The 121,896-nt window shown below is 43.2% G+C and overlaps 1 protein-coding gene, 1 long non-coding RNA gene and 1 pseudogene across 8 annotated transcripts; 2 read left to right on the top strand and 1 right to left on the bottom strand.

Moving 5' to 3' along the window:
- Positions 1 to 402: 402 nt before the first annotated feature.
- Positions 403 to 43,299, bottom strand: LOC122552562 (uncharacterized). 2 transcript variants are annotated; one of them, XR_015758333.1, is made up of 4 exons: positions 42,930 to 43,299; positions 28,325 to 28,789; positions 977 to 1,114; positions 403 to 885 (listed from the first exon to the last, which is right to left on the bottom strand). It is a non-coding gene; the product is annotated as an uncharacterized LOC122552562 (long non-coding RNA). The 2 variants fall into 2 exon arrangements; XR_006312416.2 differs by having other exon boundaries at positions 403 to 1,114.
- Positions 43,300 to 49,776: 6,477 nt separating this feature from the next.
- On the top strand, positions 49,777 to 73,996 carry LOC122552556 (uncharacterized). 6 transcript variants are annotated; one of them, XM_043695259.2, is made up of 9 exons: positions 49,787 to 50,114; positions 53,122 to 53,318; positions 55,078 to 55,413; positions 58,856 to 58,990; positions 61,143 to 61,216; positions 65,864 to 66,139; positions 68,591 to 68,632; positions 68,794 to 68,829; positions 73,462 to 73,996. In XM_043695259.2, exons 3-8 carry the CDS (start codon positions 55,155 to 55,157, stop codon positions 68,812 to 68,814), a joined length of 807 nt encoding a protein of 268 aa, XP_043551194.2. In that variant the 5' UTR covers positions 49,787 to 50,114; positions 53,122 to 53,318; positions 55,078 to 55,154; the 3' UTR covers positions 68,815 to 68,829; positions 73,462 to 73,996. The 6 variants fall into 6 exon arrangements, with proteins under 6 accessions (XP_043551195.2, XP_087847167.1, XP_087847166.1 ...); XM_087991041.1 differs by lacking the exon at positions 53,122 to 53,318 and having other exon boundaries at positions 49,781 to 50,114; positions 73,520 to 73,996; XM_087991040.1 differs by lacking the exon at positions 53,122 to 53,318 and having other exon boundaries at positions 49,781 to 50,114; positions 73,278 to 73,996.
- Positions 73,997 to 120,068: 46,072 nt separating this feature from the next.
- Positions 120,069 to 121,896, top strand: part of LOC148148892 (uncharacterized) — a 26,592-nt pseudogene continuing 24,764 nt past the window's right edge.

The raw sequence follows: 121,896 nt of genomic DNA, 5'->3' as shown, positions 1-121,896 counted from the left end.
TCTGGGACACCCGGACCAACCAACCCAACCCCCCCGTAGCCCAACACTTTAACTCCCCCTCCCACTCCACCAAGGACATGCAGGTCCTTGGATTCCTCCATCGCCAGACCATGGCAACACAACGGTTGGAGGAAGAGCGCCTCATCTTCTTCCTGGGAACTTTCCAACCACAAGTGATGAACTCAGATTTCTCCAGTTTTCTCATTTCCCCTCCTTCCACCTTGTCTCAGTCAAATCCCTCGAACTCAGCACCGCCTTCCTAACCTGCAATCTTCTTCCTGACCTCTCCGCCCCTACCCCACTCCAGCCTATCACCCTCACCTTGACCTCCCTCCACTTATCGCATTTCCAAAGCCCCTCCCCCAAATCCCTCCTCCCTACCTTTTATCTTAGCCTGCTGGACACACTTTCCTCATTCCTGAAGAAGGGCTTATGCCCGAAACGTCAATTCTCCTGTTCCTTGGATGCTGCCTGACCTGCTGCACTTTTTCAGCAACACATTTTCAGCTATTGTAACTTGTACCAAAATACAGTGAAAAGTACTATTTTGCGAGCTATCTCGGCAAATCATATTTTTTAATAAATACATCAGATTAATAGAACAAAATGCAGAATATAGTGTTACAGCCTCAGAGAAGGTGCAGAGAAAGATCAACTCTAACGTTTGAGAGATCCTAAAGAAAGTCTAATAACAGCAGGAAAGAATCTGTTCTTCGATCTGTGTAGTCAGTCTGGGACTCCAGTTCAGTCTGTCATTGTCTTTCGGCATTGCTGATGGCTTTGTGAAGGTCATACCAAGATCACCCCATGGGTCAGAGTCACCCGATTTTAATGCCTCTGATCTGGACTTCAGGAGGGAATGGATTTCTTGGTTCATCTATGTTCCTGGTTGGGGGGAATAATCAGATTAACTTCTTATGCACATTGCCCTCTACACACTTACTGCTAAACTCTGTGACAGTGGTGGCAGACTCACTTAGATTGGCTGTTGAATTCTTGAATATGGACCAGTCCCACAGATTCCAATCAGTCACGTAGGCACTTATGTGTTTCTTCATAACAGCACTGTCTGACTCTCTGTCCCGGATCCTTACACTTTAGTTTCTGCTGTAAGCTGGGAGAAGGGGCACCATGTTATCGTCTGATTTACCAAAATGGGGAAAATGGTAGAGGCACAGATCAGGTACTTTGCATCAGTTTTCACATTGGAAGATACTCACAGCAGATCACAACTTTAAGAAGGTTAGCGGTTAGAGGGGAGTATAGTGGCCCCTCGAAGTAGTATAAGTAGAAAGTGCAAGGTAAAAAAAGTGGCAAATTGAATGCCATGTGATAGAATGTAAGGTTATGGATTTTCATAAGAAGGATAGAGGCGTGGACTATTTTCTAAATGGGGAAAGGCTTCAAAAAACAAAGAACAAGGATGTGCTGCTAAAGCTGTATAAAGCTCTGGTAAATTGGCATTTGGAATATTATGAGCAGTTTTGGGTCCTGTATCTAAAGAAGGATGTGCTGGCTTTGGAGGGAGTCCAGAGAACATTTACAAGAATGATGCAGGAGACAAAGGACTTGTCATATGGGGAGTGGTTGAGGAGTCTGAGTCTGTACTCGGAGTTTAGAAGGATACGGGGGAATCTGATTGTAATTTACAGGATACGGAGAGGCCTGGATAGAGTGGATGTGAGGAAGGTGTTTCCACTAGGAGGGAAGACTAGGACACAAGAAGAGTGTCAAAGTGAAGGGACAACCCTTTTGAACTGAGATGAGGAGGAATTTCATCAGCCAGAGAGTGGTGAATCAGTGGAATTCATTGCTGCAGAGGACTGTGGAGGCCAAGTCATTGAGTTTATTTAAGACAAGGATAGCTAGGTTCTTGGTTAGTGAGGGATCAAGAGCTATTGTGAGTATACCAGAGAATGGAGTTGAGAAATATATCAGCCATGATTGAATGATAATGATAAGATCATGAGACGCATGGATCGGTTGAATGCACTCAGTGTTTTTCCAATGGACTAGAAGACATCAGTTTAAGGTTAGAGAGGAAAGAATATAAGGAAATCTGAGTGGCAACATTATTGCACAGAGGGTGCTCCACATCTAGAATGAGCTGCCAGTGGACGTTGTTGAGGCAGGTACATTACAAACATTTGGATAAATACATGGATATGAGAGGATTAGAAGGATATGGACCAAGTGCAGGGAAGTGGGATTAACTTAGGTGGACATTTTGGTTGGCATGGACCAGTTGGGGCCAAATGGCCTGGCTCTGTTCTGTACAATTCTATGACTCTACAACCACCTGACCAATCTTTGTGTTATTTGCAAACCTATATGCCACTTCCTACATTTGGATCTGCATTGTTAACATATTTACAGTGCCGGCACTGATCCCTGTGGTACACCACTCGACACTGACATCCAGTCACACAAACAGGCCTTTACCACCCTCTGTTGCTTGGACAGATCTAGTTTTGGATCCATCTTTGGATCCAAGTGACCCTGCATCCCACCGGCTTTTACGTTCACTATCAGCTTCCACAGTGGAACTTGTCAAAATCTTGTCTGAAATTCCAATAACTGACATTTCCTAGAAAACTCTGGACACTCAGTCATTGGGAATATTCTAGACTGAAACTGAGCGCTTACTGGAGATGATTTACATGAAGGGATTTGGAGATAGTGTGTGAAGATGCCATTGAGATGAGGTACAAATGCTGTTTTTATGCCAGTGATGCCCATATCAAAAAATAAACAAAACAATTCCCTGATGAACCGTATCCTGGGAATGCCCATTGTCCCAATCAAGAGCCAGAGCAGTGTAATAAATACTGTGCCTGCAAGAGCAGGTCGAGGTGAGTAGCTCACACATTGACACCCACAGCCTCCCTACCATCTATCGACAAAGCTGAAATCATGAGGATGATGGAACAACTTGCCTGGATGGGTGCAGCTGCAACAACACTCAAGAAGGAAATTAAAGACCAGTTAGTCTGACCTCAGTGGTGGAAAAGATGCTGGAGTCTATTCTTAAGGATGAAATTATGACACATCTGGATAGTAGTAATAGGATAGGTCAGAGTCAGCATTGATTTATGAAGGGGAAATCATGCTTGACTAATTTTATGGAATGTTTTGAGGATGTAACTCTGAAGATAGACGAGGGAGATCTAGTAGATGTAGTGTACCTGGATTTTCAGAAAGCTTTTAATAAAGTCCCACGTAGGAGGTTAGTGAGCAAAATTAGGGTGCATGGTATTGGGGGAAAGGTACTAACTTGGATTGAAAGTTGGTTGGCTGACAGGAAACAAAGAGTAGTGATAAACGGTTCCATTTCGGAATGGCAGGCAGTGACCAGTGGGGTACCGCAGGGATCAGTGCTGGTACCGCAGCTTTTTACAATATATATTAATGATATAGAAGATGATATTAGTAATAACATTAGCAAATTTGCTGATGATACTAAGCTGAGTGGCAGGGTGAAATGTGAGGAGGATGTTAGGAGATTATAGGGTGACCTGGATAAGTTAGGTGAGTGGTCAGATGCATGGCAGATGCAGTTTAAAGTGGATAAATGTATGGTTATCTACTTTGGTGGCAAGAACAGGAAGGCAGATTACTACCTAAATGGATTCAATTTAGGTAAAGGGGCAGTACAAAGAGATCTGGGTGTTCTTGTACACCAGTCAATAAAGGTAAGCATGCAGGTACAGCAAGTAGTGAAGAAGGCTAATAGCATGCTGGCCTTCATGACAAGAGGGATTGAGTATAGAAGCAAAGAGGTTCTTCTGCAGCTGTACAGGCCCCTGGTGAGACCACACCTGGAGTATTGTGCGCAGTTCTGGTTTCCAAATTTGAGGAAAGACATTCTGGCTATTGAGGGAGTGCAGCGTAGGTTCACGAGGTCAATTCCTGGAATGGCGGGACTACCTTATGCTGAAAGACTGGAGCAACTGGGCTTGTATACGCTTGCGTTTAGAAGACTGAGATGGGATCTGATTGAGACATATAAGATTATTAAAGGATTGGATACTCTGGAGGCAGGAAACATGTTTCCACTGATGGGTGAGTACTGAACCAGAGGACACAGCAGGGTAGACCATTTAGGACAGAGGAGAAACTTCTTCACCCAGAGAGTGGTGGCTGTGTGGAATGCTCTGCCCCAGAGGGCAGTGGAGGCTCAGTCTCTGGATTCATTTAAGAAAGAGTTGGATAGAGCTCTCAAGGATAGTGGAATCAAGGGCTATGAAGATAAGGCAGGAACAGGATACTGATTAAGGATGATCAGCCATGATAATATTGAATGGTGGTGCATGCTCGAAGGGCAGAATGGCCTACTCCTGCACCTATTGTCTATTGTCTATTCACGCCATCCACGAGAATGCAACTACTTGATTAGCACCACAACTAACACCAATATTCATTCCCTTTAACATTGCTACAGAGTGAGTACCATCTACAATATGCCCTTCTGTAACTCCCCAAGGCTGCTCCAACAGAAGCTTCTGAACCCATGGCCTCTCCCATCTGAAAGGACAAAGGCAACAGACACATGGGACACCACCTCCTTCAGATTCTCCTCCAGTGTGCTCACCATCCTGACATAAAGTGGAGGTGCCAGTGTTGGACTGAGGTGGAAAAAGTTAAAAATCACAGAACAACAGGTTATACTCAAACAGGTTTATTTGGATGTACAAGCGTTTGGATTTTGGACTATAAACTTTTTAAAAGTGATTTTTAAATTTGTCCATCCTGACATAGAAATACATCATCATCATTCCTTTCATGTCACTGGATAAAATGTCTCAACACAGCATTTCGGGAAGACAGTGCATCATCACCTTCTCAAAATTAAGAAAATAAGTGCTGGAGTAGGCCATTCAGTCCATTATGCCTGCACCACATTCAACCTAATCGAAGCTGATGATCCAACTCAGTTCCCTCTTCTGCTTTCTCCCCATACCCTTTGATCCCTTTATCCCAATTAGATATATCTAACTCCTTGAAACCTTTCAATATTTTGGCCTCAACTGCTTCCTGAGGCAGAGAATTCCACAGGTTCCCCACTCTCTGGGTGAAGACATTTCTTCTCAAGGGCCAGTCATGATAGACAACAAGTACCAGCCCAGCCAGTGACGGCCACGTGCCAAGAATGAATGAATTTAAACCAGATAGAGACAGGACAATGTTAAATACAACACTGAGAACAAATGAGACAGAGAAGCAGAAGATGGAGAGAAGATAAAGAGCTTGTGATTAAGGAACTGGTCCAAGTGGAGAAACAGTTTATTCTGACTGTGAGTAAAATAATTGTAAGTAACTTTTATGTTGATATCGAGCTTTCTGCTTCCTCTTTACCAGACGAATTAAACACATTTTCCTCTACAATAAATCCATTTGGGAGTGGTTGTATGTCAGATTATTTTAAGATAAACAGGACTTGCCTGTTACAGACAGTTGGGTTCCATTCCCACTGATATCTCCCCACACTTTACAGTAATAGATCCCAGTGACACTGGGCTGCACGCTTATGATGGTCAGAATGAAGCTGTTCTTGGAGAGGTCTCTGGAAGGCTGGGATCGCTCAGTGAATCCTGGGCTCTATTGCGTGTTGTTCCTCATGTCATTTGTTAAAACCCCCTCTGTTATTTCCTGGTTGCTTCCAGTCCCAGTAAACATTGGTGTGTGTCACTGCGGCACACTGCGGTTCCTCATGGTGCACTGTAACCAGGCAGTATGACCCTTGGTGACACGTTCCAGGGACGGAGACTGGAGAAGGACTGGGGATTTACACCTTCAAAATAAAAAAAATGCCAATAAATGAACAGCAGTCTGATTGTTCAGTCTTTCCCACAGCTACAGGGTGGCTAAGGGAAATAAGGGAAACTGACCAGATTGGAGACAAATGTGAGGGTCACAAGATGTGCCCCTCCAGCTCCAAGTAGAGAACAGTGATGGTCCCAGGGTCAGTCTGTGGGACCTACATCTCAGTTAGTGAGTCAGGGTGGGTCCCACTGAAAGGTTGTGTCCTCTTGTCCAGAAATATTCCATCCCACTTCAGGGGAGATAGAGGAGGAGATGCAACACGGATTTGAAAGAACACCATTCTTGGTGAAGAATGAGAGACTCCAGCACAGCAATCTCTGATTCTGGATGAGAGATCAATTTGATGATGACACCAAGAGAAGAAGGAAAGTGAGGTGTCAAGAGGGGAGAGAGAGAGAGAGAGAGAGAGAGAGAGAGAGGTGAAGTGAATGGGCAAAACGTGGCAAATGGAGTATAATGTTGGAAAATATAAAACTGTCCTTTTTTCTCAGGAGAGTAGAAATTCTTGAATAGGTTGCACATAAGAGGCAGGAACAGGAGTAGGCCATTTGTCCCCATGAACTTGTTCCACCATTCAATCGAATCATGACTGAACTGACATTCCTCACATCCACTTTACTGCAATTTCCCTAGAATCCTCGATTCCCCACCTGATCAAGAAGAAATTCTCCTTATCTCAGATTTAAATTGGTGACCCTTTGTCCTGAGACCATGTCCTCAGGTCCTTAACTCTCCCATGAGGGAAAACACCCTCTCAGCATTTACCCTCAAGGATCTTATATGCTTCAATGAGATCATCGCTCATTTTCCTCATTTACAAATAAGTGTTCCAACCTGTTTAGCATTTGTCCATGAGACCATCACTCCAAACCAAGGATCATCTTTGTAAACCTACTCTGAACTTTCGCTGAACCACAAAGAAATGGTGTATTTCATTTAATATGGGAATCAACGCTGCTCACAGTATTCCAGACATAGTCTTCCAACATCTTGTACAACTGCAATAAGACCTCCCTGCTCTTACAATCCAACCCCCTTCAAATATGCAGCTCGTTCGTCTAGGGGTATAATTCTCGTTTCGGGTCTTCTACTAGGTTGGCATGGTGGCTCAGTGGTTAGCACTGCTGCCTCGCAGCGCCAGGGTCCTTGGCTCGATTCCAGCCTTGGGCAAGTGGCTGTGTGGTGTTTGCACATTCTCCCCGTGTCTGCGTGGGTTTCCTCCGGTACTGCAGTTTCCTCCCACATTCCAAAGGTGTGCAGGTTCGGTGAATTGGCCATGCTAAATTGTCCATAATTGTTGGGTGCATTAGTCAGAGGGGGTGGGTTACTTGTTGGGCTGAAGGACCTGTTTCCACATTGTAGAGAATCTAATCTAAATAAGGACCAGCATTCCATTTGCCTTCCTGATTACCTACTTGCCCCATGTGCTGGCTTTCAGCAGCTTTTATTCATTTAATTCATATTTCCTTTCATTGTACTCCATTTGCAGCTTTTTGCTTACCTACTGAATCTACCATCGCCTCTCTGTGAACTGTTTGTATTCCTCTCTCAATCTGCTTTTCCACCTATTTTGTGTCATCTGGAAATACTTCTACAGTACATTCACTTCCTTCTTCCCAATCAGTAATCTGTGTTGTAAACAGTTGTGGTTTGAGCAGTGATCCCATGGAACCCCACTGGACATGTATCATCAACATGAACTTGTTTGCTGCCCTTTGACCAATTCTTGACACTCCACACTAGTATAGAACCTCCAATACCATGGGCTCACCTTTTGTCTTAAATTTTTGTGAGGTCCTGTGGTGAAACGGTTAAAAATTATGTCCCAATACATGTGTGAATCTAACCGGAATGGAGGTGTTGCTTAGTCCCGTGTGAATCTTCTAATCTGTATGTAACCAGAATGGAATGTGTTTTTTAGCCTTGCTCTGCTGTTCACATGAATGTTTATATCTGGAAGGGAGTATATCAGCTGGAAAAGTCTCCAGTTCGGTGAGTCTGCTCCGGGGTTACGTTTAACCGCCGAGCGTGGGTTGTTGGCAAGCGCTCTACGAGAACTGACGGCTCCCAGTTTTGGTAACATGTAGAGTGAGTATAAGCCAGACCCGTTGTTTGGACCTGGTTGTGGCGACGATGCGGGGAATAAAATGCCCATATTCTAGCAGACTCGCCTCTTGGTCGATTGTTCTGTGTCAGACTACTCTCCTACGAACCTGACCTTGAGAATTTTTTAAAACATTTGGCGTAGTCGAGCAGGGTCAATCGCAATTGAGGAGAGATTTTGATACAGAACAATGTTTTGGAAAAAGACTAAGAAACCAGAAGAACAAACTGTGGAGGTCCCGACCGTCCCGGGATGGCATGGATGTGGGCATGTACGTGGCAGTTTGTTTGAGAAAGGATCCCAGTCCTGCCGAAGAACCCCTTGCCTGGGGTACAGCGGAGGATGTGGGCATGTCCAAAAAGCTGAAGCGGAGTTAACAGAATTGAATGGGATTGAACTGAACTGAACTGAGTGGAACTGAAGTGAATCAAATTGAACGGAACAAAATGGAACTGAGCTAAATTGAATTGAACTGAACAGACCTGAACTGAGCTGAATTGAATTACACTGAATTGACTGAACTGAAATTAACTGAAACGAATTGAACTGAATTAAGCATAATGTAACACATGTATTGGGCCAAGCAGTGGAATGTGGTGTAAAATTATGTCCCAATACATGTGTGAATCATAATGTAACACATGTATTGGGCCAAGCAGTGGAATGTGGTGTAAAATTCCAAGCAGTGGAATGTGGTGAAACGGTTAAAAATTATGTCCCAATACATGTGTGAATCTAACCGGAATGGAGGTGTTGCTTAGTCCCGTGTGAATCTTCTAATCTGTATGTAACCAGAATGGAATGTGTTTTTTAGCCTTGCTCTGCTGTTCACATGAATGTTTATATCTGGAAGGGAGTATATCAGCTGGAAAAGTCTCCAGTTCGGTGAGTCTGCTCCGGGGTTACGTTTAACCGCCGAGCGTGGGTTGTTGGCAAGCGCTCTACGAGAACTGACGGCTCCCAGTTTTGGTAACATGTAGAGTGAGTATAAGCCAGACCCGTTGTTTGGACCTGGTTGTGGCGACGATGCGGGGAATAAAATGCCCATATTCTAGCAGACTCGCCTCTTGGTCGATTGTTCTGTGTCAGACTACTCTCCTACGAACCTGACCTTGAGAATTTTTTAAAACATGTCCCTTGTCGAAGACTTTCTTGAAGTCCAAATACAACAGTGGTTTCCCACTATCCATGCTGGTGAAGGTTTCTTTAAAAAGCTCACCTAAATTAGTCAGACAGGATTTCCCTGTCATGAAGCCACACCGACTCTGCTTTATTAGACTATGTTTTTGTAAATGTTTTGCTGCTACTTTCTTAATAATTGATTTAAATACATTTCCAACAATAGATGTGAGGTGAATTAACCTACAGTTACCCACTTTGTTCCTAGAGTCATATAGTCATACAGCAAGGAAACAGACCCTTCAATGGAATTTGTCCATCCTGATCAGCTAAGCTTCACTGAATTAATACCATTTGCTCATGTTTGGCCCATATCCCTCTAAAAATTTCTATTCATGACCCATCCAAATGTCTTTTTAAAAATGTAATTGTACTGACCTCTAAAACCACCCCTGGCAGTTTGTTCCACACGTGCAACACCTTCTGTGTCAAGAACTTGTCCCTCAGGTCCCTTTTCAAACTTTTCCTTCTCACCTTATAAATATGCTTTCTAGCTTTGGACTCTCCTACCTTTGGCAAAAGACCTTAGCTATCCACTTTATCTGCATTCCTCATAATTTCAAAAACCTGTAAAGGGTCACCCTCAGCTTTCTACATTGCAGGGAAAATAGCCCCAGTACCACCTTTTAACTTAAACTCTCGAATCCCACAAACATCCATGTAAATAGTATCTGTACGCTTTATAGTCTAACAAAATCTTTGTTTACACGGTGATCAGAATTGTGCCTGGTATTTTAAAAGTAAGGAGAGGGACTTGTCCTGGTTTAGAGTTTAGAATGAAAAGAAAGTTTGAAACATCTCAATTTCTTTGGGCCTTGACAGCGTGAATATGGAAAGAAGGTTGTTTCCCTATGTGGGAGTGTCTGGGATCAGATGGCAAAAGCTCATAGGAATGTATCTGTGTTTTAAGATGGAGATGAGTAAGAATTTCATCTTTCAGAGGAAGTGAATCTGAGGAATCTTTTTACTTCAGAGGGCTGTCAAAGGCTGGGTCATGAAATATATTTAAATTTAGAGATGTATATTTTCAATCAGGAATGGAATCCAGGGTTATGGGGAAAAGGCAGGAAAGTAGAGATGGGGACTATCAGAACAGCCATGATCCCACTGAATGATGAAACAGGCACGATGGGCAAATTGACTGAATTCTCTTTTTATGTCTTGTGGTCTTAAGCTCCAACTGAGGTATTTAACATCCAACAGTATTGGATGGTTATTCAAACCAAAATAATGTGCAGGGTGAAGGGGAAAAGGCAAGCAATTGGCACAACGTCAAAGTGCTGAGAGAGCAAGTGCTAAAAAAATGGGCCCAATGGCTTCCTGTGATTTTGGAAACAGTGAGATGCAGTAAATGTTGCTTCCCCTTTTCTGTTTCCTGGTTTCAGTTTGCAGCTGGTGTTCAGAAAAGGCAACCCCTATTTCAGGCAAATTGTCAAAACCACATTTCCTACTGGTATTCCCTCTCTTTGTTCTGTAAATGGTGAAATCCCCAGTTTATTGCACACTATTGTTTATCCTTGGAACAGCTGGGAAATGGTGGGAACACAGGGGACACTATATACTCTCAGCGAGCATGAGGGGCAGCTTGCCCACTTGGTAACTCTCTCTCACTTAGTAAAAAGAAGAACAAAGATTAAAGAGAATTACAGCACAGGAACAGGCTCTTCGGCCCTCCAAGCCTGCACCAATCCAGATCCTCTATCTAGACATATCACCTATTGTCTAAGGATCTGTATGCCCCTGAGCCCTGCTCATTCATGTATCAGAATACATCTTCAATTACACAATTGTGATCGCCTCTACCACCTCCCCTGGCAACACATCCTGAGGGCAGGAAGCTGTGGCTGTCAAAACTATTTCTGGAGCTTGGCTCGAAGCTGATGTTCTAGTGGACTAGGCGGATGTCACACAGCGGTTTCAGAAGAGCTTCAGTGGGTGGGTGAGGCTGGTACAAGACAGATGAGTGTGGCACCATGGCAGCAGATCACCTGGCAGGAGGGGCTACACACAGCAGCAACAGAGAGAAGATTGCACTCTGTCCTTGTTTCCATCAGATGTTGTGTGGAGTGCTCAGGCAATAAATTTGAAGATTTAAAGATCACAGAGCACAATGTGAAAAAGAACAGGAGATACTCTCCGTCTCCTGACAACCGACATTCTTCCTTCAATTAACGCCATCACACAAAACATGAACTGGCATTCAGCAAATTCACCTTCAGAAATGTTCCCAGTGAGGAACAGACCCAGGATTCGGTGCTGTCACAGATATTGAACTTCAAACTAGTTCACAGTTTGTGATGTCCTGAAGACGTTTAATGGAACAAATTCAATATTATTGATTATAGAGAATTGATGTGAGTGTCAGAATGGGCCCATTGGTGAAACTCACTCTGAATCACAAAGCTGTAAATTCACCAACTTTATAAAAATGGGAGATTGTGTTTCAACTCCACCACAACAAGACAGTGAACACACTCCCCTGCCACCGCAGGAACTGTAAAACCTGCGCCCACACCTCCTCCCTCACCTCTATCCAAGGCACTAAAGAGCCTTCCACATCCATCAAAGTTTTACTTGCACATCCACTAATATCATTTATTGTATCCGTTGCTCCTGAAGCGGTCTCCTCTACATTGGGGAGACTATGCGCCTCCTACCAGAGCGCTTTAGGGAACATCTCCGGGACACCCACACCAATCAACCAAACCGCCCTGTGGCCCAACATTTCAACTCCCCCTCCCACTCTGCCGAGGACATGGAGGTCCTGGGCCTCCTTCACCGCCATTCCCTCACCACCAGACGCCTGGAGGAAGAACGCCTCATCTTCCGCCTCGGAACACTTCAACCCCAGGGCATCAATGTGGACTTCAACAGTTTCCTTATTTCCCCTTCCCCCACCTCACCCTAGTTCCAAACTTCCAGCTCAGCACTGTCCCCATGACTTGTCCGGACTTGTCCTACCTGCCTATCTCCTTTTCCACCTATCCACTCCATCCTCTCCTCCCTGACCTATCACTTTCATCCCCTCCCCCACTCACCCATTATACTCTATGCTACTCTGTCCCCACCCACACCCTCCTCTAGCTTATCTCTCCACGCTTCAGGCTCACTGCCTTTATTCCTGATGAAGGTGTTTTTGCCCGAAACGTCGATTTCGCTGCTGCTTGGATGCTGCCTGAACTGCTGTGCTCTTCCAGCACCACTGATCAAGAACACACAGACTAATCCAATTCACCTGAAATTCACACCTTAATGTGCAGCCTGTCCCTCAATCCCATTCTCCCAGAAAATAAATGACAGCAAAGGATGGGAGGAACACTCTGTTTTCTGGTCTGTGTTCCCAACCTGTGGAGCTCTGTGCCAGCTGTACCAAACAATCTCCAGATAATGATAAATTCTCCTTGTGGCATGCCCCTCTAGCTCTGAATATTCAAACTTGTAGAATTCACATAAATTCCACAGCAGCACAAACCATGGAAAGGTCTTTTATAACAAGTTAACTTTCTCTAAAGCAAACAGAGATACAGGGTCACAGCAAACCGAGTTCCACTGAACATCTCAAGAGAGTATCAGCCCTGTTTGTCCACACAATTTATTGTAAATCCAGTTAATACATCAAAACACAAAGTGTCCATGCCAACTGCAGCTTCTTTAATCTTTTGTTTCTCATGGGTTAAAGATGTTAAAGTGTTAGTAAAGAGGAAGTTCAGCACAGTTCTCTCATTTCCCATGGGGACTGAAATTTGAAACATTTCTTCTTTTTCAAAGTTTCTCTTTAACTTCTTTTTAACCCTTTGGTGAACAGACATTACTGAGTGGGCTTTCCATGAAGTGAATCTGATATTATTTGTGTTTATGATTTGTTCGCAGTGTATTTACCCTGAGAATTACACAGAGGTGGTTACAATGGCTGCAGTAATTGTCATGAAAATGGAACATATCCCCAGATTATTTACAGATACATTAAAGTTATAATTGCAACATGGTTACTTAAAATTCATTGCCATGACTCCCTGGAAATCAAGCCCACCATTCCTGGAGTTGGCCCAATTGGGAAAGATTGAGTCAAACATTCCAATATCCCCAATTTTCCTGACCAATGAACTCAGGGTAAATGTAAACACAAACCAGGTTACTGAACTGATCAAGATAAACTTAAACTTATTGCAACTTGTTTGTTTTAACCAAAGACAGAATGGAAACATAATTTCTAATACCCTGTTTGAATTTCTCCTGTCCCATGAGAAGGCAGTTACACAAGTAGGCAAGATATTTGAGCTATAGGGAGAGGCTGAATAGATTGGGGCTATTTTCTACGAAACATCAGAGGCAGAGGAGTGACCTTTAGAAGTTTATAAAATCACGAGGGATGTGACTCAGGTGAACAGCCAAGCTCTTTTTACCAGCATAGGAAAGTTCAAAAGTAAAGGATATAAGTTCAAGGCGAGAGGGAAGAGATTTAAAAGGAACCGAAAGGGCAACACATTCATGTATGTGGTGCATGTATGGAATGAACTACCAGAGCAAGTGATGGAGGCAGGTACAATTACATCATTTTAAAGGTATCTGGGTGGGGATACAAACAGGAAGGTACAGACAGATACACCTATCTGAAGGGTTTACAGGAATATGGGCCAAATGCTGGCAAATGTGATGAGTTTAATTTAGGATATCTGGTCAGCATGGACAAGTTGAATCGAAGAGTCTATTTACATGCTGTACATCTCTATGACTCTATGACTCTAAGACTTGACTATTAAGGGCAGAAAAGGAAGAAAAAAAATCAGGGAACCCCATCTAAAGTACCAATTAGATATTTGATGAGTTGTTATCTTTTTCTTCGTTTCAATTCCCTTTTGCTTCTTTGCTGTTGATTCAAGCTTGCACCTCACCACAATAACTTTCAGAAAGCTTTCAATATAGTCCCACGGAAAAGAAACAAGTAAAATGAACACACATAGATTTGGGGATCCACAGATGGAAAATAGGTTGGCAAAGGAAAGAAGAAGAAGGAATAAACATCATTCTCCAAATCGCAGACTAGCGGGTACTGCAGAGATCCATGCTAGGACTTCAGGTATTCACAATTTGTTTCAATGATGTGGATGAGAAAACTAAATGTAATATCTCCTAGTTTGCAGATAACACAAAGCTGCATTGGAGGATGAGCTGTGAGGAGGATGCAGAGATGCTTCAATGTGAATTGGATAATTTGAGTGAGTGGACAACTGCATTGCAGATGCAGGATAATGTGGATAGATGTGAGGTTATTCAGGAAGGCACATTGTAATCTGAAGGATGATAGATTGGGGAAAGGGAGAGGAGCAATGAGAGCTAGGTCTCCTTGTACACCAATTACTGAAAGAAAGACAAATGGTATGTTTGCTTTCATGGCAAGACGATTTTTGTACAGGTGCAGATGTGCCTTGCTGCAGCTTTATAGGACCTTTGTAAGACCATACCTGGAACACTGTGCACAGTTTTGGTGAAACACACCTCCTCACTTCCCAAAGCCTGATCATCATCAACAGGACACAAGTAAAGGTGTCAGGGAACTACCAACAGCAAAAAGAAAAATACAATTCAAAGCAGAGCAAAATCCTCTGGTACAGAGAGAATGGGAGTGACTACTCCTTTCAGCGATTGCTATGGGTTATGTCCTGAACTGCAGACATTTTGGGATTTACGATTCCAGAAATATACTCCAAAGGAATTAACAGGCAACTACTATCATTGGTTTGTGTGCGTTCATGGTTGATGTGCTAATGTGGAGTCCAGTCCTGCAAACATCACAGTTTGAGAACAGTAATTAGACACCCCTACACAACAGGTAAAGAAAACACAGCAACTCTATTGCTCTCAGTTCCGGAGGCCCACCAATCCATTGAGGCTGCCATTTATCTGTTACCTGAAGAGGCAGGGAGTAGAGACCAGAGAAGCAAAAGGCTTTTAGTTTAGAAAAGCATCATTTGTTTTTGCAATCTTGGTGAGCTGAAGGTTCTGTTCTTGTGCTGAACTGTTCTTTGTTTCTTTGTTTAAAACAGCCATGCGGTTCCACCATTGACTTTTCAAAGGTGGAATGATGAGGGGAGAGGGAGTGTATTGTTGGTTAGCTCAGTTGACTGGGTGCTGGTTTACCATGTACAGCAACATCAACAGCGTAATTTCAATTCCCAAGGAGCCAAAGGTTACCAGGCAGCTCCCATCTCCTCAACCTCTCCTCTGACATGAGATATAGTGACCTTCAGGTTAAACCCACATCAGTCGTCTCCCTGTCTCTAATGAGAGCAGCTTTCTGGAACTATGGCTTTCTGGGAATAGGACGACTTTACATTGACCTTACTGTGCACCAAACCCAGAGACTGGTCTAGATATCTTTTTAATTGTTACCATCCCTGTGTCTGTCTTTTGCAATCTTTGTCCATGGTTAGTTGCTAATAAAGAAACCAGATTAATTTGGATTCCTTAAAAACAGAAATGCATTTGGGCTGATGAAAAATAACCATAAGGTAAGGCCTCCTTTTAAAGTTAATCTTATTGTGACCAACCAAGAGAGGAGGTGAATTAGGAAGAGGTTCAAAGTTTGTGCGAAGATTTGTAGCTCAGGTGCTCGTTGTTGTGGTTCTGTTTGCCGAACTGGAAGTTTTTGTTGCAAACGTTTCGTCCTCTGGCTAGGCGACATCATCAGTGCTTGGGAGCCTCCTGCGAAGCGCTTCTTTGATGTTTCCTCCTGTGTTTATAGTGATCTGTCCCTGCCGCTTCCGGTTGTCAGTTTCAGCTGTCCGCTGTAGTGGTTGGTATATTGGGTCCAGGACGATATGTTTGTTGATGGAGTTTGTGGATGAATGCCATGCCTCTAGGAATTCCCTGGCTGTTCTCTGTCTGGCTTGCCCTATGATAGTAGTGTTGTCCCAGTCAAATTCATGTTGCTTGTTGTCTGCGTGTGTGGCTACTAAGGATAGCTGGTCGTGTCGTTTCGTGGCTAGTTGATGTTCATGTATGTGGATTGTTAGCTGTCTTCCTGTTTGTCCTATATAGTGTTTTGTGCAGTCCTTGCATGGGATTTTGTACACTACATTGGTTTTGCTCATGTTGGGTATCGGGTCCTTCGTTCTGGTGAGTTGTTGTCTGAGCGTGGCTGTTGGTTTGTGTGCCGTTATGAGTCCTAGGGGTCGCAGTAGTCTGGCTGTCAGTTCCGAGATGCTCCTGATGTATGGTAGTGTGGCTAGTCCTTTTGGTTGTGGTATGTCCTCGTTCCGTGGTCTTTCTCTTAGGCATCTGTTGATGAAGTTGCGCGGGTATCATAACGGCACACAAACCAACAGCCACGCTCAGACAACAACTCACCAGAACGAAGGACCCGATACCCAACATGAGCAAAACTAATGTAGTGTACAAAATACCATGCAAGGACTGCACAAAACACTATATAGGACAAACAGGAAGACAGCTAACAATCCACATGCATGAACATCAACTAGCCACGAAACGACACGACCAGCTATCCTTAGTAGCCACACACACAGACAACAAGCAACATGAATTCGACTGGGACAACACTACTATCATAGGGCAAGCCAGACAGAGAACAGCCAGGGAATTCCTAGAGGCATGGCATTCATCCACAAACTCCATCAACAAACACATCGACCTGGACCCAATATACCAACCACTACAGCGGACAGCTGAACCTGACAACCGGAAGCGGCAGGGAGAGACCACTAAAAACACCGGAGGAAACATCAAAGAAGCGCTTCGCAGGAGGCTCCCAAGCACTGATGATGTCGTCTAGCCAGGGGACGAAACATTTGAAACAAAAACTTCCAGCTCGGCGAACAGAACCACAACATTAGGAAGAGGTGTCAGTTCATTCTTTCTCACTTGGGACCACCACCATTTGGAGCTATCACACTGGTAATCAGAACCAACTGGGGACCAGTCCAAACATAATGTGAACTGAGCAAGCTGCACTTGAGGATAAACAGGTGAATGCAGGACTGAACCCTTTGCAGAGGATTAAAAAGTGAGAACGGAATTCAGGTCATGTGGGAAATTGGTGAAAATAGATATGGCAGCAATTTACTGGCTTGATGGACTGAGTTGTCTACTCTTGTTTCTTGTTTGTCTGTCTGTTTGCATGCCGGTATGTTCATCTGTATACAGAAACCACAATGTTTACACATTTACTTCCCTTTGCTTATTGTGGCTGTTTGACATCATGAGTATTTAGGCCTATCCATGTTTAATTCGATAAATTCAATCCGGTCATATTATGAAGCTGTTGTCCAAAATGTGTAATTATTTCCTTTTTGGCCCCAGCAGACTTCCCTCTCCAACTCGCCAGCTGCCTGCAATGGGGTCAGCTTTCTGCTGTATCTGTTCCTATGTGACCCTCGATGCTGTCAGTTATCACCGGTCTCTCAGCCCCATGTCAACATCAGGGTCACTGTGTGAGATAATGTTGGTCCAACACAATACAAAGAACTATTCAGCCAACAGGTCTCCTGGAAATTCAGTGATAAGGCAAGAATTTTAAAAGAGCAGCAACCACCTGCCCACAAACCGATGATTTTCACCTCTCTTCCACTTATCAGATGACAGTCGGATTGTTTTGTGTGAAAGGTATTGATGATAATCAATTTGTTTCCAATTGTCTCAGCATTTTCTCTCAATATGCCATCTCACAAAGGGGCTGACTCTCATCAGAGAACACATTCAAGAACTCCCTCAGTCCTTTCCCTTAAGTATCATCACCTTAGCCTGACTAGACCATAGGAATGCTCCTTCATTGGAAAGAGAGACGGAGAGAGAGAGAGAGACAGAGAAAGAGAGAGAAAGGGAGGAGGAGAGAGAGATACTAGTGGGGGTTTAACCTGAGGTTCACCCTGCCTCAGGCAAGGAAACAAGAAACAAGACAGGGAAACGGAGAGAAACAACACATCAGCTTTTTGACAGAACAGGCTTCCTGTACATCAGAGGGAGAGAGAATTCTGTCCATCCACTCACAAAGACATTCACCTGCATTCTGAGGAGAATCGATTGGATACATTAAACCCTGTGTTGTTTCACTACTGTGCATCTTTCTGATTGTTGTTCAGAACTGACTGGGCTGCCCCAGCAGTCTATCCAAAAATACCAGCACCAGGGCAGTGTTGAGGTTGTGTCTCACTGTTAGAGGCACAGCCTTTCTGAGGCAATGTTTCCCCAGGCCAGGGCTGCCCTTTCAGGTGGACAGAGTTGATCTTCAGCTGGCACTATGTTGAAGAAAGGCAAGAGAGATTGCCCTAGTATCCTGACCAATACTGACCTTCAATCAACAGATGGTCTGGGCATTGTGTCTTTGTTGTTGGTGGGAACTGAATATTTGGGAAGTACCTACATCATTCCCTGTAGAACAACAGTGAGTGCACTTTCAAAGATGTCCTTCATGGTTATAAGGTGCCTTGACATTGCTGAGGGTGGGAAAGGGGCTAGCTAAATACAGAGGCATGGTTAGTAAGCTTGCAGATGACATGAAAATTGGAAGTGCAGTGGACAGTGAAGAAGTTTACGTTACAGTACAATGGGATCTCGATCAGATGGGCTGATGTTCCGAAGAGTGGCAGATGGAGTTTAATTTCGATAAATATGAGCTGCTGCATTTTGTGAAGGCAAATCAAGGTAGGACTTATACACTTAATGGTAAAGTCCTGGAGAGTGCTGCTGAACAAAGAGACCTTGGAATGCAGGTTCATAGTTACTTGAAAATGGAGTCACAGCTAGACAGGTTAATGAAGAAGTCAGTACTTGCCTTTATTGGCCAATGTGTTGCGTATAGGAGTTGGGAGTTCATGTTGCAGCTGTACAGGACATTGGTTAGGCCACTGTTAGAATATTGTGTGCAATTCTGATCTCCTTGCTATAAGAAGGATGTTGTAAAATAGGAAAGGATTCAGAAAAGATTGACAAAAATGTTGCCAGGGTTAGAGGAGTTGAGCTATAGCAAGAGGCTGAATAAACTGGGGCTAATTTTCTTGAAGTGCTGGAGGCTGAGGGTTGACTTTATAGAGCTTTATAAAATCATGAGGGGCATGGATAGGGTGAATAGTGAGGTCTTTTCCCTGGGGTGATGGAGTCTAAAACTAGAGGGCACAGGTTTAAGGTGGGAGGGGAACAAATAGGAAATGGACATAAAGGGCAACCTTTTCACGCTGAGGGTAGTGCATGTATAGAATGAATTGCCAGAGGAAGTGGCGGAGGCTGGTACAGTTACAACATTTAAAAGGCACCTGATGGGTATGTGAATACAAAGGGTTGAGAGAAATATGGGCCAAATACTGGCAAATGGGACAAAATTAATTTAGGATGTCTGGTTGGCATGGGCGAGTTGGACTGAAGGGCCTGTTTCCGTGCCGTACAACTGTATGACCCTATGAATCTAAGTTCCTTTTTGTTTCTTGTCTTATTGAAGGTATGAGACAGGCATATTGACTGTCTGCTCTCTCCATGGGTGGGTGTTTCAGAATGCCCCAGCTCTGTAGTTTTCAGGAAGTTTCAAGACTCTAAAACAGAGCAATCAGTTTCCACTGATGCCGGACAAACTGATGGGAGTCAGTGAGTCACTGGTTCATTGCAACAAACTGAATTTACAATGATTGAATTATATTCCACTTTGATGAAAGGACAGGTGGCTTTGCTCTGTTACTTTCTGTGTTAGTTCCTGTGCAACAACTGCTCCAACACTTACTCTGTGAAGCTGAAACCTCTGAGATGGCTGTGTAAACCTCCCTTCACTCTTACCCTCATTGGTCAGGATCCCTATTGGCTGGTTTGTATTTCCTCTACAGTTCAGTGTGATTGCCCAAGTCAGAAAGAAAGTCTGCCATTTCCACTTTGACACATTGTACACTGGAACATCACACAGTGTGGATAAACTGCATTGTCATTTCATAGTATAGTCATCCAAAATGTTCCGTATTATTCTCCTTGTGACCACGTTGACTTTCTCTGCTGAAGCTGGTGAGTTTGGGTTCTGTTTGATTTGACCTCAGTGAGAGTTGCCCTGGTTTGTGTTACTGATAGTGTCTCGTGTTTGGTTTTTCTGTGTCTTGGAGGGCCTCAGCTCTATTGTTAAATTCCAAATTGTCTATTCCCTGTGATCTGTGTTTCAGCTTCTTCTGCTTCATTGTGTGTATTTCTGACAGGCAAGACATTGTTCACTTGGATTTCTGGAATGGAACTGTTCCTTTCCGTGCTTTGTTGTGTTTAGATTGAACACATACTCTGGTTGTCAGCTGGCACTGGGTGCACTGGGACTAATTTCATCAACAAAATGAGCCTGGACATTTGTAAAAGAGGGAATAAATCATGAGGGTGGATACAGAGAAGCTGTTTTCACTGGAATGTCAGTCTAAAAAGAAAAGTAACATGAAAAGAAGTCAGATCAAATGAATAACTTGGGAGGAATGTGTTTCCATGGGGAGTGGTGAGACTGTGGAACTGACTGTTAAAGCTGGTGGGAACTGTCCTTATCAGCACATGTCATTGACCTTTCAATGAATATCACTCATGTGACCTCCTTTGTAATTGGTTGTGATGCAAGAGGGTTGGAATATAAAAGCACCGTTGTGCTACTGAGACTTTATAAAGCTCTGGTTAGGCCCCATTTGGAGTACTGTGTCCAGTTTTGGTCCCCACACCTCAGGAAGGACATACTGGCACTGGAGCATGTCCAGCGGAGATTCACACGGATGATCCCTGGAATGGTAGGTCTAACATACGAGGAATGGCTGAGGATCCTGGGATTGTTTCATTGGAGTTTAGAAAATTCAGGGGAGATCTAATAGAAACTTACAAGATAATACATGGCTTGGAAAGGGTGGACGCTAGGAAATTGTTTCCGTTAGGCAAGGAGACTAGGACCTGTGGACACAGCCTTAGAATTAGAGGGGGTAAATTCAGAACAGAAATGCGGAGACATTTCTTCAGCCAGAGAGTGGTGGGCCTGTGGAATTCATTGCCGCGGAGTGCAGTGGAGGCCGGGACGCTAAATGTCTTCAAGGCAGAGATTGATAAATTCTTGATGTCACAAGGAATTAAGGGCTACGAAGAGAATGCGGGTAAGTGGAGTTGAAATGCCCATCAGCCATGATTGAATGGTGGAGTGGACTCGATGGGCCAAATGGCCTTACTTCTACTCCTATGTCTTATGGTCTGTCTTATGGTCTTAAGTACAAGTTACTGAACCCAGGAAAAAACTGCTGAAGGCTGCAACACAAAGGGATATGGGGGGAGCTTGTGCACAAAACACAGAAAGCTACAACACAGCAGCAGCAGGTATGATAATCGGTGTTGGCTCTTACTTTAAGGGGTATGGAGAATGAGGGAGTATGAAGATTTTATTGTACATATTCAAACTGCTGGTGAAATTACATCTAATGCACTACCAGCAGTTTTGCTTCCTTATTTGAGAAAAGATATCATTTCATTGGAAGCAGTTCAAAGAAAGTTCACACAGTTGATCCCTGGTATGAACGGATTGTCTTCTGAGCAAAGATTAAACAGGTTGTGACTCTACTCACTGGAATTTAGAAGAATGAGAGGTGATCTCATTGAAACATATAGCATTCTTAAGCAGATTGTCAGGGTAGATGCTGACAAGATGTTTCCTCTCATGGGAGAGTTTAGGACCAGAGGATATAATCTTAGAATAAAGGAACTTCAATTTAAGACAGAAATGAGGAGAAATTTCTTCTCTCAGAGCACTGGAGACTCTTTGGAACTCCTTGCTACAGAGAGCTGTTGGAGTGGAGTCCTTGTGTATATTTAAGGTTGAGAATGAGGCGAATCACGGGTTATTGGGAAAGGGCAGTAAATTGGATGTGAGGATTGTTGGATCAACCATGATCCCTTGGAATGGTGGTGCAATTTCAAGGGGCCGAATAGCCTACTCCTGCTCCTATATCATCTGGTCTTACAACCTTAAAGCAGACTGGCAGTTAAACTTCTTGTGGAAAACAGTTAAAGGTTACTTTGTTGAAATAATATTATAATTGAAGTTTCCTCTGTGATAAAGAGAAGAGTTGTGAATGAGAAATTACAGATAAAAACAGAAAGCAGCTTCAAATTGGGCAATAGTTAAGTTTCATGTTCACAAGCTCATAACACACCAGGGCAACAGCAGAGTGTTTTAGCAAATACTTTTGTTGTTCTAAACAGGAGTAAGATACAAATCAGGAAATTAGAATCTTATTGACAAACATCTAAATTGACACTGGGAGAGCTAAGTGAATGAGGGAACATTATTGAAGGGATGTAGGAGTTGGATGGATAATGATGCATTGATGTCTTTACAAACATGGTGGGAAGGACCAATATGGACTGAGGAATTCTGAGGAAAGGTCATTTGACCTATAACATTAACTCTGATTTCTCTCCCCAGACACTGCAAGACCTGCTGAGCTCTTCCAGCAATTTCTGTTTTTGTAAACAATATGGACTGGTTATATTAATGGTCATCTTTTATTGTAATCTTTGTGCAATTCTCCTTTGTCAAAACCTGGAATGACAAATCAGAGGGAAAGCTTCTTGTCATATGACAATTGATAACATGGGATTTCAAGAAGGGCATTGGAGTGAAATGAGAACTCTCTGTGTGAGAGGTGGATTCAGATTCATCGAGCTTTTGAAGTGAATAATCCTAAGAAAAGCTAAAGTGTTTGAAATGATACTCAGCTGAATTACACTTACAAAACTGTATCTACTATAAAACTCAACAAAACTTGGCAACATATTCTAAGCATAAACAGACCTCAAAGTTAACCTTACAGTACAGAAAGGACAAGAGTTAGAACATATCATGGCCGTTTCAAAAACATAAACAAGAAAGTAAAAACAATTCCATTAGTTTACATATTGCAGTCAGAGAGTCATAGTTAAAATTATTTGATTTATGTTATCAACTCAAAATGTTAAAGTGCATGAAAACTTTATGAGCAGTGACAATGAAAAGATAATGAAAAGTACAAGGCATTACTGAGACCATGTCCGATTGCAGATAATTTCAGTCCCTTATTTGAGGATGGACGTAGTTGTATTGGAGGAAGTCAGAGAAGGTTCATGAGATTGATTCCAGAGATGAAATGCTTGCCTTATAAAGACAGATTGAGCAATTTAGGTTGATACTCTCTGGAGTTCAGTAGAATGAGATGAGATCTAATGGGTGTATATAAAGTACAGAAGGGGATTGGCAAAGGAGACTCAAGGTATTTGGTTCCTCTTGTGAGGCAATCTCAAATTAAAGATCATTGTTTTAAGTTAAGAGGTGGCTGATTTAGAACAGAGTTGAGGAGAAATGATTTCCTCAAAGTGTCATGAATGTGTGAGTTCACTGCTCCAGAGTATGGTGGATGTTGGGACACTGAGCAAAGTTAAGGAGGAAATGGACAGATATTTAATTACCATGGGTTGAAAGGTTATGGACAGTGGGCAGGAAAGTGGACTTAAGGCCAAGATGAGATCAGCCATGATGGTTTTAACTGGTGGAGCAGGCTCAAGTAGCTGAATGGCCTCTTCTTACTCCTGGATCTTCTGTTGTTTCATCTGCATCGTAACAATTCTGTGATTCTGTGAGTCTGAGAGGGAAAATGTAAGTGCTGGAGACAAGATATCTCATTTCTGAGGAATCCGTCCTTCATCAGAAAATGAATTTTAACACATATTTGTAAAACTTGCCTGCATGGTTACAGCTCCAAATGCACTCAGAAGCTTGACACCATCCAGGAGAAAGCAGACTGCATGATTGTCTTCAGACAGAGTTTCCATTAGATAGGGAATTGGGGATGGGATGATGATCGATGGGGCACTTGATACTGTGGGTTGTATAGAGGGTGTAGAGAGATGGAGGAATAGAATTATATATTTTTCATCTTATTAGAATTACACAGCAAGATATAAGATACAAGACAAACTGGGGTTGTTTTTCTTAGAGCAGAGGACATTTAGAGGGGACAGGGAGATGTACAAAATTATGAGGGGCAGAGAAAATCTAGACAGAGATTGATGTTTCCCTGTGAGAGAGGGATGAATGACCAGGGACATAGATTTCAAGTTAGGTGCAGAACGTTTAGAGGAGATTTGGGGAAAGTTGGGGAAATATGGAATCACCCAGAGGGTGGTGGGTCTCTGGAACTCACTGTCTGGCAGGGTGGGAGAGCAGATTGAATAATTATTTGGATGTTCACTTGTGACACCACCTCATTCAATGCTATGTACCATGTTTGGGAAAGTGGGATTCTAATCGTGAGGAAGTTGTTTTTGACAGGTGTGGATGTGGTGGGTTCAATGCCTTTTCTCTGTTCTGTTGATCTTTATGTCTCAATGACTCTAAGATATAAATTCATGGTTATTTGCTCTTATTTTGGTTCTTGCTCTTCCGTCCACAAAAGGCTTTACGAGATTTTAATATTCTGCTTTTTTATCCGAAGTTTGATGATTTCTAAGTGAGATTTCTTTCCCCTAACAGCAAAGAGACCTGTTCTGCTCCAGTCTCCAGCAGTACACTGTGTCATACAGGGTAGCTCTGTCAGATTCCAGTGTCGCATGGAGAATGCCAATGTCAATAAACTCATTGTTACTTGGTTCACGCAAGAATCCAAAAGACAGAAGCTGCTAACATACGATTCACACAACAATGTCCACCGTAACAAAGGAGTGACAGCACGCATCCAACCTTTCAGGGATGTCTCCAATAACAGTTACATCCTGACCATCACAAACGTGCAACTCAGTGACAATGCTGTCTATGTTTGTAGTGTGCAGGGATCGATCTACTGGGCAGGAACCCAGTTGAATGTAACCAGTAAGTAAATATTCGATCCCACTCGCAAGCCCACAGGGACAGCACTATCACAAGCACCAGGGGAGGGGTTTGGTGTGGGTTTGGTGGGTATGTGGGAAGGTGACAGGAGGAAGAGATGAAAACTCATGCAAGGACCTCACACTCTGGGGATTTGTCAGAAGAGCAGAATCGCATCTGCTGCAGAAATGCTCAAGCTCTCTCCAACCTTGGTGGGTGGGAATACAATTCACAGTTTGGCTGAAGACTGCTCTTCGACAGCGAAAGGTGAACCATTGTGTTGTATAAAACATAGCAAGAACTTCCACTTGGATGTGGAGGCTTCATGGAGGCACAGCCACTTATTTGTGAGGGACAGAGAAGAAGGAAAAGGTTTCCTCCAGGGAAGTGTGAAGGAGTGGTTGCTGAGGAGTGGCATGGTTGCTCAGTGGCTAGCTCTGCTACCTCAGAGTGCTGGGTCTCAACTTCAATTCCAACTATCTGTGCAGAACTCACACATTCTCTCCATTTCCATGTAGTTTACTTCAGGTGCTCCAGTTTCCTCCCACACTCCAAAGATATGCAAGTTAGGTGGATTTGGCATGATAAATTGCCCATAACATGCCGATTAGGTGGATTAGCCATGGGAAGTACAGGGTTACAGGGATAGGGTAGGGAGTGAGTCTGGGTGGGATGCTGTTTGGGGAATCAAGTGGTTTTCCTACAGTGTGGAAATGGGTCATTTGGCCCAATATGTCTACACCAGCACTCTGAAAAGTAACCCATCTTGACCCATTCCTCTACTACTTCACATTTATCCTTAATGAATACACCTAGCTTACATATCCCTGAACAATGTGGGCAATTTAGCATGGTCAATTCACCGAATCTGCACATCTTCAGATTGTAGGAGAGAACCAGAGCACCCGGTGGAAATACGAGGAGAATGTGCAAACCCCACGCAGACAGTCACCTGAGGGTGGAATCGAGCCTGGGTCCCTGGCAATTTTAAGTAGGAGTGCTAACCACTGAGCCATGGTGCCTTGGGTTGAATAGCCTTTTTTTCCACATTGTGGGAATTCTAATACTTTGAGGAGTAAGCTGTCCACAAGACAATCAAGACATCTGATATGTGGATTTAATGGGAAAGAATGCGGTGTGGGACTAACATAAAAAGGGCCATTGTGGTGTAGTTGTAGTGTCACTGCCTCTGAGTCAGGAGGCCAGAGTTCAAGTCCCATCTACACCTGAAACGGTAATAGCATAGACAGAGTAGATTAAGACAATCTTTGCCCCATGACACACATATTTAATGGGGTCTAAGTTTAAGGAGAGGAGTAGGTGGCTCAGAGGAGATCCGAGGAAAGTTTTTTTTCCCAAAGTGGGTGGTAGAAATATGGAAGGGGCTGCCTAAAAGCAGTGGTGGGGTAGGCGGTGGTAGAGGCACATACACTCACAACATTGAAGAAGCCTCTGGATGGGAACTTCAAATGCCAGGGCACAGTCGGTGTGGAATGGTACAGTTGCCATACCAGGTAGCGATACATCCAGACACAATGCTCTCGATGACGGACCTATAAAAATTGGCAAGGGTATTCATCATCATGCCAAATTTCCTCAGCTGCCTGAGGAAGAAGAGATGTTGTTGGGCCTTTGTAACCAGTGCCTCCACATGAAAAGTCCGAGAAAGCTTGTTGTGGATGACCACTCTCAGGAGCTTGACACTCTCCACTCGTTGCACCTCTGTGCTGTTAATGTATCGGAGGGCATGAGTAACATCCCATCGAAAGTCAATAATGAGTTCCTTGGTTTTGCTGGCATTGAGAGCTAGGTTCTTAGTGCAACATTTTTCCAGGTGTTCCACCTCCCATCTGTAGTCTGTTTCAACGTCATGTGAGATTCGACTGGATTATGGTGGCATCATCAGCGAACCTGTAAATGGCATTAGTCTGGTACTTGGTGATGCAGTCATGGGTATACAGTGAGTACAGTAGGGGCTGAGTACGCACCCCTTGGGGGCTGCAGTTTTGAGTGTTAGTGAGGATGAAATATTGTCCCCAATTTTCACTGATTGTGGCCTATGGGTCAGGAAACTGAGGGTCCAGTTGCAGAGAGTGGGGCTTAGTCCGCGATCGCTAAGTTTAGTAATCAGTCTTGAGGGGATAATAGTGTTGAAGGCTGAGCTGTAGTCAATGAATTCTTACATAGCTGTTTTTGGTGTCAAGATGTTCTAGGGAGGAGTGAAGAGCAAGTGATATGGCATCTGATATGGATCTGTTCATCTGATCGGCAAATTGGAGTGGGTCAAGAGTAGTGGGGAGACTGGAGTTGATTAATGCCATGACTAGCCTTTCAAAGCACTTCATGACCACCGAAGTTAGAGCCACTAGACGGTAATCATTGAGACATGCTGGATGAGCCTTTTTAGTCACAGGGATGATGTTGGCCCTCTTGAAACAGGCAAGGATAGTGGTCTGCTGCAGGGAGAGGTTTAAGATGTCCAAGAAGATCTCTACCAATTGACTTGTGCACGGCCTGGTACTCCGTCTGGCAGAATTAGGCTATTTGGCCTATCAAGTTTGCTCCACCATTGCCTGGTCTGGCCTACACATAACTCCAGACCTACAGCAATGTGGTTTACTTTTAACTGCCCTCAGGGTAATTGGGGAAGGGAAATAAATGCTGGCCCTGTAGGTTTTAAATGCAGGTTAGAGTGAAAAGAATGTCAGGGTGCATGACTGGAATACAGACAGCCAGGTGGACCTCAGAGAATGTGAGTTCCCTGATTAGGACTGTTAATCTGGCCCAAACAGGGAGTCCTGGCTGACAGATAGAAACAGGAGTGCCCAGGGGTTCTGTTCACTCTGAGAGCTGGCTCTGAGGGAGTTGAACACATGTAAATAAAGGGTGACTTGTTGACAGGATATCACCTCTGTAGAATTATTTCACAAGGAATGTGAGCATCTTTTGTCAAAGTCTTTGTGATTTTATATTGATGATTTAATGGAATGTTTAACAGAGAAAAAGGGGAAAGATTGCTCAGGATGCATCTTCATGGTGGGGAGATGTTAAGGTTGTGTGAAATAGGGACTGTTTAATTTTAACTGCTTTTACTAACTTCCTTTCAGTACAGATGCACCTCCCCATTTCTTTCTAAGTTTATTTCTTTACTTGTGTGCATTTTGATGATATTTTTCAGATCGGTAGATTACAAAAGTCAACTCTCTTATAATCATCAAGAAAATCTTCTAAGTTGATTCAGACAGTGTGGAAACAGGCCATTCAGCCCATTGAATCTGCACTGACCCTCTGAAGAACATTCCACCCAAACCTAGACCCTCCCACCTTATCCCTCCATTGATGTGAATGATCGAGAAGAGCGACATTGATCACCCCCGCCTCACCTATAAGAGCCAAAAGAGAGTTGGTTGTGATTGTTGGAGGCAGCCATCTTGGGTCCAGGAGACCTCTGTGTGAGTTCCTCAGGGTAGTGTCCAAGGGCCAACTATCTTCAACTGTTCCATCTTCCTTCGAGCATAAGGTCAGACATCCCAGAAGTCAATAAAGAAAAGGTCAGGATTGGTTTCATTCTTTTTCCTGTGGTTGATCTGTTTCTCTGTTTGCAGCTCCTGCAGTGGGAATGAACAGAGAGCTGTGGATTGTCTGGATCAGTGTGGGGGCTGTACTGGGAGCTATTGTCATCGCTGGAGCCGCTGTTCTCTTCTGTATCAGATGCATTCGGAAACCATCATCCTGTAGGTGGAAATCAATCTTTCGCTGAAATGGCCACTTGGGGAGGAGTTTGTCTCATTATTGAAGGTCGGGGAGGAGGCGGGGAAGAGAAACGCTGAAAGCAATCAGAGAAGCCTCTGTGAAGAAAGAAAGAGAGGTCAAGTTGCTTTTTTCATCAGAAATTCAAGATTTTAGAGATGGAGACTTGTTCACAGAAGTACATAACCAAGAGAAAGGGCTAATGCTGTCTCATCTCTGAATGTCCAATTGCATTTCTGATTTTATTTTAGGTTTCCTGTATCTGCAGCATTTTAACATTCAGTCCCTCCACCACTGACCCTCAGTCACAGCAGTGAGTACCATCTTTAAAAAATTCAACAAAGACCTTCAGATAGCACATTCCAACATAAGGCCATAAGACCATAAGACCATAAGACATAGGAGTGGAAGTAAGGCCATTCGGCCCATCGAGTCCACTCCGCCATTCAATCATGGCTGATGCGCATTTCAGCTCCACTTACCAGCGTTCTCCCCGTAGCCCTTAATTCCTTGTGACAACAAGAATCTATCAATCTTGGCCTTGAAGACATTTAGCGTCCCGGCTTCCACTGCACTCCGTGGCAATGAATTCCACAGGCCCACCACTCTCTGGCTGAAGAAATGTCTCCGCATTTCTGTTCTGAAATGACCCCCTCTAATTCTAAGGCTGTGTCCACGGGTCCTAGTCTCCTCGTCTAACTGAAACAATTTCCTAGCATCCACCTTTTCCAAGCCATGTATTATTTTGTACGTCTCTATTAAGTCTCCCCTTAATCTTCTAAACTCCAACGAATACAATCCCAGTATCCTCAGCCGTTCCTCATATGTTAGACCTGTCATTCCAGGGATCATCCGTGTGAATCTCCGCTGGACACGTTCCAGTTGCTGTATGTCCTTCCTGAGGTGTGGGGACCAAAACTGGACACAGTACTCCAAATGGGGCCTAACCAGAGCTTTATAAAGTCTTAGTAGTACATCTCTGCTTTTATATTCCAACCCTCTTGAGATAAGAGACAACATTGCATTCGCTTTCTTAATCACGGACTCAACCTGCATGTTTACCTTTAGAGAATCCTGGACTAGCACTCCCAGATCCCTTTGTGCTTTGGCTTTATTAATTTTCTCACCATTTAGAAAGTAGTCTATGCTTTTATTCTTTTTGCCAAAGTGCAAGACCTCGCACTTGCTCACGTTAAATTCCATCAGCCATTTCCTGGACCACTCTCCCAACCTGTCTAGATCCTTCTGTAGCCTCCCCACTTCCTCAGTACTACCTGCCTGTCCACCTAACTTCGTATACTACCTACCTGTCCACCTAACTTCCATCTAGAACGACAAGCGCAGTAGATACATGGAAACACCACCAGCTACACGTTCCCTTCCAAGCCACTCACTATCCAAACATGGAAATAAATCCTGGAATTCCCTCCCTAGGGGTTTTGTGGATCAAACTACAGTTCAGTTCCCACAGCAGTTTAAGAAGAAATTCATCACTACCCTCTCAAGGGCAACTGGTCATGGACAATAAAAGCTGGACCCAGCCAGTGACACCCACTGTCCGACAGTGTATTTTAAAAAGTGGCAATTTTAATTGTTTGGCATCAATTGCCCTCAACAGAGAGCAGGTCAGAAATGTTGTGGTACTGGCTGTAAGACAGTTTGACCATACAACTGACTTTTTTCATCAAAGAATAGGAGGTTGAGGGATGACCATCTTGTGGTTTATAAATGAGGGATATAGATAAGGTGAATGGCAAATATCCTCTCCTGGCAAGGGGTGGACAGGTTTCAAGACTGGGAAGCATATGTTTTCAGTGAGAGGAGGAAGACATAAAAAAGACATCGGGGCAACTTTTTTTATGCACAGTGAGTGGTTCGTGTCGTACAGCCATAGAGTCACAGAGACATACAGTATGGAAACAAACACTTCAGTCCAACTCTCCCATACCAACCAGATATCCTAAATAAATTTCATTCCATTTGCCAGCATTAGGCCCATATTCCTCAAACCCTTCCTATTCATATACCAATCCAGGTTTCTTTTAATGAATTGTACCAACCCCGACCACTTCCTCTGGCAGCTCATGCCATATATGTACCACCGTCTGCATGAAAAATTTGCCCTCAGGTCCCTCTTAAATCTTTCCCCTCTCAGCTTAAATCAACACCCTCTAGTTTTGAACTCTCTCATCCAGGGGAAGGGCCTTCACTACTTACCTTACCCACGCCATTTCTTTTATAAATCTCGATATGGTCATCCCTCAGCCTTGTCGCACCAGGGATAATTGCCCCAATGTATTCAGCCTCTCCCTGTAGCTCAAACCCTCCAACCCTGGCAACATCCTTGTCAATATTTTTGGAACCCTTTCAAGTTTCACAACATCCTTCCTAGAGCAGGGAGACCAGATTTGTACACAGTATTCCAAAAGTGGCCGAGTCAATGTTCTGTACAGCTACAACATAACATTCCAACTCCTGTACTCAATGCACTGACCAGTAATGGTAAGCATGCCAAATGCTTTTTTTCACTATCCTATCTACCTGCCACTCCACTTTCAAGGAATTATGAACTTGTACTCCAAAGTCTCTTTGATCAGCAAAACTCCCCTCGACCTTACTATTAAGGATTTGCCTTTCCAAAATGCAGCACATCACATATATATAAATTAAATTCCATCTGTCACTTCTCAGCCCATTGGCCCATCTGATCAAGATCCCATTGTATTCTGAGGTAACCCTCTTCACTGTCTACTGCACCTCCAGTTTAGGTATCATCTGCAAACTTATTAGACATACCTATAATCCTCCGCATGGTGGCTCAGTGGTAAGCACTGCTGCCTCACAGCACCAGGGTCCCAGGTTCGATTGCAGCCTCGGGTGACTGTCTGTGCGGAGTTTGCACATTCTCCCCTTTTCTGCGTAAGTTTCCTCTGGATACTCCGGTTTCCTTACACAGTCCAAAGATATGTGGGTCAGGTGAATTGGCCGTGCTAAATTGCCCATAGTGTTAGGTACATTAATTGGAGGGAAATGGTTCTGGGTTGGTTACTCTTCGGAGGATTGGTGTGGACTGGTTGGGCCGAAGGTCTTGTTTCCACACTGTAGAGAATCGAATCTAATCTAATACCTCCTATCTTCACATTCAAATCATTTATATAAATGACGAAAAGCAGTGGACCCAGCACTGATTCTTGTGGCACTCCACTAGTCACAGGCCTCCAGTCTGAAAAACTACCCTCTACCACCCTCTTCTACTTTCAAGCCAGTTCTGTATCCAAATGGCTAGCTCTCCTTGTACTCGATGTGACCTAAACTTGTTAAACAGTTTACCATGAGCTACCTTGTCAAAGTGCTTACTGAAGTCCACACAGACCACATCCATTACTGTGCCCTCATTAATCCACTTCATTACTTCTTCAAGAGATATTGAGGCTTTGACCAGAAAAAAAGGAGGAGGTATGGCTCAGGAGCAGGCTGGTGGGATCAGGGAATCCCTGGAGGTATATAGGGTACACAGGAGTTTAGTGAAGAAGGAAATCAGGAGGGCAAAAAAGGGGCATTAGATAGCCTTGGCTGAGAAGACTAGGGTGAATCCAAAGATATTATTTAAGAATATTAAAGAAAGAAGAATAACTAGAGAGAGATTAGGACCCTTCAATGACCAAAGTGCATGTGTATGTGAAGAACCGCAAGAGATGGGTGAGGATCTCAATGAGTATTTCTCCACTATGGAGAAAGAAAAGAAGACTTGGGAACTTGGGGAAGTTGGTGGTGATATCTTGGGGACAGTCTGTATCACGGTAGACGATGTGCTGGATGTATTAGAATGTATGAAGGTGGATAAATCTCCTGGTCCTGACCAGATATATCCAAGAACACTGCATGAGGTTAATGAAGAAATTGCGGAGGTCCTGGCTTATTTCTTTGCATCATCGTTAGCCACATGTAAGGTCCTGGAGACTGGAGGGTAACAAATACTCCCCTTATTCAAGAAGGACAGCAAAGAGAAACCTGGGAACCATGGAGCAGTGAGCCGAACATTCATGGTGGGTATGTTATTTGAGAAGGTTCTGAGGGATAAGGTATGCATGCATTTGGAAAGACAGGGTTTGATTAGGAGCAGTCAGCATGGTTTTGTAAGTGGGAGATCATGCCTTACAAATTTGTTTGAGTTGTTTGATGAAGTGACCAGGAAGGTTGACAAGAGCAAGGTTTTAGACATAGATTTCAGTAAGACCTTTGCTAAGGTTCCAAATGGTAGGCTGGGCGGTTAGATCACATAGAATCCAGGCGGAGCTGGCAAATTGGATACACAATTGGCTTGGTGGTAGGAAAAAGAGGGTACTAGTGGAAGGATGCTTGTTGGACTGGAGGCCTGTGACTAGTGAAGTGCCTCAGTGGGTGCTTGGCCCACTGCTGTTTGTAATCTATATGAATGAGTTTGATGAGTATGTATAAGGCATGAGTCATGAGTTTTCAGATGACATGAAAATAGGAGTTCAAGTGCTCGGTTCTCTGAAAGTGGATTCACAGGTAGACAGGGAAGTGAGGAAGGCTTATGACACTCTGGGCATTCATCAGTCAGGGCATTGAGTATAGGAATTGGTAAGTTATATTGCAGTTGTACAGGATGTTGGTGATACTGCACTTGGTGTATTGTGTTCAGTTTTGGTCACCTTGTTATCAGAGGAATGTTATTAAACTGGAAAGAGTGCAGAAGAAATTTACGAGGATGTTGCCAGGACTCAAGGGTCTGAGTTATAGTGAGAGGTTGGACAAACTCAGACATTTTTCTTCAGAGCAGAGAAGACTGAGCAGGGAACTTATAGAAGTGTGTAAGATCATGAGAGGCAGAGATAGGATGAATGCACTCAATGTTTTTCCCAGAGTTGGGGAATCATGGACTAAAAGGCATCAGTTGAAAGTTAGAGGGAAAAGAATAAAATGGAACCTGAGTGGCAACTTTTTTACACAGAGGGTGCTGCACATATGGAATGAGCTGCCAGCAGAAGTTGTTGAGACAGATACATTAACAAGTATTTGGATAAAAACATGAATATGAAAGGATTAGAAGGATATGGGCCAAGTACAGGGAAATGGGGTTAGCAGAGGTGGACATTTTGGTCAGTTTGGACCAGTTTGGGCCAAAGGGCCTGGTTCTGTGCTATAGGACTCTATGACTCTATGACCACCTGGCCAATCTTTGTGTCATCTGCAAACTTACATGCAATCCCCTATATTTGGATATGCAATGTTTACATACAGCAGGTACAATTACAGACCCAGCACTGATCCCTGTGGTACACCACTGGAGACTGACATCCAGTCACACAAACAGGCCTTTACCACCCTCTGTTGTTTGGACAGAACCAATTTTGGATCCAACTTTGGATCCAGATGACCCTGCATCCCACCAGCTTGTACTTTCACTATCAGCTTCCACAGTGGACCTTGTCAAAGTCTTGTCTGAAATTCCAATAACTGACATTTCCCAGAAAACTCTGGACACTCAGTCATTGGGAATGTTCTAGACTGAAACTGAGAGCTTACTGGAGGTGATTTACATGAAGGGATTTGGAGATAGTGTGTGAAGGTGCCATTGAGGTCATTGATCGTCCGTCATTTAATTGAGTGATGGAGCAGACTTGATGGGCTGAAAGGTCTGTTTCTATGTCCCTCTGTCTGTGTCTCTTAGACTAAGGAAATGAATAAGGGTCATAAGAACGGTTTAGTTCAGACAAGGACATCAGACGTGGAGATGGGAGTGTCATTGAACAGAACAGGAGCTGCAGAGGGTTGTGGGAAATAATGGCCCAAAGACTCAAGAGCTGGAGGTTGAAATTTCCCATTTAAAACCTCAAGATCATGAGCCCATAAGATACAGGAGCAGAATTAGGCCATTCAGTCCACTGAGTTTGCTGTCCACATTTTGATCATGAATAAAAGGTTTCTCATCCCCATTCTCCTGTCTTCTCACCAGACTTTTTCATCCCCTAATGAACCAAGTACCTATCTATCTCTGTCTTAAATACACTCAGTGACGTGGCCTCCACAGTCTTCCGTGGCAATTAGTACCACAGAGTAATGATGAAGAAATTCCTCCTCATCTGATTTCTAAAAGATGATTCCTTCACTCTGAAGCTGTACCCTCAGGTCCGAGTCTCTCCAACAAGTGGAAACCTCTTCTCCACATTCTCCCTATCCAGGTCTCTGAATATTCTGTAAGTTGTCATCAAATATTTCCCGTCATCCTTCTAAACTCCATCAAGTACAGATCCGGAGTCCTCAATTAGTCAGATCTGAATGAGTTACACCGGAAACCAATTTAACCTTTAGTTTAAATGATGCTGAGATATAGAGCAGCTGTGGTCTGTTTGAACATGGATCTTGCTCATGGGAGTGAATGATTCTGAAATACAATAAGTTTCAATAAAACAAATTGTGTTGTGTTCTATTAAAGTGTTAAATCTCTATGTCATCTTAATTCCTGATGTTCCCATCAATTGTTGGAAAAACCCATTTGGTTCACTACGGTCCTTCTTGGAAGGAAATCTGCTGACCTTATCTTGGCCTGGCCTACTTGTGGCTCCAGATCCAGTGCAATGTGGATTGCTCTTATTGCTGTCTGGAATGAGCAGGCAAGAAGCTCAGTTTCAGGGCAAAAAGAGATGAAGTACAAATGCTGCTTTTTGCCAACGATGCCCACATCAAAAAATAAAGAAAACAGTTATTTGGTGAACCACATCCTGGGAGACCCATTGACCCATCCATTAACTGGAGCAGTGTAATAAATATTGTGGCTACAAGAGCAGGCCGAGGTGAGTAGCTCACACTCTGCCTCCCACAGCCTGACTACCACCTATTGACAAAGCAGAAATCAGAAGGATGATGGAACAACTTGCCTGGATGGGTGCAGCTCCAACAACACTCAAGAAGCTTCATGCCATCCATGATAATGCAGCCACTTGAATGGCACCACAACTAACACCAATACCCATTTCCTTTAACACTGATACACAGTGAGTACCATCCACAAGATGCCCTTCAGTAACCCCCAAGGCTGTTTCAACAACAGCTTCTGAACCCACAGCCTCTCCCATCTGAAAGGACAAGGGCAGCAGGTACATGGGACAGCACTTTCTTCACGTTCTCCTCCAGTGCATTCACCATCCTGACATAAAGTGAAGGTGCCGGTGTTAGACTGAGGTGGAAAATTTTAAAAATCACACAACATCAGGTTATATTCCAACAGGTTTATTGGGAAATACAAATGTTTGGATGTTGGACCATAAATGTTTTTAAGAGATTTTTAACTTTGTCCATCCTGACATAGAAATACATCATCATCATTCCTTCAGTTTCACTGGACCAAATGTCCCAACACAGCAGTTTAGGAAGGCAGCTCACCATCACATTCTCAGAATTAAGAAAACAGGAGCTGGAGTAGGCCATTCAGCCCATTGAGCCTGCACCACCTTTGAACATAATCATGGCTGATCATCCAATGCACATCCCTGCTCCTGCTTTTTCCCCATACCATTTGATCCCTTTATCCCAAATAAATATATTGAACACCTTCTTGAAACCTCTCAATATTTTGACCTCAACTGCTTCCTGTGACAGAGAATTCCACAGGTTCCCCACTCTCTGGGTGAAGACATTTCTTCTCAAGGACCATTTACAATGGACAACAAGTGCTGGCCCAACTATGATGGCCATGTGCCAAGAATGAATGAAACAAAACCAGAGAGAGAGAGGAGAATGTTAAATACAACACTGAGAACAAATGAGATGGAGAAGCAGAAAGATAGAGAGAAGATAAAGAATTTGAGATTGAGAAACTGGTGCAGGAGGATAAACCGTTTATTCTATCTGTGAGTAAAAGAAGAGAAGGTAACTATTCTATGTTTATATCAAGCTCTCTGCTTTCTATTTACCAGAGGAATTTAACACATTCTCCTCTCCAATAAATCCATGTGGAAATGGTTACTGTATCAGATTATTCTAAGGTAAACAGGACTTATCTGTTACAGTCAGCTGGGTTCCTGTCCCACTGATATCTCCCCACACTTTACAGTAATAGACCCCAGTGTCTCTTGCGCAATTGCAATAAGACCTCCCTTCTCTTATACTCCAACCTCCTTTAAATCAGGGCCAGCATTCCATTTGCCTTCCTGATTACCTACTGTCCCTGTGTGCTGGCTTTCTGCAGTTTTTATTCATTTAAATAATATTTTGTTAGTTTGTACTCTCTTCCAAACTTCATATTTCCCTTCATTGTACTCCAATTGCCAGCTTTTTGCCTACTAGTTAACCTACCATTCGTCTCTCTGTAAACTGTTTGTACCCCTCTCACAATCTGCCTTTCCACCTATTTTGTGTCATTTGGAAGTATTTCTACAGTACATCCATTTCCTTCTTCCCAGTCATTAATCTGTGTTGTAAACAGTTGTGGTCTGAACACTGATCTCATGGAACCCCATTGGACATGCATCATCAACATCAACTTGTTTGCTGCCCTTTGATCAATTCTCGATAGTCCATACTAGTATAGAACCTCCAATACCATGGGCTCATCTTTTGTCTTAAATTTTTGTGATGTCCCTTGTCAAACACTTTCTTGAAGTCAAAATACAACAGTGGTTCCCCACTATCCATGCTGGTGAAGGTTTCTTTAAAAAGCTCCCTTAAATTAGTCAGACAGGATTTCCCTGTCATGAAGCCACACCAACTCTGCTTTATTAGGTTACAGTTGCTAATACTTCCTTAATAATTGATTTCAATATTTTTCCAACAATAGATGTGAGGTGAATTAACCTACAGTTACCCACTTTGTTCCGAGAGTCATCGAGTCATACAGCATGGAAACAGATCCTTTGGTCTAATTCATCAATTCTGATCAGCTAAGCATCACTGAACTAATACCATTTGCCCATGTTTGACAATAGACAAGAGACAAGAGACAATAGACAATAGGTGCAGGAGTAGACCATTCAGCCCTTCGAGCCTGCACCGCCATTCAATATAATCATGGCTGATCATTCCTAATCAGTTTCCTGTTCCTTCCTTATCTCCATAACCCTTGATTCCACTATCTTTGAGAGCTCTATCCAACTCCTTCTTAAATGAATCCAGAGTGTGGGCCTCCACTGCCCTCTGTGGCAGAGCATTCCACACAGCCACCACTCTCTGGGTGAAGAAGTTTCTCCTGAGCTCTGTCCTAAATGGTCTACCTCGTATTTTTAAGCTATGTCCTCTGGTTCGGCACTCACCCATCACTGGAAATATGTTTCCTACTGCCAGAGTGTCCAATCCTTTTATAATCTTATACGTCTCAATCAGATCCCCTCTCAATCTTCGAAACTCAAGGGTATACAAGCCCAGTCGCTTCATTCTTTCAGTGTAAGGTAATCCTGCCATTCCAGGAATTGACCTCGTGAACCTGCGCTGCATTCCCTCAATAGCCAGAATGTCTTTTCTCAAATTTGGAGACCAGAACTGCACACAGTACTCCAAGTGTGGTCTCACCAGGGCCCTGTACAGCTGCAGAAGCACCTCTTTGCTTCTATACTCAATTCCTCTTGTTATGAAGGCCAGCATGCTATTAGCCTTCTTCACTACCTGCTGTACCTGCATGCTTGCCTTCATTGACTGGTGTACAAGAACACCCAGATCTCTCTGTACTGCCCCTTTACATAAATTGATTCCATTGAGGTAGCAGTCTGCCTTCCTGTTCTTGCTACCAAAGTGGATAACCATATATTTATCCACATTAAACCGCATCTGCCATGCATCTGCCCACTCACCTAACTTGTCCAGGTCACGCTGTAATCTCCTAACATCCTCATCACTTTTCACCCTGCCACGCAGCTTTGTATCATCAGCAAATTTGCTAATATTATTGCTGATACCATCTTCTATATCATTAACATATATTGTAAAAAGCTGCGGTCCCAGCACGGATCCCTGCGGTATCCCACTGGTCACTGCCTGCCATTCCGAAATGGAGCCGTTTATCACTACCCTTTGTTTCCTATTAGCCAACCAATTTTCAATCCAATCTAGTACTTTGCCCCCAATACCATGCACCCTAATTTTACTCACTAACCTCCTGTGTGGGACTTTATCAAAAGCTTTCTGAAAGTCCAGGTACACTACATCTACTGGATTTCCCTCGTCCAACTTCATAGTTACATCCTCAAAAAATTCAAGAAGATTAGTCAAGCATGATTTCCCCTTCATAAATCCATGCTGACTCTGTCTTATCCTGTTACTACTATCCAGATGTGCAGTAATTTCATCCTTTATAATAGACTCCAGCATCTTTCCCACCACTGAGGTCAGACTAACTGGTCTATAATTACCTGCTTTCTCTCGCCCACCTTTCTTAAAAAGTGGTACAACATTAGCCACCCTCCAATCCTCAGGAACCGACCCCGAATCTATTGAACTCTGGAAAATAATCACCAACGCATCCACGATTTCCCGAGCCACCTCCTTCAGTACCCTGGGATGCAGACCATCAGGCCCGGAGACTTATCAATCTTCAGACCTAACAGCTTCTCCAACACCAAATCCTGGCAAATATAAATTCCCTTAAGTTCAGGTCCTTCAGCCACTGTTACCTCAGGGAGATTGCTTGTGTCTTCCCAAGTGAACACGATCTGAAGTACCCATTTAATTCCTCTGCCATTTCTTTGTTCCTAGTAATGTATCCCCCTGTTTCTGTCTTCAAGGGCCCAATTTTTGTCCTAACCATTTTTTTGCCTTGCACATACCTAAAAAAGCTTTTACTATCCTCCTTAATATTCTTGGCCAGTTTACCTTCGTACCTCATTTTTCCTCTGCTTATTTCCTTCTTAGTAATCCTCTGTTGCTCTTTAAAAGCTTCCCAGTCCTCAGTTTTCCCACTTATCTTAGCTATGTTATACTTTTTCTCTTTTAACTTTATATGTTTCTTTACTTCCCCCGTCAGCCACGGCCACCATGCCTCCTCCTGGGATCTTTCTTCTTTTTAGGAATGAACTGATCCTGCAACTTCTGCATTATACACAGAAATATCCGCCATTGTTCCTCCACGGTCATCCCTGCTAAGGTATTGCACCATTGAACTTTGGCCAGCTCCTCCCTCATAGCTCCATAATTCCCTTTATTCAACAGAAGTACTGTCACTTCTGACTGTACCCTCTCCCTCTCAAATTGCAGATTGAAGCTTATTGTATTATGGTCACTACTTCCCAATGGCTCCTTCACTTTGAGGTCTCTGACCAATTCTGGTTCGTTACACAATACCAGAACCAGAATTGCCTTCTCCCTGGTCGGCTCCAGCACCAGCTGCTCTAAGAATCCATCTCTGAGGCACTCCACAAAGTCTCTTTCTTGTGGCCCAATACTATCCTGATTCTCCCAGTCTACCTGCATGTTAAAATCCTCCATAACAACTGTAGTGACATCTTTGCGACAGGCCAATTTCAGCTCCTGATTTAACTTACATCCGACTACTGTTTGGGGGCCTCTAGATGACTCCCAAGAGGGTCTTTTTACCCTTGGTATTTCGAAACTCTATCCACACTGACTCTACATCTCTTGACTCTAGGTACACCCGCGCAAGGGACTGAATATCATCCCTTACTAACAAGCCACCCCACCCCCTCTGCCCGTCAGTCTGTCCTTACGATAACACGTGTATCCTTGAATATTCATTTCCCAGGCCCTGTCCACTTGAAGCCACTTGAGGCCCATATCCCTCTAAACGTTTCTATTCATGGACCCATCCAAATGTCTTCTTACAGATGTAATTATACTGACCTCTAAAACTTCCTCTGGCAGTTTGTTCCATACATGCAACACCTTCTGTGTCAAGAATGTGTCCCTCAGGTCCCTTTTCAATCTTTTCCTTCTCACCTTATAAATATGCTGTCTATTTTTGTACACCTCTACCCTTGGGAAAGGCCTTAGCTATCCACTTTATCCGCGTCCCACATAAATTTATAAACCTCTAAAGGGTCACCCCTCATTTTCTTACATTGCAGGAAAAATAACCCCAGTACCTCCTTTTAACTCAAACCCTCTATTCCCACCAACATCCTTACAAATAGTATCTGTACTCTTTCCAGTTTAATAAAATCTTTGTTTACACGATGATCAGAATTGTGTGGAATATTTTAAAAGTAAGGGGAAGGGCTTGTCCTGGTTTAGAGTTTAGAATGAAAAAAAGATTTGAAACATCTCTTTGGGCCTTGACCGGGTGAATATGGAGAGGAGGTTGTTTCCCTTTGTGGGAGTGTCTGGGACCAGAGGGCAAAAGCTCATAGGAATGGGTCTCCGATATAAGATGGAGATGAGGAGGAATTTCATCTCTCAGAGGAAGTGAATCTGAGGAATATTTTACTACAGAGGGCTGTCAAAGGCTGGGTCATGAAATATATTTAAGTTGAGAGAGACATATTTTCAATCAGTAATGGAATCCAGGGATATGGGAAAAAGGCATGAAAGTAGAGATGGGGACTATCAGAACAGCCATGATCTCATTGAATGGTGAAACAGGCATGATGGGCTAAATGGTCTAATTCTCTTTCTATGTCTTGTGGTCTTAAGCTCCAATTGAGGTATTTAACATCCATCAGTATTGGATGGTTGTTCAAACCAAAATAATGTTCAGGGTGAAGGGGAAAAGGCAAACAATTGACACTACGTCAAAGTGCTGAGAGAGCCAGTGCTGAAACAATGGGCCCAATGGCTTCCTTCTTCATCAGAACATTCCTATGAGTTTGGGAACAATGAGATTCCACTCTGTGCAGCAAAAGTTGCTTCCCCTTTTCTGTTTCCTGGCCTCAGTTTGCAGCTGGTACTCAGAAAAGGCAACCCCTATCTCAGGCAAATTGTCAAAACTCTTTTTGAGCTAGCGTTCCCTCTCTTTGCTCTGTAGATGGTGAAATCCCCAGTTTATTCCACATGATTGTCTGTCCTTTGAACAGCTGGGAAATGGTGGGAACACAGGGGGATACTATACTCTCAGTCAGTGTGAGGTGGCAGCTTGGCTCAGTTGGTAACTCTCTCACACTTAGAACAAAGAAGAACAAAGAACAAAGAAAATGACAGCACAAGAACAGGCACATCGGCCCTCCAACACAGCACCAATCCAGATCCTCTACCTAAACTTCTCACCTATTATCTCAAGATCTGTATGCCTCTGCTCCCTGAACATTAACGCATTGGAATACATCTAAAATGATGCTATTGTGCTCGCCTCTACCACCTCCGCTGACAACGCAGTCCTGGCACCCACCATCCAAGGACAGGAAGCTGTGGCTGTCAAAACTATTTCTGGTGTTTGGCTCAAAGCCAATGTTCTGGTGGACTAGCCGGATGTCAGAGAACAGTTTCAGACAAGCTACAGTGGGTGGGTGTGGCTGTTAAAAAAAACAGATGAGTGTGGTGGCATGGCAGCAGATCATCTGGCAGGAGGGGCTACAAACAGCAGCAACAGAGAGAAGATTGCACTCTGTCCTTGTTTCCATCAGATGTTGTATGGAATGCTAGAGCATCCAATTCAAAGATTTAAAGATCACAAATCACAATGTGAAAAAGAACAGGAGACACTCTCCATCTCCTGATCATCAACATCCTTCCTTCAATTAACACCATCACACAAAACATGAACTGGCATTCAGCACATTCATCTTTGGAAATGTTCCCAGTGAGGAACAGACCCAGGATTCGGTGCTGTCACAGATACTGAACTTCAAACTGGTTCACAGTTTGTGATGTCCTGAAGATGTTTTAATGGAACAAATTCAATATTATTGATTATAGAAAATTGATGCGAGTGATCGGTGAAACTCACTCTGAATCACAAAGCTGTAAATTCACCAACTTTGTGAAAATGGGAGGTTGTCTTTCAAATCCACACTAACGAGACCCAGTGAGCACACAGGCTGATCCAATTCACCTGAAATTCACACCTTAATGTGCAGCCTGTCCCTCAATCCCATTCTCCCAGAAAATGAATGACAGCAAAGGATGGGAGGAACACTCTGTTTTCTGCTCTGTGTTCCCACACTGTGGAACTCTGTGTTAGCTGCACCAAACAATCCCCAAACAGTGATAAATTCTCCTTGTGACACACCCCTCTAGCTCTGAACGTTCTAACTATAGAATTCATACAAATTCCACAGCAGCACAAACCATGGAAAGGTCTTTTATAACAAGTTAAATTTCTCCAAAGCAAACACTTACCCACAGTAACACAGAGATACAGGATCACAGCAAACCGAGTTCCACTGATCATCTCAAGAGAGTGACAGCCCTGTTTGTCCACACAATTTATTGTAAATCCAGTTGATACATCAAAATACAAAGTGTCCAGGCCAACTGCAGCTTCTTTAGTCTCTTGTTTCTCAGGGGTTAAAGTTGTTAAAATGTTAGTAAAGAGGAAGTTCAGCACAGTTCTCTCATTTCCCATGGGGACTGAAATTTGAAACATTTCTTCTTTTTCAAAGTTTCTCTTTAACTTCTTTTTAACCCTTTGGTGAACAGACATCACTGAGTGGGCTTTCCATGAAGTGAATCTGATATTGTTTGTGTTTATGATTTGTTCGCAGTGTATTTACCCTGAGAATTACACAGAGGTGGTTACAATCGCTGCAGTAATTATCATGAAAATGGAACATATCCACAGATTATTTACAGATACATTAAAGTTATAATTGCAACATGGTTATTTAAAATTCAACATTGTCATGACTCCCAGGAAATTAAGCCCACTATTCCCAGAGTTGGCCCAATTGGGAAAGATTGCATTAAACATTCCAATCAACTCCTGACCAATGAACTCAGGGTAAATGTAAACACAAACCAGGTTACTGAACTGATCAAGATAAACTTAAACATATTGCAACTTGTTTGTTTTAACCAAAGACAGAATGGAAACACAATTTCTGTTTGAATTTATCCTGTCCCATAAGAAGGCAGTCACACAAGATAGGCAAAACATTTGAGCTATAGGGAGAGGCTGAATAGATTGGGGCTATTTTACCTGAAACATCAGAGGCTGAGGGGTGACCTTTGGAAGTTTATAAAATCACGAGGGGTGTGAACCGGGTGATCAGCCAAACTCTTTTTACAGCATAGGAGAGTTCAAAAGGATACAAGTTCAAGGTGAGACGTAAAAAAAATTAAAAGAAACCATGTGGTTCATGTATTGAATGAACTGCCAGAGCAAGTGATGGAGGCAGGTACAATTGCACCATTTTAAAAGTGTCTGGATGGGTATATAAATAGGAAGGTACACCTATCACAAAGATTTACAGGGATATGGGCCAAATGCTGGCAAATGCAACAAGATTAATTTTGGGTAGCTGGTTGACATGGACAAGTTGAATCAAAGGGTCTATTTCTGTGCTTTATCTCTCCATGACTCTATAACTCTAAGACATGGCTATTAAGGGCAGAAAAGGGAGAAAACAAAAATCAGGGAAACTCATCTGATGCACCATGCAGAAATACATATATTTGACAAGTTCCTACCTTTTTCTTCATTGTATTTCCCTTTTGCTTAGAGTCATAGAGTCATAGAGATGTACAGCATGGAAGCAGACTCTTCGGTCCAACCTGTCCATGCTGACCAGATATCCCAACCCAATGTAGTCCCACCTGCCAGCACCCGGCCCATATTCCTCTAAACCCTTCCTATGCATATACCCATCCAAATGCCTCTTGAATGTTGCAATTCTACCAGCCTCCACCACTTCCTCTGGTGCAGCTCATTCCATACACGTACCACCCTCTGGTCTCTTTTATATCTTTCCCCTCTCACCCTAAACCTATGCCCTCAAGTTCTGGACTCCCCGATCCCAGGGAAAAGACTTTGCCTATTTACCCTACCCATGCCCCTCATGATTTTATAAACCTCAATAAGGTCACCCCTCAGCCTCCGACAATCCAGGGAAAACAGCCCCAGCCTGTTCAGTCTCTCCCGATAGCTCAAATTCTCCAACCCAGGCAACATCCTTGTAAATTTTTTCTGAAGCCTTTCAGGTTTCACAACATCTTTCCGATAGGAAGGAGACCAGAACTGCAATATTCCAACAGTGGCCTAACCAATGTCCTATACAGCTGCAACATGACCTCCCAACACCTGTACTCAATACTCTGACCAATAAAATAAAGCATACCAAATGCCTTCTTCACTATCCTATCTACCTGCAACTCCACTTTCAAGGAGCTATGAATCTGCACTCCAAGGTCTCTTTGTTCAGCATCACTCCCTAGGAACCTTACCATTAAGTGTATAAGTCCTGCTAAGATTTGCTTTCCCAAAATGCAGCACCTCGCATTTATCTGAATTAAACTCCATCTGCCACTTCTCAGCCCATTGGTTCACCTGGTCAATATCCTGTTGTAATCTGAGGTAACCCTCTTCGCTGTCCACTACACTTCCAATTTTGGTGTCATCTGCAAACTTATTAACTGTACCTCTTATGCTCACATCCAAATCATTTATGTAAATGACAAAAAGCAGAGGACTCAGCACTGATCCTTGTGGCACTCTACTGGTCACTAGCCTCCAGTCTGAAAAACAACCCTCCACCACCACCCTCTGGCTTCTACCTTTGAGCCAATTCTGTATCCAAATGGTTCATCCTCCCTGTATTCCGTGAGATCTAACCTTGCTAATCAGTCTCCCATGGGGAACCTTGTTGAACGCCTTACTGAAGTCAACATAGATCACATCTACAGCTCTGCCCTCGTCAATCCACTTTGTTACTTCTTCAAAAAACTCAATCAAGTTTGTGAGACATGATTTCCTACACACAAAGCCATGTTGACTATCCCTAATCAGTCCTTGCCTTTCCAAATACATGTACATCCTATCCCTCAGGATTCCCTCCAACAACTTGCCCACCACCATCAGGCTCACTTGTCTATAGTTCCCTGGCTTGTTCATACCACCCTTCTTAAACAGTGGCACCACATTAGCCAACCTTCCGGCACCTCACCACAATTACTTTCAGAAAGCTTTCAATATGGTTCCACTGTACAGAATAACAAGTAAAATGAACACACATGGATTTGGGATCCACGGATGGAGAATGGGTTGGCAAAGGAAAGAAAAAGTAGGAATGAACAAATCTTTCTCCAAATTGTAGACTCGTGGATGCTGCAGAGATCTGTGCTAGGACGCCAGGTATTCACAAATTGTTTCAATGATTTAGATGAGGGAACAAAATGTAATATCCCCAAGTTTGTTGATGACAAAAAGCTGGATCAGAGGATGAGCTGTGAGGAGGATGCAGAGAAGCCTCAATGTGAATTGGACAATTTGAGTGAATGGACAAGTGCATTGCAGATGCAGGATAATGTAGATAAATGTGAGGCTATCCAGGAAGGCAGATTGTTTGTCTGAAGGATTATAGATTGGGAAAAGGGAGAGGAGCAACGAGAGCAAGGTCTCCTTGAACACCAATTACTGAAAAGAAGACAAATGGTATGTTGGCTTTTATAACAAGAGGATGTGAGTATTGGAGCAGGAATGTCTTGCTGCAGCTATACCGGACCTTTGTAAGACCATACGTGGAATATTGTGCACAGTTTTGGAGCAACACTCCTCCTGATTCCCCAGAGCCTGACCATCATCAACAAGACACAAGTCAGAAGTGCGATGGAATGCTCCCCATTTGCCTGGATGATTGCAGCGCCAACAACAGTCAAGAAGATTCACACAATCCAGGAAAAAGCAGCCCATTTGATTGGTACTACAATCACAAACATCCACTTCCCCCATGGGTAAGTATTCTTTAGTTCAGAACTGTTCATCTCTGTGATGTCTGCCAGTATTTTCCTTGTTCAATGAAGACTCAACATTATTTCCAACTCACAGGGTGCTGCAGGAGACATGATTTTTAAAACCACAGCCATGCCAGCAGAACAGAATTTTTCTGTTTGAACCTACAGTCCCAAAAGGAAGGAAATTAAAAGATGTGGTATTTACAACTGACAGCACAAAGGGAATGGTGGCTGTAAATCCAGTGGCTGTCTGACAAAGTTCTGAGGGGAACATTGGGGTGTCACACCTGAAAAGGTGCCAGGGAACTACTGACAACAAAGAGAGAAATACAATTCAAAGCTCAGCAAGATCCCATGGTACAGAGAGAATGAGAGTGACTACTCATCTCAACAGAATGCCATTCAGGATTATGTCCTGAACTGCAGACATTTTGGAATTTACTCTTCCAGAACTATACTCAAAAGAAATTAACAGGCAACTGCTATCCCTGGTTTGTGAACGTTCATAGGTTGATGCACTGATGTGGAGTCTAGTCCTGCAAAAATCACAGCTTGGGAACAGTAATTAGACACCACTACACAACAGGTAAAGAAAATACTTCAACTCCATCGCTCTGAGTGCTGGAGGCCCAGCAACCCATTGACGCCACCATTTATCTGTTACCTGAAGAGGCAGGGAATAGAGACCGCATCGAGGCAAAAGGCTTTTAGTTTAGAAAAGCATCATTTGTTAATGCAATCTTGGTGAGCCAAAGGTTCCGTTCCTGTGCTGTACTGTTTTTTGTTTCTTTGTTTAAACTCCCATGAGGTTTCACCATTGACTTTTCAAAGGTGGGATGCTGAGGGGATGGGGAGGTGTTGCTGGTTAGCCCAGTTGACTGAGCACTGGTTTACAATTTACAGTATTATCAACAGTGTTGTTTCAATTCCCACAATAGCCGAGGTTATCAGGCAGCTCCCATTTCTATAGCCTCTCCCCTGACATGAGATATAGTCACCCTCAAGTTAAACACCCATCAGAAGTCGCCCTCCCTCTCCTTGTCTCTAATGAGAGCAGCTTCTGGAACTATGGCCCTCTGGGAATAGGATGACTTTACATTGACCTTACTTTGCACCAAACCCAGAGGCTGATCCAGATATCTTCTTAATTATTACCATCCCTGTGTCTGTCTTTCACAAGCTTTTCCCCTGGTTAGTTGCTAATGAAGAAACCCAGATTAATTTGGATTCCTTTCAAATAAAAATGCGTTTGAGCTGAGGAAAGATATCCGTGAGGTAAGGCCGCCTTTTAAAATTAATCTTGCTGTGACCAACCAAGAGAGGAGATGAATTAGGAAGAGGTGTCAGTTCATCCTTTCTCACTTGGGACCACTACCATTTGGAGCTATCACACTGGTAATCAGAACCAGGTGGGCTCCAGTCCAAACATAATGTAAACTGTGCAAGCTGCACTGAAGGATAAACAGGTGAATGCAGGACCAAACCCTCCGTAGAGGATTAAAACGTGGGAATGGAATGCAGATCATGTAGGAAATTGGTGAAAATAGACATGGCAGTAATTTAAAGGCTTGATGGGCTGAGTGGTCTACTCTTGTTCCTTGTTTGTCTGTCTGTTTGCATGTCAGTATGTTCATCTGTATATAGAAACCACAATGTTTACACATTTATTCCCCTTTGCTCATTGTGGCTGTTTGACATCCTGCGTATTTAATCCTATCCATGTTTAATTCAATAAATTCTATCAGGTCAAAATGTGAAGCTGTTGCCCGAAATGTGTAATTATTTCCTTTTGAGCACCAGCAGACTTCCCTCTCCAACTCTCAAGCTGCCTGCAATGGGGTCAGCTTTCTGCTGTGTCTGTTCCTATGTGACCCTCGATGCTGTCAGTTATCACCGGTCTCTCAGCCCTACATCAATATCAGAGTCACTGTTTGAGATAACGTCGGTCCAACACAACACAATGAACTATTCAGCCAACAGGCCTCCTGGGAATTCAGTGATAAGGCAAGAATTTAAAAAGAGCAGCAACCACCTGCCCACAATCCGATGATTTTCACCTCTCTTCCACGTATCAGATGACAGTCCGCTTGTTTCGTGTCAGAAGTGTTGCCCAAAGTCAGTTTGCTTCCAATTGTTCTCAGCATTTCCTCTCAATATGCTATTTCACAAATGGGCTGACTCTCATCAGAGAACACATTCAAGACCCCCCTCAGTCCTGCCACTAAGGTATGGCCGTCTTAGTCTGACCAGACCATAGGACTGCTCCTTCACTGGAAAGAGAGAGGGAGGTATAGAGAGAGAAAGAGAGAGAGAGAGAGAGAGACTAGTGGGGGTTTAACCTGAGGTTCACCTTGCGTCAGGCGAGGAAACAGGAAACAAGACAGGGAAATTGAGAGAAACAACACTTCAGCTTTTTGACAGAACAGGCTTCCTGTACATCAGAGGGAGAGAGAATTCTGCCCATCCACTCACAAAGACATTCACCTGCATTCTGAGGAGAATCGATTGGATACATTAAATGCTGTGTTATTTCCCTACCATGCACCTTTCTGACTGTGGTTCAGATCTGATCGGGCTGCCCAGGCAGTCTATCCAAAAATACCAGCACTCAGGGCAGTGCTGAGGGTATGTGTCACTGTCAGAGGCATAGCCTTTCTGAGGCAATATTTCCCCAGGCCAGGGCTGTCCTTTCAGGTGGTCAGAGTAGATCTCCAGCTGGAACTATGTTGAAGAAAGGCAAGAGAGATCGCCCTAGTATCCTGACCAATACTGACTTTCAATCAACACTGTGTCTTTTTTGTCGGTGGGACATGACAGTTTGCCTGTATTCCTGATGAAGGGCTTTTGCCTGAAACGTCGATTTTTCTGCTCCTTGGATGCTGCCTGACCTGCTGTGCTTTTCCAACACCACTCTAATCATGAAAGTTTTTATAACATCTGCATCATTCCTTGCAAGACAGCAGTGACTACACTTTCAAATATATCCTTCATTAATTATAAGATGCCATGACATTGATGAGAATGGGAAATGTGTAATCTGAATACACGTTCCTTTTTGCTTCGCGTCTTATTGAAGGTATGAAACAGGTATATTGACTGTCTGCTCTCTCCATGGGTGTGTTTCAGAATGCCCCAGCTCTGTAGTTTCCAGGAAGTTTCAAGACTCTAAAACAGAGCAATCAGTTTCCACTGATGCCGAACAAACTGATGGGAGTCAGTGAGTCAGTGAGTCACTGGCTCATTACAACAAACTGAGTTTGCAAAGATTGAATTATATTCCATTTTGTTGAAAGGACAGGCAGCTTTGCTTTGTTACTTTCTGTGTTAGTTCCTGTGCAACAACTGCTCCAACACTTACTCTGTGAAGCTGAAACCTCTGAGATGACTGCGTAAGCCTGCCTTCACACTTACTTTCTTTGTCAGGATCCCTATTTGCTGGTTTGTATTTCCTCTACAGTTCAGTGTGACTAGTTCTGACCCAAGTCAGAAAGAAAGTCTTCCACTTCCACTTTGACACATTGTACACTGAAATATCACACAGCGTGGATAAACCGCATCGTCATTTCATATCATAGGCATCCAAAATGCTCCATATTATTCTCCTTGTGACCACGTTGACTTCCTCTGCTGAAGCTGGTGAGTTTGGGTTCTGTTTGATTTGACCTCAGTGAGAGTTGCCCTGGTTTGTGTTACTGATAGTGTCTCGTGTTCAGGTATTCTGTGTCTTGGAGGGCCTCAGGCCTATTGTTAAATGCCAAATCGTCAATTCTTTGTGATCTGTGTTTCAGCTTCTGCTTCATTGTGTGTATTTCTGACAGGCGAGACATTGTTCATTGAGATTTCAGGAATGGAATTGTTTCTTTCCATGCTTTGTGCTGGGTGCGCTGGGACAAGCTTAATCAACAAAATGAGCCTGGACATTTGTAAAAGAGGGAATAAATCATGAGGGTAGACATAGAGAAGCTGTTTTCACTGGAAGGTCAGTCTAGAAGAAAAAAAAGTGAGAATGAAAAGAAAGAATTCAAACAGATCAAATGAATATCTTGTGAGGAATGTGTTTCCATGGGGAGTGGCGAGACTGTGGAACTGACTGTTAAAGCTGGTGTGGATTGTCCTGATCACCACATGTCACTGACCTTTCAATAAATATCGCTCGTGTGGCCTCCTTTGTAATTGATTGTGATGCAAGTACAAGTTACTGAACCGAAGAAAAACTGCTGAAGGCTGCAACACAAAGGGACATGGGGAGGGGGGGCGGGGGGAGCTTGTGCACAAACGCAGAAAGTTAACATGCAGCGGCAGCAGGTAATCAGGAATTATAATAGGGTGTTGTCCTTATTTAGAGAATGAAGTAGTAGGAAAATTTTATTTTAACTATACAAGCTGCTGGTGAGATCACATCCAATGTATTGGCAGCAGTTTTAGTTCCTTATTTAAGAAAATATATCATTTCATTGGAAGCAGTTCAAAGAAAGTTAACTTGGTTGATTCCTGATATGAGCGGATTGTCTTCTGAGCAAAGGTTAAACAGTTGTGACTCACTAGAATTTCGAAAAATGAGAGGTGATCTCATTGAAACATATAGCATTTTTAAGCGGATTGTCAGGGTAGATGCTGACAGGATGTTTCCCTTCATGGGAGAGTTTAGGACGAGAGGATATAATCTCAGAATAAAGGAACTTCAGTTTAAGACAGAGATGAGGAAAACTTTCTTCTATCACAAAGTTGGAGATTCTTTGGAACTCCTTGCTACAGAGAGCTGTTGGGGCAGAGTCCTTGTGTATATTTAAGGTTGAGAATAAGGCGAATCACGGGTTATTGGGAAAGGGCAGGAAATTGGATGTGAGGATTATAGAACATAGAACATAGAAGAATACAACGCAGTACAGGCCCTTTGGCCCTCGATGTTGTGCCGATCCAAGCCCACCTAACCTACACTAGCCCACTATCCTCCATATGCCTATCCAATGCCCGCTTAAATGCCCATAAAGAGGGAGAGTCCACCACTGCTACTGGCAGGGCATTCCATGAACTCACGACTCGCTGAGTAAAGAACCTACCCCTAACATCTGTCCTATACCTACCACCCCTTAATTTAAAGCTATGCCCCCTCGTAATAGCTGACTCCATACGTGGAAAAAGGTTCTCACGGTCAACCCTATCTAAACCCCTAATCATCTTGTGCACCTCTATCAAGTCACCCCTAAACCTTCTTTTCTCCAATGAAAACAACCCCAAGTGACTAAGCCTTTCCTCATACGATCTTCCTACCATACCAGGCAACATCCTGGTAAACCTCCTCTGCACCCGTTCCAGTGCCTCCATATCCTTCCTATAGTATGGCGACCAAAACTGCACACAATACTCCAGGTGCAGCTGCACCAGAGTCTTATACAACTGCAACATGACCTCAGGACTCCGGAACTCAATTCCTCTACCAATAAAAGCCAGTACGCCATATGCCTTCTTCACCGCACTATTTACCTGGGTGGCAACTTTCAAAGATCTGTGTACATGGACACCAAGATCCCCCTGCTCATCTACACTACCAAGTATCTGACCATTAGCCCAGTACCCCATCTTTTTGTTACTCTTACCAAAGTGAATCACCTCACACTTTGCTACATTGAACTCCATTTGCCACCTTTCTGCCCAGTTCTGCAGCTTATCTATATCCCGCTGTAACCTGCCACATCCTTCCTCACTGTCAACAACTCCTCCAACTTTCGTATCATCCGCAAACTTGCTCACCCAACCTTCTAGCCCCTCTTCCAGATCATTTATAAAAATGACAAACAGCAATGGTCCCAAAACAGATCCTTGCGGAACACCACTAGTAACTGCACTCCAACATGAACCTTTACCATCAACTACTACCCTCTGTCTTCTTCCAGCCAGCCAATTCCTAATCCAAACCTCCAATTCACCCTCAATGCCATACCTCCATATTTTTTAAAGTAGCCTACCATGGGGATCGTTATTGGATCAACCATGATCCCATGGAATGGTGGTGCAATTTCAAGGGGCCGAATAGCCTACTCCTGCTCCTATATCATCTGGTCTTACAGCCTTAAAGCAGACTGGCAGTCAAACTTCTTGTGGAAAACAGTTAAAGGTTATTTTGTTGAAATAATATTATAAATGAAGTTTCCTCTGTGATAAAGAGAAGAGTTTTGAATGAGAAATTACAGATAATAACAGAAAGCAATTTCAAATTGGGCAATAGTTAAGTGTCATGCTCAGAACACACCACGGCAACAGCAGAATGTTTTAGCAAATGCTCTATTGTTGTTCTAAACAGGAGTAAGATATAAATCAGAAAATTAGAATCTTATTGAGCAAACATCTAAATTGAGGCTGGAAGAGTTAAGTGAATGAGGGAACATTATTGAAGGGATGTAGGAGTTAGATGGATAATGATGCATTGATGTCTTTACAAACATGGTGGGAAGGACCAATATGGACTGAGGAGTTCTGAGGAAAGCTCATTTGACCCAAAACATTAACTCTGATTTCTCTCCACAGACACTGCAAGACCTGCTGAGCTCTTCCAGCAATTTCTGTTTTTTTTTGTTACCAATATGGACTGGTAGAGTTAAAGGTCATCCTTTTTTGTAACTTTTGTGCAATTTTCCTTTGTCAGGACCTGGAATGAGAAATCAGAGGGAAAGCTCATATGACAAATTATAACATGGGAATTCGAGAAGGGCATTGGAACGAAATGAGAACTCTCTGTGTGAGAGATGGATTGAGAAGCATTGTGCTTTTGAGAGTCAATAATCCTAAGAAAAGCCGAACTGTTTGAAATGAAACTCAGCTGAATTACTCTTACAAAACTGTGTATGTGTCTACTTTAAAACCGAACAAAACTTGGCAATGTATTCTCAGCATAAAGAGACGTCAAAATTAACTTTACAGTATGGAAAGAACAAGAGTTAGAAGCATGTCATGGTCATTTCAAAAACACAAACCAGAAAGTAAAAACAATTCCATTAGTTTACATATTGCAGTCAGAAATTCATAGTTAAAATTCCTAGATTTATGTTATCAACTCAAAATGTTAAAGTGCATGAAAATGTTATGAGCAGTGATAATGAAAAGTATAAGTCATTACTGATACCACATCTGGAGTATTGCAGGCAATTTCAGTCTCTTATTTGAGGATGGATGTAGTTGAATTGGAGGCAGATCAGAGAAGGTTCATGAGATTGATTCCAGAGATGAAATGCTTGCCTTATAAAGACAGATTGAGCAATTTAGGTTGATACCCTCTGGAGTTCAGTAGAATGACAGGAGATCTAATGGGTGTATATAAAGTACTGAAAGGGATTGGCAAAGGAGACTCAAGGCAGATGGGTCCCCTTGTGAGGCAATCTCAAATTAAAGATCATTGTTTTTGGTTAAGGGGTGGCAGATTTAAAACAGAGATGATGGGAAATTATTTCCTCAAAGTGTCATGAATGTGTGAGATCACTGCTCCAGAGTATGGTGGACGTTGGGACAGTGAGCAAATTGAAGGAGGAGATGGACAGATTTTTAATTACCAATGGGTGGAAAAGTTATGGAGCCTGGGCAGTAAAGTGGAGTTAACTCCGAGATGAGATCAGCCATGATGGTTTTAACTGATACAGCAGGCACAGGGGCTGAATGGCCTCTTCTTGCTCCTAGATTTTATGTTATTTCATCTGCACCATTACAATTTTGCAATTCTGCAAGTCTGAGAGGGAGGATGTAAATGCTGGAGACAAGATATCTCATTTCTGAGGATCTTTTCCTTCATCAGAAAATGAACTTTAACACATATTTTTGAAACTTGCTGGAATACCCCCACCCTCCCACCACCACCACCCCACTTGCTTGAATGGTTACAGCTTCTACTGCACTCAGGTACCTTGACACCATTCAGGAGAAAGCAGCAAACATGATTGACTTCAGACAGAGCTTTCATTAGATAGGGTCATTATCGAGGGCCAGTTGATACTGTGGGTTGATCAGACAGTACCGAGGGTGTAGTGAGATGGAGGAATAGAATTATATCTTTTTCATCTTATTTAAATTACACTACAAGATATAAGATAGAAGACAAACTGGGGTTATTTTCCTCAGAGCAGAGGAGATTGAGAAGTTACAGGGAGAAGTAAGAGGGGCAGAGAAAGTTTAGACTGAAATTGATGTTTCCCTGTGACAGAGGGATGAATGACCAGGGACATAGGTTTCAAGTTAGGTGCAGAAAGTTTAGACGAGATTTAGGGAAATATGGAATCACCCAGAGGGTGGTGGGTCTCTGGAACCCACTGCCTGTTAGGGTGGGAGAGGCAAAAATCCTCAGCATATTGAATAATTGTTTGTATGTGCACTTGTGATGCCAAGACATGCAATGCTGTGGTCCATGTTGGGGAAAGTGGGATTATCATTGTGAGAAAATTGTTTTTGACTGGTGTGGATGGCATGGGTTGAAGGCCCTTTTTCTGTTCTGTTGATCCTTATGTCTCAATGACTCTAAGACATAAATTCATGGTTATTTGCTCTTTTTTTAGTTCTTGCTCTTCCATCCACAAAAGATTGATGATGTCTAAATGAGATTTCTTTCCCCTAACAGCAAAGAGACCAGTTCTGCTCCAGTCTCCAGCAGTACACAGTGTGATACAGGGTAGCTCTGTCAGATTCCAGTGTAGCATGGAGAATGCCAATGTCAGCAAACTCATTGTTACTTGGTTCAAGCAAGGATCCAAAAGACAGGAGCTGCTAACATCTGATTCACACGACAATGTCCACCGTAACCCAGGAGTGACAGCACGCTTCCAACCTTCCAGGGATGTCTCCAATAACAGCTACATCCTGAACATCACAAACGTACAACTCAATGACAATGCTGTCTATGTTTGTAGTGTGCAGGGATCGATCTACGGGGCAGGAACCCAGCTGAATGTAACCAGTAAGTAAATATTCGATCCCACTCGCAGGCTCACAGGGACAGCACTATCACAAGCACCAGACCAATCAGCAAGGGAAGGGTTTGGTGTGGGTTTGGTGGGGCTGGGGGAAGGTAACAGGAGGGGGAGATGGAAACCCCTACAAGTAGCCTCCTCACACTCTGGGGGTTTGTCAGAAGAGCAGAATTGCACCTGCTGCAGAAATGCTCAAGCTCTCTCCAACCTTGGTGGGTGGGAATACAATTCACAGTTTGGCTGAAGACTGCTCTTCGACAAAGAAAGGTGAACCGTTGTGTTGTATAAAACATAGCAAGACCTTCCACTTGGATGTGGAGGCTTCATGGAGGCACAGCCACTTATTTGTGAGGGATAGAGAAGAAGGGAAAGGTTTCCTCCAGGGAAATGGGAAGGAGTGGCTGGTGAGAGATGGCACAATGGTTCAGCAGGATTGCTAAGCACTGAGCCATGGTGCCTTGGGACGAATGGCCTCTTTCCACACTCTGGGGATGCTATTATTTTGAGGAATAAGTTGTATAACAAGACAATCAAGCATTTGACATGTGGCTTTAATGGGAATAAATTTGGTGTGACACTAACATAAAAAGGCCATTGTGGTGCAGTTGTAGTGTTGCGGCCTCTGAGACAGGAGGCCAGCATTCAAGTCCCACCTACACCTGAGGTTGTAGTAACATAGACAGCGAAGACTATGAGAATCTTTTCCTCACAATACACATGTTGAAGGAGGTATAAGTTTAAGGGGAGGAGTAAGTGGCTTAGAGGAGATCTAAGGATTTTTTTTTCCCCAAAGTGGATGATAGAAATATGGAAGGTTCTGCCTAAGAGCGGTGGGGTGGGGGGAGAGGTATAGAGGCACATACTCTCACCACATTGAAGAAACTTCTGGATGGGCACTTCAAATGTCAGGGTACAGTCAGTGATGGACCAGGCACAGGTAAATGGGATTAGTGTAGTTTAGTGTTTATTGATCAGCATGGAGATGGTGGACCAAAGGGCCTTTTTAAGACCAGAAGATCATAAGACATAGGAGCAGAAATTAGGCCATTGAGTCTTCTCTACATTCAATTGTGACCGATAAGTTTCTCAATCCCATTCTTCTGCTTTCTTCCCGTAACGCTTGATTCCCTTGAAAATGAAGAACTTATCTATCTCTGTCTTAAATATACTCAATGACCTGGCCTCCACAGCTTTCTATGGCAATGAATTCCATCGATTCACCACTCTGTGGCTGCAAACATTTCTCCTTACCTCCATTCTAAAAGGAGTTCCCTTTACTCTAAGACTGTGCCCTCAGATCCTAATCTCTCTGACCAATGGAAACATGTTCCCACATCTACTCTGTCCATGCCATTCGGTATTCTGTACGTTTCAATTAGATCCCACCTCATCCTTCTAAACTTCATTGAGTATAAACCCAGAGTACTCAAAAGTTATGTTAAGCTTTTGATTCCTGGAATATTTTTGTGAATCTTCTCTGAACACGCTCCAAGGCCTGTACTTCCTTCCTTAGATATGGGGCCCAAAACTGCACACAATATTCCAAATGTGGTCTGACCAGAGCCCTATAGAGCCTCAGAAGTACATCCTGCTTTTATATTCTATGCTGCATGACTATATGATCTTCCTAACCGCATATGTACATTGCCATTTCCGACGAGTGTCTGTCACATTAAGGGAGGCGTCACTGCTTGCTCAGACATGACTGTCGACCAGAATAACTGCCAGGGGCCAGCATCAAAAGGAAGGCTGACCATTGGCTGCTGGAGCACCTGCAGAGAGAAATTAGTGTTTTCCAAGACACTGGGTGCTTACATCTGTCCCTCGTGGGGAAATGGAAGATTTTCCACCTTAGGAGCAAAGGAAATGCCAATGTGCTGATAAAAGTCCTTATGAGATCGAGTATAGAGGGACCACTGGTGAAGGTTTACTCAGAGACTGGACTTGGAATGGGTCTGCTCAGAGTTCAGCTCCTTTCAAGCTGCATTGACCAAGGGTTCAGCTGGGAGCAAAATATACACCTCAATAGAGAAAAAAGCAGCACAGAAAGACTAGAGCAAGGCTGAAACAAACAATTGGTGGAGATGTTTTCCAAGAGGTATATGGTTAGTTTATTAATCCAGAGATATTGGCAATGTCCTGGGGACATGGGTATGAATCCCACCACAGAAGATGCTGGCATTTGAACTCAATAAAAATCTCAAATTGAGAATTGAATGATGACAATAAAACTGTTGTTTACTGTCAGAAAGAACCCATCTGGTTCATTTATGTCCCTTTGGGAAGGAAGATTATCGACCATAAGATATATGAGCAGAATTAGGCCATTTGGCCTATCGAGTTTGCTCCACCATTGCTGTCCTCACCTGATCTGGCCTACATATGACTCCAGACTCACAGCAATGTGGATTACTTTCAACTGCCCTCTGGGTAATTGGGGAAGGGCAATAAATGCTTGCCCTGTAGGTTTTAAATGCAGATTAGGGTGAAAAGAAAGAGAAGGTATATGACTGGAACAGAGTCAGCCAGGTGGACCTCAGAATTCTCTGATTGGGACTGTTAATCTGGTCCAACCAGGGAGTTCATGCTGGCAGATAGAAACAGGAGTGCCGGGGTTGTGTTCACTCTGCAAGCTGGCTCTAAGGGAGCTGGATCAGTGTCAAATATGATAGACATGTAAATAAAGGGTGACTTGTTGACAGGATATCACCTCTGTAGAGTTATTTCACAGGGAATGTGAGCATCTTTTGTCAAAATCTTTGTGATTTCATATTGATGATTTAATGGAATCTTCAACAGAGAAAAAGGGAACAGATTGCTCAGGATGCATCTTCGTGATGGGAGATGTTAGGATTGTGGGGAATAGGGACTGTCAAATTTTAACTGCATTTACTAACTTCCTTTCAGTACAGATGCACCTCCCCATTTCTTTCCAAGTTTATTTCTTTACTTGTGTGAATTTTGATGATATACATTTTGATGGTATCTTTCAGATCAGTAGATTACAAACGTCAACTCTCTTTTAACATCAAGAAAATCTTGTAAAGTGATTCAGACAGTGTGGAAACAGGCCATTCAGCCCTTTGGGTCTGCACTGGCCCTCTGAAGAACATCCCACCCAAACCCAGACCCTCCCACCTTATCCCTCCATTGATGTGAATGATCGAGAAGGGAGTTAGAAGGTAGACATTGATCACCCCATCCTCACCTATAGAGCCGAAAGAGAGTTGGTTGTAATTGTTGGAGGCAGTCATCTTGGGTCCAGGAGACCTCTGTGTGAGTTCCTCAGGGTAGTGTCCGAGGGCCAACTATCTTCAACTGATTTATCTTCCTTCGAGCATAAAGTCAGACATCCCAGAAGTCAATAAAGAAAAGGTCAGGATTGGGTTCATTCTTTTTCCTGTGGTTGATCTGTTTCTCTGTTTGCAGCTCCTGCAGTGGGAATGAACAGAGAGCTGTGGATTGTCTGGATCACTGTGGGGGCTGTACTGGGAGCTATTGTCATCGCTGGAGCCGCTGTTCTCTTCTGTATCAGACGCACTCGGTGTCAGAAACTGTCATCCTGTAGGTGGAAATCAATCTTTCACTGAAAAGGCCACTTGGGGAGAAGTTTGTCTCATTATTGAAGGTGGAGGAAGAGGCGGGGAAGAGAAATGTTGGAAGCATCAGAGGCAGCCTCTGTGAAGAAAGAAAGAGAGATCAAGTTGCTTTTTTCATCAAAAATGCAAGATTTTAGAGATGGAGAGTTGTTCACAGAAGTACACAACCAAAGGAAAGGGCTAATGCTGTCTCATGTCTGAAAGTCCAATTGCATTTCTGATTTTATTTTAGAATTCCCGTATCTGCAGCACTTTAACATTCAGTCCCTCCACCACTGACCCTCAGTCACAGCAGTGAGTATTATCTTTAAGAAATTCAACAAAGACCTTCAGATGGCACATTCCAAACACAAGGCCACTTCCATCTAGAAGGACGAGGGCAGTAAACATATTGAAATACCACCTGCTATAAGTTCCCGTCCAAGCCACTCACCAACCCAACATGGAAATAAATCCTAGAATTCCTTCCCGAAGGGCATTGTGGGTCAACTTACAGTTCAGGGATGGCAGCAGTTTAAGAAATTCTCTCTCTGGTCACCCTTTTGTCTTTGATGTATTTGTGGAATCCCTTTAGATTCTCCTTAATTGTATTTTCCGAAACTATCTCATGTCTCCTTTTTGCCCTCCTGACTTCACTCTTAAGAATACTCGACTGCCTTTATTCTCTTTTAGATATTCACTCAATCACTGTTGTTTATTCCTGACATATGCTTCCTTCTTATTCTTAACGAAAATGTCAATTTCTTGAGTCACTCAGCATTCCCTAGACTTCCCAGCTTTGCCCTTCAGCAGGAACATACTGTCTCTGGACTCCCATCATTTCATTTTTGAAAGCTGTACATTTTCCAGCCATCCCTTTACCTGCGAATACTGCCCGAATCAACTTTTGAAACTTCTGGCTTAATACTGTCAAGATTGGTATGCCTCCAATTTAACTTTTAGATCCAGTCAATCCTTTTCCAATATTATTTTAAAACAAATAGAATTACGGTTGCTAGTCTCAAAGTGTTCTCCCACTGACACCTCAGTCACCTACTCTGCCTTATTTCCCAAGAGCAGGTCAAATTTTTTGCCTTGTCTAGTAGGTACACCCACATACTGAATCAGAATTTTTATTTTTGCGTTTACTTAACAAATTGCTCTCCATCCAAACCCTTAACACATTGGCAGTCCAGTCTATGTTTAAAATCCCCTACCATAACCACACTATTATTCTTGCAGATAACTGTGATCTCTGTACAAATGTGATTCTCATTTCCATGCTGACTCTATATTATAATTCTAATAAGTTAATCATCCCTTTCTTGTTTCTCTGTTCCACTCAAATAACTTCCCAGGAATGTCCTCTCTACATGCAGCTGTAATGTTATCCCTAATCAAAAATGTCACTGCTTCTCTTCTCTTGCCCCCTTCCTATCCTTCCAGTAAGATCTAAACCCTGGAACATTAAGCAGCCTGTCCTGTCCAACCTTGAGCCACATCGCTGTAATTGCTGTAATATCCCAGTCCCATGTTTCCAACCATGCCCTGAGTTCATCTACTTTACTTGTTCGGCCTCTTGCAGTTTAATTTATCAGTCCTACCTTGGTCTCTGCTTTGTTCCTGCCTGTCCTGACCGTTTGACTCATTCCTTTTCCCAACTATACTAGTCTCAGACTGATCTCTTTTCTCATTATCTCCTGAGGTCCCACCCTACCCCCTTACAAGTTTAAATGCATTAGCAAATCTCCCTGCCAGTATATTAGTCCCCTTCCAATTTAGGTGCAATCTAATCTTCTTATACAGGTCACTTCTACCCAGAAGAGATTCCAGTGATCCAAAGATATGAATCTTGTTCCCCTGCACCAATGTAGAATTAATTTACAGAGGAAGAGGTGAATGTGGGTACAGTTACATCAATTAAAAGACATTTAGATAAGTACATGAATGAGAAATTTTTGGAGAGATATGGATCAAGTCGAACTAGTTTAATTTGGGATTAAGATGGGCATGGACTGCTTGGACTGAAGGGTGTGTTTCTGTGCTGCATGTCTCTATGACTATTTGAGTGCAACAGAGCTTGATGTTTCTGTCCTTTTGTCTATCCTCAGTCTTGGTGACCTTTTTTTCTCTTACAGCCTCAGCTACTCGTTCAGTTGATACTTTGCCAACCCTGGATTGTGAACCCACCCCTCTTTCTGGAAACACACAGGTTGGTTGGGTTGTTTTGTGCCAGGTGTTTTGCAGCTCATTCAGCTCGATGTTTCAGATGGGGCAGCAAAGCAATGCTCATGGTGTTCGTCACTCCGTGTGCCATCTGTGGACATTTCTGGAGGCCTTTTTTCTTGTCTTGCCCCGTGATTGAAGTGTGGTGTTCCTCATACTGTTTTGAACTGATTGTCTCCCCATAATGGAGGCAGACACTGTTATATGACTCTGAAAGAAGCAGTATTTGATCCGTGGGTATACATTCACTGTCATGTTGCAGTGTTGTGTTGAACTAGGAGAAAGTGAGGACTTCAGATGCTGGAGATCAGAGCTGAAAAATGTGTTGCTGGAAAAGCGCAGCAGGTCAGGCAGCATCCAAGGAGCAGGAGAATCGACGTTTCGGGCATAAGCCCTTCTTCAGGAATGAGGAGGGTGTGCCAAGTGGGCTAAGATAAAAGGTAGGGAGGAGGGACTTGGGGGAGGGGCCTTGGGAATGCGATAGGTGGAAGGAGGTTAAGGTGAGGGTGATAGGCCGGAGAGTGGGTGGGGGCGTAGAGGTCGGGAAGAAGATTTCAAGTCAAGAAGGCAGTGCTGATTCCAAGGGTTGGGACTGAGAAAAGGTGGGGGGAGGGGAAATGAGGAAGCTGGAGAAATCTGCATTCATCCCTTGTGGTTGGAGGGTTCCTAGACGGAAGATGAGGCGCTCTTCCTCCAGGCATCGTGTTGCCATGGTCTGGCGATGGAGGAGGCCAAGGACTTGCAAGTCCTTGGCGGAGTGGGAGGGGGAGTTAAAGTGTTCAGCCACAGGGCGTTTGGGTTGGTTGGTACGGGTGTCCCAGAGGTGTTCTCTGAAATGTTCTGCAAGTAGGTGGCCTGTCTCCCCAATGTAGAGGAGGCCGCATCGGGTGCAGCGGATGCAGTAAATGATGTGAGTGGAGGTGCAGGTGAATTTGTGATGGATATGGAAGGATTCCATGGGGCCTTGGAGGGAAGTGAGGGGGGGAGGTGTGGGTGCAGGTTTTGCATTTCTTGCGATTGCAGGGGAAGGTGCAGGGAGTGGAGGTTAGGTTGGTGGGGGGTGTGGACCTGACGAGGGAGTCAGGGAGGGAGTGGTCTTTTCGGAACGCTGATAGGGGAGGGGAGGGAAATATATCCTTGGTGGTGGGGTCTGTTTGGAGGTGTGTTGAACTACAACATCACACTGTGTAGGCCACTGAGAAAATGGACAGCAGCAGGAAATGCACCCGATGGAGCTCTAGCACTCTTACCTAAAAGTGGGATGACTTCTGACTTGGGGATATCAAGTGGGATGGAGCAGGTGTGTAATCAAACCAAGAAATGTGATTGCTTTAAATCTGAAACAAAACCAGAAACTGTTGGAGGAACTCACATACCTGGTAGCAGCTGTGGAAAGACGAACAGAGTTAATATTTCAGGTCCAATGACCCTTTATCAGAGCTGATAAACTGCCCTCATAAAGGCTCACTGGACCCAAAATGTTCACTCTGCTTTCTTCCCACAGATGCTGCCACACCTGTGAGGTTATCCAACAGTGTCTGTTTTTGATCGAATAAGCAGAGTTGGGGAGTATTTTAAACATTCAAACATCATGTAGCCTTTGTTTTACAATGTTGGGAAGATAATCTCTGATGATAAACCAGGAGACCTGTCCACAACACAGAGTTTCAAGCAGTATATAGACTATTTTAATTGTGTTAAAATCACAATGCCACCTACAGAAGGACTGACATTATATACTGGAATATATATGTGTGTATATAGCTCTGTAAATGCCCCAAAACACACAGCCATTCACACCAAGAAAGGAAAGCAAAATAAACATCTCTCTCTCTCTGAAGAGGTTCACTTGAGAAAAAAAAACCTGGCTAATATGGCTCATTGTTGAGGGTGTGGAATTTTTAAAAATCTATCCATGGAATGTGGGCATTGCTGACACGGCTGATAAAGAGTTGAGCTGATAAAAAGCACATCAGGTCAGACAGCATCAGAAGAAGAGTGGAGTGGATGTTTCCAGTTGTAACCTTTCATCAGTCCTGTTGCAGGGTTACAACCTGAAAATTAACTCCCCTCCTCTTCTGATTCTGTCTGACCTGCTGTGTTTTCTCCAGCTCCACTCTTTATCCACGTTGACTCTCTTGCATCTACAGTTCTCACTATCTCCTAATTGCTGACAAGGCTGACAATCCTGAATGTCCAGGGAGTAACATTAGCTGTGGGTCTGGAGTCAATGAATGTCAGGCCAGGGAAAGTTAGCAGTTTCCTTCTCTAAAGGACTTAAGTGAACCATATAGGCTTCCCCCAAAAATCATTTCATTTCTGATTTGTATTGAATCCAAACACCCCCAGCTGTCATGAAGAGGATTTGAACTCAGGTCCCCAGAACATTACTTGGTTTTTGAATTAATGGTCTAGTGATATAACACAAGGCCATCACCTTCCCCCTCTAAAGTGCTCTGGCCTTTTGGTTTGTGGGGGTGGCTGTCTCCAAATCGAGGCAATTATTTATGGGATCTTTGTAACTCCCAGCTTGCTGAGGAAAGGCAGTACAGGTATTGAGAACTCCTCCAGTCACTCTCCAAGAGAACAATCAAGTTTCACAATGAAAGATTTTTCCTGAGAGCTGAGCTGAGAACTCCTTCCTTTCAGACAACTGAGCAGCAGCTACTCCAAACATTATCCAAAATACAACCACAACGTGACCCAGGGCACGGGATGGGGAGTATTGCCTACCATCAAAAAGTGTGGCATTCGCAAAATGCCTGGCTGAAAAGACTTGTGCTGTGTTTTTATTGATCTCCCTAAATTAAAACAATGCCCAATGCTATCTCAAGTTCACAAGAACTAATTCACAGGAACCCCACCCTGTGGGAAAGGGCCTTTGGTCTTGTGTACCATGAAGAAGAGACACAGCAGCTTCAGGGAAATTGATTGGGGTTGAGTAAAGCAGGAAGCATGAAATCTCTCAGAGGGGCTACTGCAGCCCATCACCAAAAAGGACAAGTTTCAAAACAAAACCTTCCCTCAATAAGGAGTCAGCTGCTCCAGAAGTGGCTCTCCTTCCAAGCTCATTTCCTTGACTGAAGCCCCAGCACTCATACAGACCCTGCCCTGTGAAACTTGCCTGATATAGAAACCTTGAAGTTAGTAGTAGGGGTAGGCCATTCAGTATAACCATGGCTGATCATCCGACTCAGTCCCCGATCCCATTTTCTCCCCATACCCTTTGGTCCCTTTAGCCCTAAGAACTATATCTAACTTCTTTTTGAAAATATACAATGCTTTGGCCTGAATCATTTTTTGTGGCAGAGAATTCCATAGGCTCTCCAATCTCTGAATGAAGACATTTCTCTTCCTCTCTGTCCTAAATGGCCCACTGTTGATTCTTAAACTATGACCCCTGGTTCTAGATTCTGTCATCAGGAACATCCTTCATGTGTAGTCCTGGGGATTTTATAGATTTCTATGAGATTACCCCATCATTCTTCTGAACTCCAGTGAATATAATCCTAACCGATTCAGTAGCTCCTTCTACATCAGAACTGTCACTCCAGGAATCAGTCTGGTAAACCTTTCCTGCACTCCATCCTTAGCCACAACATCCTTCTTCAGATAAGGACACCAAAACTGCACTCAGTATTCCAGGTCTGGTCTTACCAGGGCTCTGTACAATTGCAGCAAAACACCCCTGTTCCTGTATTCAAATCCTCTCAACATCCCAGTTACCTTCTTCACCGCCTGCTGCTCCTACATGCTTTCTTTCAGTGTCTGGTTCACCAGGACCCTCAGGTCACATTGCACCTTCCTCTTTCCCAATCTGCCACCATTCTAATAATAATCTGTCTTCCTGTTTTTGCTACCAAAGGAGACGACCTCACTTGGATCTACATTTAAACTGTGTCTGTCATGTATTTGCCCATTTTCTTAGCTTGTCCAAATCACACTGAAGGCCCAATTTATTAACCTTTATTTTATTTGATTTATTTTAGCCTCATGTACATAAATACAGTAAAATAAGCTTTGTTTTGCGAGCAGTCCAAGTATATCATACCAAACAAGGGCATTCAAGTCATAGGGTGCTTAGGCAGAGCGAGACATACAAGGTTACGGCTGCACATGAGGTGCACAAAACAAGATCAACATTATTTGAAGTTAAAGGTTCCATTCAGCTGAGTAATAATGGCAGGGAAGAAATTAATCTTAAACTTGGTGAAGCATTTGTTCAAACTTCTGTTCCTCTCTGCAAACTATTTGTGTCCTTCTCATGATCTACCTTCCCAAATGTTTTAGTGTCGTCTGCAAATTTGGCTACAGTACATTTGCTTCCTTCCTCCCAGACACTAATACAGATTGTAAACAGTTACAGTCCCCCAGCACTGACCCCTGTGGAAATCAATGGGCACAGATCTCCCCTTTATATTCGCTCACCATTCAATGCCTGTTTGCCAATTTTCTATACACGCCATTGTACTACTTCCAATGTGGTGAACTCTTATCTTATGACTTAACCTTTTGTGAGGTACCTTCTTGAATGTCTTCTGCAAGTCCAACACCTGAGATTCAATGAGAGGGAGATTAAAGTATCAAGTATTATGCTACTCAAAGTAACCTTCCTGATTTCGTTTTTTTGAAGGTTCTCAAGAAGCCTAAGAAATCAAGAACAACCCAACAAGTTGCCTGTAACTCCCCAAATGATGGAATCACAGTCATTTCAAACCCAAACCCAACATACTACAGCTTTGAGGCAAAATGTGGCAGCAATAGCCGAATGCAGAGGACTGAAGCAGTTCCAGGAAAATGCAGGCGTGACAGAGAAGTTGAAAAACAGCAACAGGAAGTCATGAAATGCGATACTGATGAAGAAATCTATGCAAATTACAGTCAGATTAACCATCATCCCAATAAAAAGGTGATTGATTTTTGTTGATACAGCTTTCTTCATGGCACTATGTTTCTTTTTCCCATGGAATCATGGGAGTGCACAGTAAAATAGGACAGAGTCAGCACAGCTTCACCAAGGGGGAAGTCATGCCTGACAAATCTGTTCGAATTGTTTGGGGAGGTAGTGAGCAAGTTGGACAATGGAGACCCTGTGGACATGATTTGTTTGGATTTCCAGAAGGCCTTTGACAAGATGGCATAAAGGAGGCTGCTGAATAGAGTAAGAACCCACAGTGTTCAGGGTTGGATAGAGGATTCACCGACTGGCAGAAGCAGAGAATGGGAACAAAGAGGACTTTTTCAGCATGGTAGTCAGGGACTAGTGGAGTTCCACAGGGGTCAGTGTTGGGACCACAATTATTCAAGTTATATGAGAAAGTGAGGACTGCAGATGCTGGCGATCAGAGCTGAAAATGTGTTGCTGGAAAAGCGCAGCCAGTCAGGCAGCATCCAAGAAGCAGGGGAATCGACGTTTCGGGCATGAGCCCTTCTTCAGGAATCTGAAGATTCCTGAAGAAGGGCACATGCCCGAAACGTCGATTCTCCTGCTCCTTGGATGCTGCCTGACCTGCTCGCTATTCAAGTTATATATTAACAATCTGGACAAAGGACCTAAGGGGATTGTTGTTCAGCTTGCAAATAACACAAAAATACGTGGAAGGACAGGTAGTGTTAAGGAGGCAGGAGGCTGTAGAATGACTTGGACAGGCTGGAAGAATGGGAAAAGACATGTAAAATGGAATATGATTTATGAAAGAGTGAGATTAAGCATTTTGGGAGGAGGAATATTTGTAAATCGGGAAAAAAACTTTGGAAATCCAAAGGACAAAGGAATATGGGAGGCCTAGTTAAGAATTCTCTGAACAGTTGGCAGCAAGGAAGGCAAATGCAATGTGAGCTCCCATTTCAAGAGAGCTAGAATACAAGAACAGAAATGTACTGTTCAGGTTATATAAGGCTCCGGTCAAACCACATGTGGAATATTGTAAGCAGTGTTGGATGCCATATCAAAGGAAGGATGTTCTGGCCTGGGAGGTGCTCCAGAGGAGGTTTGCTGGGGATGATCCTGGGGATGAAAGGATTCTCATATGAGAAGCAGTTGAAGATTCTGAGTGTGTACTCGATGGAGTTTAGAAGGATGAGGAAGGATCTGATTAAAATTTACAGAATGCAGAGAGGCCTGGGAGAGTGGACGTGGAGAATATGTTTCCTCCACTAGGGGAGAGTAAGACCTAAGGGCACAGCTTCAGAGTGAAAAGACGACTTTTTAGAACTGAGATGAAGAGTAATTTTTTCACCCAGAGGGTGGTGAATCGATGGAACTTATTGTTGCAGAAGGCTATGGAGGCTAAGTCACTAAATGTATTTAAGATAGAGATAGACAGGCTGTTGAATCAAAGATTACAGGGGAAAAAAATGGGGTTTAGAAACATAGCAATCACAATCGAAAGGTAGAACAGACTTGATGGGCTGAATGGCCTAATTCTGCTCCTATATCTTATGGTTTTATAGTCAAGCCTAATTGGTCATTGTGTATCAGTACTGTCCTGTTGAAGTTGCACATTACTGCTCCATATTTTTCCATATCTAAGAGTAACTGCTTTACACAAGGTTTGTCAACACATTTTGGACATTCAAATGTGCATCATACTAATAGCAGCTCTCTTGTGCAGTTCTTCTGTTCTACTTTCAGAGTCAAGCTAGCTTGTGACCAATGTTAGAGTAATCTACCATCATATATTTAAGGCTGAGTTAGGTAGATTTTTAATCAGGGATGGAATCAAGGTTTCTGGGGAAAAGATAGGAAAGCGGACTGAGTATGATCAGATCAGCCATAATCTCATTGAATGGTGGAGCAGACTCAGAGAGACATAGCATTGTACAGCATAGATACAGGCTCATTGGCCCACTAACAAAACAACAAACAAAATACACTAATCCCATTTACCTGCACTTGGTCCATAGTCAACTGTGCCCTGAATTTGAAGTGCTCATCCAGAAGCTTCATCAATGTTGTGCCTGCAGCACCCTCTCAGGCAGCACCTTCCACATTTCTACCATCCTCTGGGGGAAAAAATATTTCCTCTGATCTCCTCTAAATCACTTACTCCTCTCTTTAAACCTATGATCTCTGGAACTGTAAACACCTCTGCCACGGGGATGATTTTCATGATCTATGCTACCTATACCTCTCATACTTCTGCATATCTCAATGGGCTGAATGGCCTACTTCTGCTCTTGTATCTTATGTTCTTGTTTCCTTATGTTATTGTTTCCTTATGGTCTTATTAACACCTTCATCCTTGTTACACCACAGTCATTATCAGCGCAATCATTTGGGCTCCCTTCATGCACAGCAGGACTCTGAATCTTACAAGTATCCATCATCTAATTCCAACCACTTATTCTTAAATTACAGGAATCCAGTGAACTTCAAGCAGAATCCAACGCAACATATGCGGTAATTATTTCATTGATCATGGTATTTCAAACCAACTCACTGATTGGGACCAAGATAGTAATTGTAACCAATGTAATGACTAAAACAATACAGTGCTTCATCAAATCTAACTCCTCTACCAAAGTGAAATGTTAATCTATTGCATTGACCTTTCATTTCAGAATTTTGATCAACGTTATTAATTCAGTGAACAAAAGGTACGTTGCTGTTAAACACTATCTGCTAAAAGTAAACTTTTATGTCTGAGTCACGGACTTCAATGATCTACAGCCAGTACTCTGAGAAATGCAGAGGGTTTCTGTTTGTTTAATGTGAAGTTGATGACTTGGAAAAATTATTTTGATAAGAAAACCTGGCAGGAGTTTTGAATGCAGCTTCCAGACCAGCATGTGTTGGTGGGGGCGAATGGCTGTTTGTGCATCATACATTGCATCCAATATGAAATGTAACCTTTCACTTGAAAAAATGACTTTCTCCGAATTGCAATGTCTGAGCTCTGTATGATCAGACTGAAACTCATTTCAAGCTGTGAATTCCTTAGTTTTCCATGGAAAATGGCTTCAATATCCCACATTAGGCATTTAATTATTGAACAACGTTACTCTAAAGAGACCCACTAATTTCAAAAGGATAGTCACTTGCTGAATAACTGGAGTGAAGTTGTTTGGAGTTATTATTGAGAGGGCAATAAATGTATGGAGCCGGAGATGTGTTGCTGGAAAAGCGCAGCAGGTCAGGCAGCATCCAGGGAACAGGAGAATCGACGTTTCGGGCATAAGCCCTTCTTCAGGAATGAGGAAAGTTTGTCCAGCAGGCTAAGATAAAAGGTAGGGAGGAGGGACTTGGGGGAGGGGCGTCGGAAATGTGATAGGTGGAAAGAGGTCAAGGTGAGGGTGATAGGTCAGACTGGGGTGGGGGCGGAGAGGTCGGGAAGAAGATCTCAGGTTAGGAAGGCGGTGCTGAATTTGATGGATTTGACTGAGACAGGGTGGGGGGAGGGGAAATGAGGAAACTGGTGAAATCCGAGTTCATCCCTTGTGGTTGGAGGGTTCCTAGCCGGAAGATGAGGCGTTCTTCCTCCAACCGTCGTTTTGTTGTGGTCTGACGATGGAGGAGTCCAAAGACCTGCATATCCTTGGTGGAGTGGGAGGGAGAATTGAAATGTTGAGCTACAGGGTGGTTGGGTTGGTTGGTCCGGGTGTCCCACCTTGACCTCTTTCCACCTATCACATTTCCGACGCCCCTCCCCCAAGTCCCTCCTCCCTACCTTTTATCTTAGCCTGCTGGACAAACTTTCCTCATTCCTGAAGAAGGACTTATGCCCGAAACGTCGATTCTCCTGTTCCCTGGATGCTGCCTGACCTGCTGCGCTTTTCCAGCAACACATCTCCGGCTCTGATCTCCAGCATCTGCAGACCTCACTTTCTCCTCAATAAATGTATGGAACCCATTGCTGCAGAGCGCTGTAGAAACCAAGTCATTGAGTATATTAAAGATAGAGATAAATAGGTTCTTGATTGGTAACAGGATCAATAGTTACAAGGAGAGGCAGGAGAATCAGGTTGAGAAACATATCAGCCATGATCGAATGGCAGAGCAGACTCAATGGGCCGAATGACCCAATTATGTTCCTCTACCTTAGGGTGTTACAGTGCTGGACATGTGAAATATCAGGAAAATTAAGAACCCCCCCCCCCCCACCACCACCTCCCCACCCCCAAGCTATTATGAGCAGAAACCTCATTATCAAATGATTGACAATAACAGTTTCTGTTGCCATCTCATGGTAACACAACATACCCAAACTCCTCAGCCAATCATTGTACCCAGTGAGGATGCAGAATCAGCAGTGAATATTCCCCTCTCCTCTTGGGCTGCCATTTGTTGTCCATCACTCTTTAATTTTGAACTGAGGGTTTCACTTGACCATTTCAGAGGACAGTAAAGAGGCAATCACATTGCTGTGGGTCTGGAGTCACCTTTCAGCCAGATCAATTCAGGGCAGCAAATTTCCTTCACGAAAGGGCATTCAGGAATCCAGTGAACTTCAAGCAGATTCCAACGCAACATATGCGGTAATTATTTCATTGATCATGGTATTTCAAACCAACTCACTGATTGGGACCAAGATAGTAATTGTAACCAATTGTAACTTGATGGGTTTTTGTGACAATCTGGTAGTTTCATCAACTAAGCATGCAGTCACCATCGGCTGCTCTCTCATTAGAGAGATACAACTGGTGGGGGTTTAACTTTAGAGGGGAAAGGTTGAGGAGGTGAGTCCTTCACGGTAACCTCAGCCAGTGCAGTAACTAAACTCATGCTGTTCGTGTTAATCTGCATCAGAAACCAACTGAGATGGAAATGTGTTGCTGGAAAAGCGCAGCAGGTCAGGCAGCATCTAGGGAACAGGAGAATCGACGTTTCGGGCATTAGCCCTTCTTCAGGAATCAGGATTCCTGAAGAAGGGCTAATGCCCGAAACGTCGATTCTCCTGTTCCCTAGATGCTGCCTGACCTGCTGCGCTTTTCCAGCAACACATTTCCATCTCTGATCTCCAGCATCTGCAGACCTCACTTTCTCCATCAGAAACCAACTGTCCAGCCAACTGACACCCTAGAATTTTACAAAATACATTACTGAGACCAGCACCGTCTAAACTGTAAATGAATTTAAATTCCCTCAGCTGCCATATTGAGATTTGAACCTATCACCTCCAACAAGACAAAGAGGTGTGGAGACCTGCTCTCCTGTAAGACAGCCTCCTCATCACCGATGATCAATCTTAAACACCAAGCCAACTTTGCCCATCAAATACTGGCCAGTGATTGGCTTTTATCAGCATGTACAGAGGTCACCTCAGGAGCTAGAGCTCCATGCCTCCTCAGGGTTGCTTTTAGCAGGAAATGTCCTGAATTCATTAGTGAAGTCCAGGAGCTGGAAGTGTTAGCTTTGTGAAATCATCCCTGTCAATAACCATATGACACCTGACTAATTACACCAAGAACTGTCTGATTTAACCTGAAGTTACCTGGCATGCACTGACTCTACTCTCATGTCTAACTTTGTTGAATAGGCATTAACAAATATTGAAGTGACTAATGTACCTTAAAAAGACAAACTTTCTACAAGATATCTTTCTGAAATTAAGCCTGAGAGCTCTGCTCTCTATATTCAGATACAGTTTCCTTTGAGTGAATGAATGGTTTATTTTGAAATATGGTTTGTCCTTCTCTCCTTCCAGGGAATACTCTATGGTTCTGCTGTGTGATAGGCACTGATTGCCTGAAATGGAAACATTTTCTGATTCAGAATGCTGAGGAGCCTCCCTCACTAGCAGCAGACAGAACCAAGCACAATGGATCAGAGGGACAGAGAGACAGGAAATAGATTGTATAGAGAAATTGGAGAGTGAAAACTGTGAATATTTACACCTTGTTTCCCAACACACAATGTTTCTGAACTGCATGAATGCTGAATTGGATTGGCTTCCAGCTGATATAGGACATGCCCATTGTGTAGTTGGCATAGTTTTCAAACCAGATGCTACTCAGTGTAAGCTTTGCGATGTATTACAAGCTACAGTGAGAGTCAGCATTGGCCTCAGTTCCTTCATGTCTAGTTCCTTATAGGCTCCTGTCTGAGATTAAAATGTTCTTTCAATTGTCTATTTATCAGCTGAGTGTGTGTGAGATGCCATGGCATGTCCGTCAGTTTGGCTATCAGCCAGTCACAGGGTTATTGTTACACTGGTGACTCCTGAATTAGTGCTGATTGAAAAACCAGATCAATAGACTGTCTCTGGACACAACTGCCATAAATACACACTTACAAAGCCAATGATTCCAGTATAATTCCCCACTATCAGAAGAAAGCAACAGTGGAAATACAACTCACAATGTTGAGAAACCACCATTGGTTATTCAAAGCTGAGAAAGTCTAAGCTCTCAGTTGTATGAACAGTCAAGAAAGAAAAATCTCATGTCTCAAAGAACCAGAACAAAAGGAGCAGTGAAGACAAAAGATTTGAATAGGAAGATACCTGTCTCTGAATGTTGATCAATCTAAAGTGATAGTGTTCAAGAGTAGTTGGAATCTTGTTTTCAGAATCATTCAAATTGTGTTTTATTTCAACAGTGCGGCTGTTTTCTTAATTTTTATTTCATTGATGTGCTTCTATTTTATTCTTAAAGGTAAATCTGCAGCACTGTGGACTGTAATTTCAGTAAAAGACTAACATGTTAAATAAACATCACAAAATAAAACTGATTAAAAAAGACTTGACCAGGAAGAGCATTAACTGAGATCAAAACAAGCAACAGGAGCTGACAATAAATTCAAGGCAATTACAAGGGTATAGCAATGTGATTAGCAAGATTGGATGATGGAAACAGTTTGAAAAGGTCAGGCATTGGAGATGCACTGTAACACATTTCAGGAGATATTTCAGAAATCTCAACAAATATATCTATTCAAAAATGAAGGATGTCAGAAGAGGTATATAATTCAACAAGAGAATAACTGTTGGTTTGAGAATGAAAGAAAAAAGCTGACAGTATAGGAAAGATTAGGTTGAACTTGAGTGCCCAATGCAGTTTGATTCTTATTTTATTTCTTGCTACACTTGTGTGTCTTGGTCATCCAGTTAGGAGGAGCATGCAGAGTGAGCCATTGACTGTGGGTGTGTCCTCCCATCCAGGCCAGACCACATCAGGGTGACCAGGGTTCCTTCACTGGAAGACATCTGAGAATTTCAGATGGGTTTCCAGGATGATTGATAACCTCATGCGGGACATTACTAATGCAAGCTGCTTCTTCCTGATTTCTAGAGCTTGTATCTTTAAGACAGAGTTACAGTCACAAGCTGCCATTTTGGAATGTTACCAGGTCAGGCAGCATCCAAGGAACAGGAGAATCGACGTTTCGGGCATAAGCCCTTCTTCAGGAACACATTTCCAGCAACACATTTTCAGCTCTGATCTCCAGCATCTGCAGTCCTCACTTTCTCCTGGAATGTTACCAGACCAATATCTTCTTACATGACTCCATGTGAGAAAAGATTTCCTGTGTTAAAGGCACGCTACAACAACAAGATATTGTTGTTTAATCTGGCTTGAGCCAATCCAAATATCAGCTTTTACATTCTGATCAAAGATACCTATCTAATGTTGCAGATAGAGACTGGCAAATGACATCATCAGCAATAAAGAACAACAGTTGCTGCCCTGCCCCTGGTTTGGGTGTGTTTTCTTCCTGTTTCTGTTTTTGTTGAATTTTTTTTAAGTGTCTGTTCAGTAGATATTTTACATTGGGTTGATTTTACTGATATAACCAATTGCTGAATAAAATTATAATTATCTGATTATTAAACTGTGTGTCTGTTTTAATCCCTGCCCTCCCTTCACTGTTTGATCATGCAGCATTGCCCTCTGAGAAGGATACTGCTTGTCACTGGTCCCTTGAGTGTTTTCTTTCTTCCTGGTGGTGGAACACAAATAAAGATTTACACATTTGTTGTTTTTCACAACCTCCCCCCTCACTTCCCTACAAGGAGTCATGAAGTAATATATTCACTGCAGTACTCCTAGCCTCTGACCTGCTCGTGTAACCACTGAGTTTATGTTGGTGAGTCCAGTTGAGTTTCTGGTCAATGGAAACTCCAAGGATATTGGTAATGGGAGATTCAGTGATGGTAATGCAATTGAATGCAAAGGGTAGTGGTTAGATTGTCTCTTATTGGAGATAGTCATTGCCTGGAATTTGTGTGGTGTGAATGTTATTGTCTGCCCAAGCATAGAGAATGTTCAGATCTTGTGGCATTGGAACATTGACTACAGAAGGGCTGGTGAGAAGCAACCAAGGAAGGTTCTGGAAGAAGTCAGCTCAATCAACATGACTGTGAGATGATATAGTCTTGGCTGCTCAGGAAGCATGTTTGCAGACTGAGTTTATCATGAGCCTGAGAGTGGTAAGATTTTGAAATTACAAGCAACTTACCTTTTGTAGGTGTAGCCTGCTGGGAATAGAGAGCAGGAGTGAGTGACCTGAGCTTGGTAATGAATGGGTAAGGGTGTGTGATCAGTTCTTGGATGATTCTCTGTAGTTGATAAGGTTAACAATGGCAGGAGAATCCATCCCAGTGGAATTGTGGAAACTCAGGGACACCTACAGTCTCCATGGAGATGACATATGCAGAAATTGTATTCAGCTGCAGCTTCTGGTTGTCATATAGAATCATAGAGCCATACAGCATGGAAACAGACTCATCGGTCCAACTTGTCCATGCCAGCTGGATGTCCTAAATTAATCTCATCTCATTTGCCAGCATTTGGCCCATATCCCTCTAAATGCTTCCTATTAGTGGGCGGCACGGTGGCACAGTGGTTAGCACTGCTGCCTCACAGCGCCAGAGACCCGGGTTCAGTTCCCGCCTCAGGCGACTGACTGTGTGGAGTCTGCACATTCTCCCCGTGTCTGCGTGGGTTTCCTCCGGGTGCTCCGGTTTCCTCCCACAGTTCCAAAGATGTGCAGGTCAGGTGAATTGGCCATGCTAAATTGTCCGTAGTGTTAGGTAAGGGGTAAATGTAGGGGTATGGGTGGTTTGCGCTTCGGCGGGTCGGTGTGGACTTGTTGGGCCGAAGGGCCTGTTTCCACACTGTAAAGTAATCTAATCTAATCTAATCTAATCATATACCATTCAAGATACCTTTTAGTGTCTTTGAGTCAGACAGCATAGAGACTGGTCCTTCATGCCAACCAGATGTTTCCATTTGTAGGAGAGACTAGGACAGCGTTAGAGTAAAGGGAAGAGTTTTTAGAACAAAGATAAGGAGAAACTTCTTCAGCTGGAGAATGGTGAATCTATGGAATTCATTTCCGCAAAGAGCTGTGGAGGCCAGCTTATTGAATATATTTAAGACTGAGGTAGATAGTTTCTTGAGTATCAAGGGTTACAGGGAGAAATCAGGAGAATGGGGTTGAGCAACTTATCAGCCAGACTTGATGGGTTGAATGGCAGAATCTTTGCTCCTATGTCTTATGGATGAACCCAAGCACATGACCAGGTAAGATTAAAATATTAAGGAAAACAGTCACTGAGCCAATCACACTGAGTGGCAGCAATGTCTGAGTGGAATTCTCATGAGACGATTAAACCAGAGACCCAGGCAACATTCTGGGGATGTTCCAACTTTAATGGTCAAACTGTCAATCATTATTTTTTCCCAACAATTTGATGAATGTCTCCAATTTAAGGCATGACTTGCCTCATCCTGGTGAAGCTCAACTCTGCCTGGAGCTGTCCATTGACCCAGAGCTGGCTGCTAACTGGGGAATCCACAGCCAGTGCTGAGGAAGGAAGGCAGGATGGGCTGGGACCTGGAGGGAACTTGCAATTCAAGCTGTTCCCCTGATGGAGAAAGTGAGGACTGCAGATGCTGGGGATCAGAGCTTAAAAATGTGTTGCTGGAAAAGCACAGCAGGTCAGGCAGCATCAAAGGAGAAGGAGAATCGACGTTTCGGGCATAAGCCCTTCTTCAGGAATGAGGAGGGTGTCCCAAGCAGGCTAAGATAAAAGGTAGGGAGGAGGGACTTGGGGGAGGGGCATTGGGAATGCGATAGGTGGAAGGAGGTTAAGGTGAGGGTGATAGGCCAGAGAGTGGGTGGGGGTGGAGAGGTCGGGAAGAAGATTGCAGGTCAAGAAGGCAGTGCTGAGTCTGAGGGTTGGGACTGAGAAAAGGTGGGGGGAGGGGAAATGAGGAAGCTGGAGAAATCTGCATTCATCTCTTGTGGTTGGAGGGTACCTAGGCGGAAGATGAGTCTCTCTTCCTCCTGGAGATGGAGGAGGCCAAGGACCTGCATGTCCTTGGCGGAATGGGAGGGGGAATTAAAGTGTTCAGCCACTGGGCGGTTGGGTTGGTTGGTGCAGGTATCCCAGAGGTGTTCTCTGAAACGTTCCGCAAGTAGGCGGCCTGTCTCCCCAATGTATAGGAGGCCACATCGGGTGCAGCGGATGCAGTAAATGATGTGTGTGGAGGTGCAGGTGAATTTGTGGCAGAAATTGAAGGATCTCTTGGCACCTTGTAGGGAAGTGAGGGGGGGAGGTGTGGGTGCAAGTTTGCATTTTTTGCGGTTGCAGAGGAAGGTGCCGGGAGTGGAGGTTGGGTTGGTGGGGGGTGTGGATCTGACAACGGAGTCGTGGTCTTTCTGGAATGCTGATAGGGGTGGGGAGGGAAATATATCCTTGGTGGTGGGGTCCGTTTGGAGGTGGCGGAAATGATGAAGGATGATCCAATATATCTGGAGGTTGGTGGAGGACAATGTGCTCCAAATAATCTCAGTGAGACTGCACTGCCTCCTGCACCTACCACCCCCATGCTGAGCTGCTGCACTGTCTGACTGTCCAGTAATCTCAGGGTCTGGGAGGGTCTGAGTGCCCAGTCATCTCAGGGTCTGGGTGGGTCAGTGCCCAGTAATCTCAGGGTCTGAGAATGTATGGACATGGGGTGGTTGTTGGTGAGGAAGCTTGAATCTGGGTGAATGTGAAGAAGAAGACGGGATGAGTCTGTTCGAGTGAGCTGTTCTTGACTTTCCTTGCTGCAGAGTGAAAGGGTCTTGTTGCACTTCATTTAAGGGAGAGGGGAGGAACTTTTGGATAAGATTCTAAAGAGGAAGAAAGGTTGGAGCAGTTAAGAGGCAGAGGAGGGGGCAGGACTCATGGAGAGTCATGTCGGCCCAGATCATGCCAATAAAGGTATGAACTGTCCTATGTGAGGCTGCTCTCTGTCTGCCTATGTCAAAAGAATCTTGAAACTCATTGAACGGGTCCCCAGCTTCTGTTGTGACACTACAGATTTCTTACAGAAACTCAGCACCCACAGACCAGCCGAACTGGGAACATTCTTCATCACAATGGATGTTTCAGCACCCCCCACAATGATGGCATCATGGCAACAGCCTCAGTACTCAACACCAACAACTGCCAATCTCCAAATACCATCCTACAACTCATCCACTTTATCCTCGATCACAATGTCTTCACCTTTGACAACCAGTTCTTCATTCAGACACATGAAACAGCCATGGGGGCCAAATTTGCACCCCAATATGCCAACATTTTCATACACAGGTTCGAACAAGACTTCTTCTTTACACAGGACATCCAACCAACATTATACACCAGGTACATTGATGACATTTTCTTCCTCTGGACCCATGATGAGGAGTCACTAAAAAACTACACAGTGATATCAACAAGTTTCATCCCACCACCAAATTCACAATGGACTACTTTCTACTATCTGTCTCATTCTTAGACACATGCATCTCTATCAAGGATGGAAACCTCATCACCACACTCTACCGCAAACCCATGGATAACCTCATGATGCTACACTTCTCCAACTTCCACCCAAAACACGTTAAAACAGCCATCCCCTGAGGACAAGCCCTACACATACACAGGATCTGTTCAGATGAGGAGGAGCATGACGGGCACTTGGAAATACTCCGGGATGCCCTCATAAGAATCAGGTACGGTTCGCAACTCATCGATCGCCAGTTCCAACGTGCCACAGTGAGGTACCATAATGACCTCCTCAGGAGACAGACACGAGCTGCAACCGGCAGGGTACCCTTTGTTGTCCAGTACTTCCCAGGAGCTGAAAAACTATGCCATGTTCTTTGTGACCTGCAAGACATTATCAATGAGGATGAGCAGCTCGCTAAAAACTTCCCCACACCTCCACTGTTTGCCTTTAACAGCTACCAAACCTCAAATAGATCATTGTTTGTAGCAAACTGCCCAGCTTTCAGGACAATACCATACAACCTTGTCATGGTGCAAGATGTGTCAGAATGTCGACACTGATACCACCATTATGCATGGGGACAACTCCCACCATGTACGTGGCAGGTACTCATGGAACTCAGCCAATGTTGTCTATCTCATACGCTGCAGGCAAGAGTGCCCTGAAGCATAGAACATTGGTGAGACCAAGCAGAGGCTATGGCAATGGATGAATGGACACCGCAGAACAATCAACAGGCAGAAGTGTTCCCTCCCAGTTGGAGAACAATTCAGCAGTCCGGGACATTCAACCTTGGACCTTCGGGTGACTGTTCTCAGAGGCTGACTTTGGGAGAGGCAACAGTGAAAAGTGGCCGAGCAGAGGCTGATAGCTAAGTTTGATACCATTGCACTACACACACACACACACACATATAAGTTTGTGGGGTGAATTTGAACTTGCAGAATTACATTTTACTTTGCTCAAAAACTGCATGAATCCATGTAAAATTCTGAAAATCTGCTTTTTAGATTAGAATCAGTCTGACCATTGTGGCACAGACAGTAGCCCAGGGAGTTAACACTTTCAAGTCCTTTGCAAAAGTGAATACTGCAGATGCTGGAGACTAGAGTGGTGATGGAAATGCTCAGCAAGACTGGCAGCATCCAAGGAGCAGGAAAATCGATATTTCGGGCAGGAGCCCTTCATCAGGAATAAGGCTGGACACCTCGGGGGTGGAGAGATAAATAGGACGGGGTGGGGCTGGGGAGAAGGTAGCTGGGAGTGCAATAGGTGGATGGAGGAAGAGGTAAAGATGATAGGTCATAGAGGAGGGTGGAACGGATAGGTGAGAAAGAAGATTGACAGGTGGGACAGGTCACGATGATGGTGCTGAGCTAGAAGTTTGGAAGTGGGGTAAGGTGGGCAGAGGGGAAATGAGGAAACTCAATTTTCTTTTCAATCTTCCTTCCTACCTATCTGCTTACTTCCTTCCTTACTTCCTTACTACCTATGTGGCAGTTACTTATGTGATTCAGCCAATGTTGTTTATCTCGTACGCTGCAGGCAAGAATGCCCTGAGACATGGTACATTGGCAAGTCCAAGCAGAGTCTACAGCAACGGATGAATGAACACTGCACAACAATCCACAGACAGGAGTGTTCCCTCCCACACTTCAGCGGTCCAGGACCTTTGGGTGACTATCCTCCAAGGTCGACTTTGGGACAGGCAACAACGAAAAGTGGCTGAGCAGAGGCTGATAGCCAAGTTCGATACCCATGGGGATGGCCTCAACCGGAACTTTGGGTTCATGTCACACAACAGGTGACCACATTGCACCATACACACACACAAACAGATACACACATACAGACATTCACACACACACACACACACACACACACACACACACACACACACACACACACACACACACACACACACACACACACACACACACACACACACACACACACACACACACACACACACACACACACACACACACCTACAGACCTATACACTCATGCAGACCCTCTCTCATACGCTCACACATACAGTCCCACGCTCACACACGCACCCTCTCACAGACTTATACCCCTTTACACTCACACTTACACACATACGCATACTCTCTCATAGATACTCATTAACCATCACCCCGTGCTCCACACATACCCCTGTCCTCAAGCATACATACATATTTAGGTTTGTGGGTTGAATTCGTACTTGCAGAATTACATTTTACTTTTCTCAAAAACTGCATGAATCCATGTAAGATTCTGTAAATCCACTTTTTAGATTAGAATCTGTCTGACCATTGTGGCACAGAGAGTCTCACATAGGGCAGCTCACATTGATTTTCCTGCTCCTCGGACGCTGCCTGATCTGCTGTGCTTTTCCAGCACCACACTCTTGGTTCTAATCTCCAGCATCTGCAGTACTTCCTTTGCCCATGTTGGACTATAACCAGGTGTTGTGTGATTTTTAACTTTATACACCACAGTCCAACACCGGAATCTCCAAATCATGATTTAGAGGGCAGCACTCCCTTAGTACTGCCCTGGAGGGTCAGCCCAAAATCTGTGCTCAAGTCAGTGCACGGAGGCTTGAATTGACATCCATCTAACCTTAGGTTCTGAGGAAGGTCACCAGACTCGAACATTTAACTCTGATTTCTCTTCACAGATGCTGCCAGACCTGCTGAGCTTTTCCAGCAATTTTGATTTTTGTTTCACTTTGAAAATGTTTTGCTTTATTGAAATAATTAACCACACTAATTCATTCTTACAATCTGCCCTTTCTTTATAACCCTAACTTGGAGTTCTTCAGGAAGTTCAGACTAATTTTAATCCATTCAAACTTTTTCTCTTAAAGGTGTAGCTGTCCCAGTCCTTCTGCAGTCTCTGAGACTGGAACATGCCACCAAGGGCCACACTACCTGGTGGCAGTGTACCATGAGGAATGCCGCAAATGATATACACCGATGTCCACTGGCACCGGGAACAACCAGGGACTAACACGGAGTGGGCTTAACACATGACATGAGGAACATCACACAATGGAGCCCAAACTTATTGAGTAATTTCAGTCTTCACAGACCCTCCAATAACAGCTTCATTCTGACCATCGCAAATGAGCAGCCCAATGGATGCTGGGGTCTATTACTGTAAAGAATGGAGAGATATCAGTAGGAATGGCACCTGATTGACTGTAATGGGTAAATCCTGCTCAGCTTACAATAATCTGATACAGTAACCACTTCCACATGAATTTATTAGAGAGAATATGTTAAATTCCTCTGCTAAAGAGAAAGCAGAGAGTTGACATGAAAACAGAAGTTACCTTCTCTTGTTTAACTGATAGAATAAACTATTTCTTTTCTTGCACCAGTTCCTCAAACTCTTTATCTTCTCTGTCTTTCTGCTTCTCTATCTCATTTGTTATCAGTGTTATATTTAACATTCTCCAGTCTCTGTACAGTTTTGTTACATTTATTCTTGGGACATGGCCATCACTAGCAGGGCTAGCACTGTTTGTCCATCTCAAAGTCCTTGAGGAGAAATGTCTTCACGGAGAGAGTGGTGACAATAAAGACAATGACAATAAAGATAATTCAGTTCAATTCAATACTGGCTTCCTATGCTTTACTGTTATCACTGTCCCTTTATCCTCTCTGCCTTCTCAATCATGCAAAGATAATCAAATAATTTATTGGTTATATTGTTGTGGTTCTGTTCGCCGAGCTGAGAATTTGTGTTGCAGACGTTTCATCCCCTGTCTAGGTGACATCCTCAGTGCTTGGGAGCCTCCTGTGAAGCGCTTCTGTGATCTTTCCTCCGGCATTTGTAGTGGTTTGAATCTGCCGCTTCCGGTTGTCAGTTCCAGCTGTCCGTTGCAATGGTCGGTATATTGGGCCCAGGTCGATGTGCTTTTTGATTGAATCTGTGGATGAGTGCCATGCCTCTAGGAATTCCCTGGCTGTTCTCTGTTTGGCTTGTCCTATAATAGTAGTGTTGTCCTAGTCGAACTCATGTTGCTTGTCATCTGCGTGTGTGGCTACGAAGGATAGCTGGTCGTGTCATTTTGTGGCTAGTTGGTGTTCATGGATGCGGATCGTTAGCTGTCTTCATGTTTGTCCTATGTAGTGTTTTGTGCAGTCCTTGCATGGGATTTTGTACACTACATTGGTTTTGCTCATGCTGGGTATTGGGTCCTTCGTTCTGGTGAGTTGTTGTCTGACAGTGGCTGTTGGTTTGTGTGCTGTTATGAGTCCTAGTGGTCGCAGTAGTCTGGCTGTCAGTTCGGAAATGCTCTTGATGTATGGTAGTGTGGCTAGTCCTTTGGGTTGCGGCATGTCCTCATACACGAGAACTGCAAAAAGAGGAAGAAGAACACCTATACAATGTATTCGCCAAAAACGGATACCCGCACAATTTCATCAACAGATGCCTAAGGGAAAGACAACGGAACGAGGACATGCCGCAACCCAAAGGATTAGCCACACTACCATACATCAAGAGCATTTCTGAACTAACAGCCAGACAACTACAATCACTAGGACTCATAACAGCACACAATCCAACAGCCACTCTCAGACAACAACTCACCAGAACGAAGGACCCGATACCAAGCAAGAGCAAAACCAATGGAGTGTACAAAATCCCATGCAAGGACTACACAAAACACTAGATAGGACAAACAGGAAGACAGCTAACGATCCACATCCATGAACACCAACTAGCCACGAAACGACACGACCAGCTATCCTTAGTAGCCACACACGCAGATGACAAGCAACATGAGTTTGGGTGTAGCCCACACATTTCAGGTAAAGACTGCAGTGTTACTGGGTTATACGTTTGTAATGGTCAGAATGAAGCTGTTCTAGTCTAGGAACAACACTACTATTATAGGACAAGCCAAACAGAGAACAGCCAGGGAATTCCTAGAGGCATGGCACTCATCCACAGATTCAATCAATAAGCACATCGACCTGGACCCAATATACCGACCACTGCAACGGACAGCTGGAACTGACAACCGGAAGCGGCAGATTCAAACCACTACAAATGCCGGAGGAAAGATCACAGAAGCGCTTCACAGGAGGCTCCCAAGCACTGAGGATGTCACCTAGACAGGGGACGAAGCGTCTGCAACACAAATTCCCAGCTCGGCGAACATAACCACAACAACGATCACCCGAGCTACAAATCTTCTCACAAATATTGAACACCAAACTTCAAGATATGATCATTCATTGGTAACGGCAGCTGCCCAGGAAAAGAAAGGACAAGGTGATAGCTCATTCCAGAAATAATTCAACAGATAAAAACACTGGGCCAAAACCTTTTTTAATAGCAACAACTGGCATTTATATAGCAGAGTGTACTCAGCAAAATTATGGCAAATATTTTCACAGCTGGGGAAAATGAGCAAATTTTGTCACCAATCAAGGAATGAGACATTAAGGAGAAAAAAAAACAGATTTCCTGCTTCATTTCCACCTTCCAAAGAGACCTCCTAGAACAGCTTCATTCTGACCATTACAAACGTATAACCCAGTAACACTGCAGTCTTTACCTGAAATGTGTGGGCTACACCCAAACAATTCCTGCCCTTCAGTCTAATCTGTAAGACTGTAAGATAAAGGAGCAGAATTAGGCTATTCGGCCCATTGAGCCTGCTCCACAGTTCACCCATGACCACACCTAATAATCCTTGATCTCCTAACTAAACCAGAACGTATCTATCTCTGTCTGAAATACACTCAATTACTTGTCCTCCACAGCCTTCAGCATAATAAGTTCCATAGATTCATTACCCTCTGGCTGATGAAATTCCTCCTCATCTCAGCTACCATTGTGCAATGTCACCCAGACTAATATCTCCCCGTGTGATTCCATGTGAGAAACCCTGAAAAGGTTTCCAGAGTTAAAGGCACTATAAAACTGCAAATTTAATCAGATTTGAGCCAATCCAAATATCGGTTTCCATTTTTTGACCTAATGTGGCTTTCAACTGTTGCAGATAGAGACTGGCAAATGACATCAGAATAACAGGGAACAACAGTTGCTTGTGGTTTGGGTGTTTACATCTTGTTTATATTTTTGTCGATTATTTTTGACAGAGTGAGTTCAGCAGATATTTTTAATTGTACTCGATTTCGCTGATATAATCAGTTTCCGAATAAAAATCTAACTACCTAACCATTAAACTGTGTGCTGTGTTCTTGAGTGAATTAACTGAAACGTCTTACCAGGAACTGCTCGCAGCTTTTGCACATTTGAGGTGACAAAGTTTTCCCCTCCCACATCACCCTAACCCATCGTGTATTCATGTGCTATCAACAACAGCCTTGGAATGAAAAGCAACATAAATGACAAATGGTTCAAGCCATTTGTTTGAGAGAAGCTGATGCCCATGAGATGTGTAACCAATATCAGGATCAGGGAGCTGTGGTTCACTGGCAGTGTCTCTAACTGTAGACCTCAAGGTCAGGGATCAAATCCCACCCTGTGGTACAGCTACCACAGGATGCTGAGAAGGAATTTCAATGTATGGGGCTGGCTCCGTATTAAACTAATCCTGTGTTCTGCTTGTTGTTCTCCAACTGAGACCACAATGATTGAACAAAAAAGAACAAAGAACAAAGAAAATTGACAACCTGGAACAGGCCCTTCGGCCCTTCAGGCCTGAGTCAATCCAAATCCACTGTCTGCACCTATCGCCCAATTCCTAAGAATCTGTATCACTCTTCTCCCCACCTACACATGCATGTGTCCAGACTCACCTTAAATGAATCTACCGTGCCTGCCTCTACTACCTCTGCTGCCAACACATTTCAGGCACCTACCACCCTCTGTGTAAAGTATCTTCTGTATGCATCACCCTTAAACTTTTCACCTCTCACCTTGAATGCATAACCTCTTGTTATTGAATCCCTCACCCTGAGAAAAAAGCGTATCTCTATCCATCCTGTCTATACCCTTCATGATTTTGCAGACCTCAATCAGGTCCTCCCTCAATCTCCTTTTTTCTAATGAAAACAAGCCTAACCAACTCAACCTTCTTCATTGCTAGCACTTTCCATACCAGGCAATATCCTCATAAAACTTCTCTGCACCCTCTCCAAAACGTCCACATTCTTTTGGTAATGTACACAGAACTGTACACAGTATTTTAAATGCAACCGAACCAAAGTCTTGTACAATGTTAACATGACTTGCCAGCTCTTATACTCAATATCCGTTGAAGGCAAGCATACCATATGCCTTCTTGACCACTCTGTCCACCTGTGCAGCCACCTTCAGAGTACAATGGATCTGAACTCCCAGATCCTTCTGCTCATTAACTTTTTCCAAAGTCCTTCCATTTACAGTATAGTTCACTCCAGAATTACACTTCCCAAAATGCATCACCTCACATTTGCCTGGATTGAACTCCATCTGCCACTTCTCTGCCCAACTCTTCAGTCTATATTCTCCTGTATTCTTCGACTGTCCCCTATGCTTTCTGCTACTCCACCAATCTTTGTGTCATCTGCAAATTTACTGATCAAACGAACAATGCCCTCTTCCAGATAATTTATGTATATTATAAACAACAGAGGACCCAGCACTGATGCCGGTGGAACACCGCTGGTCACCTTTCTCCATTTTGAGAAATTCTGTTCAACTACTACTCTCTGTCTCCTGTTGCTCAACCAGTTACTTATCCACTTAGCTAGAACACTCTGCATTTCACTTTTTCCATTAGTTTATCATGGGGAACCTTATTAAATGCCTTACTAACATCCATGTATATGACATCTACAGCCCTTCCTTCATCTACCAACTTGGTCACTTCCTCAAAGACCTCTATTAAGTTGGTAAGACATGATGTCCCCTGCACAAAACCATGTTTCCTATCACTGATAAGTCCATTCTTTTCTAAATATAAATTGATTTTATCCCTCAGTAGCTTCTCCAGCAATTTTCCCACCACTGACGTCAGGCTCACTGATCTTTAGTTACCTGAAATATCCCTACTACTCTTATTGTACAGGGTGACAACATTAGCAACTCTCCAGTCCTCTGGCACCTCACCTATGTTTTAAGGATGTTATAAAGATATCTGTCAGGGCCCCAGCTATTTCCTCTCTCGCCTCGCTCAGCAAACTAGGAGAGATTCCTTCTGATCCTGGGGTTTGTCGACCTTAATATGCTTTAGGAGAAAGTGAGGACTGCAGATGCTGGAGCTCAGAGCTGAAAAATGTGTTTCTGGAAAAGTGCAGCAGGTCAGGCAGCATCCAAGGAGCAGGAGAATCGATGTTTCAGGCGTAAGCCCTTCTTCAGGAAGGCTTATGCCCTTAATATGCTCCTTAATAAGCTTTAGCCTACCCAACACATCTTCCCTCCTTATGTCAATGTGATCCAGAGTAAACAAACTTCTATCTCTAATCTCAACATTCTACATGTTCCTCTCCTCAGTGAACATTGAAGCAAAGTAATCATTGAGAATCTCACCCATTTTCTCAGGTTCGAGATGCAACCTTTCTTCCTTATTCTTTAGTGTACCAACCCTTTCTCTAGTTACCATCTTGCTTCTTATATATGAATAAAATGTTTGGTGATTTTCTTAATTCTGCTCGCTAAAGTTATTTCATGACCCCTAATAGCCTGCTTGAATCCTTGTTTAAGATTGGTCCTACTCTCCTGATATTCCTCCAAGGCCTGTTCTGTTCTTAGCTGCCTGGACCTTACGTATGCTTCCCTTTGCCTCTTGGCTAGTTGCATGATTTCTTCTATCATCTACGGTTCATGAATCTTGCCTTTCCTATCCCTTGTTTTCAAATGGACATGCCTATCCTGCAACCTATATTTTCAACCTATCTCTGAAAGCCTTCCACATATCAAGTGTTGACTTCCCTTCAAATAGCTGCTCCCTATCCACATTTCCCAGCTCCTGCCAAATTTTCATATAATTGGTCTTGGGGTTGTTCCGTAATCTTCCCTTTGGGACCGCTCTCATCTTTGTCTACTGGTATTCTAAAACTTACAGAATTGTGGTCATTATTCCCAAAGAATTCCCCCACTGCAACTTGTACCACCTGGCCTGGCTCATTCCCCAACACCAGGTCCAATGTGGCCCCTTCCTTCTTTGAATTATTGACATACTGCTCTAGAAAACTTTCCTGGATGCTCCTTACAAATTCTGCCCCATCCAGACCTCTGACACTAAGTATATCCCAGTAAACGTTGGGAAAATTGAAACCTCCCATCACTACCACCCTGTTGCGTCTACATCTTTCCATAGTCTGTTTGCCTATTTGTTCTTCTATCTTACGCTCACCGTTGGGAGGCTTGTAGTACAACCCCAACAATGTAACTGCATCCTTCGTATTTCTCAGCACTACCCATAATGTCTCATTGCTCAAGCCCTCCATAGTGTCCTCCTTTAGCACAGCCGTGATATTGTCCCTGACCAACAATGCAACTACTCCCCGCCTTTTACTTCCCTCCCTGCCCTGTATGAAGCATCTATATCCTGGAACATTTAGTTGCCAATCAGGCCCTTCCTTTAACCAAGTCTCTATGATTGCAATAATGACATACTTCCACGCACCAATCCAAGCCCTACGTTCATCTGCCTTACCCACTATACTCCTTGCATTAAAGTATATGCACTTCAGGCCACCAGTTCTTTTGCATTTATCTGCTTTCTGCCTACTCTTTTCCTTGGTAATGCTAACTTCATGATCCTTACAGTCTCTAGTTTCCACCTCACTGTCTACTTGTCTTTTCTTCTAGTTCCCTGCCCCCTGCCACAATAGTTTAAAATCTCCCCAACAGCAGGAGCAAAAACTCCCCAAGGACATTAGTTCCAGTCTGGTTCAGGTGTAGCCTATCTAATTTTGTAATAGCCCCACTTTCCCCAGAACCGGTCCCAATGTCCCACAACCATGGCCAAGAGATAATCACACATTGTGATCCCTGGGTCTATTTTTGGGGATTCTCTAGTTTAACCCATCCCACTTCCCATCATCTCCTCCCCTTTCAGACTCTGTGTCAGACCTAACCATTTGATCAAGTTTCTGAATCAATCACACTGGACTGGAAATTTTAACCATGTTTATCTCCCCACAGATGCTACCAGATGTACTGTGTATCTCCAGCAATTTTTACTTTTTTGTTCATTCTTGGGTTTTTTTTTTGTCTTCAGGTCTCATTCCTCAATTGGTGATAAAATTTATTACACGTTTAAGGATTTGTCATTATTTTACTCACTACCACTGCTACATAAATGGCAGTTGTTGTTATGAAGCAGAGGGGTTTTGGCCCAGCAGTTTTAAATAAATAGTTTGACAATTTACGGAGTTGCAGCAAGTGTGTGACTTCTCAATGTTAAAGTGACTGATTGTGAGGAAATTTCACGCAATACATAATTAACGTCACACTTGAATAAACCTCACAGAGCCACATTCAGAAAACCCAGCCAAAAATATCCTCTCTCAAAAGAGAGCAGTGATTGTTTTATTGTAAATGCTTCCCTTTACTGACACTTTAACTTCTTCACCTCCTGAGAGACAAGAGATTAAAGAAGCTGCATTTGGCCATGGACACTTTGTGATTCGATGTATTAACTGGATGTACAATACACTGTGTGGAGAAACAGGATTACTAGTCTGTTGAGATGATCAGTGGAACTCCATTTGCTGTGACTCAGTCTCTCTGTGTTGCTTTGGGTAAGTGTTTGCTTTGGAGAAGTTTAACTTGTTATAAATAACCTTTCTGTGGTTTGTGCTGCTATGGAGTTTGTGTGAATTCTATAAGTTTGAACATTGAGAACTGGAGGGGAGAGTCACAAGGAGAATTTATCACTGTCTGGGGATTGTTTGACGCAGCTGACACAGAGCTCCACAGGCTGGGAACACAGACCAGAAAACGGAGTTTTCCTCCCATCCTTTTCTGTCATTCATTTACTGGGAGAATTGGATTGAGGCACAAGCTGCATTAAGGCATGTATTTTAGGTGGATTAGATTAGTTTGTGTGTTCACTGGGTCTTGATTGGATGGATCTGAAAGACAATCTCCTGTTTTCACAAAGTTGATGATTCAGAGCAAGTTTCACCAATGGAGCCATTCTGACACTCACATCAATTCTCCGTAATCAATAATATTTAATCTGTTCCATTAAAACATCGTGAATACTGCACAAACTGTGAATCAGTTTGAAGTACAGTACTATGACAGCACTGAATCCTGGGTCTGTTCCAAAACAGGAACATTTCCAAAGATGAATGTGCTGAATGGCAGTTCATGTTTTGTGTGATGCTGTTAATTGAAGGAAGGATGTTGATGATCAGGAGATGGAGAGTATCTCCTGTTCTTTTTCACATTGTGCTTTGTGATCTTTATATCTTTGAATTAGATGCCTGAGCACTCCACACAACATCTGATGGAAACAAGGACAGAGTCTCTTTGTTGCTGCTGTGTGTAGCCTCTCCTGCCAGGTGATCTGCTGCCATGGTGCCACACTCATCTGTCTTGTACCAGCCTCACCCACCCACTGTATCTCATCTGAAACCACTCTCTGACATAAGCTTAGTCTACCAGAACGTCAGCTTTTGAGCCAAGCTCCAGAAATAGTTTTGACAGCTACAGCTTCCTGTCCTACGTGTGAGAGAGAGACCAATTGAGCTAAGCTGCCCCCTCACACTCACTGAGTGTAGAGCGCCCCCCTGTGTTCCCACCATTTCCCAGCTATTCAAAGGACAGACAATAACATGGAATAAACTGGGGATTTCACCATCTACAAATCAAAGAGAGAGGTTGGCTCTACCGAACCTGAAGACCATTAGAGCTGAAGACATTGTATTAGAAAGAGGCCATTCGGTCCATCAATTCTGCTCTTCCCTTCCATGACACTACAGCTGCTCTTATCCTCAGCTTGACATTTCTGCCTTTTCCACATCTCCCTTGATTTTCTTTCTGATTAAAAATCTGTATTCCTCAAACTCAAACATGCTGAATTATCCAGCCTCAGCAATCCTCTGTTCCCATCTCAGCAAAGATTCCTTAAGTGGGCAATCCCTTATTCTGAGATTCTGTCCTCTGCTCCCAGACTATCTAACAGTTGAAATAATTTCTTCACGTCTTCCTTGTCACGTCCTCAAAGAATCTTCTATATTTCAAAAATGTCACGTCTCATTCTTCTATATTCTGATGACTGCAGCCCCAGTATCGATGGGATGTCATATTGTGCTTGTACAGCACATTGGTAAGGCCACTTTTGGCGTATAGCATACAATTCTGGTTGCTCCACTATAGGAAAGACTTTATTAAATTGGAAAGGGTGCAGAAAAAAATTACAAGGATGTTACTGGGTCTAGAGTGTTTGTGTGAAAAGGGGAGGTTGGAGACACTGATACTTCTTTCCCTAGAGCTTTGGATGCTGATAGGTGATCTTATGGAAGGTTTCTATAATCATGAGGAATTTGATAAGGTGAATAGCAATGCCTTTTCCCCAGGGTAGGGGAGTTCAAAACCAGAGGTTTAAAAGGAACCTGAGGGGCAATGTTTTCAAACAGAGAGTGGTGCATGGATGGAACAAGGTATCAGAATAAGTGGTAGATGCAGGTACAGTTGGACGGATAAATGAATGGGGAATGTTTAGAGGTTAATGGGCCAAACATATTTAAATAGAACGAGTTTAGTTTTGGAAACCTAGCTTGTATGGACTAGTAGGACTGAAGGGTCTGACTCTCTACTGTTTATCTTTTTAACAATATGACTCCATAACCTCTCCGCATAAGACAGTCCCTCCAGAGAGGGTATCAGTCCAGTGATCCTTCTCTAGACAACTTCCAATGCCAGGGCATCTTTCCTCAGTTAAGAGGAACTGTTCACAGTATTCCAGTTGTGGTATAATAAGTGTTTTGTATAGTTGTGGCAAAACATTTCAAATTTTATTCTCCACTTTCTTTGAAGTAAAGGTCAACTTTCCATTTACATTCCCGATTATCCATGGAACTTGATTTTTTTTTTGTGCTTCATGGATGAAGACTCCCAAATCCCTCAGTTCTGACGTTTTCTGTAGTTCAAAGCTTGGGAGAAGATTTGTAGCTCAGGTGCTCATTGTTGTTCTGTTCACCGAGCTGGGAATTTGTGTTGCAGACGTTTCGTCTCCTGTTCACGTGACATCTTCAGTGCTTGGGAGCCTCCTGTGAAGCGCTTCTGTGATCTTTCCTCTGGCATTTATAGTGATTTGTACCTGCCGCTTCGGGTTGTCAGTTCCAGCTCACCGCTGCAGTGGCCGGTATATTGGGTCCAGGTCGATGTGCTTATTGATTGAATCTGTAGATAAGTGCCATGCCTTTAGAAATTCCCTGGCTGTTCTCTGTTTGGTTTGTCCTATAATAGTAGTGTTGTCCCAGTCGAACTCATGTTGCTTGTCATCTGAGTGTGTGGCTACTAAGGATAGCTGATCATGTCGTTTCATGGCTAGTTGGTGTTCATGGATGCGGATCGTTAGCTGTCTTCCTGTTTGTCCTATGTAGTGTTTTGTGCAGTCCTTGCATGAGATTTTGTACACTACATTGGTTTTGCTCATGCTGGGTATCGGGAACACACACCGGATCATCAACGCCACACTCACAGGAATCCGATTCACTAGAGAGGAAGACAAGGACAACCAACTCCCATTCCTAGATGTGATGGTACAGAGAACACCGAACGGAGAATACACCACAAAGGTATACAGGAAAGCCACACACACAGACCAAGTCCTAAACTACGAAAGCAACCACCCCAACACACACAAAAGAAGTTGCATCAAGACACTGCTCAAAAGGGCCACAACACACTGCAGTACACCAGAACTGCAAAAAGAGGAAGAAGAACACCTATACAATGTATTCGCCAAAAACGGATACCCGCGCAATTTCATCAACAGATGCCTAAGGGAAAGACAACGAAATGAGGACATGCCGCAACCCAAAGGACTAGCCACACCACCATACATCAAGAGCATTTCCGAACTGACAGCCAGACTACTGCGACCACTAGGACTCATAACAGCACACAAACCAACAGCCACTCTCAGACAACAACTCACCAGGACGAAGGACCTGATACCCAGCATGAGCAAAACCAATGTAGTGTACAAAATCACATGAGATTCCTAGAGACATGACACTCATCTACAGATTCAATCAATAAGCACATCGACCTGGACCCAATATACCGGCCACTGCAGCGGACAGCTGGAACTGACAACTGGAAGCGACAGATACAAATCACTATAAATGCCGAAGGAAACATCACATAAGCGCTTCACAGGAGGCTCCCAAGCACTGAGGATGTCACCTAGACAGGGGACGAAACGTCTGCAACACAAATTCCCAGCTCGGCGAACAGAACCACAGCAGCTTTCTGTAGTCTTTCCCATTTCAACAATATTCAGCTCCTGTTCCCACCAAAATGTACGGACTTACATTTCTTCACATTCTATTCCATTTGTCAAGTTTTCGCCCACTCAACAAATGTGTCAATATCCCTGCGCAGACTCTTTGACACTACTTATCCACAAAATTGTTGACAATACTTTCCTCATCCAAGTCAGTAATATATATTGTAAGTAATTCTAGCCTCAGCACTGATCCTTGTAACACTCCAATACCTGCAGTTTGGCATCCTGAAAATGCCCTCTTTATCCTCACACTCTGCCTTCTATTAGTTAGTCAATCTTCTATCTATACTCATACACCACCTTCAACCATGGGGCTGTTATTAAGTCACCTAACGTGTGGGACCTAATGAAATGCTGACTGAAAATCCCTGAATATCACATCCACTGCTTCCCCTTTTATTGAAGGTGAGATACTGCAATGAAGGAAACCTGAAGCAAACAGAGAATGCTGAAGAAATTTAGCAGGTCTGGCAACAATCTGTAGAGAGAAACAGAATTGATATTTCATGTCCAATCTGACTGTTCTTAACAACTCCATGTTAACCTATAATTGGGCTGTTATTTCAGTTCTTTTGTTCTGAATACTTGGATACTTAGTACATTGCAGTAAAGAACCACACTCATGTCTGTAGGGAGAAGGATCTACCCCCTCATTATACTGTCCCCTCCCAAAATAACATTCCCATTTCCTCTCCCCACTTGAATCACTGTCCCAAGGTATCATGGTTAGTTTGCTCACTCTCCCTGCAGTCTCCACATCTGTGCACACAGCTTGCAGGAACCTGATAACTGCTGAATAATTGCAGCAGGTGAGGCTTATTGTTCACAGACTTGAAGTGTTCTGGAGCAGCAATGTTGTACTGTGAGTCAATCCTGTTCACCACCAGCCCCACCCCCATCATCACTCATCCATCATACCCCTCAATCATCACTCACTCATCATCCCCATCCCCATCATCACTCACCCATCACCCCATCATCATTCACCCATCATACACCCCCATCATCACTCACTCATCAACCCCACCCCCATCATCACTCACGCATTACTCCCCCATCATTACTGACCCATCATCCCCACCCAACCCCCATCATGGTGGGAGCAGCATGATGGCTCAGTGGTTAGTACTGCTGCCTCACAGCACCAGGGTCCCAGGTTCGATTCCAACCTCAGGCGACTATCTGTGTGGAGTTTGCACATTCTCCCCATGTCTGCGTGGGTTTCCTCCGGGTGCTCCGGTTTCTTCCCACAGTCCAAAGATGTGCAGTTTAGGTGAATTGGCCATGCTAAATTGCCCATAGTGTTAGGTGTATTAGTCAGAGGGAAAAAGAGTTTGGTTGTATTACTCTTCGGAGGGTCAGTGTGGACTTGTTGGGTCAAAGGGCCTGTTTCCACACTGTAGGGAATCTAATCTAATCATCATCACTCACTCATCAGCACCACCCCACCCCAATCATCACTCACCCATCATTCCCAACCCACCTCCATCATCACTCACCCATCAGCCCCATGCTGGGAGATCTCTCTGCTGATTGAGTGGATCCTTCTTGACCATTCCTGATTTACTATCTCTCCATCATTGTGATGGATTGTTTGTGGCTCATGGACAATAACCAGTATTTCCCATCCGTACATCTACAGGGACAAAGTGGTGGTGTAGTGGAGATGGGAAGTGTATGCTATCACTCTGTGAATAAATATGAAATGTAGTAAAGATTGTCCCCAGTGCTTCTGGCTTTGCAAATTGAAATACAGATAGTTCTCCTCTAAGGCCATAGTTGCGTTCCAGCGAAACCTTGCCTAATAGAAATAATGGGGCCTATGGGAAAAATGAGGTTGGGGCAGATCAGCAAATAATATTGCGCATGATCGATCAAAAATCACTCAAAAGTCTACTGCAAAGTATAGCACAGCGTGAAGGAAGAAATCATATTTATTGATGAAACAAAAGTAAATTTAACACCTCACATTTAAAAAAATGTAAGAAAGCAACTCTCTGTACAGTACCTCTTACAGAAAACTGCACTGGTTGTAAATTTCCTTGCTGAGCTGATGGGTTAGTTCTTAGATGTTTCATCACCATGCTAGGTAGCATCATCAGTGAGCCTCCGGTGAAGTGTTGGTATTCTGTCCTGCTTTCTATTTATGTGTCTTGGTATGTTGTGGTGGGTGTTATCATTTCTGGTTCTTTTGTCTGAGAGCTTGGTAAATGGGGTGCAAATCGATATATTTGTTAATGGAGTTCTGGTTTGAATGCCAGGCCTCTTGGAGTTCCTATGCATGTCTTTATTTGGCCTGTCCCAGGATGGATGTATTGTCCCAGTTGGACTGATGTCCCTCTGTCTGTGTATATGGATACCAGTGATAGTTGGTAATGTCTTTTGGTGGCTAGTTGGAGTTAATGTATCCTGGTGGCTTGTTTCCTGCCCATCTGTCCGGTGTAATGTTTGTTGCAGTCCTTGCAGGGTGTTTTGTTTCTGACGTTCGTTCTACTGATTGTTGGTGGAGTCCTTTAAATTCATGAGGAGCTGTTTCAGTATGGTAGCAGTTTTGTGAGCCACCAAGATGTCTAGGGGCTGGAGTAGTCTGATTGTCATCTCTGAAATGTTTTTAATATCGGGCAGGGTGGCTAGAGTCTCTGGGCGTGTTGTGTCTTCCTGATTTGGTCTGTTGTGCAAGAATTGGCAGACTGCACTTATCGGGTAACCATTGTATTACAGTATGGGGTAAACCCTCCTGCTTAATTTAAACCAGCAACACAGAAAAGATTTATCTGATACAGTAATATGTGAAAATTCAAAAGGCCAAGAACTAGCTAAAATAAAAGCAACAACATTATTTCTTAAATTATAACAGAGAATAATTAACTAACAACTATTTGCAACTCCTTCCTCTAACCTTTCTTTTACTTCCCCTTCTACAATACTAGTCCAATAAAGCCTCCCAATTAAGATTTACCAACATTCAACTTTTCAAAAATCAGTCAGGTGTCAAATCTTCTTTTCTTCTTCTTAGGGATTTCTGCTTCACCGTTTGCTGATTGAGAAAGGTACCATTAAGAGACATATTTTTCAGGCAGTCTCTACATGCTGGTGGTATGGCAGTTCTCCCCCTAACTGTTCAATTTTCCCCAGTCTTATACCACCAAAACATTAGATTGTGTCATTGGCTTTTAAGATTGTCAATATACTAAATTCAAACTTGGTTGGAATTTGATATTTTTGGGGGTTATAATTTAAACTGATTGGCCTAATTCAAATCTGTTTTTGTCTCCAGGCAACGAGCTACACTAAATGCTGGACCACATTCTATATTGTACCTTGTTGAGAACACTTGGTGTTGTCAGGTAATTCTGCTAGCTTTTAATATTTTTAAAAGTACAATATACCCACATATTCATAACACCTCCCCCATTAAGAAAAAATGAAGCACCATCATGACAAGATGGCTTCATTTATTTTCTTCTATTTTTTAAAAATACATTACCCTAACCTACAGATAACTTTAATATAAGTTCACCTTAACGTCTTCCCATATATCTGTGCATATATAACATTAAATAAATACAAATATCATCTAAACTTTATCAGTTAAATCCACGATAATGCATCTGCGATTACATTTTTACAACCCGCAATGTGTATAACTTTTAAATTAAATTCTGTGTCACAGACACCAATGAAATAGTCACATATTTTTGTCTTTAAAGCATCCTAAGAATGTAAGCAGATTGTGATCTGTGCACACAACCATCTCAGACACATCGTTCATGACATACACATTAAAATGTTGTAAGGCCAGTACCAAACTCAATAGTTCTTTTTTTAGTAATGGAATATTTACTTTGCTGGATGTTGATCTTGTTCAAAAAGTAACCAACTGGCAGTTCAATCTCATCCTCATCTTCCTGTCAGAATATAACTCCAATCCCTATGTCACGAGAATCAATGGTGACTTTGAAATGTTTTGAAAAGTTTGGTATAGATAAAACTGCTTTGGTGGTTAATATTGATTTCAAATGGTCGAATGCCTCCTGAAATGGTTCTGTCCACCGAAACTCTGTGTTCTTCTTCAGCAAATCAGTTAACGGTGCCACTACACTGCTGAAGTTTGGAACAGACTTCCAATAGAATCTGCTGAGTCCGAAGAATTAAAGCACCTCTTTCTTCAAGGTTGATCATGGAAATTCCTCGATAGCTTTCGTCTTTGCATTCTGTGGGGTCAATCTTCCATGACCGATGTTATGTCCCAAGAACATCACCTCTGCTTTTGCAAATTCAATTTTATTTAAGCTTATCACCAGTTTTGCTTCTCGTAGTCAATCAAAGAGCTCTGCCAACTGTACCATGCCATCTTTCCAGGACTTACTAAAGATCACTACATTGTCCAAATAGACTGCACAGTTTGTTAACCCAGCCACAACTCTGTTCATGAGTCTTTGGAATGTGGCGGGTGCGTTCTTCATTCCAAATAGCATCACTTTAAACTGATATAGCCCATTTGGGGTTACAAACCCAAAAACTTCTTTCACCATCTCTGATAAAGGTGCCTTCCAGTAACCATACAGTAAGTCCAACTTGGTGATGTAACTGGATTTTCTGACTTTCTCGGTACAGTCCTCCAAACTAAAAATTGGCTTGGTTTGATGATATACTCGTTGAGCATGGCCTCCACCTCCATTCTTGAAAGGATTAAGCTGCTAGGGGTGTTGTTTTATTGGAGCAGTGTTCCCTACATCTACTTCATGTACTACAGCATTAGTCCTCCCCATCTGATTCTTACATATGTCCTTATACCACATAGGAGATCTTCCAATTCCAACAGGTGTTTTTTTTCTCTGCTTCTTATAGCTCCTGGCTACTACAGTATGTTGTGGCTTATTTAAATAATGTCCTGATGCAGGTCCATTTGTGGATGACAAAGGTGTCATCCACATAGCAGACCCAAAGCTTGGGCTGGATTGTGAGAAGGGATGTCCATTCTAATCTCTGCATTACTGCTTCTGCTATAAGTCCTGTTATTGGTGATCCTATAAGTGTCCAGTTGATTTGTTTGGGATCTTGTCATTGAAAGTGAAGTGGGTTGTGAGGCACAGGTCTACTAGTTTGAGGGTGCTGTCCTTGCTGATGGAGTTGGTGCTGCCAGGTGTGTGACAAAGCTGTTCCTTGGCTTTTTTTTTCAGAGTGTTTGTAAAAGGCACAGGCTTCAAAAGTCTGGATGGCTGAAGGGTCTTACGGCAATTGGTTTGTAGCTAACAGATACTGCCTCAGACAGAAGCCTTCCAAGTTTTAGAAAAAAACACTTGTATAATGATAGGGGAGTAACCAGTTCTCAGCTCATCTGATCTTTGGGTTGGTTCTTCCTCTCTCTCCTTTCTCTCCTGTAAGAACTTATTTGATTTCATGTTTTGTGCCAAGGGGTGTTTATGGCCATTGTGGCAAACATTGCGGACCAGCATCATTAAGTTTGGATTTCAGGTAGGATAAGTTGTTTAGTATTCTTTTTTTATGTTTCATTCGGTAATCTCGTAAATACATGCTGTTTTGTTTGAAACTAAATTCTTTGACCAGCTGATTCTCTCCTGGAATATCAGTATTACACCTGCTTAAAGCAAAATGCCAAGTTAGGGTCTGGGCTACGTTCTTGAAATGTTTTGAGGGGGTTTGGCCTGGTCCATAACAAATTGGGGCATGTCGAGCAGTGTGGCCAGTGTTTCTTTGGCTAGGGTGATGCATACTCTGAGCAGGAACAGTCACTGGACATCTGGGTAAGTAAGAAATATACTTTACCTGAAACACTACTTAGGTAGTGTTTCCCACCCATCTACCTCCACTAATCAAAAAAAAAGATTCTGTGCACCGGATTGGTAAGGAGTTTTCTTTCAGTAATCTCTTTAGGAATTTAGAATAATGGGAATGGTGGTTAGGGCGGTTGAATGTTCCACCTGCAGAATGTCTTTACTAGTGTCCCTGCTGACTGCATCTGTGGGAAGTGCACCCAACTTCAGCTCCTTGAGAACCACATTAGGGAACTGGAGCTGGAGCCGGATGAACTTTGGATCATTCAGAAGGCAGAGGGGGTAATTGAGAGGAGTTACATGGAGGTAGTCACACCTGAAGTACAACAGAAAGGTAGATGGGTTACCGTCAGGGGATGGAAAGGGAAGCAGTAGACAGTGCAGGGATACCCCTGTGGCCGTTCCCTTCAATAACAAGTATACTGTTTTGGATACTATTGGGGTGGATGACTTACCAGGGGTAAGCAATGGGGCACAGGTCTCTGGCACAGAATCTGTCCCTGTTGCTCAGAAGGGAAGGATGAGAGGAGGTGGAGGTGGGTATGACAGATGCTGCATATTAGAGTCAAGATTAGAGTGATGCTGGAAAAGCACAGTAGGTCAGACAGCATCCAAAGAAGCAGGAAAATCGACGTTTCGGGCAAAAGTCCTTCATCAGGAAAGGGGGGAAAGGAGCAGAGCATTAATCATTGGGAACTCCATAGTTAGGGGGACAGATTGGAGGTTCTGTGGGAATGAGAGAGACTCATGGTTAGTGTGTTGCCTCCCAGGTGCCAGGGTTTGTGATGTCTCTGCTTGTGTTTTTGGTATCCTTGAGGGGGAGGGAGAGCAGTCCCAAGTCGTAGTCCGCATCGGCACTAACAAAATTGGTAAGAACAGGTATGGGGATTTAAGGCAGAAATTCAGGGAGCTAGGATGGAAGCTGAGAGCTAGGACAAACAGAGTTGTTGTCTCTGGTTTGTTGCGTATGCCACGTTCCAGCGAAGCAAGGAATAGGGGGAGAGAGGAGTCGAACACGTGGCTACAGGGATGGTGGAGGAGGGAGGGTTTTGGATACCTGGATAATTGAGGCTGTTTCTGGGATAGGTGGGAACTCTACAAACAGGATGGTCTACACTCGAACCAGAGGGGTTCCAATATCCTGGCCAGGGTGGGGGGCGCAGTAGATTTGCTAATGCTCTTCGGGAGGATTTAAACTAATTCAACAGGGGGATGGGAACCTAAATTGGAGATCCAGTGTTCAGGAGAGTAATGAGGTTAGAAATAAGGTTTCAAGGTCACAAGAGTGCATTGGAAAGCAGGAAGGTGGTTTGAAGTGTGTCTACTTCAATATCAGGAGCATACGGCCTCAGGTGGGTGACCTTGGCAGCGTGGATTGGTACCTGGGACTTCGATGTTGGAGCCAGTTTGGAGACTTGGGTAGAACAGGGACAGAAATGTTTATTGCAGGTTCTGGGATATAAATGCTTCAGTAAGTGCAGAGGAGATGGTAAAAGAGGGGGAGGTGTGGCCTTGTTAGTGAAGGACAGTATTACGGTAGCAGAAAGGATGTTTGAGGATTTGTCTACAGAGGCAGTATGGGCTGAGGTTTAAAACAAAAAAGGAGAGGTCAGTTTGTTAGGAGCTTTCTATCAGCCTCTGAATAGTTCCAGAGATGTAAAGGAAGGGATAGCAAAGATAATTCAGGATAGGGGCGAGAGTAACGGGGTAGTTGTCTTGTGGGTCTTTAATTTTCCAAATATTGACTGGGAATATGATAGGTTGAGTACTTTAGATGGGTCAGTTTTTGTCCAGAATGTACAGGACAATTTCCTGACACAGTATGTAGACAGGTCAACAAGGGGAGAGGCCACATAAAAATTGGTACTGGGTAATGAACCCAACCAGGTGTTAGATTTAGAGATAGGTGATTACTTTGGTGATTACTTCGATTACGTTTACATTAATGATGGAAATGGATAGGTATATAATGCCGGGCAAGATTTATAGCTGGGGAAAGGCAATTACGATGCGATTAGGCAAGATTTAGGATGCACAAGATGGGGAAGGAAACTGCAGGGGACGGACACAGTTGAAACGTGGAGCTTATTCGTGGAACAGCTACTGCGTGACCTTGATAGGTATGTACCTGTCAGGCAGAGAAGAAGTTGTCAAGCAAGGGAGTCATGGTTTACTAAAGAAGCTGAATGTCAAGAGGAAGAAGAAGGCTTATGTTAGGATGAAACATGAAGGCTCAGTTAGGGCACTTTAGAGTTACAGGTTAACCATGAAAGACCTAAAGAGAGAGCTAAAAAGAGCCAGGTGAGGTCATGAGAAGTCATTGGCAGATAGGATCAAGCTTTGTATAGGTATATATCAGGAATGAAAGAATGACTAGAGTAAGATTAGGGCCAATCCAGGATAGTCATGGGAAGTTATTAGTGGAGTCCAGGGAGATGGGGGCAGTGCCAAATGAATAATTCTCATCAATTTCACACTGGAAAAAGACAATGTTGTCAAGGAGAACACTGAGATACAACTACCAGACTAGAAGGGACTGAGGTTCACAAGGAGGGTGTGTTAGCAATTCTGGAAAGGGTGAAAATAAATGAGTCCCCTGGGCTGGATGGGATTTATCCGAGGAGTCTCTGAGAAGGAGATTCGAGATAACCCTGGTAATTATAGACCAGTGAGCCTTACTTCAGTTGTGGGTAAAGTGTTGGAAAAGTTTATAAGAGATAGCATTTATACTAATCTGTAAAGGAATCAGTTGATTAGCGATAGTCAACGTGTTTTGTGAAGGGTAGATCGTGCCTCATAAACTTTATTGAGTTCTTTGAGAAGGTGACCAAACAGCTGGATGAGGACAAAGCAGTTAATGTGGATTTTATGGATTTTAGTAAGGCATTTGAGAAGGTTCCCCTTGGTAGGCTATTGCACAAAATACAGAGGCATGGGATTGTGGGTGATTTAGTGATTTGGATCAGAAATTGGCAAGCTGAAAGAAGACACAGGATGATGGTTGATGGGAAATGTTCATCCTGGTGTTCAGTTGCTAGTGGAGTACTGCAAGGACCTGTTTTGGGACCACTACTGTTTATCATTTTTATAAATGACTTTGATGAGGGCTAGCAAATTTGCCGGTGATTAAAGTCGGTGGAGTTATGGATAGTGCTGAAAAATGTTGTTGGTTATGGAGGGACATAGATGAGCTGCAGAGCTGGACTGAAAGTTGACAAATGGAATTTAATGTGAAAAAGTGTGAGGTGATTCACTTTGGAATGAGCAATAAGAATAAAGAGTACTCGGTGAATGGTAAGATTCATGGTAGTGTAGATGAACTGAGAGATCTCGGTGTCCATGTACATAGATCCCTAAAAGTTGCCACCCAGGTTAATAGGGTTGTTAAGAAGGCTTACGGTGTGTTAGCTTTTATTGGTAGAGAGATTGAGCTTCGGAACCATGAGGTCATACTGTAGCTGTACAAAACTCTGGTGCGGCCGCACTTGGAGTATTGCATATAGTTCTAGTCACCACACTATAGGAAGGACATGGAAGCTTTGGAAAGGGTTCAGCATATATTCACTAGGATGTGGTCTCGTATGAAGGGAAGTTATTATGAGGAAAGACTGAGGGACTTGAGGCTGTTTTCATTAGAGAGAAGAAGATTGAGGGATTACTTAATTAAGACATACAAGATAATCAGAGGGTGAGATAGGGCCCTTTTTTTACGTACCTTTGGTAATCCGTAGAAATGGGGTGTGTTGGATCCTTCAGGTTTCATTCTTTGGAGATCTGTCTTGAGTAGTTTCCTCAGGCCTGTTCTAATATGGTTTTCTAGCTGGAGAGTTGGCTTCACTGCCATCTGTTGGTAGGTATCAGTATCTGCGAGTATGATTTGGAGATGCAAGTAGTGTGTTTGCTTTTTCAATGTTTTGTGTTCTGTTCACAATGAGGGTCATTTTCCCTTTGTCTGTGGATAGGATTATGATATCTCTGTCTTTTCTGAGCCCTTCCAGGCCTTTCCTTTCCAATGTATTGAGGGTGTTCCCTGCTTTCTTCCTGTTTAGTGTTGGTGCGACTGTCTGTTCGATGACCTGCTGGGTTGCTTCTGTACTTCCGTTGTCTTTCAGGGTGGATTCCAGTGCGGCTAGGAAGTCCTTTTTAGCTATGTACCTGTGGTTGATGTTCCTGCCTCCTATTAGGATAGCTTTTTTGTGTCTGTAAGTGGTCAGTCAAACAGGTTCTTTATCCAAGTCTCTGAATTGTCCATATTATTGCTGTCTGAGAGTTTGGACAGTTTTTCTTGTAGGGCTAGTCATTTCATCACCTTGAACTGCTTTTGCTTGATGTTGATGTCTTATTCTAGCACTCTTGTCCAGTCATGGTCAGTCATGTTTATGTGCGTAATTTCTCGTTCGTATTTGTGGAATCACTTGGTGGGAATTCTACATAAAATAGTAGGAATAGAGGTTAGGGAAATTGAAAGTTCCTGCAGAATGTGGGTGGTAAGGGTCACCACTGTGTCCCTGCTGACTGCATCAGTGTGAAGTGCACCCAACTCCAGCTCCTTGAAAACCATGTTAGGGAACTGAAGCTGGATCAACTTTGGATCAACCTTGGATCATTTGGGAGGCGGAGGGGGTTATTGAGAGGAGTTACAGGGAGGTAGTCACACCTCAGGTACAAGAAGAAGGTAGATGGGTAAGAGAGCTGGCAGGCAGTGCAGGGACCCTAAGTGGCCGTTCCTCTCAACAACAAGTATACCACTTTGGATACTGTTGGGGCACAGGTCTCTGGCACAGAGTCTGTCCCTGTTGCTAAGAAGGAAAGGGCTAAGAGGAGCAGAGCATCAATCACTGGGGACAGAAACAAGAGAGACTCACAATTGGTGTCTTGCCTCCCAGGTGCCAGGGTTTGTGATGTCTCTGATCGTGCTTACGGAAATCTTGATGGTGAGGTGGAGTAGACCCAAGTCGTGGTTCACATAGGCACTAACGACATAGGTAGGAAAAAGGATGGAGATTTGAATTGAATTCAATTTATTGTCATGTATTCCAAGGCACAGTGAAAAGCTTTGTCTTGCAAGCAATACAGGCAGATCACATAGTTAAATAGCATAGATAAGTAAATAATAGATTAACAGAGGCAAATCTAAAAACACAGGTACAGGCGAATGCTAAGGGTTTGTGAGCCCTTCAGTATTCTAACAAGAGTAGGATGGAAACTGTTTTGAAGCCGGCTGTGCATGCATCCAGGTTTCTATACCTTCTCCCTGATGGTAGAGGTTGGAAAAAAACATTGGCAGGGTGGGATGGATCTTTGAGAATGCTGGCTTTCCTTGACAGTGGGCTTGGTAGATGGATCCTGTAGATGGGAGGTTGACCTTTGCGACTATCCAGGCCAAGTTCACCATTCTCTGTAGCCATTTCCAATCTTGAATGGTACAGTTATCATACCAGGTAGTGATACATCCAGACAGAATGCTCTCTATGATGCACCTGTAAAAATTGGCAAGGGTATTCGCCATCATGCCAAATTTCCTCAGTCCTGAGGATGAAGAGACATTGTTGGGCCTTTATAACCTGTGCGTCCACATGAAGAGTCCAAGAAAGCTTGTTGTTGATGACCAATCACAGGAGCTTGACTTTGTCCACTCGTTCCACCTCTGTGCTGTTAATGTGTAGGAGGACATCCTGCGTGTGTGGCTACTAAGGATAGCTGGTCGTGAACATCAACTAGCCACGAAACGACACGACCAGCCAACCTTAGTAGCCACACACGCAGACAACAAGCAACATGAATTCAACTGGGACAACACTACTATCATAGGGCAAGCCAGACAGAGAACAGCCAGGGAATTCCTAGAGGCATGGCATTCATCCACAAACTCCATCAACAAACACATCGACCTGGACCCATATACCAACCACTACAGCGGACAACTGGAACTGACAACCGGAAGCGGCAGGGACAGACCACTATAAACATCAAAGAAGCGCTTCGCAGGAGGCTCCCAAGCACTGATGATGTCGCCTAGCCAGGGGACGAAACGTTTGCAACAAAAACTTCCCGCTCGGCGAACAGAACCACAACAACGAGCACCCGAACTACAAATCTTCGCACAAACTTTGAACTCTTAGATAAATGTCTTCACTGTTCACTATGCATCCAAAGTTAGAGGCTACACTTGCAAGTGTATGGTAAAATATGGCAAAGTCAGCATGATTACATAAACTGGAGATCATTCCTGACAAATATTTTGGAATTATTTGAAAAAGTAACGAGCAGGTTAGGTCAAGGAGAGCCAATGGATGTTATCTACCTGGACTTCAAGAAGGTCTGTGACATGGTGCTGCACAGGCAGCTGCTGAGTAAGATAAGGTGTTAGAGGCATGTAGTTCACAGGGATAAGTGATTAGCTTTCTGGCAGAGAGCAGACAGTAGGGATAAAAGGGGTTTCCTCAGGATGGCGGCCGGTGACTAGTGGTGTTTGCAAGGTGTAGTGTTGGAACCACAGCATTTCATTTCATACATCAATGATTTAGATGAAAGAACTGAGTGCATTCTGGCTAAATTTGCAGAAATAAAGAGATAGGAAGAGGGACAGGAAATATTGAGGAGGCAGGGAGGCTGCAGAAGGATTTGGCCAGGTTATGAGAGTGGGCAAAGAAGTGGCAGATTGAATACACTATGGGCAAGTGTGAGGTCATGCACTTTGGTAGACTTAGACCAGTTTTGAAATTGGGAGAGACTTCAGAAGTCGAAGGTGCAAAGAGACTTTGGGAGTTCTAGTCCAGGATTCCATCAAGGTAAACTTGTAGGTTGAGTCAGTAGTTAGGAACGTAAATGCAATGCTGGCATTTACTTTGAGAGAACTTGAATATAAAAGCAGGGATGTACTTCTAAGGGTCTATCAGGCTCTGGTCAGGCCACAGTTGGAGCATTATGTCCACTATGGCCCCATATCTCCGGAAGGGTGCATTGATCTTGGAGCATGTTCAGAGGAGGTTCGTGAGCATGGTCCCAGCAATAAAGAGCTTAACATATGTGGAATATTTGAAGTCTCTGAGTTTATACTCAATGGAGTTTAGAAGGATGAGGGAGGATCTAATTGAAACATACAGAATACTGAATGGCCTGGATGGAGTGGCTGTTGGGAAGATGTTTCCTTTGGTAGGAGAAACTAGGACCTGAAGGCAGTGGCTTAGAGTAAAGGGAAGACCTTTTAGAGGAGAAATAAGGAGAAACATCTTTAGCCAGAGAGTGGTGAATCTATGGAATTCATTGCCACAGAAGGTTGCGGAGGCCAGGTCATTGAATATATTTAAGATGGAGATAGATAGGGGCTTGAGTATCAAGGAGATCAAGGGTTACAGGGGAAACATGAGAGAATGCAGTTGAGAAATGTATCAGCCATGATTGAATGGTGGAGCAGACTCATTGGGCTTAATAGCCTAATTTCTACTCCTCCTATGCCTTATGGCTTTATACTAACCACGCATCCTAAATTCTCATCCAAATCATTCATAAGAATGACAAATAAAAATGGACCCAGTACTCCTCCCTGTGGAACACTACTGGTCACAGGTCTTCAGTCCAAGAAACAACCCTCCACCACCACCTCTGTCTCCTGCCATTATGGCAATTTTATATCCAGCTGGCAAGCTCTCACTAATTCCCATGTGATCTAACTTTACTAATTAATCCACCAGATCAAACTTATCAAAGACTTTCCAAAGTCCAAATATATAATGTCTACCATTCTGTTAGAACATAGAACATAGAAGAATACAACGCAGTACAGGCCCTTTGGCCCTCGATGTTGCACCAATCCAAGCCCACCTAACCTACACTAGCCCACTATCCTCCATATGCCTATCCAATGCCCGCTTAAATGCCCATAAAGAGGGAGAGTCCACCACTGCTACAGGCAGGGCATTCCATGAACTCACGACTCGCTGAGTAAAGAACCTACCCCTAACATCTGTCCTATACCTACCACCCCTTAATTTAAAGCTATGCCACCTCGTAATAGCTGACTCCATATGTGGAAAAAGGTTCTCAGGTCAACACTATCTAAACCCCTAATCATCTTGTACACCTCTATCAAGTCACCCCTAAACCTTCTTTTCTCCAATGAAAACAACCCCAAGTGCCTCAGCCTTTCCTCATACGATCTTCCTACCATACCAGGCAACATCCTGGTAAACTCCTCTGCACCCGTTCCAGTGCCTCCACATCCTTCCTATAGTATGGCGACCAAAACTGCACACAATACTCCAGATGCGGCCGCACCAGAGTCTTATATAACTGCAACATGATCTCAGCACTCCGGAACTCAATTCCTCTACCAATAAAAGCCAGTACGCCATATGCCTTCTTCACCGCACTATTTACCTGGGTGGCAACTTTCAGAGATCTGTGTACATGGACACCAAGATCCCTCTGCTCATCCACACTACCAAGTATCTGACCATTAGCCCAGTACCCCATCTTTTTGTTACTCTTACCAAAGTGAATCACCTCACACTTAGCTACATTGAACTCCATTTGCCACCTTTCTGCCCAGTTCTGCAGCTTATCTATATCCCGCTGTAACCTGCCACATCCTTCCTCACTGTCAACAACTCCTCCGACTTTCGTATCATCCGCAAACTTGCTCACCCAACCTTCTAGCCCCTCTTCCAGGTCATTTATGAAAATGACAAACAGCAATGGTCCCAAAACAGATCCTTGCGGAACACCGCTAGTAATGGCACTCCAAGATGAACCTTTACCATCAACTACTACCCTCTGTCTTCTTCCAGCCAGCCAATTCCTAATCCAAACCTCCAACTCTCCCTCAATGCCATACCTCTGTATTTTTTGAAGTAGCCTACCATGGGGAACCTTATCAAACGCCTTACTAAAATCCATATACACCACATCTACCGCTTTCCCCTCGTCCACCTCCTTAGTCACCTTCTCAAAGAATTCAATAAGGTTTGTGAGGCACGACCTGCCCTTCACAAAACCATGCTGACTATCCTTGATCACATTATTCCTATCCAGATGTTCATAAATCCTATCCCTTACAATTCTCTCTAAGACTTTGCCCACAACAGATGTGAGACTCACTGGCTTGTAGTTACTAGGATTATCCCTACTCCCCTTCTTGGACAAGGGAACCACATTTGCTAGCCTCCAGTCTTCTGGCACTACTCCTGTAGACAACGAGGACATAAAAATCAAGGCCAATGGCTCTGCAATCTCCTCCCTTGCTTCCCAGAGAATCCTAGGATAAATGCCATCAGGCCCAGGGGACTTATCTATTTTCACCATTTCCAGAATTTCCAACACTTCTTCCCTACATTCTACTTAATTGTGACTCAGTATTCACATCGGCAACAATGTCCTGTTCCTGAGTGAATACCGAAGAAAAGTATTCATTCAGTGTCTCCCCAATCTCTTCAGCCTCCACACGCAACTTCCCACTACTATCCTTGACTGGACCTATTCCTACCCTAGTCATTCTTTTATTCCTGACATACCTATAGAAAGCCTTAGGGTTTTCCCTAATCCTACCAACTAAGGACCTTTCATGTCCCCTCCTTGCTCCTCTTAGCTCTCTCTTCAGATCCTTCCTGGCTACCTTATAATTCTCAATCGCCCCAATTGAACCTTCACGCCTCATCTTTACATAGGCCGCCCTCTTCCATTTAACAAGGGATTCCAATTCCTTATTAAACCACGGCTCCCTCACACGACCCTTTCCTCCTTGCCTGACAGGTACATACTTATCCTGGACACTCAATAGTTGCTCTTTGAACAAGCTCCACATATCAATTACGCCCTTGCCTTGAAGTCTACTTTTCCAAGCCACACATCCTAAGTCATGCCTCACTGCATCATAATTTTCCTCACCCCAGCTATAACTCTTGCCCTGCAGTGCACACTTATCCCTCTCTATCACTAGAGTAAAAGTCACCGAATTGTGGTCACTGTCCCCAAAGTGCTCACCTACCTCTAATTCTAACACCTGGCCTGGTTCGTTACCCAGAACCAAATCCAGTATGGCCTCACCTCTTGTTGGCCTATCTACATATTGTGTCAGGAAACCCTCCTGCACACATTGGACAAACACCGACCCATCTAACGAACTAGAGCTATTGCTTTCCCAATCAATATCAGGAAAGTTAAAGACCCCCAAACAACCACGCTATTACCTTCACTCTTCTCCTGAATCATCCTCGCAATCCTTTCTTCTACGTTTCTAGGACTATTAGGAGGCCTGTAAAAAACTCCTAACAGGGTGACCTCACCTTTCCTATTCCTAACCTCAGCCCAAACTACCTCAGATGGCGAGTCTTCATCCATCGTCCTTTCCACAGCTGTAATACGATCTTTGACAAGCAATGCCACACCTCCCCCTCTTTTACCCCCACCTCTGACCCTACTAAAACATTTAAACCCTGGAACCTGCAACAGCCAATCCTGTCCCTGTTCTACCCATGTCTCTGTAATAGCCACAACATCGAAGTCCCAGGTACCAACCCACGCTGCAAGTTCACCTACCTTATTTCATATACTTCTTGCATTGAAGTATACACACTTCAAGCCACTTTCCTGTTTACAGGCACCCTCCTTTGAGATTGATGCCATGTTCCTAACCTCCCTACACTCCAGGTCCTGCACCCTGTTCTCATTAATCTTTGAGTTACTTCCTCACTAATCTCAACCAAGTTTGTGAAACATGATTTCCCTCATGCAAAGCTGGATGCTTCCAGACTTGCTGAGTTTCTCCAGCAATATTGGTTTGTGTTTCAGTCTGCAGCATCAACCATTATTTGTTTTACCAAAGAATTGGATGGTACGGTGGCTCAGTGGTTCGCACTGCTGCCTCACAGCACCAGGGACCCGGGTTCAATACCAACTTCCCGTGCCTGGCTGTGAGGGGTTTGTACATTCTCCCCGTGTCTGTGTAGGTTTCCTCTGGTGCTCCAGTTTCCTCCAAAGATGTCTATGCTAAGTTGCCCATAGTGTTCAGGGATGTATAGTTTAGGGTACATTAGAGAGCGGAAATGCTGGGTAATAAGGTAGGGGAATGGGTCTGGGTGGGATAATCTTCGGAGGGTTGGTGTGGACTTGTTGGGCCAAATGGCCTGTTTCCACATTGTAGGGAATCTATGATTTTATGAATCACTGGGGTGGGTTAGGGGCCAAACAATGAAATCTTCTCATAGTGATGAGGGACATGGATGAGACAACAGATGTTCCCAAAATACCTTCGCTTCAGAAGAGGAAGCTGATATTGTCACGGGAAAGGAGTGAGCGAGATAAGATATTGATTGGGATCCAGAAGAAGATGCTCAAGGTTGGAGGCAGTGACATCATAATAATAATCTGATCATCCATTTCTGCCTCACCCATTTCCTATTAGTTCAGGTCTGTCTGTTCTGTCACATTTCAGCTCAGCTTCTAATTTCAAATTTCATTTTCCACGACAGGAAACAGTTCCTCTGCTGCCTTTGAATTGGTTCCTGTCCTCACTCTCACTGTTTGAATCCTAAGGCTGTCTTTTATTCTGTCTTGTGTTTCTTCACATTCGTTGGATGGTTACAACAGGGCAACAACAGAGAGAGTCAAGGGTTTCATTTCTCATTCCAGTAAACCCCATCCCCACTAGCTGCAGCTGTCTGTACAAGGGTTAACGGTTGTTTATATTTCACCTTCTGTACTGACTAAGATTGTCTGGTTAATAAGAACTGTTTCTCAGTACCAGGTGGATATTATCCTGTGAGACAGTTAGTATCTGAAAGATTGCATCACAAGATAAACTTCACCATCAGGATAGAAAGGACAGTTCCTGAGAGGAACTATCAGTTCAGTGTGATGATCTTTATTGTGAAACAGTAACTTGTTCTTTTATGTCCAGCTGGAGGTCTCCCAGAGACTCTCATGTCACTCAGATAGAATGTAACTCACTATTCAGTACGATGTCAGAAACGGACTCTGTTTATCAAGACCAAGCCATTCTTCTGCCAAAGATTCATGTGGGTATCCTCCCCACTTGGTCTCAGTAACTCAGAGGAATATCATGAAATTGAATGTTAACACTGAATCTACACTCAGCATCCCTGCTTTCACTGTCGCTCTTCTTAAATAGTGGGGCTCCATTCGCTACCCTCTAATCTATAGGGAATGTTCCAGAGACTGTAGAATCTTGGAAGATGACCACCAATGCATCCATTATTTCCAGGACCACTTCTTTAAGTAGATTATCAGACTCTGAGGATGTATCAGCCTTCAGTCTTATCAATTTCCCCAACACCATTTCTCGACAATTCTGATTTTTTTTTATTTCCTCTCTCTCACTAAACCCTGTGTTCCCAACATTTCTGGAATGTTCTTTGTGTCCTCCTTTGTGAACACAGTATCAAAGTTTGTATTTAATTACTCAACCATTCTTTGTCCCCCATTATAAATTCCTCTGTTTCTGACTGTAAAGGGCCTACATTTATCTTCACTAATCATTTTCTCAAAGTCAGAAGTCACACGGCAGAAGGTAATAATGGAAGGATGCTTGTCGGAATGGAGGCCTGAGACAAGTGGAGTGCTTCAGGGATCCATTGCTGTTTGTTACCTATATCAATGACTTGGATGAGGCATGATTAGTAAGTTTATAGATCACATTAAAATAGGTGGCATTGTGGACAGTGAGGAAGGATGACAGAAATTGCAGCAGGACCTTGATCAGTTGGGGATTTGGGCCGAGAAATGTCAAATGGATTTTAATATAGATAAGTGAGGTCTTGCATTTCAAAAAGTCCAATCAAAGTTGAAGTTTCATGGTGAATGGAAGACCTTTAGGAGTGCAGTGAAACAAAGGGACCTTGGAGTTCAGGTACATGTTTCTCTGAAAGATGAGTCACAGATAGACAGGGCGGTGAAGAAGGCTTTTGGTACACTAGCCTTCATCAATCAGGACATTGAGTATAGAAGTTGGGAAGTTATGTTGCAGTTGTACAGGATGATGGTGAGGCCTCACTTGGACTATTATGTTCACTTGTGGTCACCTTGCTATAGGAAAGATGTTATTAAGCTGGAAGGAGTGAAGAAGAAATTTATAAGGAAATTGCCAGGACTCAAGGGACTGAGCAATAGGGAGAGGTTGGACAAGCTGGGACTTTTTCCTTTAGAGCATAGGATACTAAGGGGGGATCTTATAGAGGTGCATACGATCGTGAGAACTTGGATGAGTAAATGCACTCAGCCTTTATCCCAGGGATGGGAAATCAAGGATTGGAGGGCATCAGTTTAAGGTTAGAGGGGAAAGAATAAAAGAGAACCTGAAAGGCAACTTCCTTACAGGTGGTGGTATGCATCTGGAATAAGTGTATAGAAAAAGTTTAGGAGGGTGTAGCCCAAATGCAGGGAAATGGAGTTAGCACAGGTGGACATTTTGGTCGATATAGACCAATTTGGGAAAAAGGGCCTCTCTTCATGTTGCAAGACTCTGTGACTCTAGGTATGACCAGGTTATAGTCCAATAGGTTAATGTGAAATCACAAGTTTTTGGAGTAAACATTTCACCTGATGAAGGAACACTATTCTGAAAGCTTTGGTGTCATGTTACTTTTGACTTTGTCCACCCCAGTCCAACACTGGCAACCCCACAAACATTTTCTCTTCCCTTGCCAACAGAAACCATTACAGTCAACTTTTATAGTCCCCTCAAGCTTAGTCTAGCTCATTATTTTCTCTTCCTTAAGCAATCATTAATCAATAACTATTTGGGTCTTTTTTTTGGCCAATTCTGAGCAGGATCGCAAGGGCCCGATGCTCGGCTAAACTATGTTATCTGGCATTCGATTATCTGGCATTGAATTAACTGAAAGAAATACTTCCTGCCCTTGGCCTTTGGATAATCAAGGCTCCTCTGTAATACTACCTCTAATTTCCCGTGTCAGTCACCTTTCCTATTTTATCTCTGTATCAGATGGCAGTAGCTGTGGTAAAGATCCTTTCTCCAGGGAATGGAGGGAGAGATTCCCCATTTCCTCCCAGTCTGACCCCCAGGACCCTTACCTGTGGAGAGACCTCAGTTGGCAGAGGCTGGAGAGGCTGTATCTCTGCTGATCTTTGGGGAAATCCTGTACCTTTAAATGCTGCCTGGCTGCCTTTTCTAATGCAGCAGACCCTTCCTAGTTCCAATCCTCACATCTGCTGTGGATTGTCAGGAAGCAGTCTCTCCCACTATGAATAGTCCAGGGAAGAGGATTGCAGTGTGTGGCAAGTTAGCTTGTGTCAGACAATGGTTCGACAGTGTGAGCTCAACATTGCACTGTTATAGCAACACCTGTGTTGCTGTTCCCAGCACCCAGTGACTGATAGCCAGGATATCAATCAGGAATAAACCATCACAACTTGTTCAGTCTGACAACCAGTTCCCTCTCTTTAATTTAGGACTCAGACTGCTGGAACAGTCACATGAAATCCTGGCAGGAGTTTAGCACAATCAGACTGCTGTTCATTTATTAGTAACTTTTATTTTGAAGGTGTCTGCAAGAGAGCATCCTGTGCAGATGAATTTCTCTCCCAATGTCATCTACTGCATCCGTTGCACCAGGTGTGGTCTCCTCTACATCGGGTGACAGGATGCCTTCTTGCGGATCAGTTCAGAGAAATCTCTGGGACTCCCACACCCATCAACCCCAACGCTGAACACATCAACTCCCCCTCCCACTCAGTCAAGGACATGCAAGTTCTGGGCCTCCTCCACTGCCAAACCATTACCAACCGATGCCTGAAGGAAGAACGTCTCATATTCTGCCTTGGGACCCTGCAACCACACGGGATAAATGTGGAATTCAACAGCTTCCTCATTTCCCCTCACCCCACATTACCTCAGTCCCAAGCATCCAACTCGGTACTGCCTTCCAGACCCGTCCATTACTGCCCCCTCCGACCTATCACCTTCTCCCTCACCTTCAGCCACCAATCATTTTCCTAGTTGCCTTTTCTCCACCCCCATCCCCCTCCCATTTATGTCTCAGCCCTGACTCACAAGCCTCATTCCTGAGGAAGGGCTTATGCCCAAAACATTGACTCTCCTGCTCCTCGGAAGCTGCCTGACTGGCTATACTTTTCCAGCACTATACTCTCGACTAACTATAAACATGCACAACTACATTTGTTTCAGTCTGTGGTACTTCTACCATTGAGCTCCTCTGTTTCTCATTAGAGTCTCGATAATGCATCAGCAGTCATGTTTTCTCGACCTGCCACATGCACAATTGTCAAACTGAATGGCTGTAACAACGAGCTCCATTTAAACAATCTGGCATTTTCATCCTTAAATCTCTCCACAAACTTCAATGGGTAATATTCAGTGTATATGATTGACTCAGATGCACTGGTGGTAATATAAACACTGAAATGTTATAGTGCCAACACCAAGTTTAAAGTCTCTTTCTCAACTGATGAATGTTCAACTTCTTGAAGAAATATCCAATAGGTCTTTCTATCCTCTCGTCATCTTTCTGCAGGAGCACAGCACCGACACCCACATCACTGGCAATGATAACAGCTTTCAGGCTGTCAAATGCCTTCTGACAGTTCGCTGTCCACTAAAACTTCTTGCCTTTCTTTAGTAATTCAGTGAATGGAGCAGCCACGTTGCTAAAATTCAGCACAAAATTTCAATAAAATCCACTCAATCTCAAGAACCGTAGTACTGCTATTTTTGTTGATGGTATAGGAAATTCCCCAAATACTTTCTTTTTGCATCCTGTGGGGCCATTTGTCCATGTCCAATAACATGGCCCAGGAAGGTGACTTGGGCTTTGGCAAATTCACTTTTGAGCTAGGTTTGCAACCAAGCTTGCCTTCCAAAGTCGATCGAATAAGTCCGATAAATGCTGTAAATACTCATTCCATAACTGACTAAAAATCACTAGGTCATCTATGTACACTGCACATTTGGGTAATCTAGCAATTACATTATTATTCAGTTGCTGAAATGTGGCTGGAGCATTTTTCATACCAAATTACATGACTTTAAACTAATGCAGTCCATTTGGCATTATGAAAGCCGAAATTTCCTTTGCTCTTTCTGACAGAGGTACCTGCCAGCAGCCTCTGAGCAAGTCCAACTTAAAAACGTAAATTGCGTGTCCCGGCTTTTCAACACAGTTTTCCAACCACATAATTGTATATGCATCAGTCTCTGTGAGTGCATTGACTTTGTGATAGTCCACATATAACCTTTGGGTACAATCTGGCTTTGGCACCATTACTTTGGGAGAGTTCCAGTCACTGTAACTCACTTCAATTATGTCATCTTAGAACATACATTCTGTCTTCTTCTGAACCTGCGCCAACTTTAGAGGGTTATACCCATAAGGATGTTGCTTAATTCGAACAGCATCTCCTATATCTACATCATGCACAATTAGGTTAACACGTTTTGGTTTATTTCCATATATCTGCCCATGTGATAGTAATAACTTTTAGCTCATTTCGATTTTTCTCAGAAAGGTAACTCAATAATTTATCCTAATTTTTGACAAGTTCCTCATTGTCCAATTTGATTTGAGGAATGTCCAATTCAGAATCCTCTGAACCTGGTTCTTCCTTCTGTGCTGTAATCATTATCATCATCTCCTCTTGCTTTCCTTCCCTATCAAAATACCTTTTCAGCATATTCTGAGATTTCTTCCTGCCTGGAGTCCTTATCAAGTAGTTCACTTCACTCAATTTTCTTTCGATTTGATAACGTCCACTAATCTTGCTTTTAAATGTTCACCTATTACTGGAAGTCAAACTAATACCTTACTCTCAAGAGTAAAATTGTGAATTTTTGATTTCTTGTCCGCTTCCCGTTTCATTGAATTCTGCAATACTTTTAAATGCTGCCTAGCTAACTCCCCAGCTCCGCTTAATTATTCTCTAAAATTCAACACAATCCAAATGTATGGTCTCTGAATTCTGATTTACTAATTTCTCCTTAAACAATTTTAATGGTCCTCTCACTTCATGCCCAAAAACTAATTCAAATGGACTAAATTGTGTCAATTTATTTGGTGCATCTCTGACCACAATCAACACAAATGGAACTCCCTTATCCCAATCATCTGGATAATCCTGACCACAAGCCCTCAACATGTTCTTTCATGTTTGATGCCACCTTTCTAACACTCCCTGCCATTCTGGATGGTATGCAGTAAACTTGAATTGTTTTATGCCTAAGCTGTACATAACTTCCTTGAATAGTTTGGGTGTGAAGTTTGACCCTTGATCTGACTGGATCTCTATTAATAGTCTGAATCTTGTAAAATATTTGATTAATTCCTCTACAACCCTTTTAGCTGTGATAGTATGTAATTTAACGGCCGCTGGAAATCTTGTTGATACATTGAATATTGTTAACAAATACTGATTCCTACTTTTTGTTTGAGATAGGGGACCTACACAATCAATTAAGACTCGTAAGAGGTTTTTCAAATGCTGAAATAGATATAAAAGGTGCTGGTTTTATTACCACCTGTGGTTTTCCAATTACCTGACATGGATGACACGTCTGGCAAAATTCCTGATGAAAAACGTATGCTCGAAACATCGAATCTCCTGCTCCTTGGATGTCGCCTGACTGGCTGTGCTTTTCCAGCATCACACTCTTTGACTCTGATCTCCAAGCATCATTCTCCCAAAATTCAACTGCATCCTTGTGTAGTCCAGGCCAGTAAAAGTGTCTTTCTATTTTAGCCTGTGTTTTCCTCACTCCTAAATGACTTCCAAGTGGTAGCTCATGTGCCACTCACAGCACCTCTTTTCTATACTCCACAATTTGATGAATTTCTGGCCATTTCTCATCTGCTTGAATATGTGATGGTCTCCATTTCCTCATCAAAACAACATTTTTCAGGTAATAACACACAGGGATAGATTCAGATTCTCTCTCTCTGTATATATCTTTTGATACAACTATTTTAAATTTTCATCTTTTTGCTGCAACTCAATGAGTTTTGCAAAGGTAAAGATATTTGCATGATTATTTATTTGCTCCTGCTTTGCCTCAACTAACTGATTGAACACAGCCTCTGCTAATGCCACTTCATCTTCCTTCTCTGTATCTTTTGATCTCTCCTCCTTCAAATGGTGATTCTGTGACCTCATTATTACACAATCAGGGAGGATTTCTGAATAAGAATCCTGCATTGCTTCAGTTGCCTGAGTCTCCACTTTTTTTTACCTACAGCGATAGCATGCTTATTGGTGAATTCGCAAGGCTAAATAGTATTCCTGCAGCTGAAAGTTTGTCCAGTACTCCTACCACAAATTCTCCACTCTTTTCTGGACACTCGCTTTACATAAACATGGCTTTTTGTCTCACCTTGAATTCCTGTTACCGGTACCTTTTCAGGTAATTGTCCTTCAAGAGTACATATCTCCGCATCCATCAGCATCACAGATTGAGAGCATCCTGTGTCCCTTAATATTGTAACCTCTTTACCTGTTATTCCTGACCGATGTAAATAAACTTTATCTTTGAGGGCATTTTTTTTAAGCAGATCTGGCACTTTCTCCTTAACCAATCTCCGATTAGCATGTGTACTCTGATGCAGCTTCCTAGCTTCCACTGTGCTTGTTTTTTACCATTCCAACAAAACTCCTAGGCTTATCCTGCTTTCCCACATCTGGAGGTAACTTCAACCCCAGCTTGTTTACTAATTCCCACAGCTTGGTCTTATTTGCCTTTTATAAAACCCCCAAGGTCACTTCTCCCATCTCCAGAAACTCCTTGTTGACTAAGAGAGCTATTGCTATCTGAATGCTGTTTAAACCAACCAAATCAACACCAGAAATAAAAGACACTAACACATACCACTCGCTGTTTAAATCCTGGATGAGCCCCAATCTGTTGTGGACTAGGCCAGACTCCTCGCAACAATTTTAAGCAGATAGTCCAAACCATAACTTTGCTATTTGTTTTAGCTAGGTCTATAGTGAATATTCCTGGAGTAAATTAGTTGGTTCGACTGACAAGTTTTAAACAAACAAAATTTATTTACAAAATTATGGAATGAAGTACAAAGAACAGAAAACAGAATATTGGATGCCTTATCCTATCCTAACCAGTCTTAGGTTGGAGGTATTATCTGATATGATCAACAAAAGGGGCCCACTAAAACTTTCACAGCCAGCCTAGTTGCAGCCTGTCCAATTAGCCCCTCTCTGAAAAAAAACTCAAAGGCATAGTAACCCTGCAAAAGAACCAGTATTATGACAGCTGAAACTCTCATGTCCCTTAGGGCTTCAGATCTCCAAAACTTCACCTGTTTAGAAAATAGCCCATGCCTTTATTTTTTCCCACCAAAATGCATAACCTCACACTTTCCCACAATATATTTCAACTGTCATTTCTTTGCTGTTGACCTGTCCTGGATTTCTGATATAAATGCGATGGTGAAGAACTTGTCTTCCTCAGGTGGCTCAGGAAAGTTGGCATGTCCATAAGGACCCACACCAACTTTTGCATATGCATCATTGAAAACATACTGTCCTAGTGCATAATGGCTTGGTATGGCAACTACTCTGCCCAGGATCAGAAGGTTCAGAAAGATATGTGCACAGCCAAAACCATCGCGAAAGCAATCTCCCATCCATGGACTCCATTTACACCTCTTGTTGCTGCAAAAAGGTTGCCATCACCATGGTCAATCCCACCCTGGTAATGCTCTCCTACAACCTCTTCCATCAGACAGAAGATACAGAAGCTTGTACATACACACCAGTAGTTTCAGGACAAGTTTCCTCCTTGCCATTATTAAACTGATGAATGAATTCTCTAGCTTCAAATAATGTTGATCTTGCAAATGTTGGTCTTGCCTTGTGCACGTCAAGTGCTTTGTAACCTATGTATGCCTCACTTTGTCCAAGATTTTTCAGCCTATTATTTGTATGTCCTTGCTTACTATGATCTGTCCATACTGCTTTTCACTGTATTTAGGTACACACAACAATAAATCCAACCAATGAATCAATCAGTTTCCTGGCCTGTCCAAGTTCTCCTGCACCCTCCCCTTTTCATCAACACGACCTGTCCCTCCAGCTATCTTTGTGTTATCTGCAAACTGAACAACAATGCCCTCAGATCCTTTGTCCAGGTCATAAATGTGTAATATGAATAGTTGTGGTCCCAAAACTGACTCTTGCAATTGCCTTCTTCACTGCCAAGTGAACCCACATGTTAAACATAAGAGAATTCTTAACTAGGCCTCCCATGTCCCTTTGTCTTTCAGATTTCCAAAGTTTTTTCCCATTTAGTAATATTCTTCCTACCAAAGGACTGATACTTAATGGCATTCTGAGAAATTATTGATGGGTAATAAGTGTTGGTTTAACCAGCAATGTTCATAACCTGAATGAAGAAACCAATCATATTCATCTTGTTAGAATGCATGACGCCAAATTTCTTACATAATATTTCATTCAGAAACATTTTGCTCACTCACTGAACCTGTCTATAGCTCTGTGCAGACTCCTTGTATCATTCTCACCACTTGCCTTTCCACTTAGATTTGTGCCATCCACAAACTTTGCTGCTGTAGATTCACTTTTCTCAGCCAGTCATTCTTATAGCTTGTCAATAATTGTGGCCCAGCACTGAGCCCTGTGACACTTCACAAATTATGTTTTGTTACCCTGAAAATGCCACCTTGAGCCCAATTCTCTGTCATCATTTAGTTACCCATTTCTCTACCCATGCTACTTCCAACACCAAAGACTTGCCTCTTAGTAAGTCGTCTAATATGTGGTACCTTATCAAAAGCATTTTGAAAATCTGAAAGCATAAATTGGCTGAATCCCCCTTATCTATCTTGCTTCTTACCTCATCAAAACATTCCTGCAAATTTGTCTGGCATTATTTATTCTTCATAACACCATGCTGACTCTGCTAGATCATATTGTACATTTTTAAATGTTCTGCCAATACCATCATCACCATCTCCCTAATGTGGCTGAGTTAACTACATTGGCAGGTAGGGCATTCCACACCCTTACCACTCTCTGAGTAAAGAACCAGCCTCTGACATCTGTCTTAAATCTATCACCCCTCAATTTGTAGTTATGCCCCCTCGTACAAGCTAATGTCTTCTTGAACAACTACAGTCCATTTGCAGTAGGTAGACCTTTAATGCCCTTAAGCAGGGAATTCAAGGATCTTGACCCAATGACACTTAGGAACATTGATATAATTCCAAATTAGGATGGTGAGTGGTTTAGATGGGAACTTGCAGGCAGTGATGTTCCCATGTATCTGATGCCCCTGTCCTTCTAAATGGAAGTCGTTGCGCATTTTGATCTTGCTGCAGAAGAAATTGTGCCCAAAATGTCAATGCATTTCTGAAGAGATTTAAATAATAGTATTGTACACATTGCATATTTAATTATTTTTGCTTATGTTGATGGATTTTGTTTGGTCAGAAACCGTCACACATGTAGTTCTATGGTTTAGTGTAAACCTGTTCTCGCTTTTTAACTCCTACCACCCTGACAGATTCATTCCATACAGCAGTACAGAGGATCTGTTCGTGTGGGAATAAGCTTATTCTGATCTTTTTCTTTAAAGATCCAATCCTTCTCCAGTCTCCAAACCTGGAACGTGTCACCGAGGGTCACACTGCCCGGTTAAAGTGCACCAGGTGGAACGCCACAGTGACACACCAATGTTCAGTAGTACCAGGAGCAACAAGGGAATAAAATAGAGTGGGTTTTAACACATGATGTGAGGAACATCGCAGGAAGGAGCCCAGGATTCACTGACCGATTTCAGCCTTCCAGAAACCCCTCCAGTAACAACTTCAATCTGACCATCACAAACGTGCAGCCCAGTGACACTGGGGTCTATTGCTGCTCAGTGTTGGAAAGTATCAATGGGAGAGGAAGCCAGCTCAATATCACCAGTAAATAGAGTTTACATGACAATCACCTTCAACAATAACATCTTGCCCAATGAATGGATTGGAGATCAGTTTGTGATCAAGAAGATTGAGGAGGTGATGGAGAGTGATCTTGGGGATGGATTCTCTGTGGGGAGGAAGCTGAGCTCAGGTGCAGTAATTTATTTAATTGGTTTGTGAGATGTGGGTGTTACTGGCTGGGCCAGCATTTATTGCCCATCCTTCATTGCCCTTGAGAAGGTGGTGCTGAGCTGTCTTCTTGAACCACTGCAGTGGCCCATTGGTTGTCATTCCTGGGTTTAGGTCGGGCTCCTACACAACCTATTAAGACCCTGCTAAACGGTTGTTCAAAAGCTGTGATCAGGATTTCAGGTGAAGCTTTAACTGAGGGTTGGAGATTTCCCAAGTCCTGACATGGACCAGCTTGTCTGGTAAAATTTAACAGCTCTATCTAATCTTGACCAATAAATTTTTAAAAATATTTTAGCTTGTGTTCCTCATCCATAAATGACCTGCCATTGGAATTTCATGAGCTAAATTGTGAACATTCATTCTGATCCTCAGATGGAGTGACCACCTGATGGATCACTGTCCATTCCTCATCACCTGGTATTTCCTCATTAATGCTTTACCTTTCAAGTAATAACACTCAGGGATTCTTCTGATTCCAATTCTCAGGAGGGTATTTGATAAAACTCTCCCAAGTCAGGATTTATTTCTTCCATTTCTGCTAAAGAAGATATTCTGAACATATCAGTCTTCTGTTTCTCTTCATTCTTTTCATCGACAAGTTTTTCAAAATTGAGTCTGATAACAGTAACTCCAATCAAACGCATTGTTTCATCAACCACTTTTCCCATTGTTCTAACTGTGTGAACCTGACATCTAGTCACTATACCATCAGGAATCAATCCAGAATACTCCCCCCATACCATTTCAGTCTATTTCACCTCCATTGTTGTTAAACCATCCTTGGTAGCTAATGTGTTTGAATCTGCCAAGTCATTCCAGAAAAATAAATTCCCTAATAGGAATGTATTACACTCTTCCAACTACAACAACTCCATAGACCAAGTCATTTATTAATTCGGCTCTGTTCAGTGATACTGGGGTGTAAGCACCAAGATTGCCTGCAATAAGTATTTTCTCATTCATTAACCCTTCAGGAAAATAAACAGTCTCATCAGTGGCTGACTTGTTTAATTCTCTCTCAAAATCTATATTGGTTTACCTTTTTGATTTGAAACTGAAGGAGACACCGTTCCTTTTGAGATGGAATTCTCAGAACATCACATGGTCTGAATTTATTAAGGCTTTTTTTTAATGATCCTCTTGTTCTTTATTTCTGTGATTTGACTCTAAGCCAGGGTGTACTGGTGTTGAAGGAGGTTCAGATGATGATTACAAGAGTGATCCTGACAATCAAGGGCTTGTCATATGAGGAATAGCCGATGGCTTTGGGCCTGTATTCAATGAAGTTTATAGGGAAGTTGGGGGGGGGGGGGGGGGGATCTGATGCAAACTTACAGAATAAAAGGCCTGGATAGAGTGGATGTGAAGAAGATGTTTCCATGGGTAAGAGAGACTACGGTCCAAGGGCACAGCCTCAAACTGAAGGAACGACCCCTTAGAACTGACATGTGGAAGAATTTCTTCACTTGAAGGGTGTTAAATCTATCAAACTCTTTGCTGCAGAGGGTTGTTGAGGCCAAGTCATTGAGCGTATTTAGAGACAGATATATTTCTTGATTTATAAGGGATCAAGGATTACAGGAAGAAGACAGGTGAATGTGTTAAGAAG

This window comes from Chiloscyllium plagiosum, unplaced genomic scaffold, assembly GCF_037043375.1.
Source record: "Chiloscyllium plagiosum isolate Xiang-an unplaced genomic scaffold, Cpla_swu_hap1 HiC_scaffold_10, whole genome shotgun sequence".
NCBI lineage: Eukaryota > Metazoa > Chordata > Chondrichthyes > Orectolobiformes > Hemiscylliidae > Chiloscyllium > Chiloscyllium plagiosum.
Note: the sequence above shows the minus strand (reverse complement) of the source record. Positions and strands in the feature narration are given on the sequence as shown.

Bases quoted from the DNA above. Each gene is read 5' to 3' on its own strand.
- LOC122552556 (XM_087991041.1), top strand. From the start codon at position 50,063: ATGCTCCATATTATTCTCCTTGTGACCACGTTGACTTCCTCTGCTGAA. The intron at 55,414-58,855 runs GTAAGTAAATAT...CTCTGTTTGCAG, and splicing joins AACCCAGCTGAATGTAACCA to CTCCTGCAGTGGGAATGAAC. The intron at 68,633-68,793 runs GTAATTATTTCA...CTTTCATTTCAG, and splicing joins AATCCAACGCAACATATGCG to AATTTTGATCAACGTTATTA.